This window comes from Sciurus carolinensis, chromosome 8 (assembly GCF_902686445.1).
Source record: "Sciurus carolinensis chromosome 8, mSciCar1.2, whole genome shotgun sequence".
Taxonomy (NCBI): Eukaryota; Metazoa; Chordata; class Mammalia; order Rodentia; family Sciuridae; genus Sciurus; species Sciurus carolinensis.
Genome location: NC_062220.1, coordinates 132,103,070 through 132,244,019, shown reverse-complemented (window position 1 = coordinate 132,244,019; position 140,950 = coordinate 132,103,070). Strand labels below are relative to the sequence as shown.

Here is a 140,950-nt window from a genome sequence, read left to right as displayed (position 1 = left end):
TGGAAGAAGGGACGAAGAAGTTATAGAAGAAAAGAAGGGGAAACATTTTCTTCTCTGTGTCTAAACCAGAGACTTCCCATGTGTGTCTTGGGAAAACAGAGGCTCCAGGGCCTGGTGAAGATCTATCTCTACAGGTTTGCAGTTCCCCTAGAAAGCCGGGCTAGATCAGAGCTGTCCAACAGTGTGCTGGTTGGCTGGAGACTGTTCGGCTGGTGGCACTGATGGAGAAACTCACAGTCCCTCTGCTAGCAGCACTCAGCTCCAAGCTGGAGCTGACACCTCTGGGCCTCAGCGAGGCAGCCAGGCATGCCCAGCAGGCATTGGCCTCCCCCAAGAGGGGTAACCTGGTCTCTTCCTCCCCCACTCCCCAGGTGAGAGGGCTGCAGCTTGCGCAATGTTTGTTCAAAGAGGCCATGGAAGCGGCTCTAATTATCACCATGATAATTATAGGATAGGTTCTTCTACCCAGTGTGTTCAAAAGAGACTTGGGGAGTCTCCCCAGGACACGTCATCTGCCTTAGGCACAGACTCCCAGGAGGAGATGTTGCCAGTTCTGGTTGGGCTGCTTAGGTACTGATTCTGAGAAGTCAAAGGCTGTACATGTGGAGAAGAGATGAATAGAGGGGAGAAGTGGGCTGGGGTTTTTCTGCTTCCAGATCTCTGACCACTTTCAGGAGGTTTTCCTATCCTGCCCCCTCTGTTCTTTTTAGGTATACGTGACAGCAGAGTGCAGTTTGACATATCATGCCTGCATGGAGGAGAACTTTATTCCAATTAGGATTCCATTCTTGTGGTTGTACATGATGTGGAGTTTCACTAGTCACATATTCATATATGAACATAGGAAAGTTATACTGATTCATTCTACTGTCTTTCCTATTCCCATCCTCGCCCTTCCCTTCATTCTCCTTTGTCTAATCCAATGAACTTCTATTCTCCCCGACTCCACTTATTGTGAGTCAGCATCTGCATATCAGAGGGAACCCTAGCCCTTTGTTTTTTGGGGGGGAATTGGCCTATTTCACTTAGCATGATAGTCTCCAGTTCCATCCATTTAACCTGCAAATGCCATAATTTCATTTTTCTTTATGGCTGAGTAATATTCCATTGTGAATATGCAACACATTTTCTTTATGCATTCATCTGTTGAAGGGCCCATAGGTTGGTTCCATAGTTTAGCTATTGTGAATTGAGCTGCTATGAACACTGATGGGGTTGCGTCACTGGAGTATGCTGATTTTAGTCCTCTGGATATAGACCCAGGAGTGGGATAACCAGGTCAAATGGGGGTTCCATTCCAAGTTTTCTGAGGAACCTCCACACTGCTTTTCCATAATGGTTGCACCAATTTACAGTCCCACCAGCATCCGATTGCCTCTTAATTGGGACTTGACTTCGGTGTCACCTCCTCCAAGAAGTCTGACTCAACTCAACCCAGGTTGGGTTAAATACTCCTCCCCTTTGCTCCTGCAGCCCCTAAATTCACCCACCTTGGAACTCTTAGCACAATGAACTATTGTTGTCTGCTTTATCTGCTATCGTTTTCTCCCTTAGATTGTGAATGGTTTGTGGGATGGTGGCTTAAGGCCAGTTACAACCCTGGTGTCCGGCACAGGACTTAGCTCAGAATAGAAACTCACAATCTGTGGAATAAATGCTCGAGTGAGGGAGAAAGCCAACCAGAATGCAGAACAGCCAGATTCGCCTCATACTGTATTCAGTATCCCCTCCTGTCCCCAGCTCCCTCCCTAAGAAAGAAAATCCTTAAAGACAGAGAAATCACCACATTAATTACATTATGGGAAGACTGAAGATCAGAAGTAAAGTATGTGGTGAGCTTATTAGACATCAAGTCACTTAAATTCTTTGAACATGGCTTTTTTTTTTTTAAGTGTTTTTCAAAAGCAGTTTTAGGCTTACAGAAAAACTGATGGAAGTGTACAAAGAGTTCCTATATAGACCCTCTCTTCCAACACACAATGTCCCTGTTATTTGCATCTAATATTAGCATGGTACATTTGTTACAATTGATGATCCAATAATAATAGTTCACTCTTTGTGTTTGTATAGTCTATGGTTTGGACAAATGTGTAATGGTGTGCATGCTCCATTACAGTGGCATACAGACTAGTTTCATTGTCCTAAAGATCCTCTATGTAACGGGGCACTGTGGCACATGCCTGTAATCCCAGCAACTCGTACACCTGTAATTCCAGCAGTTTGGGAGGCTGAAGCAGGAGGATCACAGTTTGGAGGCCAGCCTCAGCAATTTAGCAAGGCCCTCTGCAACTTGGTGAAACACTGTGTCAAAATGAAAGAATTAAAAGGACTGAGGCTGTGCTCAGTGGTAGAGGGTTCCTGGGTTCAATCCCAGTACCCGCCCCCCAATCCTCTATGTTCTCCCTATTCAACCCTTCCTCAACCCCTGGCAACCTCTGATCTTTTTACAGTCCATGCTTCCTTTTCCAGAATGTCATATAGTTGGCATCATGAAGTATGTAGCCTTCTCAGATTGGCTTTTTCTCTTAGCAATATACTTTAAAGTTTTCTCCAAGTCTTTTTGTAGCCTAATCTTTTTTTTTTTTTTTTGATAGCAGGAATTGAACCCAGGAGTGCTTAACCACTGAGCCACATCCCCAGCTTTATTTATTTTTTTTTTTCAAGATAGGGTCTCACTAAGTTGCTGAGGCTGGCTTTGAACTTGGACTCTTCCTGCTTCAGTCTCTCAAACTGCTGGAATTACAGGTGTAATCAGTCATTCTTATCACCAAATATATTCCATTAAATGAATGTCCCAGAATCTGTTTAGCCACTCGCTTATTGAAGGATGCATTAGTTTATTCCAATTTTTGGCACGTATGAATAAAGTGACTTTCATGTGCAGAGTTTTGTTTGAACCTGTCTTCATTTTATTTGAGAGTCCATGGGTTTTTGGAAACGCGTTACTTAATTTCCAATTATTTGGGGCTTTCCCAGATATTTTATTGTTACATCTTTCTAATTTAATATATTCTATAAGATTTCAATCTTCTATAGTTTATTGAAATTTGGTTTTGGCCAGCATATGGTTTATTTTGGAGAATATTCCTTATGCATTTAAAAAAATCCTCCAGGGTGTAGTGTTCTATCATAATTGGTTAATTCAAGGTGGTCGATGATGTCTAGATATGCTACAACCTTACTGAATTTTTTTGTCTAGTAGCTGAATCAGTTATTAAGAGGTAGCGAAATCTCCAGTTATGATTGTGAGTTTGTCTACTTCTTCCTTTAATCCCAACCATTTTTGCTTCACGTACTTGAAACTGTACGATTAGGTCAATACCCGTGAAATTGTTAATCTCTTCGTAACAAAGTGCCTCTTCTAACATTATGAAATATCTCTGTTTTAAAGTCTACTTTACCTGATATTAATATGGCTGTCTTATGATTTGTATTTTTACTTTAACTCTTTTCCTTTTCCTTTCTACCTTTGTGTGACTTTGTATTTAAAGTATGTGTCCTGCCAGAAACTTTGCAACTGTCCAGAACACCTAGGGTCTCAATGGGACACCTATGGCTCAGGAAATAGTGTCAAGAATCAATAAATGGGATGGCACCAAATTTAAAAACTTCTATACACACATACACACAATGGCGTAAAGAGAGAGCCTGCAGAATGGGAGAAAATCTTTACCAGTTACTCTTTCCATGATATCCAGAATATTAAAAAAATCTCAAAAAGCTCAACACCAAAAAGCAAAACTAATAACCCATTCAATAAATGGTAAATGAACTAAACAGATACGTACTTCTCAAAGATGCATAAATGAAAGACCAACCTGAGTCTTGGGTTAGGGTCTTCCGGGGTTCTTTGGGGACAGAGGAATCCTGAAACCATGGATCACCCACATTAGCTTTGAGACATTCTTTAGATTTCTTCCTGGAAGCCCTGCAACTACCCTAAAATTGAATGTATTGTAGAACAGACATATGTGTTCTGGACCATCAATGGAACCAACAATTCAAAATTCAGATATTGTCTTTGCAGAAAATCTTAGCCAACATTTTTATGGTATCTAAAGAGGTGACATTGAGATTGCAAAAAGCCCGAGTGATCCAAAATCAAATATTTGTAAAAGAGTAATTGGTTTGGAAGGAGACAAAATCCTCACCACTAATCCATCAGATTTCTTTAAAAGCCATATTTATGTACCAACAGGTCATGATTGGTTAGAAGGTGATAATTTACAGAATTCTACAGATTCCAGGTATTATGGACCTATTCCATATGGACTTATAAGAGGTCCAATCGTTTTTAAGATCTGGCCTCTGAGTGATTTTGGATTTCTACATGACAGCCCAAATGGCCACAGATTCTCTGATGGTTAGCAAGCCTGATTATTGTTTCCTGTTCAAGTGAATTTATTACTGCAGTTGAAACCATGTACTTACAAGTAAACTATCTGCTGTTCAAAAAAAAAAAAAAAAAAGAAGCATAAAAGGACAACAATTATATGGAAAAAAAATGTTCAAACATCTTTAGCCATCAGAAAAACTCAAACCAAAACTGCACTTGGATTCTGTCTCATTTCAGTCAGACTGGCAATTAAGAAAACAAATAACAATAAATGCTGGTGAGGATGCAGGGGAGAAAGGAACTTTACATACCCTTGGTGGGAATATAAATTACTAAAACCACCATGAAAATCAGCGTGGAGGGAACTCAAAAAACTAAAAATGGAACTACCATATGATTCGCTACACCACTCCTCCATATTTATCCAAAAAAGAATTTAAATAGAAATACATCTATTTCCAGGTTTATAGCAGCACCGTTCACAATAGCCAAGTTATGGAACCAACCTAGGTGCCTGTCAACAGGTGAACTAAGTGTAGTATATGTCTACAAGGGAGTTTTATTCAACCATAAAGAAGAGCAAAAGTATAGCATTTGCAGAAAAATGGCCACAACTAGAGAGCATTGTGTTAAGTGGAATAAGCCTGTCACAGAAAGACAAGTGTCAAATGTTTTCTCTCGTATGTAGGACTTATAGAGAAAAAAAGGGGAGAAAGAGATTACAGGAAAATAGAAAAGATCATTGAGGTAGGGGAAGAGCATTAGGGAGAGGGAGAAGGGAAGGGAAAGATGGGGGATGGGGAGAATGACGTTGATTAAATTATCTTACCTGCATTATGCATATGCCACAGTGAAACCCCATATTCTTTTATCTGTTTATTTTTAATTTTTTCATACATGTATATAGGGTAATAATGTCTGTCTTGTTCTACAGTCCTTCCCATCCCCACTGCCCCACCCCTCCCTCATTCTGGTCTGCATAATCCAAAGTTCCTTCATTCTTCCCTACCCACCCCCCACTATGGGTCTGCATCCACTTATCAGAGAAAACATTTGGCCTTTAGTTTTTTCGATTTGGCTTATTTCACTTAGCATGATATTCTCTAGTTCCATCCATTTACCTGCAAATGCCATAATTTCATTCTTCTTTAAGGCTGAATAATATTCCATTGTGTATATATACTGCATGTGCTTCATCCATTCATCCGTTGAAGGGCATCTAGGTTGGTTCCATAGTTCAGCTATTGTAAATTGAGCTGCTATAAATGATGTGGCTGTGTCACTGTAGTATGCTGATTTTAAGTCCTTTGGGTATAGACCATGGAGTGGAATGACTGAGTTAAATGGTGGTTCCATTCCCAGTTTTCTGAGGAATCTCCATACCGCTTTCCATAATGGTTGCACGAATCTGCAGTCCCACCAGCAATGTATGAGCGTACCTTTCTCCCCACATCCTCGCCAACACTTATTGTTGCTGTATTCTTGATAATTGCCATTCTGACTGGAGTGAGATGAAATCTTAGAGTAGTTTTGATTTACATTTCTCTAATTGCAAGAGGTGATCAACATTTTTTCATATGTTTTTTGATCGATCGTATTTCTTCTGTTAAGTGTCTGCTCTGTTCCTTAGCCCATTTATTGATTGGGAAACCCACTATTCTATATGCTTAATATGCACCAATAAAAGTGTTTTAGAATATGCGTGCTGTAGACAGCGTATGCTTGGATCTCTACTCTGTCTGACAATTTCTGTGTTTTAATTAGGATGTTTAGTCTGTTTACATTTGGTGCGATTATTGGTTCTCTAGGTTTGCTTCTACTATTTTGTTGTTTGTTTTCTACATGTTCTGTTTTTTTTATTGTTGTTGTTCTTCCATTTCTCTTTTCCTAACCTTAGTTTTGGCAATTTATATTTAGTATTACATTCTAATTCTTTTTTCAGTCTTCTTTCTTTCTCTTTCTTTTTTTTTAAAGTTATATCCTCTTTAAACTCTTTTGTAGTGACTGCTGTAGTAAGAATAAATCTCATGAATTATCATAATTGACCCCAAATTAATATCATGTCATTTCATATGAAATAGAGAAACTTTGAAATGATATAGTTCTATTTCTCTCCGCTGCCACCCTTTTGCCATTCTTATTATATAAATTACATTGATCTTGTTATAAACCCCACCATACATCATGATTTTAGCCTTTGAATAGTCACATCTCTCTTCATGAAATCAAGAGAACAAAAAAAAAGTGAAGTTTTTAAAATGTTCATTTGCATATTTACCATTTCAAGTGTTTTTCATGCCATTTCATCAACCTGAATTTTATCTGGTGTCGTTTTCCTTCAGACAGATGAACTTCCTTGGTGATTGTTCTAATACAGACCTGCTGGTGACAAACCCAGTTTTTGTTTATCTGATAAGGTCTCTATGTTTGCTTCATTCTTTTAAATGTATTTTTTGTTGTTGTTGATGGACGTTTATTTTCTTTTATTTATTTATGTGGTGTTGTGAATCGAATCCAGTGTCTCATGCATGCTAGGCAAGTGCTCTACCACTGAGCCACACCCCCAGACTGTATTTTTACTTCATTTTTGAAGCATAGTTTTGCTGGATGTAGAAATCTCTCTTGAGAGTTGGCCTTCCTTCCCCTCACCTCTTGGTGTTAATTCATTAGGTTCCAACCTTCAGTGTTGGCAATGAGAAGCTAGCTGTCATAATTCTGTTTATAATGTGTCTTTTTTTTTCCCTAGATGTTTTCAAGATTTTATTTCAGACAGTAGACTGAGACAGACAGTATTACTCTAGGTATATGTATGATTACATGAATGGTGTGAATCTACATTGTGTACAACTATAGAAATGAAAAGTTGTACCCCATTTGTGTACAATGAATCAAAGTGCAGTCTGTAAAAATTTTAAAAATAATTAAAATTTTAAAAAAAGAGATTTTATTTCAGGGATCAAACCTAGGACCTCATGCGTGCTAGACAAACACTACCACAGAACTACCAGTCCGGTTCATTTTCAAGATTTTTCTATCTTGGGATTTCAGCAGCTTGCCTATAGTGTGCCTAGGCAAGGTTTGCTTTGTGCTTTTTCTGCTTGGGCTTCACTGAATTGTGTGGTGTGTGTGTGTGTGTGTGTGTGTGGTGCTGGGGATTGAACCCAGGGCTTCACCCATGCTAGGCAAGTGCTCTACCACTGAGCAACACCCCCAGCTCTTTTTACCTTTTATTCTGAGGCAGGATCTCACATTAAGTGCTTAGGCTAGCCTTGAACTTGTGATCCTCCTGCCTCAGCCTCCTGAGTGGATGGAATTACAGGTGTGTGCCCCTGCATCCAGCAATTGCCAAGATCTATGAACTTATAAATTTGTCTGAATAAATGGGAGAAATTAGTAAATACTTCTTCAAATATTTTTGTGCTCCATTCTCTCTCTTCTTTTTTTCTAAAATTCAAGTGCCTGTGGCATGAAGGTCTTTTAATGTTTCCTCACAGGCCCATAAGCTCTGTTTAACTTCCTATTTTTTCTCCCTCTGATCTTTAAAATGAATAATTTCCACTGATCTGTCTTCAAATTCACTAACTCTTTGTAATCTTCAGTCTGTTATTAAATGTATCAAGTTCACTTTTCATTTCAGGTTGTTATACTTTCCAGTTCTAGAATTTCCATCTTGTTCTTTGTAGTGTTTATTCAGAATTTCCACATCTGTTCCTTCATTATGACTAATTTTCCATTAGGGTCTTGAAAACATAAGACTTGCTTGAAAATCCTTGTTATTGATTCTGACATCTAGATCTTCACTTTTTCTCTTTGTGGGTTTTGAGTACGATTCACAGTTTTCTGTTTCTTCCTGTGTCGGGTCTTGATTATTCTGTGCTGGACATTGTCAAGGATACATTGTAGAGACCCTGGATTCCATTATGTTCCTCTCAAGAGTGCTTATTTTGTTCTAGCAGTCAATTTACTTGGCTAAACTCAAACTCCTAATTATTTCCACTGTAGAAGGCAGTGGCTGAAATTTCCACTAGTTCTTTCAGTTTCCAGCTGCTGATCTTACCGGAATTTCTGGAGCCCTGCTGCCATGTGTGTGTAACAGCCAAGAGTTTGGACAGAGATTACATACAGATTCTTGTTTCTTTCTGGAATTTCTCCCTTAATTTTCTAGCCATTCTTCTTGCCTAGAACTCTACTCATGACGCCTGAAATTATTGTAACTGCAACTACCAGCGAGGCACAGTGGCACACGCCTATATTCCCAGTGACTCAGGAGGCTGAAGCAGGAGGATCACAATTTGGGGGCCAGCCTCAGCGACACTGTAGCAAGATCCTTTCTCAAAATAAAAAAAATAAAAAGGGCTGGGGCCAGGCATGGTGGCACATACCTGTAATGCCAGCAAATTGGGAGGCTGAGGCAGGAGGATGGAAGAGTGCAAAGCCATCCCCAAAGCTCCAAGGTGGTTCCGACTCCAGACTAGAGTCTTCTGGAGAACACTTGGAGATGGGAGGAGGTGAGAGCCTTCAAAACCCCTGCTAGGCTGGGGCAGAAGTTTTCAATCCATGACACCAGAATCATTTGAGAAACTCTGAAAAATAAGGACAGCATGCCCCATCTGCTGGATCAATAGCTTTAATAGTAGGGACAGGAATCTACATTTTACACTGATTCCCTGAAGATTCTAATTCCAGTCAGGATTGAAACCTCCTTGGGTCAGAGTACCTCCCACTGGAATCTCTCTGTCTATTGTAACTCAGGACTCACTTGTCCCTCATGCTTCATCTGGTTGGTGACATCAGTGCTAAGGCAAATTCAAGTCACTCTACTTGAATTCAAATACTGCTTCTGTCACTTGCTAGCTGTGTGGTCTTGGGCAGGTGGCTCTACTTTGATGAGCCTCCCGTTTTCTCCTCTCTTAAACAGAGGTAACGATGTCGCCCACCTCACAGGCTCTCGTGGGTGAAGCATTTAGCACGGTGCCCGCTACCTGGTCAGCAGGTAATAGGTTGTAGTTATTAACACAGCGTCCTTCGCCTTTCCTGTTATGAACACTGGTACATCCCCTCACTAAATCAGCCTCCGAGAGGCAGCCTCTACCTGTGACTCTCAAATTATTTCAGAATCCCACCCCCCAAAGTTAACCCAACCTCTGTCTGTGCAAGGAAGCTATCCCCTTGCTGAATTCCTCTCCCCGAGAGCAGGAAACATTATAAACTTATACCAGAGCCTGAAAGAACATCTTGGAAATAGTTCAGATGTGTGGAGCCTGAGGTTGTAACCCTTCTTGCCTATCAGAGGGCACATGGTCCAGGAAGCCCTTGAAGGGCAACTCTGGACACCAGAATGCTAGTATTCTAGAACAGGGCATGGACATATCACCAGTCAGCATGCCACTCAGGATCCACGGGAGGCAAGCTCTTAATGCCCTGGTTTTAGATGCCAGCTGAGCAGTTTGGTGGAAGGGAGGAGCTGCCCTTCTGTTACACTTCCTCTTTGGGACCCGTCGCCTCAACGTGCCAGGTTCTGAACATCCTTTATCTTAGCTTATCTGCTCATACAGGGGTGTCAGTTTTCTTCCTTCCTTCCTTCCTCCTTCCTTCCTTCCTTCCTTCCCTCTTTTTTCCTGTGCTGGGGATGGAACCCAGGACCTTTGGCAGGCTAGGCAAGCGCTCTACCACTGAGCTACACCCTCAGCCCTGTTTTCTTCATTTAAGGAACTGAATCCCCACCACCTAACAGAACAGATGCTCGATATTTAATCGTGGAGTTAGTCAAACAGCTTCCATTGACCGAGTACTGCTTAGGTACCAGGCACGCTTCAAAGGGCTTCATATCTCTTAATAATATTTTCTGGATAAAAATTTTGATAACGACCCTGTGAGGTTAGCTTCTTTCTTCCCCTTTTCCATAAGAGGGAAGTGAAACCCAGAGGAGGTAAGGAGGTGAGCTAAGGACAGACGGGTAATAGACAGTGGGTCCAGGCCTGGAACCCAAGGAAATGGGGCATCCCTGGAACAGAGGGTCTGGGTTGGAGTGAGTGGGGGGGAGGGGAGACGGGCAAAGGCCGGGGTGTGTGCTGGGGCCCCGCCAGGTAGCTGCCTCCTGAGCAAGTGTCTCTCAAACTGCCACACGGCCACTCCCCTAAGAAATGCTGACTTTTCGAGGACCACACCCTTTCCCACAGGAAGAGGCAGAAAGAAACCGCAAAGCTCGCCCTGGCTACTGGGTGGAAAGGGGGGAAGGGGACTAGAGGCTGCCCCTGCGATCCCAAGCCCCTACTTCTGTGGGTGTCTCTGGTCAGATCCTGTCCCAGGGGCCTTGGACTCGGGCACGGACGGTGTGGCAGGAGGCTCCCCACAGTACCTGTGATGAGTCACAGGTGACACCCCTGCCTGGGGCCTGGGCCTCCCTGGGCAGGTAGGAGCGTATCCAAACACCGTTGGCCTCCACCCGGTTCAGAGGCCACCCACGCGCCCTGCCTCCTTGCTGAGGGGAGACCCCGGGGGCTTTCTCCCTGAGGGAGCCACAGGTTGCCCTGCCCACCATTCAGTGGACCTGACGTCCCGGGTGACAGAAGGGCCCCAACAAGGCAGATCCTGGGAGTGGGACCCAAGACGCCACCCCTCTGCCGCAGCGCCTCTCAGGGGGACAGGAACGGCCGAGGCTGCCCTGCCACTCGGTCCCACCAGGCCAGCCACCCAGCTGTGAAGTGGATCTCACCGCTACCTTCCTGCTGGCCCAGAAGCTCTGGCTGACAGACCTGCACTGTCCCCCTGGGTCGGAGCTTGGCACAGAGGAGGTGCTCAATCGGGAGGGAGGCGCAGAGTATGAAGTGCTGTGTGGACGGTCACGGTGCCCTGCCCGCAGGGGGCCGGCCGAAGTCCCCTCTCCCGAGTACCCCAGGGAGCCTCTGCCATCTGACTGGGGCTGAGGATCCCAAGCAGCGTGCTGCAGTCTGGGTCGCAGGCATGGGACCACCTCCTTCCCGGGAGGCTTTCTGCTGCCCTGGCCTCTCCCTGGCCAGAGCTGTGCAGTGGGGAGCGTCTCTGCGGCGCTGTCTGGGCCCGGCGAGCCCCTTCCTGCCTTCACACCACGGCGCTGCGCACCCCAGAGCAAGAGGACCCTGTGCGGACCGCGGCACGGGGTTCAAGCACAGCTCGGGTTGTGGCACCGGATCCCTGTTTTCCCCAGTCTCCGTCCTCAGCCGGGCCACCCCTGCCAGAGGTCCTCCTCCGAGCTCCTCCCTGACACCCCTTTCCTCCCTCCATCACCCCCTGTCTGCTCCTTCCAGGCCTGCTGGGCCTGTCTGAATCCCGGGTTCAGATGCAGAGGGGCGTCTTTCCTCTCCCAAGGGTCCCGTGCAAATCAGGGGGTGTGGCTGGCCACCTTCCACCAGGGACCCCCTTCCTAGCCCTGTGGGGACCTGCCTGTTCCCAGCCCATGGGTGCAGATGCGGAACCTCAGATTTGCATCAGAATCTGGTCCCGAAGCAAAACCTGCCTGTTAGCGAGACCCCCAGGTGAGTCAAGAGCACGTTCCAGGGTCGAGTTTGAGGAGCCAGGTCTCATCAGCAGGGGGAGAAGCCCCGGAAAAAACCAAGAACCTGCACAACCTCAGGAGCGATCCTGCTTCAGCTCGTAAATCGGGAGGGAGGTTCACCAATATTTATTTTGTAATTAAGCCGTACATATCAGGGCTTTACTCAAATGTCACCGTCAATGAAACTTTTTATGGTCATTTTTATGGTCACACTGTTTAAAAGGGTACCCTCTGCCACCCATTCTGCATTCCTTTATCACTTTCCTGTATGAGTTTTTGCTAGAATGTTTGCAATCATCTAACAGATGAAAAATGCCGTTTTTTATTTGTCCATTGCTCCTCTCTCCCCTTCTTAGGTGAGCTCTGTGAAAGCGGAGACTAGATCTGTCTTAGACACTGCTGTATCCCCAGGATCTGTAACCTGGGACCCTGTAAGTCCTCAAAAAACTGTTTTTGGAATTATTATGTTATATGGTATATATGACTAATTTACATGACAAAAGACTGATTTCCAAAATACATAAGAAACTCAAACAAACTGGGCAAGGCGGCACACTCCTGTAACTCCAGCAACTTGGGAGGCTGAGGCAGGAGGATCACAAGTTAGAGGCCAGCCTCCGCAACGTAGCGAGACCCCTGTCTCAGAAAAAAAAGGTGGGGGGTGCGAGGCTGAGGTAGTAGCTTAGTGGTAAAATACCCTTGGGTTCAAGCCCTAATACCAAAAACCAAAACCAAAACAAGACCCCTCAAATAATTCAACAAAAACCATAATCCAATTAAAAATAGGTGAAAAATCCTGAACAGAACTTTCTCAAATAAAGATACACAAACGATCAAGGGACATATGAAAAAATGTCACTAATTGTTACGGTTTGGATATGAAGTATTTCCCCAAAAACTCAGGTGTGAAGCAGTGTAAGACTGTTCGGAGGTGGAATAATTGGATTGTGAGAGCTGTAACCCCACCAAAGGTTGGGTCCTCTACGTGTGATAACTGTCAGGCAGGGTGTGGCTGGAGGAAGTAGCTCCTGGTGGTGTGCCCCTGGGGACTAGATCTTATTCCTGGCTCCTTGCTGTCTGTCTCTGTTCCCTGGCCTTCCCCGCCACACTCTTCCACCATGATGTTCTGCCCCTCCAGGTCTCCAGAGCAATGTAGTCAGTGGACCTTGACCTCAACCTCTGAAACCATGAGCCCCAAATCAACTTTTCCTCCCGCAAGTCATTCTTGTCAAGTATTTTGGTCACAGCAACAGAAAACTAACACACTAATCATCCAGAGAAATATCAAGCACAACCTCAACGAGATATCACTTCACCCCAGTTAGAGTGGCTATTATCAAAAAGACCAAAAAAAAAAAAAAATCACAAATGTCAACAAGAATGCGGAGAAAGAGGAACTTTCATATACTGTTGGGGGAAATGTAAATTAGTACCGTCTTTATGGAAAAACAGTATGGAGGTTCCTCAAAAAACTAGAAATAGAACTATCACATGACCCAGCAATCCTTTTCCTGAGGATATATACAAAAGGATTAAAATTGATAATCAAAGGGACATCTGACCTCATGTGTTTATCGCAGTCCTGTTCATACTACACAAGATACGGAGTCAACCATTGTTGGATGAACAGATGAAGAAAATAGGTTATATATTCAAAATGGAATATTATTCAGCCATGAAAAAGAGTGGATATTTTTGTCCTTTACCGCAACATGATGGAACTGGAGGACGTTAAGTAAAATAATTCAGGCACAGAAAGACAAATTCCACATGTTTTCACTTATATGTGGGAGCTAAAGAATGGATCCTCAAAGCAGAGGGTAGGGCAGTGATTATCAGCACCTGGGAAGTAGGGCGGGGGCAGGAAGATGGAGAGAGAATGATTATTGGGTACCAGGGTACAGATGGATAGGAGGAATAACTTCTAAATGTTCTATAGCACAGCAGCATAACTACAGTTGACAACAATTAATGGAATATTTCAAAATTGCTAATAGAGAAGATTTGAATGTTCCCAACACAAAGAAATAATAAACATCTAGAGCCCAGAGAGCTGGCAGGCATCTGAGACCATGGTTATGCCCAGGACGCGGAGACCCTGATCTGATCCTTACGGTGTATTGAAACGTCGCACCGCCCTTCACAAATACACACAATTACTATGGATCAATTTAAAATTACCTAACCCCTATTGGGGGTTGCTAAGCCCTCAGCTGAATACTGCTGTGGTAACTCACTGCAGCCTCACCAAACCTCACCAGCACAAACTGGGAAACTGAGGCTCCGAGAGCATGTCATCTTTAGGACCAGGTAAAAACCAGACCAGCTGGAGCCATCCGGAGGTGAACCAGGGACAAGACCAGGCGCCAGAGCAGAGGGACCGAGACGGGGTCACAGAGGAGGAAACGCCTCTCCTAATGCAGGACTGTGCTCTTTTAAGAGCTGGGGTTGGCTGGGCGAGGTGTTTTATATGGGGACTCTGGAGCCGCAGGGAGAAGGAGGCGTGTGGGCGCCAGCAGTTGACAGCACAGGGGACCGTCACTCAGGTTACAACATGTGCTGAGAAATGCCCGGAGGCCAGCTCAGGGCCTTACAGACTGGCTCCCCCAGACCATCCAGAGGCACAGAGAGGACAAGCTACCACCCAAGGACACACAGCCAAAACGCTGGGGAGCGGAAGTCATGAAAATCGGAGCCTTTATGAGTCCCAGTCTGCATGGCTCAGAATGTGGAGCTAGTGACTCCCTGGTTGCAGGTGCTTCTGATTTTTCTGCCCATGACACTTTTGGAAGGAGTGAGGACTCATACAGGACCATTCCCTGCTCCCTCTGTCCCCCTAAATACACCCTGCCTCCAAAATACACCCTGAATTCAGCCATTCTCTTTCTCGGTTTCAAATCACTCTGCTCTTCCTCTGCCTCCTTTCCTCCTTTTTGACGGTGATATCATTCACATTCTATAAAATTCACCCTCATAAAGGGTCTGATTCACACAGGGCGCCTTGGCGCAGGCCTGTAATCCCCATGACTCAGGAGGCTGAGGCAGGAGGATTGCAAGTTGGAGGCCAGCCTCAGCAACTTAGGGAGACCCTGTCCCAAAATAAAAAAAAAATTAAATGGGCTGAGGATGTAGCTCAACAGTCGAGTGCCCCTGGGTTCAATTCCCAGTACCGGAATAAATAACTACATAAAGCGGTTTTCAGTATTGTCACCAAGTTGGGCAACTATCACCATAATCTCATTCCAAATCATTTTTATTACCCCCAAAGAAACCCCATCCTCATGAGCCGCCAGCCCTCCTCAAAGTCTCTACTGTCTGTCTTTAGGAGAGGCCTGTTCTGGACATTTTCTATAGATGGAATCACATGCTGTGTGGTCTTCTTGTGGCTGGTTGCTTTCACTTTGCATAGTTTTCAAGGTTCGTCCATGTTGTAGTGTGTGTTGTGTGTGCGTGTGTGTATGTGTATGTGTGTGCCACAGCTCGGCACATGCTAGGGAAGGGCTTACCACTGGGCCACATCCCCAGCCCTGTATATATTTCACTTACAGACAGGATCTTGCTAAATTGATCAGGGCCTCGCTAAGTTACAGAGGCTGGCCTTGAACCTGCGATCCTCCTTTCTCAGCCTCCAGAGTAGCTGGGATGACAGACGAGCGCCGCCGCGCCCAGCACTGCATCGCTTTCTGTGCCGGATGTTCCCAGGTGTTCTCGGGTGTGGATGCCGCACGTGACGCTCATGAAGTCATCGAAGGACGGACACATGGGTCATTTCCGCTTTGGGCCTACTGCAAATAATGCGTGAGCAGATTTTTGCGCAGTCTTTCCTGTGAGCACCGGGGCTGCTTGCTGAGCGCCGCCGCCACCCGCTCGCGGCTCCTGGCCTCAGTCCTTGCCGCAGCCGGAGGACTCCTTTACAGAGGGAAGCGGGCTGGGTCATCCCTCTGTCTTGGACCTCCGGTGGCTCCCCATTGGCCTGATGACCCAGCCCGGTGTCCCCTTCAGTGCCAGCCCCCCAGCCCCGCTCTGCCCCTCACCTGAGCTGTGCTTACCTTCCTGCCTCTCCGCCAGTGCTGGCCTCAGTACAGGCCCGTCCTCTCTGATCTTTCTGCCAGAAGGTACCGGGTTGAAGGCAGAGCTGAGTGTCTCTGGGGCCTCAGAGCCTGGGCCCAGCCGACCTCCGCCTGGGGGGGTCTGGATGCTGCATTTTGGTGGCCTGCCCTGTCCCCTTCCATCCGCAAATGCTGTGAGAGGGGACCCCCCCCTTCTGCAGACTCTGGCCCTCACCCAAGGGGTCCGCCTCACCTGCAGGTGGTGACCTACCATCCACTCCCCACACAGCACTCCCTCCGCAGCCAATGGCTGACTGATGGGGGACACTTTCTTGGCCTCCTTTCCTGGGACAATTCTGGGGTGCAATTTGAGACTCTGGGGCAAGCCCCCTCCGTCCCCTCTACAGATGCTGGTTAGGCCAAGGGGGAGGCTTTGCCTGAAGCAAATCCCTCTTGCCCCGCCTTTTGTCGTCCCACCCCCCTGCCCTGCCTTGCGGCCCCTCTCTCAGCCCTCAGAGAATCATGAGTTCCTGTCTCAGACTCTGCTCCCAAGGGACTCAGCCTAAGATAGTGACATTTTACATGAAATTGGAAAATTATCCATACAAAGATCTAGCACTTCTGCTTCCTACTCCTGATGGAAGTGACCGGGAGGATTGACCCTCCATCAGTGCACCTTTGGCACTGTCCCTGTGGTGGGGAGTGCTTTCCAGGGCTGACGCACTTCCTTTTGTGCCCCTACATGTTTCACTTACCTGCTAGTTCATTTTCAGTTGCTATAGTAAAATGCCCGAGGCTGGATACTTTATAAAGCAAAGAGGGATGTTGCACTCACAGCTCTGAAGGTCCAAGTGCATGGTGCCTGTTTCACTTGGGTCTGGTGAGGCCCCCTTGGCTGTGTCACAGCACGGTGCAGAAGTCGTCATGGTGGGAGTGTGTCCAGAGGGAAACAGCAGTCCCATGGCAAGACAAGAAGCTGGAGTCGGGGAGGGGCTGATCTGCTCTTTTTATAGCAACTCGCTCTGGAGGGAGCTAACTGGGTTCCTGGGAGAACTACATTAATCCCATCCAAGGACAGCGTCCCCAGTGACCCAATTACCTTTCAATAGGCCCCACCTCTTAAAAGTTCCACCACCTCTTGACACTGCTCTGTTGGGGACCAAGACTCCAGCGTGTGAGCCCTTGGGTACAAACCACGTCCAAACCATGGCAACTTGTTCATGTGACTTCCGTTGACTTGATCGAAGTCCTCCAAGAGCAGGAACCACACCTGTCTCATTTTCTACCGCATCCTCATTACCTGGCACCTTGAGGGAGCCCAATATGTGTTTAGTAAAAAATGTTCCTTGGGGCTGGGTTTGTGGCTCAGTGGTGGAGCACTTGCCTAGCATGTGTGAGGCACTGGGTTCGATCCTCAGTACCACATATAAATGAATAAAATAAAGGTCCATTGACAACTAAAAAAATTTTTTTTAAATGTTCCTTACTGAACTATTTATAACACCAAGAGATTGCCAACAATCTAAATGCCCTTCAAAAGGAAACAAAGGAATAAACCAGGTCTTTCCTCTGCCACAGAATATTATACACCCATTAAAAATGAATGGAGTAGGGGCTGGGGTTGTGGCTCAGTGGTGGAGCGCTTGCCTAGCATGTGGGAGGCACTGGGTTCAATTCTCATCACCACGTATAAAAAATAAATAAAGGCAACTAAAATTATGTGTAAAAAAAATTTTTTTTTAAATGAATGGAGTAGGGGCTGGGGCTGTAGCTCAGTGACAGAGTGCCTGCCTAGCATGTGTGAGACACTGGGTTTGATCCTTAGCACCACATAAAAATAAACATATAAAATAAAGGCAAGTTGTCCATCTACAACTACAAAATTTTTTTTAAAATGAATGGAATAGATTTTTATGTATTGATGTAGAGCAAACTCAAATATGTATGGTTAAGTGAGAAAAAGCTGCATGCTCAATCGTATACCACATATACTATATTTTCTGTTAAAATATGCATTTTTAAGGAACAACCTTCAGAATATTTGTAGGAATACAAAAGTATCAGCCCCCAACAAAGTGAAACTCACAATTCCAACATCCAATCCAAAAAAAAAAAAGATGCGTGCGTCCATTGGGACTTGCTTAACCATAGAAGAGTAAGTATCTTCACAGTAGGGATCGGAGGCCTGCAGCTGGGAAGGAAGAGAAACATTGTACTCTACACTCCTGTCTTTGGAGTTTTGTACTCTGTTCATACTTCATCTTGTCAAAGATACATAATCGTTTGCAGAATTGTCATGGTGCTGGTGGAATGAATGTTTGAATGAATGAAAAAAAAAAACTGTCAGAAGGAAAATTTCTTAGACCAATTAAATTTAGTAGAGTTTAGGCAAAGCAGGACGAAGCAGAAATGATTCGAGACTCGGCAGCTCTCAAAACCAGAATATGTTCTGAGAACTCCAGCCCACAACGTGATCTGTCGACATTTACAGAAAAACAGAAGTGAGCCGGATGCCAGCCTGTAATTCCTGGTGACTCGAGAGGCCGAGTAAGGAGGCTCAAAAGTTCGAGGCCAGCCTTGTTAATGTAGTGAGGCCGAAAGCCACTTAGTGAGACCCTGTCTCAAAATAAAAATAAGAAGGATAGGGATGTGGTTCAGTGGTAAGGCACCCCTGGTTCAATCCCCAGTACCAATAAACAAACAAACAACAACCAAAACCCAGAAGGAAGGTGTAGAAAATGATTTGATTGGCTGCACCCCACCCCCGTCCATGTCAATCAGTCAATTGGTTGCAGCTGAATTAATTGGTCACCGTGCCTCCTGCAATGAAGCGGAGCTCAGTTATTATAACCGGACTGTATTCAGGTTTTGTCTGGTGGGCCCTGTGCAGGTGCCCAGTCCAAATCTGTGACCTTCCACAAACTTTATTTGACAGAATGAATAAACTTGAATAAGAAGCCCTATTCCTGTGCACGGTCAAAAACCACTTGACAAAAAGTCACCTAGTGGCTTTTTTTTTTTTTTTTTTTTTTGCTTGGTTTCATCGACTCGCACACGGCCAGCAGCTCTGGGTCCTGCTTTCCTGATGTCCTGCACTTAGGACAGAGAAATCAGAGCATCAGAGAAGCCCCAAGGCACCTCCCGGTCATCAGCCAACCACTTGGGAACCAGAACAGGGCTGTAGAGAGAGCGTGGGACTTATTTGTATTCCCAGAGCCTTAAAAAAGGGAAAAAAAAAAAAAAAAATGCAAACGCTTTGACCCAGAAATTCCAGTGGTTGGAATTTATCCTGAAGGAACCCCACAGACTGACGTTCACTGGATGGTCGGTCACCCCAGGGGGCGAGAACACAGGGCTGGCCTCAGTAACGGGGACTGACTACGTGAAGTGGGCGGGGTTCCCCAGAACCTCTGTGTGCATCCCTCCTGCACTTTTAAAACGTTGTTTGAAGCCACACACAGCGACGCAGGACTGTACTCCCGGCTAGTCGTGAGGCCGAGGCAGGAGGATCAAGTTCAAGGCCAACCTGGGCAACTTAGCAAGACCCTGTCTCAAAATAAAAGAAATAGAAAGGGCTGGGCTCAGTGTGGCTCAGTGGTAAAGTGCCCCTGGGTTCAATCCCCAGTACCCACCCCCCAAAAAAGACGTCGTTTAAAGAAAGAAAGAGAAGCTCAAAGGAGACGGCTGACTAGCGCCACAGCAGAGCTTGGTTCACACCCCGCCATGCGACAGGAGTGCCCCTTATCCACGGTTTCAAGGAGTCCCCCCTCATCCCCAAGTCGAGCCAGGTCTGAAAATGTGAAGTGGAAAATTCCAGAAATAAACAATTCATACGTTTTAAAGGACTTTTATTGAAGTATCTAGTTTTAATTGTTCTATTTTTAAAAAATTATTGTTCATGTCTTACTCTGCCTAATTTATAAATGAAACATTATCATAGGTATGTACAGGAAAAGCATAGTATATATGAGGTTTGGTTCCGTGTTTCAGGCAGCCACTAGTCTTGAAATGTATCCCCTGCAGATAAGGAGTGAGTACTGTACCGATGATGAGCTGTGTGACCTCCATCCACTTAATTAACCTCTCTGAGCCTCTGATTCATCATTCTGGAAAATGGGTTTGCTATTAAAACTTGGATTTAATAGGGATGGCTCAGCACTATAACAACAAAATCTCACTGGGTTAACACACCGAGAGTTTATTTCTCACTCACACGGAGTCTGAAGCAGATGTTCCTGGTCAGATAGATTTCTTAGGCAGCCTCCCGCACACTGATGGATTCGGGAATCGGATTACTTTTCATCATAAGGCGGCATTATCTTAAGTTCCTCCGCCCCTTTCCACGCGGACGGAGGGAGCATGAAAGATCAGACAGGGCAGGCGTGGCGGCGCACACCTGTAGCCTCCCCTGCGTGGGAGGCTGAGTCAGGAGGCTCAGAAGTTCTAGGTCAACCGACAGCTTAGTGAGGCCTCATATCAAAACAAAAAATAAAAAGGACTCAGGTGTCGTTGGGTGGTAGAGCACCCCCGATTCAGTCCCTAGTGCTAGACACAGACACAGACGCACGCGCGAGCGCGCACACGCACACACACACACACACACACACACACACACGCACAGATCAGACCGTGTGTTTTGTGGCCAGGGCCGGTGGCGGGTCCGTGGAGGGCTAAGTCACTTCTGTCCACGGGCAGCAGGAGACACGGGGTTCCCTCAGACACAGCGGGTGCTCAGGAAAAGGAAACGGATTCGGCCAGCCCTGGGCTGTGTCTGGGGCGCACACCTCCTGGGGCTCCTCAGAATGAGTTTCTGAAATGACTTTGATGAAATGGTATACAGTAGGTGCCCAAATGCGTCCATAGCTTTTTCCTCTCTCCCTTCCTCTGTTGCAGGAGGAACTACTCTAATTCTTCAAAAACCTATGGCCTCCTGACGAATTTTACCCACATTGAGCCAAGATGTTTATGCTTGGTGGGGAAGACCGTGGTGCCACTGGCCAGCAGGGTGTCCTGGAGAAGAGCTCTTTCATTCCGCCATTATACTTTCCTTCCACCCAAGCAACCTGCCAAAGGGATCTGGCTGGGCTGCTCTCCTGCCTAGAACCTTCCATGGCTCCCCATTGCTTTAAGGGCCAAGTCGAAATGTCTCACCCCTGCAGGATCTGGCCCCAGCCTCCCTCCCCAGCTTCATGTCCCACCCCTCCTATGTGGCTCTCTACACGACATCCACCCCTCAGTGTCTAGAACGTCCCTTGCTCCCATCTGCCTCTGGCTTTGAGGACCTGATTTCTGCTCCACCCTCCCTTTTGATGACCCAGCCTGTCCTCAGCTATTCTGGCGCATAATTCAGCGTCTGTCTCTTCCACCAGACTCTAACTCTGGCAGGCGGAGGGTGGCCTCTCTTCTGTTGACCATTCTATGTGTCTGGTGCTTTACTTTCCTCTCCCGTAAAAGGGGTCAGTAAGGGTGGTAGTTGGGAAGGTCACGCGTCGAAGCCCCCAGCCTCCAGGGTTGGTCTTTGGAGACCGGGCCTTTAAGGAAATGGTTGAGGTTAAGTGAGGTCTTACTGGAGGGGCTCTGAGTTCAGAGGGCCAGTGCCTTATGAGAAGAGACCCAAGAGTTCCCGAGAGCAGAGCACGCCAGAGAGGGCGGCTGCACCCAAGTCAGAGGAGGTTTTGGCCTGGAACCGCCTTGTAGGCACCCTGACCTTGGACTTGGCCTTGAACATGGCTCCGTCTGTGGCGTTGAGTGACAGCAGCCGGAGCCAACAGGCATCATGGACCCAACCTTCAATGCTGGCTTTTTGGAGATTGTGGATACCTTTAAAATGTGGCTGGTTTGCACCTGGGGAGCCTTATCACTCTGAAGGTTGTCCCACACCTGCGTATTTATGGAACGAGGAAACAGATCTGTTGGCAAGTTCAAGTTCTTCTATCCCGGCTCTGTCGAAGAGAAGGGACCCGCGTTCTAATCCCAGGATCCCTGGACCCAGATGAACTCCCTTGTCAACTGGAAAAGGGGGCAGGTGGGTGGGAGAGGTGTGTCCCCAGCTTTTGTCCCTAGACTGCAGCTTCTCCTGTGATCCCAAATATCGCCAGCTCCTGGGGTGAAGGAAGAGTGGTCAGTTTCCTCACCGATTCGCTCCAGGGGAGAAACAAAAGTCGATACAATCTGGAAGTGACTGGATGTAGGAAAAACAAGCACACACACACTCAGGCCAGATGAGAGGTAAGCTGGGGTCCTGGATCCCCTGGCTTGGGGTTGGAGTCGGGATGATATCTCAGAGTCTCAGCGTTCTCCTCGGGGAAATGGAAGCATCCTCTTTGGAACGCAGGGTGGTTGGGAGCATCAAAGAAAAGCATTTTGGGTTTTTGTTTGTTTGCTTTGTGGTACAGGAGACTGAACCTGCTGAGCCACACCGCCACCCCTTTTATTTTTATTTATTTATTTTTAAATTTTTCATTATAGATGGACACAATACCTTTGATTTTTATTTATTTATTTTGATATGGTGCTGAGAATCGAACCCAGCACTTCACACCTGCCAGGCAAGCGCTCTACCACTGAGCCACGACCCCAGCCACCCAGCCCTTTTTAAAAAAAAAAAAAAAAATATTTTTTAAAGTGTTGATGGACCTTTATTTTATTCATTTATTTATATGCGGTGCTGAGAATCAAACCCAGTGCTTCACACGTGCTAGGCAAGTGCTCTACCACTGAGCCACAACCCCAGCCAACCCCCAGTCCTTTTTATTTATTTATTTTTATTTGGAGACAGTCTTGCTAAGTTGCCGAGTCTGGCCTCAAACTTGCGATCCTCCTGCCTCAGCCTCCGATTGGCTGGGATTACAGTCGAGCACCACTGCGCCTGTCTGAGAAAAACCTTCTGTGAAAAGGCCAGCCGTTGCTAGCCTATCACTAAGTTGCACAAACCAACTTAACATGCAGTGTCTGCTTATGGGGCTAATGAAGTGGGCCCGGGAGATTCGCTCGATTTAGTCCACTGATGTCTGTCCTTTAGCACTGAGAATGTGTGCATGCATTTTGACTGCCCCTAAGTTCTTTGGCCACAGTCTCTGCTGTTACGTATTGTCATGGCCTGTCTTGCTTCACCTTCCTGCCCCGCTCTTAAAAGCCTTCTGAGTTGGCAACTTCTGATCTAAACAGAGTTCTCCTCTGTGCCAGTCAGATGGTTATTTGTAATGCTGCATTAATCATCTCATCACGATTATTTATTGAGTCAGGCATCAGGCTGTATGCGGGAGATATGTAAGCCAAAGATAACCAAGAGTTCTTGTTGCCTAGCTGCCGCCTGGTGACTTATTTGGCAGAAAAATGTAATTGGAAGTAATTAAAATCTTTTCTCGGTCTCTCAAAAAAACGCCAGAATGAGTATATTTATTTTTTGTGTGTGTGTGCGCGCGTGTGTGTGCATGTGTGTGTGTGTGTGTGTGTGTGTGTGTGTGTGTGTTGCTGGCGATGGAACCCAGGGCCGCAGATGTTCTAAGCAAGGACTCTACCGCAGAGCTGCGTCTCCAGCCCCGACAGTGAGCACGCTTTTAAAAAGAGCTTTGTTGAGGTGTGATTGATATACCATAAACTGTACATATCCGAAGGGTACAATTTGATAAGTTTTGACATAAGTATACAACTGTGAAAATATCAGCATCATCAAACATGAGCCCCAGAACAATGTCTCAGTCAATAATGGACCACAGGCCGGCCCCAGTGGCACATGCCTGTCATCCCAGCGGCTGGGGAGGCTGAGACAGGAGGATCGGGAGTTCAAAGCCAGCCTCAGCAACAGTGAGGCGCTAAGCAACTCAGTGGGATCCGTCTTTAGATAAAATACAAAATAGGGCTGAGGATGTGGCTCAGTGGTTGGGTGTCCCTGGATTCAATCCCCAGTACCCCCCCCCAGAAAATAAAAAAATAAAAAATAATGGACCACAGATAGGATGGGGGTTCCTGTGGAATATCACCCAGTGACCCTGTAGCCACCTCAGCTTGTATAAGTATGCTCTATGACATCTGCATTTTTTTGAAATTGCCTAATGTATTTCTCAGACTGTATCCGATTGTTAAGTGATGCGGACCGTCTACCTATGATCGCTAATATTTTCTCATGGTCCTGCGTAAACCCTTCTTTCTGTTATTTTACCATATACCCCCATTCCCAAGTAACTACTACTTGGCTTTTTATCAATACAGTTTGCAATTTCTAGAATTTTCTATAAAGAAGGTCATTAAAACTCAATAACAACTACCCCAAAGGTTTAGACCCCATACCAATTTCAGGAAGAGAACTTTCTCACCCACACAGCTTAGAACCATGATTGCACGGTGATAAGAAAAAAATAAACTCCCCAGCAGCTCGGGAGGCTGAGGCAGGAGGATCGTGAGTTCAAAGCCAGCCTCAGCAACTTAGCCAGGCTCTGAGCAACTTAGTGAGATCCAGTTTCTAAATAAAATACAAAAAAATGGACTGGGGATGTGGCTCAGAGGTGAAGTGCCCCTGAGTTCAACCCCTGGTGTGGATAGATAGATAGATAGATAGATAGACAGACAGACTAGCATTTAGTTGCTTTTATGATTTTTTTTTTGGATTGTTTTTAAAATTCTCTACACAAAATGCTCTTCTCTGCTGCCAGTTGCCTCCACTGCCCCACCATGGTCGGCAACTGGAGGAGGGATTCGGTCTTGCAGCCGAGAAGGGAGGACAGACTGCTGACCATCGAGAGCCACCAGCCGCGACGTCTCTGAGTCCTGGATCTCACTGCTCGAGAAGGAATTCGAGGGCGCCTCTTTTACAGACGTGAGATCCAGACACACAGGATGTCTGACGTGATGCTTTCTTGTCTGGCCATTGCGTTGATCCCTTTCCTCTGGAGGTGCTAGGGGAGGAGATGTCCCTGACTGTCCCCAGCCATTTTGGGGACGGCATGGGGACCTTTGTGTCCCTGTGACCTTATCATCCACAGAGGGAGCTGAGGGACCTTCTTCCCGCCTCCATCCTCACACCAAGTCACCTTCCTGCTTGGGCCAAAGAAGGCCTTAGTCTACATGTGGCTGTTCAGTTGGAGGGTGTATCAGGATCGGCTGGAGGTGCGCCTAGAGTTTCTGATGGGGACGCTTCGAGGTGAGGCTGGAGGATGTGCATTGCCAACAAGTTCCCAGGTGGGGCTGAGGCTGTGATCGGCCTACGTCAACCAGGGTAATTCCATTCCCTTTGCTGGTGACTGATTCAGAGTTGGGCCTGAGCTGGTGGACCCAGGAGATGCCAGGAGAGGCTTGCTCTGGACTGTTGGAGCGGTGTAGTTCCTCCTGCCCCCAGGAGGCCTCTGTGAGTGGTGGCAGCCACTTTGTGACCATGAGGGGGAAAGGACTCAGTGAAGCCGATTCTATGGATCCGTGAGAGAGAAGAGGAGAAAATGTGGCTGGTAAGGATTTATATCATTAAGCCCACACAGCCTTGGGATTTTTTTCTGTATTTGATTCTAGGGAAACTTTTATATTGGCTGTGTGATATGAGGTAAATGAGGAGTCAAGAATAGAGCCAAGGAGTTTTGTCCCAGAAACTCAGAGGACACTTGTCCTCAGCTCACCTGGGGAAGGCTGTGGGAGAAGGTTTACGGAGAGAAGATTGAGAACTCTGATTGCTGCTAGACCGCCCATTCTTTGCCAATTTAACTTTGTTTTAGTCGTTTCAAGAAGTTTTTGTTTTCATTCCCAGTACTGGGGATTGAACCCAGGAACACTTCACCACGGAGCTACACCCCCCAACCCTTTTTATTTTATTTTGAGATGGGGTCTCACTAAGTTGCTGAGGCTGGCCTCAACCTAGTGATCCTCCTGCTTCAGCCTCCCGAGCCGCTGAGAATCCAGGTGTGCGCCAGTGCGTCCGGCTTGGGGAATCTCTTAATAAGCTTTCCAGCCACCAGGGAGGGGGACTGGAGGCAGCCAAGTCCTCTCAGAGTGGAATTAGTGACGTGATAGGACAGATCATCCCAGGGCTCGCTCAGTCACTGCGGCTAACTTTCTACCAACCAGAGTTGGTCACCAGAGCCAAGCTGACCATTAGGAGATGCTTCTTTGCCTGCTCCTCCTGCACTCTGCAGTAGAGAAGCTACCAAGGACAAGGGAGGGGACACTGAGCATTGATGACCCGCATTTCCCCTGGTACTGGGATGGACTCCAGGGTGCTGTCCCACAGAGCAACATCCCAAGGCCTTTTCATTTAGCTTTTATTTAGAGGTAGGGAGTGACCTGTGTATTTCCATCATCAGCTGCAGGACCTCATGTGTGGACACCCCGAGGTGTCCTTGCTCTGTGGTATCTTCTCTCATTACAGCAGCTGAGCAGCTGGGGACATGCCTCGCCCCGCTCCTCTCCTTCGACTCCCAGTGAACCCGGGCATGAGCAGGAGAGGGTTGTGCTCTCCACTGCGTTTGGTGGAGAACCAGCTGTCACTCTGCAAGGACTTACTATAAGGTCAACCCCCTCCTTAGGTGCCAACATGGCGCTGGCGGAGCTTCTCTTCCTGATTTTACTCCTCATAACTTCTTCCCTCTAGTGCTCGCATCCAATTGGTGCTTGACACCCCGCCCAGACCCCTAGCAATAAGGCTCACCCAATCAACCATCGCCCCGCCCCCCAGCAACAAGGCTCTCCCAATCAGCTATCGCCCCGCCCCCCAGCAACAAGGCTCTCCCAATCAACTCTCACTGGATTTCATGCCCCAACCAATCAGCCTCTTCCTGGCCCTATATAAGTGTGTGCATTTTAAATATAAAACAGGACTTCTCCGATAATTTGCTTTGGACTCTTGCTCCCTGTGCTTCTTTCACTTACAAATGTGGTATGAAGAAACTTCATGAACTTCAAAGAAGATTGTGTCCGCTGGTTACAGCTGACCTCCCCGCACCTGAACAGACTAAGGGGAAGGTCCCAGAGGCAGAGATCTCCACACATGCAGAAGTATCTCACTGCCTCTGGAAGCGGAGGTGCAAGCCTTTAATCCCAGAGACTCGGGAGGCGGGAGGATCGGGTTCGGGGCCAACCTCAGTCACTTAGCGAGGCCCTAAGCCACTTAGTGAGACCCAGTCTCAAAATTTAAAAAAATAAAATCAAAAGGGCTGGGGATGTGTATCAGTGGTTAAGCAACCGTGAGTTCAATTTCTGGCAAACACACACAAAAAAATGTCTCACGATCAGTTTGGGGACTGCCAGTGAGGGACAATCAGGGCTGGGGTACCCATCCATTGCCATGTCCCCAAGCTGACTAATTTGGCTGCAGCACATACATCATTGTTTTGGAGGCTAGGTGCCTGGGATCAGCAGGGTGTTGCTTCCTTTGAAAGCCCCTTCCTAGACTTGCCTCTACGTGTCCCTTCTTTGGACTGGCATGACAGTCTGTAGGAGACTGCGCCCTTAACTTTGAGTTTGGCAAATTTTTTACAGAAGGCTCTAGTTATTTGCCTCTAATAGAATACCCTCCTCTTTTTTTCTTTCCTTTTCTTTTTTTGGGGAGTGGGGTAGGGTGTCCTGGGAGTGAACCCAGAGGCATTCCACCACTGAACTACATTCTCAGCCCTTTTTATTTTGAGACAGGGTCTTGATAAGTTGCTGAGGCTGGCCTCCAACTCCCAATCCTCCTGACTCAGCCTCCCAAGTCACTGGGATTATAGGTACATGCTGCCGTGCCCAGTCACCCTCATTTTCTTGTAATTTGGGACAGGTCTGAATTTCTCCCTCGAGTGCTAGGAATAAGATTTTGTTCAGAAATTAAATTCTTTCTTTCTTTTTTTTTTTTTGGGGGGGGGTGCTGAGGATTGAACCCAGGGCCTTGTGCTTACAAAGCAAGCATTCTACCAACTGAGCTATCTCCCCAGCCCCTAAATTATTTCTGACCCAAGACCTTGATGTGTTCAGGTGGGGTGGCATTTAAGCTTGGGGCTTACTATATCTAACCTTGTACAAAGGCTGTGAGATCCCCAAACAGGCAAAAACATTGGAGGGGTGCTCTCTGGCCTTTGGTCTATGCAGATCACTCTGTCATACCTTTTGTTCGAGCCTGTGGGGCCCCTGAAGTCCAGCAAGACCAGTATTTCTGTGACACACTTTGGCACACAGGTCTCTGCCTAGACTGGTCATTCTGCATTCAGGAGCCGGCCTCCCAGGGTAGTTGGCAATCCTCAGAACCCCAAAGCTTGGGGCATTGCCTGCTTTCCATGAAACACCAGCCATCTCTCCAAAAATGATGAAATCCCAGAACTCTTTTATGTAAATAACAAAGTATATGGTTCCTGGAGTCTGTTCTCAAATGCCTTTCTTCTCTGAATTTCTGCTGACCCACAGAGAGGGACAGGGGACTTTGGCCTCAGGGCTTGTTCATTCCTCTGGGCACAGCGTGGGGGAGTTGTCTCGGGCTCTCAGGTTGGCTGGAGGCAGAAGGGGGCTGCATGCCAGACCGTGGCTGGTTTTCTCTCAGTAGATCTAAAATCAAACATATCTCAAGCCACAAAGATCCATTTCCTTCTGAAAACATCCCCCTCTATCTTCTGCATGGGGAATTCATATTTCTCCCAGTTACAGGGCTGTGATTTCATTTCACGAATCCTGACCTTATCATGCTAAGACAACATCCCGCACTCCCCACCCCGGGGGTCACATTACAAAGACTCCTCACATCAGTGGGCATGCCTGTGTGCGTGTGTGTGTGTGTGTGTGTGTGTGTGTGTCCCTGGCCAGAGGGCACTCTTGTTGAGGCAGGCTCCATTTTAAAACTGTTTGGCATAGTAAGTGCTCGATAAACAGAGATGCTAGTATCATTTGTAACCAGTTACGTATTTAGTATACATTTCCATTTTTTTTCCCTTAGTGACACAATCCCAATCTTGTTGCATGGAATAAAGACATTTCCCAGTCTCTCTTGCACCTAGGTGAGGTCATGTGATTACATTTTATTCCATGTTGAATGAAACTCCTACGAATCTCAGCTTTGATCACTGTTTTTGACTTTCTACCTCTTCCTACTGCTTAGAATTTGGGTATAATGGCTGGAGCTTCAGCAGCCATAATGGACCATGAGGTAAACTTGAGTACAGATGCTTCCTATAAAAGATGGTACAGCAGAAAGGCAAAAACATTGGTGACATCATGGAGCCCTCACATTAGTGTTAGACGACCTAGTTCTGGAAGGAACAAACCCTTATATGTTTATGCCCCTGTCACTTTGAGTTTTTTGTTATATATAGCTCAACTTAATATGTAATTGATACATTATCATTTTTAGAAATGAGCTTAATGACAACCTTGAAGGCAGGAGTTTCCTGCTCCTCTAAGTGATCAGAGGTTCTTCAGAGATGATGGAGAGAGAAGCCATTCACGGATTCATTCTTTCCATGTTTAATGAGTACCCACTGTGTGCAAGCCCTTAATTGGGTCATGAACCAAACAGAGACTTCATAGAGTTCTAGTTGACAAAGGAGAAACATGTGGAATTACAAATGCTAAAAAGCACCACAAAGGAGCAACACAGTGCAGAGCCAGGGAAGAACAGGGGGGTCCTGCTCAGATGTGTCAGACAGGGCATTGTGTGAAGGTGACATTTAAGCTGAGAAGTAGGATGTGCGTCAGTCAGCTTTCTGTCACTATGACAAATACCTGGGACAATCAACTTGTCAAGAGAAAAGGTTGACTTGGCTCCAGTTTTGGAGGTCTCAGTCCACTGTTGGCTGGCCCCATTGCCTTGGACCAGAGGCAGTCTATCTTGGTGGCAGCCATGGTGGAGCAAACCACACACCTCCTGGCAGGAAACTGAAGGGAGGAAGAGGAAAGGGCTGGATATCACCCCCCCCCCCCCAGTCAAAGGCACTTCCTCAGCGATCTGAAGACCTCCCGCTAAGCGCCGCCTCTTAAAGGTCCCACCACCTTCCAACAGCACCGCGCTGGGGGCTGAGCCTTCCGCTCATGGAGTTTTGGGGGTCACTTAAGACCCAAACCGTAGCAGCTATCTTAGTCTCTTCTGGCTGTTATAACAAAATGCCACAAGCCGGTTGGTTTTGCACACCAAACATGGCTTTCTCATGGTTCTGGAGCTCAGGGGAGCGTCTCCTGGAGACACCCTCCCAGGCAGAAGGATGGAACAAGCTCCTGTGAGCCTCCCAAAGACCCCCGCCCACCTCACATCATCAGGGTGTGACTCTCTGGGGGGACACAGACCTCCTGACCACAGCGTGGGGAAAAATGCGAAGGAGGAGCTGCAGGAAGAGCCAAGGGTGGTTCAGCCACAGCGCTCTGCATGCCAAAGGCCCGTCTGAGGAGCAGCCGGGTCCTCTCTCCCAGTCCCTGCGGCCAAGGGAGAGAGGGCTTTCCCTGCGGTGGCGGTCCTCTTGCCAGGTTTCTACTTCATCCTGGTCCTGGCCATGTCCATCCACAGCCGGGCAAGACGCTTGGGGCTGCAATTGATAGAAACGCAACAACCGCCTGGTTAATTAGGGCCACACTATCCCCACTTCTCGATGAGGAAACTGAGGCTCAGAGTGGCTATGGGACTGGCTCAAGGTCACACAACTAAGGTCGCACTGGCCATATTCTGGGGACAGTGCCCTCAACTAGCCCTGGGAGTCCCAGCTAATCTATTTTCTCACTGTGATTTGCATTTCTCTCTCAGAGCTACTGGGCTTGTCTTGTTGGAACCAGATTGTCCTCTTCACTTGCAAGCGCCCCTGGGGGCAAGAGCGAATCTGAGACGCCCAGGGGGCTCTCAGCTGGAGTTCCATAACTTGTTTGATCCTGAGGAAGGTGCCTGTGTTGTTTATGCAAACAAGAGACCCTCTGGCATTTTGACTGGGGAGTCTGATTGAGGAATAAGGAGACCTGACCGTGGAATGTGAATTTTGAAACCCCACCGCCACTGGGAATTCCTAGGCTAAGGCAGTTTTCGCAGCGTAGGAGCAGAGCGCCCTCTGCTGCCCAAGAGGAGAATGGCAACGACCCCTGGACGTTCCCAGGCCGGGTCCTTCTCTTCCTTCTGCAGGTGTTTGTCCTGCCTGGTCTTTGTTTTCCCCTGGAGGGTGATTATGTATCCAGCTCAGAGCTGGGCAGAGACCAGAAGAGGAAAAGGAAGGTCAAGGTCGTCCCCACCTTCCCGGAGCTAACACTCTAATTGAATTGGCAATTATGAGAAAGGCATTCAGAAACTGTCAAATGTACACTCGGCAAATATTTCTGGGGCACATGCAGTGTTTGGAGGTCTAGGTGTGTAGGAATCGGTATCTGTGAAGCCCTGCACATCCAGAGAGAGCTGGACGTTTGTTCTTGTCATCCGTGGCAGGTGACCTGAAAATCCAGAGCCAAACACTCTCACAGGGAACAGAACCGTGGGCTCTCTGTTGAGGGGAAGGGAAGTGGAGGTAACACCCAAATAAAAATAATATTACTTTTTTCTGACATAAATAATAAATGTTCATATCAAGTGATTAAAATACTACCACAAAGAATAAGCAGGAGGGTAAAAATGACCTGAAATCTCGCCACCTAGAGAGAACAACTTCTGGAGACCATCCGTATGGCTTGCTCTAGTTCATGCTGAGACATGAGCCAAATCACTTCACTATGCATGAAGTGTTTTATTGAGGCCTATTTTCTTTAATTATTTTCTTCTACCCTGCTATTGTTTTTTTGTTTTGTTTTTGGTTTTGTTTGTGCAGACCTACACGCCAAAGGTAACTGATGTTGACGGTTTGGAGTATGTCCTTTCACATCTTTCTCAAACATTGAACTACAAACATATCTTCAGAACAATATTCCGTTCTCTGCTCTTTGATGCAAGGAGTTGGCATAAGAGATTCATCCCAGACCTACTAAATTAAAACCTTTTAATGTGGGCCCGTGAATCTGTATTTCTAAGATTCAGGACTTTGAATTCAGGATATTCTGATGCGACCAGCTATATTCTAGTGAGGAGGGAAGACCCGTTAGTGTTGCTTTAAGTGGAAGGTATCAGTTGGAGATTCTGACCAGGAGGATCTCGAATGTGGTAACAGGTCAACAGAGGGAGGTTTCAGGTAAACACAGTTTGTACAAAGGCACAGATGTAATAAAGTTCAGGGTGTGTTCTGGAGATGGCAAATAGTGTGGGTGTCCAGGACACACAGGGGCTGTGAAAGATGAGACTGGAAAGATTCAAATTGTAGAGGACTTTGCTGGGTGCAGCAGTTGTACCTGTCTGTCATCCCAGCTGCTCGGAAGGCTGAGGCAGGAGGATCATGAGTTCCAAGTCAGCCTCTACAACAGCGAGGCAGTAAGCAATTCAGTGAGACCCTGTCTCTAAATAAAATACAAAATAGGGGTGGGGATGTGGCTCAGTGGTCAAGTGCCCCCTAGTTCAATTCCTGGTACCCACCTCCAAAGTTGAGAAGGGCTGTTAAGCAGGCTAAGGAATTTAAAAATTATTATTTTGGGAGATAAAGGTTTGCTGTTGCCAGTGTGTTAGTCAGTTTTCTGTTGCTGTGACAAAATACCTGAGAAAAGCAACTTCAAGGAGGAAAGGTTTATTTTGGATCATGGTTTCAGTTCATTGGTCACTTGGCTCCATTGATTCTGGGCTTGAGGTGAGGCAGAACATCATGGCAACAGGTGTGTGGAGAAAGAGTTGCTCCCCTGTTGGCAGCCAGAAATGAGAGAGAGAGGAGAGGCGAGGAGAGAGGAGGGAGAAAGAGAGGGCTCCAGAGGTTGGGACAAGATACACTCTCGCAGGGCATGTCCTCAGTGACCTACTTCCTGCCAGTAGGCTCCACCTCCTAGAGGTTCCTCCGCCTCCAATAATGCCTTCCAATCATGAACCCATCAATGGATTAATTCACTGATGAGCTTAGAGCCCTCAAGATTCAATCACTCCCCACAATCCCTGCCTCTGAGCGTGGCTGCACTGGAGATCAAGTTCTCAAAACATGAACCTTTGGGAGTGTTCCATATCCAAGCCATAACACCCAAGTTGGCCTCCAACTCCTGGGCTCAAGCCAACCTCCTTCCTCAGCCTCCCAAGGAGCAGACACTATAGGCATGTACCACCACACCTGGCAAATAAAATCTTTTACATGTCTTTTTTTTTTTTTTCTTTTTTCTTTTTTCTTTTTTCCCAGGGCTAGGATGGAATCCAGGGTGTTGCACATGATCGGCAAGCACTCTACCACTGAGCTACACCCCCAGCAGGGGAATCAAAATTTACTTTGTCCTGCTGCATTCCCCAAATGACTGTACTCAGGATGATTTTGGGTGATATATACCCGTTTGGTCACATACTGAGAACATTCTCTTTATAGTTCCTTTTAAAGTGATCACATTAAGAAGAAAGTCTCAGTTAGATCCTAGACTATCTTTAACACTCCTCTGACAGTGGCTAATTTCCTTTTAACAAAAAGAGGACAGGCTTAGAGTCTTGGCATGAAACCAGACCAAGGGAGAAGCTTCATTCAGTGGCGGCTCTCTCTTTATGGCAAGGAATATTTTTTCTTTCTGGTAACTTTTTTTCTTTTAAAACACATTTGTTTAATTTGAAAAAAGCGAGTTGAGAGGAGAAGAACGTCTACGTAGATGGCGGTATTTATTGAACTAACAGCTGCTGCTTGCCAGGCAATGGATGGGTGTTTGGACATGGAGTATAATTCCAGTGTGGTCTCTGTCCCCACGAGCTCCAGTCTAATGGGACAGACTGGTGTTTAAATAGGAGAGGAGGTGGACTGCAGGTCAGGGGAGCCCTAGGGTGCCTTTGCAAAGGGCTGGGGGGTGAGGAGCTGGGACAACGGCCAGAGGAAATGGGGTGGGGGTGGGGCATGCTTGAAAGACAGCAGCCATGGACTTTCTAGAATTCTACTACCATAAGATGGGGTGGGTGAAGAGTAGAAGAAATGGAAGGGAACTCTGGAGCTCGCGGTTTGATGGTCCCAGGATGGGAAACGTGAGTATCTAACGTGAGGAAGAGATGGATTGGGTTTGGGGATGGTATAATTCAAGGCCAAAGTATTTGGGACCCAGAAAGTGAGAACTCAGGAATTCTGAGATTGGCTAGAGTGGTCCCCATGAGTGGGGTAGTCAGGGCAGGCTTCCTGGAGGAAGGGCCTGAGCAAAGACCTTGGCCATCATCATCGTCATGGTCTACGACGCCGGGGAGGCTGAGACTTCCGGAGCAGAAAGGCCAGTGCCAAGTGTTTACACCATGTTTAACCCTCATAAAACCCTATAAGGAGGCATCGTTACCACGCCTTCATTACAATAAAAAGCAGGCGTGGAGCCGGGTGCGGTGGTGCACACCTGTAACCCCAACGGCTGGGGAGGCTGAGGCAGGAGGATGGAAAGTTCAAGGCCAGGGCTGGGGTTGTGGCTCAGTGGTAGAGCACTTGCTTTGCCTGTGTGATGAACTGGGTTTGATTCTCAGCACTGCATATAAATAAATAAATAAAATAAAGATCCATTGACAACTAAAAAAATAACAAACAAACAAACAAAAAAAAAAATAGAAGAAGAAAAAAGAAAGAAAGTTGAAAGTCAGCCTTAGCAACTTAACCAGGCCCTCAGAAACTTAGCCGGACTCTGTCTCTAAATAAAATATAAAAGGGGCTGGGGATGTCACTCAGTGGTTAAGCACCTCTGGGTTCGATTCCTGGCAAAAACAAACAAAAAGAGGTACAGGGAGTTCAGGCCCCTGTCAATAGTCACAGAGCTTGTAAGTGGTGGAGCTGAGTTTGAAACCCAGGTCTTTTGTCTCCAGAGCTCATCAGGAATGGGAGGAGTTTCATGCTGACTTTCTGAACATCAAAGAAGCAAATAAAGAAACAAACCAAAAGCTCCCACCCAGGGGTTGGGGCTGGGGCTGGGGCTGGGGCTCGGGCTATAGCTCAGTGGTAGAGTGCTTGCCTAGCATGTGTGAGGCAGTGGGTTCTATCCTCAGCACCAGGTATAAATAAAGTAAAGGCATCCGGTTCATCTACATCTGCTTTAAAAAATAAAATAAAAACTCCCACCCAACCTGAAAAGCTTTCAATGGCCAGTCTGGCTCCCTGAATTTGGGGTGAGAACCAGGAGAGAAGTTTTTGAAGGAAACACAGCGACATCTGTTGGCTACTTGGTGAACTACCAGCTGGAGGTGTGAATGTTAAAAGAGGCAAAATTCCAGGATGTCAGGATTTCCTGAGGCTGATTTATGGCCCTTCTTGTGATTAAGAGCAAATGTCTTGAAAAAATTGCTGTGGAGAAGAAAATGAAGGTGGTAGAGTCCAATAGAATTCCAAAGTTAGAGCAGTTGTGCAGAGCCCGACTCCTGCATTCCATTAATCCATATTACAGGTGTATGGCAGGAAGCTAATGTTATTTTTCACGTTATATGTGTTATTTTTTCAAGCAGATGCTATGTTGTTAGGTCATAAACAGAAGCTGTTTGATCTGACTACTTACTACGGGGAGAGACGGTTAGGAATGCCTCGAAAAAAATCCTGAGACACTGAGTGGAACCAAGGGAGATGGGCATCATGTTTATGGAAAGTGTCTCCAAAACCTTATGAGATCCATACTTCTGTTTTATAGATGGGTCAAGAAAGACTAACTCAGCTGGGCGTGGTGGTGCATGCCTGTAATCCCTGGCACTTAGGAGGCTGAGGCAGGAGGATTGCAAGTTTGAGGCCAGCCTCCTCAATTTAGCAAGGCCCTAAGCAACTCAGCAAGACCCTGTCTCTATATCAAATATAAAAAGACCTGGAGATGTGACTTAGTAGTTAAGTGCCCTGGGTTCAGTCCTCAGTACAAAAAAAAAAAAAAAAGAAAGAAAGAAAGAAAGAAAAGAAAAAGACTCTCATTTGCCTGAGGAGGCCACCCAGTTGGGGGTGGATACAGTGAAATTCAAAGCCAATCCTGGGTGCTTCTCAAGAATGCCCCGCTGGAGGATGTTGAATGAAATAAGCCAGGCACAGAAAGACAAATACCACGTGCCCTCATGTGTATGCGGAAGCTCAAAAAGTTGATATCACTGGTTGATATTACATACTTGTAATCCAGTGGCTCAGGAGGCTGAGGCAGGAGGATTGAGGCACTAAGCAAAGTGAGACCCTGTCTCTAAATAAAATACAAAATAAGGCTGGGGATGTGGCTCAGTGGTTAAGTGCCCCTGAGTTCAATTCCTGGCACCCGCCTCCCTCAGAAAAAAAAGTTGATATCATGGAATCAGAGAGTAGAAGAGTGGTCAGCAGAGACTGGAGGAGAGGGTGGAAAGGATGATTGGTCGGTGCCAGGGTGCCCCTGGACAGGAAGAATAACTTCTAGTTCTGGAGCATAGTAGGCTATGGTTGACGACAACTAAATACATATGTTAGAATAACCAGTAATGAGTTTTTTTTTTTTCTTTCTTCCTTTGCTGGGATTGAATGGCCTCAGGCCTGCTAGGCAAGTGCTCTACCACTGAGCCACACCCCCAACCCCAAGAGAGGATTTTGAGTGCTGGGGCTGACACCAGACCTTTCTGTTTGACAGGCATCTATATCCACCAAAAAGTAGGCTGACCTTCCCGACATCCCTCCTGGTTCAACTGAGGGAACCCCCTCTGCGTGTAGGGGGGCTAGAGGAGAGTCCTGGGCCTCGACCTTTGGCCTCCATGGAGGCTTTCCCACCCTCTGCCAGTCTCTCCCCAACCAAATCCACCTTCCCTCCCAGTCCTGGCTCAGCTACCTGGCTGCAGAGAACCCAGCAGTTAGAGTTCAAACTTCCAGGAAGGATCCAGGCCCTCCCCTTCTTGCCTCCTCTGGCTTCCCGTTGTAGGTGACAAGTCCCCAAGGGCACAGTGGCAGGCAGCAAGCAGCCTCTAGGCATGAGGCCATGCAGGGACAGGACACAGCGTCTTCCTTGTCCATCAGCCTGGACTTGGCAGTTCTGCCTCAGCAGCAAGCTGCCTGATTCCAAAGCAGCTTGCTCTGGGTGGAGAAGAACTGGAGGAAAGGGGGTCCCACGCCACCAAGGGCTGATGCCAGCTTGTCCTGGGGAGCTGGACCACCTGGCTCAGGGGAACTGAGACCTCAGCTCGGAAGGACTGAGTTAACTGCTGTTTAACCCCCTGAGCTTCCCTTTCCGCCCCAGCAGGATGGGAATAATAACGGGTTCCAATTCGTAGTTGTTCTGAGAATTCGCTAGAGGACTAGAGCCCAGAGTGCAGCATCTGAGGGAGAGGGCCTCCCGCTGTGTAATCCCATGGCGGAAGGCGGAAGGGCAAGTGGCTGCGGCAAGAGAAGGCAACTTAGCTTTTGTGACAGACCCACTCTCTCCACAGTTAACTCGCTCAGGATCTACTTGCTGCTTTTTAAAAAAAAATTACATATATATTAGTTGTTGATGGACCTTTATTTTATTCATTTATTTATATATGGTGCTGAGAATTGAACTCAGGGTCTCACACATGCTAGGCAAGCACTCTACCACTGAGCCACAACAACAGCCCCTATTGGCTTTTTATTAGGCCTCACCACCCAACACTGTCACACTGGGGATTAAATTTTCAGCATGTGAATTTTGAGGGAAATAATCAAACCATAGCACATCGGATTCGAGCCCCCCACACACATACACACACAGATACACAAACAAAAAACTACAGGACACAGTTGCACTGAAATTTAGCTATTCATTCATTTAACGGGTATTTGTTGGACAGCTACTGTGTGTGTACAAGGTAATATACTAGGCCTCGGGAATACAGAAGTGAACAAGAGAGAACAGAAAGCCCTGCCCTCATGGGGCTTACATTCTAGGAAATATGTATCACACAAAATCAACATGATACATAGGTAAACTGTAGGGCAGCACTACCCAGTGGAAATATAATGTGAGCCACACATGTAATTTTATTTATTGCTTACTTATTTATTTTTGGCAGAGCTGGGGTTTGAACACAGGGCTTTGTACATAATAGGCAAGTGCTCTCCCATTGAGCTTTACCCCCAGAATATATATTCAATTTAAAAGTTTCCAGTAGCACAATTAAAAAAGTAAAAGAAACAGGTGAAGTAACTTTTCTTTTTGGGGGGTGCAGGAGGCACTTGGCCACAGAGCCACATCCCCAGCCCTATTTTGTATTTTATTTAGAGACAGGGTCTCACTGAGTTGCTTAGTGCCTTGTTTCTGCTGAGGCTGGATCGGAGCTCATGATCCTCCTGCCTCAGCCTCCTGAGTAGCTGGGATTATGGGCTTGTGCTACTGCACTTGGCAATTTTTTTAATTAAAAAGTTCAGCCTGGTATGTCCAAAGTATGAGCATTTCAAAAAGAGGCGTTAGCCATGTTTGGAGATCGTAGTAAAGGCATGTCGCTGGGGCCGCTTGCTGTATTGGATGGCAGTTGTTGAGGATGTTGGAAGGTAATAAATCCTGGGTAAAAGGAAGTGATTCAGGGGGAGGGACAAGGAGCACCAGGGGTGGGGAGGGGATCCAGCTGACGCAGGGCCGGAGACATGGGGACGTAGAGACATGGGGACATGGAGACGTGGGGACATGGAGACGTGGGGACATGGAGACGTGGGGACATGGAGACGTGGGGACATGGGGACGTGGAGGCGTGGAGACATGGAGACGTGGAGACATGGGGACGTGGACACATGGGGACATGGAGACGTGGAGACGTGGGGACATGGAGATGCGTCCCTTGCTAACCAGCCCCTTCTCTTCTCGCTGTCCTGTCCCACAGGGAGGGCTTTCTGGCCATGATTCCCTTTCCCTCCTTCCATTGCCAAGCTTCATCCTGGCTCCCCAGAACCCTGAAAGATACCTCTGGAAACGACCCAGCTTAGCAGGGAGCCCCTCAGCACCCCTGCCTACTCTAGAGTTTCCAGGGGCTCGGGTGTCTCCTGCAGACAAAACAGCTACTCCCTCTTCTAGTGAACCCAGCCCCAGACCCTGGAACCACAGATCCACGTTCTCTCTCCATGGATTTGCCCATTCTGGACGTTTCATGTAAATGAACGTGGCCTGATGTGGCCAGCTTCTTCACTTAGCATGTTTGTAAGGTCCCTACCTGCAGTAGCATGTATCAGAACGTCATTCCTTACCACGACAGAATAATGTACTATTGCATCTGCTGCACTTTAATTCATATGTTGATGGATAGTTATACTTCCTCCCACTTTTTGGCTACTATGAATAATGCCAGTGGGAGTCTCGGGTATGGTGGCGCATGCCTGTAATTCCAGCTGCTTGGGAGCCTGAGGCAGGAGGAGCATGAGTTCAAGGCCAGCCTCAGCAACAGGAAGGCGCTAAGCAACTCAGTGAGACCCTGTCTCTAAATAAAATATGAAATAGGGCTGGGGCTGGGGTTCAGTGTCCCAGAGTTCAATCCCCGGTACCAAAAAAAAAATAAATAAATAAACCCCACTGGGAACATCTATAAACTTTATTTTGGGGGGTGCGGGGGGGCTGGGAATCTGATCCAGGCCTCATGCATGCCAGATAAATGCTCTACCACTGAGCTCCTGCCCCAGCCCCCCAGAGTGAGAATTTTTGTATGGATATGTGCTTCTCATTCTTTAGAGGTTTTGCCTTGATTTTAATTTTTTTACATATATTGCACAAAACTTTTTTATTTATCTCAATTACTAAGGTTTTTGGGGCCCCCTGAAAATTTGTGCCTGAGGCAACTGCCTTGATCTTCTCAACCTAGTCCCATCCCACAAGTCGGGTTCCTTGCTGGCTGTGTGACTTTGGCCAAGTTGCTTAACCTCTCAGAGCCTAGATTTCCTCCTCTATTAAATGGAGACAATCCCTGTACCTACTCACAGTGAAGTAAAGGTACGGGTTACAGATCCAGCATCATTCCGGGGCGCACAGGCCTGGCATAGTGTGAGAGGGTCTCCAAATGAATAGGACCTAGCTCTGCCCTTGACAGCCGGCCCAGTGGCCTAGAACTTCCTGTTGCTTCTATTTCCCGAAGCAACGGCTTTTTATGTTCCTCTGCCTTAGTTTGACTTCCTGCAAGCCCTGGCGGGTGGGACCCAATGCGGCTCACGGATGGCCTCCCTGGCTCCCGGCGCCCTCCATACCAGCTGCCCGGGGTCCCCACCTCGGCGCCCCCACCCTCCCCTCCGCCCACTGCCACTGGAGGCCACGCTCCCGGGCCTCTGCGCTGCCGTGAGGCCTGCACTTTGCAGGGCTGAAGTCCAAAGTTCAGCCCCTGCGCTAAGCACACGGATAAATATGAACCTTGGAGAATTTCCCCAGCTCCAATGTAAACAGCAGGCAGGGGCCCTGATTCACTGGCCGCTGGGGCCAGGGTTGGGGGTTGGGGGTGCCCCAGGGCTTGGCTAGTGGGTTTGGGGGGGGCGGTGGTGCAAGGAACCTGGCGTGTGCCTGCCAGCCGGCCGGCAAGTGGACGGCCCGCGGCGCGGTGGGGGCGGTGGCGGCGCGGTGGCCCCGGGCCGCGTGGCCCCTGGCAGCGCAGCCATGGTTTCTAAACTGAGCCAGCTGCAGACGGAGCTCCTGGCGGCGCTGCTCGAGTCGGGCCTGAGCAAAGAGGCGCTGATCCAGGCCCTGGGCGAGCCGGGGCCCTACCTGCTGGCTGGAGATGGGCCCCTGGACAAGGGGGAGTCCTGCGGCGCTGGCCGAGGGGAGCTGGCCGAGCTGCCCAATGGGCTGGGGGAGACGCGGGGCTCCGAGGACGACACGGACGACGATGGGGAAGACTTCACGCCACCCATCCTCAAAGAGCTGGAGAACCTCAGCCCCGAGGAGGCGGCCCACCAGAAGGCCGTGGTGGAGACCCTTCTGCAGTAAGGAACCCTCCCTGTCCCCAGCGCCCAGGAAGGAACCCACGGGGCCACCCTCAGCTCTGACCAGCCCCTCGGCCAAGTCCAAGAGTCCTCCCGAGCTGCGGCCTTCGGCCTAGTTGTTGGGAAGGGGGACGGGGCCCAGGAGAGCTCGAGGGGGCCTTGCTAGGAGGCCGGAGCCTCGAGCCCCTAACCTGCCCCTCAGGAGAATCAGCCATGTCCCCAGGAAGCGGGGGACATGCCCTGGGATGGGGGAAACCAGGAGCCCACCACCCCAGGTGCCTGGAGAGCCAGAGGGTGGTGGCAGTCCTTGGCCACACGGCCGTTTGTACCCAGACCCTGACTTCCCCACCAAGTGCTCAGATGGTAGGCCTGGGGGGCCGGAAGCTCGCGGGCAGGCGGGACTGAGACCCTGGCTTGCGGGGCTTCCCCGGCCCCAGGGATTCAAGCTTTGGGCGGGAAGGCCCAGGTCCTTCTTACCTGAGGCAGGTGGGACCTCAGGGTGGGAGCGCTTACCTTTCCTGCCCCGCCACAGATCCCCAGGGACGGCAGGTGGAGGCCCCCAGTACTGTAGGGTACCCCACCGCCGGCCTCCTCCCCACTCCCGGAGCGGGGTGGGTCCTGCCTGCTGCCTCCCCTCTCCTCAGCAGAGCTGACCTGGTTACTAATTACCCACGCGCTTTATTATTTCTCTTTTGTTTTATAAATTTATAAACGGCAAAAGGCTTTGATAAGGCCTGTGATCATTAACTTGTAGGGAATCGCAGCCTGGGGAGGCCGGAGTCAACCGACCTCCCACCCGGGGCGGGGGTGGCCAAGGGGAGAATGGCGGCACCGGGTGGGGAAGAGGGACCCGGGGGCTGCAGGGACCACCTCCCCCAGAGCTCCACAGGCTCCATCCTGGAGGTTTCATGTGTGTGGTTTCCTCTGATGCGGGGCAGAGCCCTGGGAGGAAGCTGTGGCTCATGCTGCTCGTCGCAGAGGGGAGACTGAGGCATGGGGCGGGTGGGAGCTCTGGCCAGGAGCCGCCCAGCTGGGGCGGCCGGGGGTTTTGAAGGAGAGCTCCCCAGCGCCCGCGGGGGACCATCTTTTCTGTCCAAGGTGCTGATCCCTGCTTGGGGTGGGGGAAGGCTGGTGGCTGGACCTTCCCAGAGGCTCAGGGAGCCTCCCCGGGCCCCAGGCAGGGGGCAGGGGAGCAGTTAGGCCCCCTGACTTGGCAGGAAGAGGAGGGCAAAGGGCTGCCGCTCTGCAGGGGAGGGGCAAAGAGCCAGGCACGGCCAGACCCAGGGCGAGGGCACCCTGGACAGGGTGGGGCTGGGCCCCATCTGCTCAGGGTCCCAGGTGGGACTGGAGGCTTTGGGGGGATGGGGGCCAGGGGCACCAAGGGTCTTTCTTACCTGGCCGCGTGGGGCCTCTGGATCAGCAGCCCCCGTGGTGGGATGGTGGGGTGGGGGAGGCTTGTTCCTCAGCACTCGAGGGGGGAGCAGAGGTCAAAGTGCTCCTTGGGGACCAGCAGAGACCTGGAAGCTGAGGGAAGGAGGGGAAGCAGGCAGGCAAAGAGAGGATGTCGGCGGGAGATGGAGAGCGAGGCCGGAGAGGCTGGGAGAGCAGCGGAGCCAGGAGGGGAGAGGGGCTGGGGCCAGTAGGGCGAAGGGGCAGGGGAGAGCCAGGCACCCCAAGCTGGGAGGAGGCTGGAGTGTCTCCCTCCTGCCCCGATTGGGTTTTCTTTAATGCTAACAGCATGCTATTTACTTTCCATTTAAATTTGAGATGTTGCTATAAATTATCAACCAGCTCCTCGTTCCTGCAGAGTTTATAACTAACTACCTGGGTTACTTATTGTTCAGGTAACAAAAGGGATCTGAAAACGCCCCAGGGATAAAAGGGGGGCCTTCAGCCTCAGGGCAGGGGAGAGGGCCCTTTGGAGAGGGGTGCCCCCCCCCACCCATGAAGGCCTGGGCAGTGAGGAGGCTGAGGCTGGGGAGACAGTGCGGAGGCAGGACTTGCAGCTGGGACTATTTTTCTGGGTATCTCTGGGTAGAAGAGGGTATCTGGGAAGAGGCAGGGTGGGTCCTGGACCCCAGGCTTCCTGGGGGGTGCCCCATGTTTGAGGTAGGAAGCTGAGTTCTTCCCTTAGATCTCCACTCTTAATCCACTGTGTGATCTTGGGCAAGTCTCTTCCCTTCTACTTCAGTTTCCTTGTGTAGAAAATGAAAAAAATCTGAATTCCTGGGTTGCACCCTGCTGCCAGCTGATCAATTTCCCTGACCTCTTCCCTGACCTCTCCCTCTCTCCTCTTGCTCTCCTTATGCTGTGGTGCACCTCAATGCACAAGATGATTCCAACCTCAGGGCCTTTGCACATGCTGTCCCTACTGCTCAGACCCCTTTTCCTGATCTTCTCTGCTTTCAGCTCCCTGGTTGTCCCATTCATAGGTGGGCCCCACCCCCATCACTCTCTTTCATCACTGTCACTTACTTTCTCCTGTCCTTTTTCACTTAGTTATTGTTATCATATTTGTTTTCTATCACCTGCCATGAAAACAGGGGATTCTTTAACTGCAAAGCATGTGAGGTTGTATTCACCACTCACTCCTCCCGGTGGGCAGCCCTGTAGCTGACCTGAGACTTGCATGAACAAGTGACCAGGAGTCCCTGAGGCCCTAAGAGCACCTAGCTAAGGGAAGTCCCAGGTTCCTTCCTGCGCATCCTTGCAGGGCCTCCCTGTCCCTGAACAGCTCAAACCCCAAAGCCGAAGTTCTGTGTTCCTCCCAGTGCCAGGGCATCGAGAGCTAGGAAGACAGAGGCTCAGGGAGGACATGGTATACTCCACTGAGGCCAGCCTCCCTGGGCTCTTATCCTGGTTCTCTCCCTTTCCAGCTCAGGAGGCTGGTTTCAATTTCTGAGTCTGTTTTCTCTGCAAAGTGGAGATGAAAATAACATTTACACCCGGGAGCGAATGGCCTGATGCCTGTAGAACCGCAATCTGTCACACGCAGTGACTGGTAGCTGGCCCTACCATTTCAGGTGGTCCCATTTTACAGATGAGCCAGTTAAGGCTCAGAGAGGCAGAGGACTCATCCACGGTAACAGTTCCAAGTGCCAAGGCCGGGATTGGGCCTGCGTCCTCCTGTCCACTCATGCGGAGCCCTTGCGGCTGCGTGCCTGTCTATGTACATTGAGCCCCCTCCCCTCTCCCCTAATCCTCGCTGTTCAACTTGGCCATCGGCCCACTTCCTGGCCGGCAGTGCTTCGGAGCCCACCAGGCTTACGAGCGTTCAGAACTCACTTCTCCCTCTGAAAGATGAGACATCTCTAGCCCCAGTTCACAGAGGGGAAAACTGAGGCCTAGTTCCCTCCCACGCAATTCAGATTGTGGGCAGCAGAGCTGGGATTCGGACTTAGATCCAGGGCCTCAAAGCAGGATGTGCCTGGGACCTTGGTCTCTTAGTTCTGAGGTGGAGAAGCTGTCCTGAGAAGGGTCGGGTCCTTGGAGACAAAGGGGGTGTGTGAGTGTAAGAGAGGGATTCAGTAGGTTCTAGAAAAAAGTAGTACAGCTGACTTCTCCCAGAAAAGGGAAAGGGAGGCCCTCTTAGCTCTTGTCTGCAGACTGACTATTTTATTTTGTATTTTATTTTTATTTTTTGGTGCAGAGGTTTGAACCCAGGGACGCTTTACCTGTGAGCTACATTCACATCCTCTTAACATTTTTTTCTTTTAGTTTTTTTGTGGGTACTGGAGATTGAACTCAGCGGCACTCAACCACGGACCTACATCCCAAACGCTTTTTTTTTTGTTTGTTTTTGCATTTTATTTAGAGACAGGGTCTCACTGAATTGCTTAGTGCCTCGCCATTGCTGAGGCTGACTTTGAACTCACAATCCTCCTGCCTCAGCCTCCCGAGTCACTGGGATTATAGGCGTGTGCCACCGTGCCCAGCTTCTTTTAATTTTGAGACACGCTTTTGTTAAATCGTGAGGCTGGCCTCAAACTTACAAATCCTCTTACCTCAGCCTCTCAAGTTGCTGGGCATGATGCCTAGCCGGACTGGCATTTTAAATTCAATTTTTTTTTTTTAATGTGTGTTTGTTGTCTAACTCTACTAGGATTTTTCCCCCCTTATACCTCTGTTTTATTTATTTATTTTTTTATGTGGTGCTGAGAATCGAACACAGTGCCTCACACGTGCTAGGTGTGTGCTCTACCGCTGAGCCACAACCCCAGTTCCAGGAATTGTTTAAAAATGGAAAGTTCTGCCGGCACACACCTGTAATCCCGGTGGCTCTGAGCCTGAGGCAGGAGGATCAAGAGTTCAAAGCCAGCCTCAGCAATTTACCGAAGCCCTAAGCAACTCAGTGGGACCCTGTGTCAAAAAAGGGCTAAGGATGTGGCTCAGTGGTAAAGCACCCCTGAGTTCAATCCCTGGTACCAAAAAAAAAAAGTTCCTATTAACTCAATTTAATGCTTTTGCTTCTTATTTTTCCCATCCAAGTACCTGTCCTCTGTGCATAAGCGTCGGGTCTGTTTGTGGAAAGTGGCTGACTTTATTTTATTTGACCTGGTGTACCGGCGAGGGGTGGCGGGAGGCAGAGAGAGACACGTGGAATCAGAGGGACAGCTACAGAGAGCTCCAATCTGAGAGAGGCTCTGAGAGGAAGACTGACCCCATTCTCTCTGGAGGAGAGGGACGGGAGGGAGGCCGGGAGGGGGAGGGAGAGGCCATCAGATAAACATGTTTGCCACGAAGCACAAGGCTGGACTTTGTACCGCCCTTCTCTCCTAGCTCTGACTGGCACACAGGGAAGGGGGAGCGGGGAGGAGCCCCTGATTGCAGCAGACAGAGGAGCCAGGACGAGGTGGGCCGGTCCCCTTAGGCCACCTTAGACAAGCAGCTTCACCTGTCTGAGCCTCGGTTTTCTCACCTGTGAAGTGGGCATCCCAGTCACTCCTGCTTCTTGGTTATGGTGAGGGTTAGATGACCAGCCGGCAGCAGTGCCACCGGGCTCATGGCAAACACTCAAGGAACATTAATTCTCATCACTATCATTTTTGCACACGTGGGACTTTGCTGTACCAACTGAGACTCCTCTGTCCCACCTTCGTTTCCTCCCTGCCTGTCAGAGAACTGCTGATAAGAAGGAGGAAGTCAGAGGGTCCAGGCTGACAAAGGTCCTTCCAGAGGACAGGGCTTGCCTCCTGGGGACCAGGCCATGGAGGCTTCTGGGAGGGAGAGAAGACAGTGGAGGTGGGTTCAGAACCTGGGAGGTTGATTTCCGTTTGCAGTTCCATTTATATAGTATATACACAGTGGTGCCCAGAATCTGCAGGTTCCGAATCTGTGGGCGCCCAGGCTGCAGATTCAACCAACTGTGGATTGAAAATACTCAAAAAATAAATAGTGTCTGTACAGAACACCAAGGATTTTCTTGATTCCCTAAATAATACAGTGAAATAATTAGTTACACAGCACTTACCTTGTATGAGGAATCGTAAGGAATCTGGAGATGATTCAGAAGGTACAGGGGAATGTGTGCAGGTTTTATGCAAATACCATGGCACTTTATATAAGAGACTAGAGCATCCGGGAATTTCGGTGTCCAAGGGGGTCCTGGCAGTGACCCCCCAAGGATACTGAGGGACTGTATGTATAGTATGGGATGCAAAATTGGAATTTCTTAAATGCTTTAAAAAGTACCAAAGAGCTGCAGAGACAACCCCTCCTCTCATTCTGTCCCCTGTGAGGGCCACCTGCATCTCCAATGCCTGGCTTGTCTTTCTGGTATTTCACAAGTGCACAAACAAACAAGTAGAAAGCCCCTTTCACCTCTCTTTAAATTTTGCACAAGTGGAAAATAATTAATTTTACACAAATAAAGCACAGAGAACCTGCTCTGGGCAGCTGCTCTCGGGGATTCTGCAGGGGGTTTCCGCGGGGGCGGTAAGGACGCAGTGGCTTCTTGCTGGATTTTTTGGGTACTTCTGCTCTTTTGCTGTGGTGAGCAATGCAGCCAAAGTTGCCCTCTACAAGTTCCATTGGTCACATGCCATTTGTCCACTAGTGGAAGCCTCAAATTCTAGAAGCAGATCGCTGAGTCAAGCGGGGAGGGGAGAACAGAAGCTTTGGAATCACGCAGACCTGGGTTCAAATCTCGGTTTTGCCTATTTCAGCATTGATGTACCGAGCTGCTTTTACATGTTTGTGAGGGGTCAGGGCTTGAGGGAGAGCAGGAGACGAGAATTTATACGGTGTGGGCATCTGATCCCTTCCTTTCCTCACAGGGAGGCTCAGTGAGCAGAGAATAGGGACGGGGATCACAGGTGACCTCAGCCCCTTGAGTCACTCTCCTGAAGCACTTCTGTCCAGAGAGAGGATTCCAGAGCTCATAGTTTTATTTTGGTTTTGGTGCTGGGGATCCAACCCTGTGTCTCGCACATGCTAGGCAAACATGTGGTAGCACTGAGCTACATCCCCAGCCCTTTTTATTTTTTTTGTTTTGAGACAGGGTCTTGTGAAGTGCCCCAGGCTGGACTCAAACTTGTGATCCTCCTGCTGGATCTGTACCCAGCCACACAGTTGTTGTCATTGGTGGTACTGGGTATTGAGTGCAGCAGTGCGCTATCAGTGAGCTGCACCCCAAGACCCTCCCCTCCTTTGTGAGACAGGGTCTTGTTAAGTTTTGGAGGCTGGTTTCAAACTTGTGATCCTCCTGCCTTAGCCTCCTGAGTCACTGGGATTCAGGTGTGTGCTACTGAGTCTGGCTGAAAAACAGTTTTGCGATGAGGATTCTGAACGCCAGCCTGCAAACCCTTCACCTGGGACTCTTGCGGGTGCCGTGGAGAGATGGTGGAGATGCTGCCAAACGCTTAGCGCAGGTTGCAGGCATTTTGACCCTGTGGGTTTTGCCTGATGGGCTGACTTAAAACTAAATCCCTTTAGTTAGGATAGGACCCTCCAGGCCAGCCTTGTGACCTTGGACAAGAGATAAAAGTAAAGTGAGCTCTCTGAACCTCAGTGGCTGTAATCTGGAAGGATCCACATTTCTGCTTTGTGTCCCCCATAGGTATCCTCCGTCTACTCATCCTTCTGTCCTTCTGCCCAGGCATCCATCCTTCCCTTCATCATCTCATCAGCCCTTTCACCTGCCCTTCCTTCCCACCTTCCACCTGTTTGTCCGACCATCCACCCATTCATCCAGCCCTCATTCCCACGTTCCCATCTGAATGGTATACTTTAAGTCAGGTCCATGTGGGGTGCTGAGAGGACAGTTCCTGCCCTGCAGGTGTTTCCAGTTTGGATCAGACACATTTAACATTCCAGGGCGGGCCAGGTCCACGCCTGTCATCCCAGCGGCTCAGGAGGCTGAGGCAGGAGGATCACAAGTTCAAAGCCAGCCTCCGCAACTTAGCAAGGCCCTAAGCAACTCAGAGAAACCCTCTCTCTAAACAAAATATAAAAAAAGGGCTGGGGATGTGGCTCAGTGGTTAAATGCCCCTGGGTTCAATTCCTAGTGCTCTCCCATCCCCCCAACCCCCCCCCAAAAAAATTCCCGGAGAGAATGAGGACGAGGGACGAATCCGGCGGGAGTCTGATCATGCCTACATCCGTGTCCCTAGGCACCTCCCTGTCCTGCCTGGGTGCAGCCCCTGGTCTCCACCTTCCTCCACAACCCCGATTCCCGGGCTGACGAGGGCGCTGTCCCCAGGATCCCAGCCTCTCCCGCAGGTTGGCGGGGCCCGCAGAGCAGACCCCGTCTTGCTCTCTCCCAGGGAGGACCCGTGGCGCGTGGCGAAGATGGTCAAGTCCTACCTGCAGCAGCACAACATCCCGCAGCGGGAGGTGGTGGACACCACCGGCCTCAACCAGTCCCACCTGTCCCAGCACCTCAACAAGGGCACCCCGATGAAGACGCAAAAGCGCGCGGCCCTGTACACCTGGTACGTCCGCAAGCAGCGAGAGGTGGCGCAGCGTAAGTAACGACCCGGCTCGGTCGGGGCCTCGACCCCACTTAGGGCAGGGATGGCAGCTTCACCGCCCCATGACGCAGACAGGTAGACAGAGGAAGCCCGCCGGGTGAACCAACATTTATCACCCATTTTGCCCAAGGCACTCTGGGGGAGGCGCACAGGGCTGGTCCCGGGTGACCAAAGGGGAAGGGACTGGACCCCTGCCTTCCATGAACTCCCTGCTCACTGGGGAAAGATCGTTATGAGACAGTGAGGTACGTATCATAACGAAGTGGCCACAAAACAACTATGAGACCTAGTATTTATTGAGCACTTACATTGTGCCAGGCCCAGCTAGAGTAGTAAAGTATTTCAGAGTAGTGAGTTGACTGTGGAGCGGGGAGTAATCTATTCTACCTCATAGTGGCCCAGGGATCAGGAAGGTTCACTCTGAAAGTATGACCTTTAGATGAGGTCTTAAGTGTGAGTCAGATTTTAACCTACAGAGATGCAGGGAAGGGTGTTTCAAGTAGAGGAACGGCACAAGCAAAGGCTCAGAGGCAAGGTGTACACTTCACTGTGAACCTGGGAAGACCTGGGTGCACAGTTACTCTGGGAATGGTGAGTCTCCCTATCCCAGCTTCCTACCCACCAAATCCTGAGTGCATTAGCAGACTTTTGAGCTTCCATTTATATGTAAGTTTTTTTTAAACCTTTTCTTTTATTAATTTTCCAGGTCTTAAAAAAGGCAATATATATTTGGCTAAAAAAATGATAGCAAGTAGTGTCCTTCCCCTAAAGCAGCCACTGGCTGCTTCAGCCTTTATTCTTCTAAAGCCCAGGCTCTTGTGTATCCTTTCAGAGATATTTTATGCATACACTAACTTTAGATTTTTTTCCAGTTAATGGGAACATATTACACACAGTTTGGGCACCTTGCTTTTTTTTCTCTCAGCAGTAAGTTAATCCTGTTTATCTTTTCATATCAGCATTGAAGAGATTGATCTCATTTTTTTGAGTGTGTGGGTACCAGGGATTGGACCCAGGGGTGCTTAACCACTGAACCACATCCCTAGTCCTTTCTATATTTTTTATCTAGAGGTAGGATCTTGCTAAGTTGCTGAGACCGGCTTTGAACTCTTGATCCTCCTGCCTCCACCTCCTAAGCTGCTGGGATTACAGGCATGCGCCACCACACCTGGCCTCATCCCCTTCTTTTGGCTACTGGCTGTTAATTATTTGGCCACCTACTGAGGGACTTTCCAATCTGCTATTGCAACCACCGGCTGCAAAGGATATTCTTATTTATATAAATTCAGGCTCACTTGTGAGTCTGTGGTAAAAATTCCTAGAAGTGGAATACTGAGTCACAGAGTAGGTACTTTAAAATCTTTGATAGTCACAGAGTAGGTACTTTAAAATCTTTGATAGTCACAGAGTAGGTACTTTAAAATCTTTGATAGTCACAGAGTAGGTACTTTAAAATCTTTGATAGATACCAACATAGCTGGCAGCATCCCTGCAATCCCGGCAGCTCAGGAGGCTGAGGCAGGAGGATCACAAGTTCAAGATCAGTCTCAGCAACTTAGTGAGGCCCTAAGCAACTTAGTGAGACTGTCTCAAAATAAAAGCTAAAAAGGGCTGGGGATGTGGCTCAGTGGTTAAGCACCCTGGGTTTAATCTCTGGTACAAAAACAAAAAACAAAACCACCTGCTCAGAGAGAGAGGTTACTCTTTTTTTTTCTCTTGGATTGTCTGCTTTTTTTTTTTCTCATGCCTTTAAAAAATGAGTACTGTAGGGCTGGGGTGGTGACTCAGTGGTAGGGCGCTTGCTTATCATGTGTGAGGCCCTGGGTTCCATCCTCAGCACACATATAAATAAATGAATAAAATAAAGGTCTATCAACATCTAAAAAAAAAGTGCTATAAGTATAATCTCCTGCCCTGTGGTTTGCCTTACACTCTAAATTGGATGTCATTTGATGAGTAAAAGTTCCTAATTTTGACATTTATAGTTAGCGCTTTTTGGGTCCTGTTTATGAAGTCTTTGTCTAACTCAAGGTCATGAAGAGATTCTCCTGTATTTTATCGTGATAATTTACTTTTACTTTTTACATTTGGAATCACAATCTAGATGGGGTTGATTTTTACATATAGTGTGAGATAGAAAGTCAGGATTCTAATTTTTTTTTGTGGTCCTGGGGATCAAACCCAGGGCCCATGCATGACGGGCAAGCACTTTACCAGTGAATTTCGTCCCCAGTCAGGATTCATTTTGTCTTTACGAGTTGCTTCAGCCTTTATTCTTCTAGTGCCCAGGATGCATTTTCTCCCCCATGTAATTGACCACCCAGCACTATTTATTGAAGGAACGTCTGTGGACCAATCACAGCGGGCAGGGGCATGTGGCATGCTTGTTGGCTGAAGCGAGGTCACCTACCTCCCTCTAGGTGGACTGAGAAGGAGAAGGTGAGGCTTGCGAGGCCTTCCAAGTAGCTGGGATTCCAGGTGCCCTGCTTCAGAAATAATCTGACCCATCACCTTCCTGTAAAGTGGGACCAGGCGATGAGGACTGACTGGGTCTCTTTATTCCTGGCCAACACTTGCATTGTAAGCTTAATTTCCAGGTCTGGAGAGTTGACAGTAGGTCTGAAGCTATTCAGGAGACTGGGTGCAAGTTTCTGCTCTCTTGTGTGACCTAGGAAAAATAGATAACCTCCCTAAACCTCACCTTTTCACCTGTAAAATGGGGCTAGTAAAATGTGCCAAATCTGAACAAATACTCAGGCTTACCCAGAGCCTTGTCCCGAGAAGGACTGGGAGATGATATCTTGGCTCAGACAAAAAGTGTGCAGGGGTTGATTAGTGATGTCTGCCTTGGTCGCAGATTAAGAAAGTGGAGAGTGCTATGTTTGTCATTATTAGATTAGATGATTAGATGGGATGAGCTGAGCGCTAGCTGTAACCCTCCCCCCCCCCCCCCCCGGGGAATGAGAAAATTGGGTGAGGTGAGCTGAAGTGGGTAGGCAGGAGTGGCAGTGCCCTGCTCATGTGTCTTTGTGCCTCCAGAGTTCACCCATGCAGGGCAGGGTGGGCTGATTGAGGAGCCCACAGGTGATGAGCTGCCAACCAAGAAGGGGCGGAGGAACCGTTTCAAGTGGGGCCCAGCGTCCCAGCAGATCCTGTTCCAGGCCTATGAGAGGCAGAAGAACCCCAGCAAGGAGGAGCGAGAGACCCTGGTGGAGGAATGCAATAGGTGGAATGGCTGGGGGGGGGGGGGGCGCTGGGGCAAGGCTGGGGAAGGGCAAGGTGACTGGGTCCTGAGGAAGGCTCCCCAGTCCTTGAGAGCTCCTGCTGTCCATGAGTGTGGCTTAGCCCAAGGAGTTGAGAGGTCTCAACAGCTGCTCAGTGTCTTGAACCTTGTTCTATTCCTACAAGCAACACTTTGGGTGGTTATTCACCTCATTCCGTCCTCTGCACAACCCTATGGCTGTTCTGCTTCTATGATGACTGAGGTCAGAGAGGCTAAGCCACTTGCCTAAGGTCACACAGCAGAACTGGTATTAGAATACAGATCTGCCAACCCCCAACTCTCAGGAAGAGCTCAACCGGAGGTCTCAGGACCTTCCCCAGGAGAGGGCTCCTCTGAGCCTGGCCTGGAGGCTCATGGGTGGCCATTTCTGCAGGGCGGAGTGCATCCAGAGGGGAGTGTCACCATCGCAGGCACAGGGGCTGGGCTCCAACCTCGTCACCGAGGTGCGTGTCTACAACTGGTTCGCCAACCGGCGCAAAGAAGAAGCCTTTCGGCACAAGCTGGCCATGGACACGTACAGCGGGCCCCCACCGGGGCCAGGCCCAGGACCTGCGCTGCCTGCCCACAGCTCCCCTGGCCTGCCCCCACCTGCCCTCTCCCCCAGTAAAGTCCACGGTGAGTGCTGTGTGGGTGGATCGGGACGGCAGGTAGAGGGGCCAAGAGGCCAGGCGGGAGAGTTGGGGAGGACTGCCCTGGCGACAGGAGCCGCCCAAACCTCTGAGCATCTCTTGGTTCCACTTACAAGCCCACTCTCCTCCCCACACGTGCTCCGTGGACTCTGCTATTCCCTTCCATCCACCCGCGTCCACTCACTGCCCAGGCTCGGTCTTCTGCACTCAGCTCTGCCCTTTCGATTGGTCCAGCCTGACTGGCGTTGCTCAGTGTACCGCCTGCACTTCCGATCTGTCAGTCGACTCGGTTCACTTCAACTCACTTGGATTGTGTTCATTCATTATACCACAATGTAGCTCATTTAGGGCCGATTCCCGCTCAGTCCATTCAGTTCAACTGAATGAAATTCAAGGCCGTTCACTTAATTTTATCGTCATCCCTTGGTATCTGGAAGAGGTGGGTCCCAGGACCCCCTGGAGATACCAAAATCCAAAGATGTTCAGATTCCTTATATAAATTGGGTAGTAGTTGCGTTTGACCAGTTCAATCCTCTGTATTCTTAAAATCATCTCTAGATTATTTATTTTAAAAAATATTTTTTTATTTGTCAGTGGACCTTTATTTTACTTATTTACACGTGGTGCTGAGGATCGAACCCAGTGCCTCACATGTGCTAGGCAAGCGCTCTGCCACTGAGCTACAGCCCCAGCCCTAGATTATTTGTCATATCTCAGACAATGTAAATGCTCTGTCAATAGCTGTTGTACTGTGAAAAAAGTCCATAAGTGTCCACTATACAGACAATTTTTTTCCCAAATATTTTCGATCAGCAGTTGGTTGAATTCCAGAATACCGAACCCGCAGACATGCAGTCCTGACTGTAAAGCTCCAGTCAATGTAATCCAATTCAGTTTGGCTTCATTCAGCTCAACTTAATCAAGCTCAGCCCATTTTGGTTCAGTTTATCTAGATACAGTTTAATTCAATCAATTCCAGTTCATTCCATTCAATTCAGTTCCCTTCAGTTTAAGTCCTGTAGCTCCAATTCAGCTCAGTTCCATTGTCTTTTATTGAGCACCTACTGTGTGTCACGGATAGCACTGGGCAGCAGGGGACATGAGGTTGGAAGCAGGCAGTCCAGGGCCTGGCCCAAGGTGGGTGCTCAGCAGTTTGCTGCTGAGGCTGGAAAGTGGCCGACTGACCTGAGCCAACCAACGGAGTGATGAGGTCTGTGAGGCGGGAGGGGACCGCTCGGGGGGTGCTGAGCCTGCGCGCGGGGTGCTGAGCCTGCGCACCGTCCCCCATTCCAGGCGTGCGCTACGGACAGCCTGCAACCAGCGAGGCAGCAGAGGCGCCCTCGAGCAGCGGCGGTCCTTTAGTGACAGTGTCCACGCCTTTGCACCAAGTGTCCCCCACAGGCCTGGAGCCCAGCCACAGCCTGCTGAGCACCGAAGCCAAGCTGGTGAGAGTCCCCGACCTGAGGGGGAAACCTTGCGACCCTACTTTCCTCTGACTGGGAGACCCTGGGGTGGTCCTCTGGGAGGCTCTCTGGGGCCCCACCCTGACTCAGCTTGACGCCCCTTGGCAGGTCTCAGCGACTGGGGGCCCCTTGCCGCCTGTCAGCACGCTGACCGCGCTGCACAGCTTGGAGCAGACGTCTCCAGGCCTCAACCAGCAGCCCCAGAACCTCATCATGGCCTCGCTGCCCGGGGTCATGACCATCGGGCCTGGTGAGCCTGCCTCCCTGGGCTCCACCTTCACCAACACGGGAGCCTCCACCCTGGTCATTGGTAAGCTGGCAGGGAGGGTGAGGCACCTGGGCGGGGTGTCTGTAAGGCTCCCACAGAGTCTAAGGACTCATTGATTTGTTTGTACATACAACGTGCATTTTCTTTTCTTTTTCTTTTTGGTACCAGGGATTGAACCCAGGGGCGCTTAACCACTGAGCTGCATCCCCAGCCCTTTTTATATTTTATTTAGAGACAGGGTCTCACTGAGTTGCTAAGTGCTTTGCTAAGTTTCTGAGGCTGGCTTTGTACTCGCGATCCTCCTGCCTCAGCCTCCTGAGCCGCTGGGATGACAGGCGTGCCCCGCTGCACCTGGCAGAACATGCATTTTCTGAGTGCACAAATGAACCAATCGACCCGAATCTCAGAGAGCCCAGTGTGGGAGGCAATAAGCATAATACTAGATGACATAGTGCCTCAGACGGGAAGAGGGGAAGCAGAGCCCGGTAAGGGGGTGGATGGGCCTACTTTTTAAAAAAGCCCAGAAAGCCTTTATTTGCTGAAATTATTATGTAAATCCACATAAAAGACAGAGAGGGAGCTGCTGCCAGGGGCGGCAGGGAGCTGAGCCAGGGCACTGCTCTGCTGTGGAACACCAGGGTTCCGGGGCACCCAGTCTGACAGCCTGTGGAGGGGTCATCGCCCTCCCCCCCACCAGCTGAAGGCAGCTAGAGGCTCAGAGAAGGGGGGGCTCGCCAGGGTCGTGAGTTCGCGGTGGTCCCAGTGCGGGCTGTCTGCTGACGGCCCCGCCCTCTGCTGATGGGGGCTCTGGGAAGGGGGATGGTGCCTCCAGGGGGGCCGGCTGAGTCTAGGGGGCCTGGGCGTGGCCCAGCTGACCCCGCCCTCCCGCCCCAGGCCTGGCCTCCACCCAGGCGCAGAGTGTGCCGGTCATCAACAGCATGGGCAGCAGCCTGACCACCCTGCAGCCGGTCCAGTTCTCGCAGCCACTGCATCCTTCCTACCAGCAGCCTCTCATGTCGCCTGTGCAGAGCCACGTGGCCCAGAGTCCCTTCATGGCCACCATGGCCCAGCTGCAGGGTCCTCACGGTGAGAGCTCTTGCCCTGGGCTGGGAGCAGGGGACATGGGCGACTTGGCAGGTGCTGTGACGGTGTCTGCGGGTCACAGTGCGTCTCCGTGTGTGAACGCGCACAGCTGTGTGTGGCGGGCGCGGGGACGCTGTGCTGCAGTGTGCTTCTGAGTGTTCCTAGTGTCCCCGCGTGGGGGCCCAGGCCGCAGCCCTGCTCTGAGGGGTCCTTCAGAGTTCACTGTTTCCTATTTCAGAAGGGTAGCTGGGTGGAAATGCCACGTGTCACACACTGTGCCCACGGGGTTGGGGCTGCTCTGCCACCCAAGGGGTTTGTTTCTGCAGCAGTTTCATGAAGCAGGTTAGAGATTCACGTGGCTCGTGGCTGGGTTTTGTGTCGGGGGGTCGGGGTTTACCACCAATTGGGCCCTGGGGCCAACTATGGAAACCTCTGGAACTTGTGGTTGGAATAAGTGTCGTAGACCTGAGCATGTCTGTGTCCAAAGTGTGCCTGTGTGTGTGACGCTGGGCTTCATCCAGGCACTGAGTGTCTGTGCCTCCTGGAGGTGCTGACGGGAAACACTGGCTTACGCGTTGGAGAGGTGCATGACTGTCCTCTGCCCTGCTCACCTGGACGGGGGCCACCTGCCTTCTCTTCTGAGGCCTGTGCTCGTGCAACAGCACCTGCGCTTAGTACTGTGGTGCTTGTGCCGAGTCCAACTGCACCTGCACTGTCCATTCCTTTTCGAGCCCGTGGTCTCCAGGAATTGGCCCCTGGCCTTCCCAGGTTCCGCTCCATCAATTCCAGCTGAGCAGGTCCCTGAGGGAGGGCCAACCCTCTATCTGGAGCCAGGCCATTCAGCAGCCTTGTGACCCCCCAGAGCACTGTTGAGGCCTCCAGGGGAGCTCCAGGGAGCCGTGTCCATCCTCTCGCCCCCTGTGTCCCCGCCAGCTCTCTACAGCCACAAGCCCGAGGTGGCCCAGTACACCCACACAGGCCTGCTCCCGCAGACCATGCTCATCACCGACACCACCAACCTGAGCGCCCTTGCCAGCCTCACGCCCACCAAGCAGGTAAGGCGCTGGCCTGTCCGGCCCCCTCCTGGCCCCGTCCCCGAGCCTCTTGCTCCATGCACCAGGGCTCAGGGGGCTGTTCTGGTCCCCCAGGTCTTCGCCTCGGACACCGACGCCTCCAGTGAGTCTGGGCTTCACGCACCGGCCTCTCCGGCCACCACCATCCACATCCCCAGCCAGGACCCTGCCAGCATCCAGCACCTGCAGCCTGCCCACAGGCTCAGCGCCAGTCCCACAGGTGAGTGGCGCTTGTCATGCCCCCTGCTCGCTGTCCCCGAGTCGGGCGGGATGGGGCGGTGTGTGCTGGGCAGAGGCAGGTGGGGCGGGCCCCAAACCTGGCCTCTGTAGTGAGGGCACCAAGTGTGGGCACAGCCACAGGGAGGCGTCCCCACACCCTGGCTAGGATGGACTCAGTTAAGGCCGAGATGGCTCCGAATGGCAGCAGAGGGTGTGAGCCTGAGCTGGGCTTGCTGTGGAGCAGAAGCCACTCAGACGGGAGGAGTTGGGCTCAGCGTTTAATGTTCTTCGAATCAATGGGCAACATTTAAAAATCTAGAGCTTTCACAGAGGAATCTGGCTTTCTGGCTTCTTTTGAGGGATTGGAAAGACTCACGTTCCTACACCCCAGTGGTGTGTCTGGCCACTCACTCCACCCTCTCCTGGTCATGCCCTGGCGACCCTAGAGGTCCCCAGTGTGCAACCGGGGCTAAGAGCAGGCCTAGGAGTTGGGCTGCTGGGTGCTGAGGCCTGGGGTGGCCACCAGGACCTCTGAGTTCAGGCAACTGCCGTCCCTCGGGAGGCCCCAGGTCCCCCAGCCCCGAGGGCTGCAGCATGACCACGGGCCCTCTGCGTTCCAGCTCTGGCTCTACCCCATGAGGCATGTGCCTTATCCTCATTTTACAGATGAGGAAGTGGACACTCGAGGTGACGGACCTGTCTCATCTACTGGGTGGCAGAGCCAGGACATGAACCCAGGTCCAACCCCAAAGCCCATTCTCTTACCCCCATCCATTCGTCAGGGTTCTCCAGAGACACAGGCCCAGTTGGAAGTGCACTCCACGCAGGGAGGTTTACTGTAAGGAACTGGCTCATGTAACTGGGGGGCTGGCAAGCCTGTCATCTGCGGGCTGGCCACCTGGACAGGAGCCAATTCTGCAGTCTTGAGGCACAGCAATTCCTTCTCTGGGAAACTTTGGCTTTGCTCTTCAGGTTTCGACTGATTAGCTGAGGCCCACCCACACTATCAAGGGGAACCTCCTTTACTTACAGCCAAGTGACTGTAGATGTTAACCACATCCACAAAATACCTTCCCAGAAACAAAATTAGTATTTGATTCAGCTTAGCTGAGCTGACATACAACTACCATGTCACCTTGCCTGGACTTCTGTAGTGTTCCCACTAGTGTGGGAACCACGTTTTGGGTGGCCTCAGGTAGAGGCCTGCCTTTGGGGTTCCTGGAACCTGCTGATTCAGGTGAGGCCCTGCCTCTCCTGCCCTTAGGGAGGGGCAGGTAGTGGGCCCGAGGGGGTGTGGCCGGCAGCCAGCAGCCTCCTTTGCCCCTGCAGTGTCCTCCAGCAGCCTGGTGCTGTACCAGAGCTCCGACTCCGCCAGCGGCCACAGCCACCTGCTGCCATCCAACCACGGCGTCATTGAGACCTTCATCTCCACGCAGATGGCCTCCTCCTCCCAGTAACCTCGGCAACCTACCAGGGGCTGGGCCCTGGAGCCTGCACTGCCTGCCTGGGGGTGACAAGGCAGCAGTCGCCACCACCTGGAGGGCTTCTGAGCCTGCCCAGCTGGCGCCCCACAGGACAGCTGCCTTTCCTGGAAAACCCGACTCGTTCCCACCTCCCACTCTGCAGCCTCCGAAAGCTGCCTCAACTGAGGAGGGTGTCACTTGCCCAAGAGGGGACTGTGGAGCGCTGGGAAGCAGAGTTGTTCCTGGAGGATCCTGGAGGGACTACCTGAGCTGCTGGACGACCTGCTGTTATTTGGAAGAGAAAGGGGCAGCCTTTGACCCTGGTGCCCCAGCTCGGGCCTGAGGATAGCCCTGGAGGCACGCTTCTCTCGGCACAAGCCCAGCGGCTGTGACTCGCTGAGCCCTGTGAGGCCCTAGATCAGCATGGCCGCATGGTCACCTCTGCATCCACGGGCTGCTTGGCCCTGCGCAGCTCCTTCCAGTGAGTGAGCCACAAGTCCACCCATACGCACCCGTCCCCACGCACCAGGCACGTCCCAGTGGCTGCTTTCTCCCAGGCCTGGGGCTCCGTGCCCAAGCCCTGGGCAGCTCAAGCAATGGGGAAGGCACGCAGGGCTCTCCTGCCTCCCTTGTCCAGAGCCACCCCCTCTCCACGGCCTCCAGGACCCCTCATTTTCCTGGACATGTGTTCCTGACCTCAGGCCTTCTGAAGCCAGCTAGCATCCTGCCACTACCAGACAGACCACTTCGGGACGAAGAGGTCGTCCTTGCTCCTGTGACCAGCTGTGTCAAGTCCAGGTCCCAGGGCAGCAGCTCCTCTGGCCCTGGGGCCCTGCAGACCCTTCTTTTTTTGGAGGTGGGTGGTTACCAACCTCAGAAGGCAGCAAGGCCTGAGCAGCGGGCAGAGCGGAGGTCCAGAGGGAGAAGCGTGGCAAGATGAGGGGCCACCTGCATGGATGGACTGATGCTTGGGAGCCCAGCTGGCTGCGAACTGGGGTCTAGGCAGCTGGCAGCCACCCTGAGGAGTCTGAGGTCCTGAGCACCCCTGGGAAGGGCAGAGCAGCTGCCAACCCAGGGCGCACGTGACCTTACCTCCTGGGCCTGCGGTGGAGAACCTGGGCCTTGGGAGAACCAGCACCTCTGCGGCTTGTAGCCAGCTGTGGGGGAGCCTGTACGTTTATTTAACTTTTAGTAAAGTCACTAAGAAACATGTGGAAACCTCTTGCTTGTCAATGAGTCACCCAAGGCCGAGGCAGGCTGGGGGCCTGGGCGTGGAGACAGGCTGCAGTGCGCATGCTCACAAGAGGACGAAGCCAGAATCGCACCTTCATCTTGAGCGTCTACTCCTCGCAGAACCCCTGCTGCATGAAACTAGGCTCATGGGTGCTGGGATGCACATCCCCAGCCCACTGACAATTTGTTTTTTTGTAAGTTAGTTGGCTCAGAGACATCATTGTGTTTGATAAATTCACAAATGTGGAGAAAGAAAGTTCTGGAGAACTGGGCAGCGGGGTGGAATCTTCCTCTTTTCCCAATGTTCTGGAAAACTGATGTGGGGTAGAGGGAGGGCAAAAGGTTCCCTGGGACTTGGCATCTTGGGGGCCTCGTCCCTCATTTTCTAAAGACTTTTCCACACCAAGCTGAAGAAGTGGGGGAGGGAGAAAGATCTTGCCCACCTCAGAGAGTAATGGGAGATGGAAACTTACCACTGGACCACTAGTCTTGAAGAGGTGGACAATTCCCTGAGGCCATAGAATACTCTAGAAGCACAGGGCCACCCCCACCCTCAGTGGAAACAGAGGGGCAGGCCTTGCTGAGGCTTCTCACCCTACAGCCACGTCTCTGCCCAGACTCTTGGGCAAGCCCAGGCATTGTCAGGTCTTGTGGGCGGAGTCTGGCTTTGCCAAATGCTTCAACTTGGCGTGGTGCCGCCCGTGGGTGACTCGTCCTTGGAGCGTGGGCGTGCGGTGCCCACAGACTGGGTCAGTTTGCAGGCATGGGGGCCTCACTCTCTGCTGCTGGAAATGGCGACACCTTGCTGGGTTTCTTTGCCTTTTTCTTCCTTTTCTTCTTTTTGGTCCCCGGTGATACTTGGTCCCCGCTGGCCTGTGTCTTTTCCTGGGTCTGGACTGTGGTCCCGCGGGCGGGGCTGGCGGCTGTGGCTGAACCAGTGCCTGCCCCCTGGTCGGCTTTCTTTCTCAGCTTCCTTTTCCTCTTCTTGGCCTCCTTCTCCAGCTTGACGGGAACGTGGATGGCTGACTCTTGGAGAACGTCAGAGGCTGACACGGCTGCCTCCTGGCACCGCTGCCACTCCTCGTCACTGTCCTCACTGCTGCAAGGGGAGGGCAGTGCGGGTCAGCTGGGGTCAGGGCAGGTCCCAAAGTCGCCTTTCGCCACCCTCCCTTGGTCAGAGTCTCAGATGGTCAGTCTCGGTTTGAAAGCTCAGGCCTGGGAGTGGGCAGACCTGGGTTCTAATACTAGCTTCTCTGCTTACCAGCCCTGTGGCCTCATTAAGTGACTTAACCTCTCTGATCCTTAGTATCTTCATCTACAAAATGGGGTCTTAGAATCCAGACCTCACAGGGATCTCAGGAGGCAACTAAAAGAAAATCAGGAATCTGGCCCAAATCGAGTGCTTATAAAACAGTAAAGATCCAGAGCCACCCCCAAAGAACCCCAAAGCAAGCCCCCTCCTGGGTGTGATTCTCCAGTTACTTGACAGGCCCCTTCCTTTGGTCTGGAGTCTGCTTCATTGTTCCAGGGGCATGGCCAAGACAGGAGGCAGAACAAGGAGGCGCTGTGAGGAGGACACGGGCTCTCACCTGGAGCTGGAGGGCTGGCGCTTTCGGTGGGGTCGGGGAGAAGCTTCCTCCTCAGGGCCTCCGGGGATGGATGTGAAGAAAAGGCGGAAGCCTAAGATTCACAGGGGCAAAGTCAGCACTGCTGGGTGCCAACCTCCCCTCTCCCGGTGCCTCTGCCCTCAAGGAGCTCCTGGTCCAGAGATGAACACCTGGGAGTCACTGTCATGCGACTGCAAGCCGAGGCCTCATCTGAGAGAGGCCTGGTCCATGCCTGATGGAGCCAGGGTGCCGGTGCCTGCAGGGGCAGCAGCTGCCAGGTTGGGGCCATGAGCCCCGCAGAGCTTCTGGAAGTCAGTGGTCGAGCCTCCTAGGTACCTAGGCGGCCTCCCACGAGCTCACAGAGCTGGGCAGGGGCCAGAGAGGCTCGGGGGGAAAGTGCTCCTGCCCAGGGTCAGGCAGACGAGGTTAGTGCAGACAAGCCATCTGTGTCTCAGAGCCTCGGTTCCCTGGTCTGTGCACGGGGTACCATGATGGTTCCCGCCTCAGGCCAGAGCATGAGTGGGTGAAAGGAGATGATAAACCCACACTGTCCCGCCCAGCTCCAGGTCACAAGCAGGTGTTCAATAAACAACAGCTGCCACTGGCAGGGACCACTCACCGTCATCCTCCGAGGCCACCTTGTGCTCCTTGGCTGTCCTTGGCTCCTTCACTACTTCTGAGATGGTGATGGAGCTAAGGGGAGAGGAGGTGGCTGATTTAGGATGTGATTTTGGGTAACGATAAAAGTAATTTTGGTTTTTAAATTAAAAAAAGATTATTTTTAAGTGGAGGTGACAAGGCACATGATCTTGATTGAGTGCAAGAGTGGAGATCACACGGCCCCACGAGAAGGCTGATGATGCCCACAGCCATGCCCCGCTGAACAGCCCCTTCTGACTCAAACTGCAAGGTTTCTTTTGTTTAAAGAAACTGTATTCCAGAAAGTGAAGAACTTTTAAAGATACAGTTCAAAGAAATAAAGAATGCATTTTCAAGAAGGGCAGGAAAAAAAAATGCCAGAAGGAACAGAAAGAGCTGAGAGTGTGAGGAGGAAGTCCTCCTTAGACACTTGTTGGAGAAAGGCCGAACACTTTGCTTTGAGCTTCCCAGCAGGTAGCACAAAAAGGGAAATACGACCAGTCTAGAGGAGTGGTTCAGAGGTCAGCTTCTAGAACAGGGCAGCCCTGCTCATTTCCCACCCCTTTTTTTTGGTACCAGAGATTGAACTCAGGGGCACTCAATCACTGAGCCACAACCCCAGCCTTCTTCCCAATCTTTTTAAAAAAAATTTATTTAGCAACAGGGTCTCAGTAGGTTGCTTAGGGCCTTGCTAAATTTCTGATGCTGGCTTTGAACTTGTGATCCTCTTCCCAAGCCTCTGGGATTACAGGCGTGTGCCACTATACCTGGCTTTTTCCTTCATTTTTAAAGAGTTTGAGGTAATTAATTATAGATTGACCTGAAATAATATGGAGTTGCAAGAAATAATACAGAGATTCCAAATACCACGCATAACTATAGAGTACAGCATTATAGCCAGGAAACCGAAATTGATACGACCCACTGACGGACGTGATTCAGACCTCAGAGCCCCCTGTGCTTTTTCGTTTTTGTGATGCTGAGAACTGAACCCAGGGGTGCTCTACACCAGCTCCTCTTCTCTCGAGACAGTGCCCTGCTAAACTGCAGAGGCTGGCCTTGAACTTGTCATGCTGCCTCAGCCTTCCCAGTGGGATCACAGCCACACCCACTGCACCCAGCGAGCCCTGGGTTTTGAGCGCTGGCTTTGTTACTCACTGGCTGTGACCCCGCCTGTCACATGACTGCACTCCTCTCAGTCTGTCCGCATCTGTGAACTGGGATGACAACAGTCCCTGCCTGTTAGGAAAAGGACTGGATGAGAAAATGGACGTCGAGCCCTTGGCGCAGTCTGGCGACTACAGGTGCTCAGGACAGGGTAGCGGTGGTGGTGAAGTGTCATGAGGATAAGCAACGGCTTCCTAGGACCTCTTGGAAATCATCTACTGCTCTCTAGAGGCAGGAGGCGGGTCCCTGCTGACGTGGGAGAATCACTGCCCTGCAGGAGCCACGCTCTCACCCCGCGGCAGGCCCGCAGCGCTCAGCGTTGCCGACTCCCCTCTGCATGTCACAGGCCCCCCAGAGCCCTGCCAGGAAGAGTTCTGGGAGAGGGAGTGAGATGAGGCCGACCAGGCCCTGGTCCCTGGCCTGAGAGTGGCTCAGCCAGGTCGCCGGGTGCACTGGGCAACGCCTGGAAACACGGCTGGTTGTCGTGACTGGTGGGGCAGGTGTCATCAGCACCTCCTCGGCCAGGGGTGCCGTTAGACATCCTGTGACACGAAGAGCAGCCCCTACAACAAAGAGCGATCCTGTCGAAAACGTCAAGTGGCCTACCCGGTTAGCATTTAAGTGTCTCTGGAGAGAACCAGGAAGCAGCACAGGGAGTACCTGGCTATGGTGACCAGCATTCTGCTGATTTCCACGTGGGGAAGCATCTGTGTGGGCTCAACGCAAAGTCAAGCAGGCCCTGGTCACCCAGGAGCCAACCGCTCATGAAGAAAAACTGCCCTCAGGGTGAGATGTACCCGGCCTTCCTAAAGCCCCTCACCACACCCTGGAGGGGGGCCTGGCACTAACGTCGTGGGGGCTTGGGCTGCGGGCTCTGGCCAGATGTCCAGCCTCACAGGAATAGTTGTTCGACACTCTGGGAAGGCCCATCTGTCGCTTTTCACATTTACTTCAAATTGAAGGACAATGGCCCCAAACACTCCTCTCCCTTTCAAAACCCGCCAGGGCTGTCAATCAGGACAGAGAGAGCAGCCTGTCCGGCCATGCGTTCCGCTGCGTATGCATGGATCTGCCACGAAGCCAAGGCACTGTGGCCAATGAGCCTGGAAACGCTGGGCTAAGCAGCTGGCACAGGCCTGGCCGCCACAGGAGCTCCCAGCGCCTTGAACACACTAGCGCACCTGTTCTCCAAGGGCACGTGGACGCGTACAGACGGCAGCGCTCCTCAAGTTTCCCTGCGGCTGGATCCCTGTCTCTAGAGCTGCACTGTGGGCCAGGCCCAATGTCTGAATGTTTGTGTGCCCCTAAAATCAATTCCTATGTCGAAATCCTGATCTCCAAGGTGATGCATTAGGAGGTGGGGTCTCCGGAGGTGCTTCGGCCATGGGGCCGGGGCACTCACGAATGGGATTCATGCCTTTGTAAAAGAGGTTCGAGAGGGAGAACACTTGTCCCTTCCACCTCGAGAGGGAGAACACTTGTCCCTTCCACCATGTGAGAGGGTGAGAAGGGGCCATCTGTGAACTAAGAAGAGGGCCTCGCTGGACACTGAGTCTGCCAGTACCTGGATCTTGGACTTCCCAAACGTATCCAAAACGCGAGGAAGACATTTCTGTGTCTATAAGCCACCCTGTTTGTGGTATTTTGTTATAGTAGCCGGGGAGGCCTAAAACGGCAGCACTCGTGGCACTCGCTTTGAGAATGCCAACCTGATTCTTTAAAGACTATCTTTTCTTTTCCTTTTTTTCCCCTTTCTAAACAAGTATGTTTATTTGAATAAAATGAAGTTGAATGGTTGGTTTTTCCATACTAAAATATATCTGGCAGAATAATATTTTGAGATATTGAGGTTCTCTATACCTTCCAATGTACCCTTTGACCTTTTCCAAAGTACTCCATTTTAAAAGCTCAGGCTAAAATGTTGGATGTAAGGAATATCGCTCATTTAATAAACAATAGATTTAGGGAGAATATTAAGAGTCTAAACTGCAGTAGATAATGGTGTTCTGAATTGAGGAAAATGCTTGAGGCAGATGTTAAGAATCTTGTTCCTGGTGCACGCGTTTAACCCAGCAGGGTAGGATGCTGAGGCAGGAGGATTGCAAGTTCAAAGCCAGCCTTAGCAACTTAGCAAGACCTAAGCAACTCAGCAAGGTCCTGTCTCTAAATAAAACATGAAAAAAGGACAGAAGGGCTGGGAGTGGCTCAATGCTTAAGGGGCCCTGGGTGCAATTCCTGATAGGAAAAAAAAAAATCTTGCTCCTGCTTTACTACCATAAACAAAGAGTGGTGTTAGGATACACAAGAGACAGTATGGGAAATGGAACGCAGGATTCTCTGCTTGAATCCTTCAGGCCCAATTGTCCAAGTGTCCTTGCACCAGTGTAGCAGGAAGCGTATTAGGAATGGGAATGTAGGACAGAGAACTGGCTCAGTGCCTGGCACACAGAGAACACCCAAGAAATATGATTGTGTCCTTCCTTGTCCTCTTGTGGTAGGAATGAGCTCTGCTTCTCAGGGTTCCTCTCTTATTCTCACGAGGGCAGGATAAGGCAGGGTAAAGAACACCTTAACCTTGGAGTCGGACACAGATGGTCTGAGGCCCGTCTCTGTCCTTTACTCCCTGTTACTTCCAGCAAACACATGTCCTTGCTGAAAGCTGTTTCCTCGCCTGGGAATAAGAACCTCCGCCCCACCTACGTGACGTGCTGCTGATGAATGCACGGGGGGCAATGCCGTGTGCCTGCTCAGACACCACGAGCTTCCAGCCAGCCAGTGTCACAGCAGCTGGTGTCAGCATGCACGGTGGCTCACCTGTCCAGCAGGGCTCCCAGCTTCTTGGCTATGTGGGCTCGGAACTCGGGGGTGGTCTGAAGCTCGTTGCCATCTTGTTCATGCTCATCCACTTTATGCCTGCAACACACACAAAAGAACTTCGCCTCCGGCTAGCCCCAAAGACCCCCGACAAAGGCAGACACGTGTCTATTTCACTCCGACAGCTGGACTGGCATCTAACCTAGCAGCTGGCGCACACATACAGTATCTGTTGATGAGTAAAGGAAACTTCTCTTCTCAATGCACAGTACCTGAGGCTCAGCTGGGAGGCTGGCAACTTGTTATTGGCAGCATCTGTGGAAAAATGAAGATTGAGGAATTAGAGGCAACATAAAAACATCTGCATGTGCCAGGCACTTTTTAAAGTGATTTACAAGTCCCATTAGATAGATTACTATTATCCCCACCTGCAGAAGGGGGAGCTGCAAGCAAATGCAAAGTTAACCTGGGCAGCGCCTAATAGCCAATTCAACAGAGCTGGGAGGAGGACCGGGGCCACCTGGCTCCAGAGAGCCTATCGACCGCCATGCTGATCTGTACTATTTGTTGAGTGCCTACTATGTGCCTGGCTCTGTGCCAAGTGCTGTGGAAGAAGACAGAAGAAGGTGGCTCTTTGTACTGATCACATTTTTGAAGCCAAAAGACTGGGAATGTCTGACCTGGTGGTCATCCACTCAACCAAATACTTACTGCCTATTAATAACTAGGCATTTTTAGTTGTAGAACAACTTAGAGGTTAATTCTATCCTCGTGCGGCTTATATTCTAGACAGATGTCTGTTATTAGTCTTTACATGTAAAGACTAATTATAAAATTGGATAATGGTCGGTAAATTAAAAAACAAAACAATGCAGAGGAGAGAGAAGGGCTGTGCTGGGGGGTCACTGTATAAAGGTGGGCGGGGAGACTTCACTGCTAAGATAACAGTGGAACATATATCAGAGAGGTGAGGGAGTGAACTAAGTGGATATCTGGGAGAGAGCCTTCCGGGCAGAGGGAAGAGCATCTGCAAAGGCCCTGAGGCAAAAACCTGTCTGGCATACAAGAACCAGCAAGGAGGCCAGTAGGCAAGGGCCCATCCAACCAGCGCGGGGCACAGTAGAGATGAAGAACTCCTGGGGGCCGCATCACAGAGGACCCCATGTGGGCAAACGTGAGGACCTGGGCTTTGAAGAAGAGCCACTAGAGGATTCTGGCAAGAAGAGGGGCATAAATTGACTTATATTTTTATAATTATACAGAAATTCTATTCTATGGCCTCTATGTGGAATGAGATCAGAGTGGGACAAGGTAGATGCAGGGAGTCCCCTGCAATGACTGAGGATTCCTGATACATGCAGTTTGAAGATGGAGTCCATGGACTGGATGCAGGTGTCAGGGATGAGTGGAAGACAGCTTTGAGGTTTCTGGCTTGAATAACGGGACAAAATGGGCTTGTGTCTTTGAGGAGCCAACTGAACAGACTGGATCTGTGGTACTCCAGGCCCAGTGTAGGGGCGCAGTGCACTGAACAACTCCAGGGGCCCTGCTATGCCCATGCCAGGGTAGAGTCACATGTCCTGAGTCCTGGCACACTGTGATCTATGTGGATGTGCCCTGGAGCACAGTGAAGTTGCAAGAAGGGCCTGATGCTCCTAGAGGTGGGTATGCGGATGCCCAGCTGGACGTCTTCACAGTCATGAGGAAGACTGTCTCCTGCCATGGACTGTAGAGGAACATCAGGTCCTGCCACAGACACGGCAGGTATCCACCTCCAGGGGGAGACAGCTCGGCGGGGTCCTGGCTCTGCCACCAACAAGTTGTGTGACTCTGGGCAAGACACTTTACATCCCTGAGCCTGTGTTCTCCTCATTACTGTGGGGATAAGATTACCCATCTTCTAGAGTTAGTGTTATGGGCACTTTACGTGCTCATCTTCTTGCATCTGAAAGCCACAGCATTTGTTATTTTTTTTATTTCTAATCTTATCTCTTAGGACTGTGCCTTGGTTTGAAATAAATGTCATACAAATTAATCAAAGTATATGTTACCCCCAAATTTAAGTGGTTTGGAGGTCTGGTGACCAGTGCCTCATCACTGCACTTAAAAGCTGTAGAAGACTGCATTCATAAAACAGTGACTTACGTTTCCACATGGTCACAGACCAAAGGGTGAGAACAAAAAACACTTGTCAGGTGGGGTGACATAAAAGCAATTCAGAACATGGACTTAGAGTCTGATAGGTCTAGATTCACACCTGGTTCTGCGCTTTTACAAGGTGAATGACCTTGGCCAAATAAAATGGAGCTAATAATACCCTGTTTGTGGAACTGCTGGAAAGATTAAACCAGATAACACAAGGTGTGTAGGATAAGAGCACACATCATGGTGGCATTATTATGCCACCCATGACTGTCTAAATGTCCAGTATCTTGCCAGGCACACAGTAGGTGCTCAATCAAGAAAAGTACTTATTATTAGCAGCTACATTTACTCTCATAGCAGAGAATTTTCCCCCTCCTTGTATTGTGAATTAGAACCAGGGCCTTGCTAGTCAGGTGCTGTACTCCAGAGCCAGCCCCAACCCTGCTTTCTTTTTCCCCCTGAGCCAGACTATCTTCAAACTTGTGATCCTCCTGACTTAGCCTCTAACGTAGCTGGGAACAGGTGTGAACCACAACACCCAGGCTAGCAGGGGATTTATAATGTCACAAAAGCAATGAATTGTAAAGCTGATACCTTGGATACCACTTCTCAGGTATTTATCTCTCTCTTTTAATAATATTTTTAGTTGTAGATGGACACACTATCTTTATTTTATTTATTTAGTTTTTTTTATGTGGTGCTGGGGATCAAACCCAGTGCCTCACACATGCTAGGCAAGTGCTCTACCACTGAGCCCCAGCCCTAGCCCCTCAGGTGTTTCTCTCTTAACACCACCGACAGGAACCCATTGTTCACAACAGAAGAAACCAGACTGGGAGTCTGCTGTAATCCTGGCCCCCTCACTCATCAGTGAGGTGCCCTTTGTGCAAGTTCATTCATTCAAGCACTGTGCTAAGGTCCTGGGAGTACCGTGGTGAGAGAACGGGCCAGGTTCCAGCCTTCATGAAGTTCATATCACATAACCTCTCAATAAGCATTCGTGCAGCACGTATTGGCTAGAGATACAGAATTAAAGGCAAAAAAGACAAAGAGGTAAATTGCAAGAAGAAAGGAAAGCGCTATTTACAAAGGGAATCACACAAAGAATGAAGGGGGCACACACAAGGCAGGTAAGAGACTTGAAAGACTGAGAAAGCTTCCCCCAAGTGGTTTTGTCTCAGTATCTTAATGGATGAGCAAGAGTTAGGCCTAGAAGAAGGGCAAGCAGTTCATGAACATAAATCAACCACACATTGCTGCCTTTTATTGGGCCTCTGATATGTGCCAAACACTACAGATGCATCATCTCAGTAACTTCCTGACCTTATGAGGTAGGTGCTACAATGTACAGAAGAGGAAATTCAGGTACAGCAGGATGTAAATACCGTGCCCAAGTTCTTACTGCTGGCAAGTGATGGAGACAGAGAAGCAGATTTGAAAATGGAACCTGCAGAGAAAATTACAGTCCTCTATGTTCAGAGATGAGGGTAGAGTGTGGTCTGGTGTGTACTTGTGGGAAGTGGACTGTAGCTGGAACACCAGGGAGAAGCAGGCAGGGAATGAGTCACCAAAAGGCTTATAAAAAGTCCTTAAACAAATGTATGGATCTTATCCTTCTTGTACCTCGGCCTTCTTTAGCAGAACAGTGAAGCCTGGATCCCTTTTCAGAATGTATCAGATGCATAAAATGCAACATGCAGAATTATGAAAAACCCCAACAATGCTGAAATTTAGCTATCATAATAATAAACAACCAAACACATTAGTGTATGTCCTTCTTTATTAATACAGATCTTCTTTATTAAATAAGATCTAGTAATGGGTCTAAAATTCACTGTAATTTTAAGCAAAGTGAGTCTAAATGATTTCCTCCCAATGTAAGAAAAATATTTTGACATAGTGACAAAGACTGTAATGCAATACGAAAATCTGGTGATTTATGTTGTAACAAAACAACAGGTATTATCAAAACAACTGTGACTTGTTGCTTTATATGCATGATGGAGAGACTTGCTAAATTTCAGGTTACGGTAAATGAAAACTAAGATGCAGTATTTTTTCCACTCCAAATACAAGGACCCGCTGGATTCTAATCATGATTATGCTGAGGGATTTTAGATTTATCCCCAGGGCCCTAGAGAGCCCGTCAAAGTCTGAGAGACGTGTTGGACAGAGCTCGTGGGCAACCAGGGGTGGGAGAATGTACTGGAGGTGAGGAAAGGTTGGACTGGACGCGAAAATATAGGCAGAGGGGCTGCCAGTCATCTGAGAGAGGAGGCTGTGCAGCAGTAAGGATGGACCGCAGAAAGTGCAGTCAGGAGACATTTAGGTGTCTCAGTTTCTTCCTCTGGGACAATGGAACCACCCTCCCTACTGCACCCTGAATCTCCACGCTCTCCGGGAAGAAGTCAAGTCCCGGGGACTCCCTCCTCACCATCCATGCTCTCTAGCCCCAAGGGAATAACTCACGCTCCATGGACAGCCTCCCGGAACACAGCCCCCTACCGCCTCGTGGTTTCTCTGCTCCCCGCGGACGCTGCTCCAAGCCCCAGGCCGGCATTGCCGCCTCACGACACCGCGCCAGCTCCTCCGCATCGCTGCTGCTACTACTCTCTGAGTCGCTCACGGCGCCACCGGGCGCGGCCATCTTGGGCCACCGCAAAGGATTGCGGGAACGCCTCTCTTGCGGATCCTCCCACATGGTCCCACGTGAGGGCGGAGAAGCGCAGGGCATTATGGGGATTGTAGTTCTCAGGCACGCTAAGGGCCATGAACTACGCTAGAAGGTGGAGGCCGTCCTCCAAAAAGAGCGCGGAAGAATCCAAGGGATGAACTTCGCCGTTTTTTTCTTGTCGAGAAAAATGAGACCTAGGAGGAGGAAGGGAATTGCCTGGGGTCACACCATGTTCCAACCATGTTCAGGTTTTGATCCTGTGTAATTGAGACATTATTCATTTATTCCAGTAATTTCTAAGGTCACGTGGGGATCAGAAACGCCTTAGGGAACTTGTTAAACTGTGGAGTTTTGGGGGAATCTCACAAAAAACTAACTGATCAGAATCTCTTATAAGATTTGGGACCCGAGTCTGGTGTTTCTTTTAACACCCTGGGGCCTTACTGGTGAGAGTAGTTCCTGACCCAGCAGCACCCTAACACCTGGCAGCTTGTTAGAAATGCAGAAAAGTTGGGCTCCTCCACAAACCTACGGATCAGAGTCTGCATTCTGAGCAGCTCTTCCCGGGGTTTGTATGCAAAATGTGAGATGTATTGTCCTAGCTGATTCAGATGGGAATCTCTAGTTTTCTAGCACAGGAATTCTTAAATCAGTATTTTAAAAAAATGCTCATTCCCAGGACTGACCTAAGACTAAGATACTCGAGGGCAAAAGATAAAACAACTTTTGTCTTTTTGGAATGCTTTGTTGATCTTTGAAGATGAGTGTGTCAAAACATCATTCAAATAAATTCCAGGGCCTTGGCTTTTCTATTAAGAAAGAAAAAAAATGACTGCTAGAATTGGAATATTTGTTTCTTCCCCAAATTCCTGTATTAAAATTCTGATCCCCAAGGGAATGGTATTAGGAGGTGGGGCCTGTGGAAGGTGAGTAGGTCATGGGGGGGGGGGGCAGAACCCTCATGAGTGGAATTAGTGGCCTTCGTGAGAGAGACCTCCTGGTCACCTCTTCCACCACGTATTTAAAATTAATTAAATAATTGTTTTTCTAATTTATTTTTACACCTCTTCCACCATGTGAAGATACAGTGAGAAGCTGCCATTTAAGAACTAGGAAGAGGTCTTTACCAGATAGCAAATCTCTCAGCACCTTGATGTTGGACTTCCTAGCCTTCAGGACTATGAAAAATAAGTGTTTGTTATTTATAAACCATTGAGTTTATTGTATTTTCTTACAGTGGCCTGAATGGACTAAGACTGACTTATTCGATTATTTATTTATTTATTTTTGGTACTGAGGATTGAACCCCAGGGTACTCAAACACTGAGCCATATCCCCAGTCCTTTTTAAAATATTTTATTTAGAGACAGGGTCTCACTGAGTTACTTAGGGTTTTGCTAAATGCTGAGGCTGGCTTTGAACTCTTGATCCTCCTGCCTCAGCCTCCCAAGCGGCTGGGACTACAGGCATGCGCTAGTCATTTATTTTTTTAGGCAAGAATTTTCCCACCACGTACAATGGGAGCTGTAACAGTGCTTTAAAAAAGATACAAAGATGTAGGCTGGACTTCTTTGAAAAAAGACACTCTTCTGTCCCTGAAGGCAAAACGGGCTGGGAAAATACACAGATTACTATTGCTAAATTGCCCAGAGTGGGTTGGGAACCAGTGGTGAAGTGATTTAATATGCTGTGGTAATTGAAGAGTCCTCTAGAAAGCAGGCACCATTGGAGGCCACAAGGAAGCTTTTTAGGGCTTGACTAGCATAAACTTGATCTTAATAAAGATGCTGATTTTTAAAAAAAGTCTCTGGATTATTGTGGACTGTTTATATGTGGGTTTCAGGAGTTGAGGGGATTTTAAAAAATACTTTTAGTTGTAGATGACACAATATATTTTATTTATTTTTATGTGGTGCTGAGGATTGAACCCAGCACCTCACATGTGCTAGGCAAGCACTGTGCCACTGAACTACAGCCTCAGCCCAAGGGGATTTTTTTTTTTTTTTTTTTTTTGGACTGCTTTATCTCCAATCTCCCAGATTTGGCCTCTTTTTTGCCTCAATTTCCCTACAGTCTACAATCCTGAGGACTCAAATTTGAGAGATTTGAATGATTAAACACTACCCATTAGGACAGCATCAGCACCTGTGGAAATGAACGACCACCCAAATGAGAACCATGGATGTTTATTCCCAAATTGCAGGCATTCCACAGAGACCCAGGCCAGGCAGAATGGGAAAGGTTTGCAGCGAACCCGACAACTGGGGAAGGCTTCAGGCACGGCATGATCAAGCTTGACGGTGTGGATAAGCTGTAGGTGCCAACTAAAAGCAGGGTTACCTCTGTGATGGGTTCGGGGAGCTCATTTGGTTTTCTCTGGTTGGTCCTAAATTGGAAGTGGGTTCTGGGTGGGGTGGGAAATTAGAGAAACTGGTAGTGATTGACTTACATCTTGACTTGGGTTCTGGGTTGGTTGCTGTGGAGGCTGTGGGTCAGAATTCTATTGTCACATGGGATCTGGTCATTGTCCACGTGTATATTTAGTCTCTCGCCCCCCTCCCTTCCCCTAGTGTGCGGTTCACAGAGTTGGTGAAGATGTGGGACCTCCCCAGAAGGAATGGTGGGTAGACCGACATCAGGAGTCGATGACAGAAATGCAGAAAAGCTTCCCAGAGGCAAACTAGCAGTGCGGAAACTGGGCCTCCCCTGCCCTCTTCTCGGACAGAACGAGGGTGTCGCTGTCCTGGATGCCGTAGTACCCCAGATCAAACCAGTCCTGCAGGACGTGGCCCCGGAACTCTAGCCGCTGCTGCTCTCGGTGCAGCCCCTGCCGGTCCTCGATCTGCTCCTTCAGGCTGCGGACGAAGTGGGAGGGGTGGGCGGCGTAGGCGTGGCTCTCGCCATCCGGGTTCTTCACGAAGACCTGGATCTCGGGGGAGACGGTGTCCAGCAGGCAGACGCGGGTGTCGGAGAAGATGCCGTAAGACGCCCAGGAGCAGTGACTGCGCAGGAGCTGCCGCTCGCCGCCGGGCTCCTGGAAGGACAGGCGCTGGAGGCCCGAGGAGCCCCGGCTCTGCCGGATCTTCTCTTTGACCTTCTTTATGGGCTCATATGGGTTCACCCAGAGCATCAGGTCCGAGCGACCCCACTGCTCCACCGTCAGCTGGATATCCCTTGCGCTCTGCAAGGAGAGGGAGAGGAAGAGGGATTACATTCACACTTCCCCACATGCAAACAAAACAAAACAACAAAAACCTTCACTTTCTCTTTGCAAAAGCAACAAAACCAGCAGTAGCAGTCGTCAGCGTCTAGGGAGTTCGGGCCACTTCCCAGGATCGGTGCGGGTCGCCTCCCCTAGTCAGAATGCGTTTTTTTCTGACAGCAGCCCTATGAGGTCGGTTCTCCCCATTTCACAGATGAAACAACTGTGGCTGAGCAGGGCTAAGGATTCACTGGATATCAGTCCCAGAGGGCGTAAGGAGCCCGGCAGTTGTGTGAAGGAATCTTGGTCTAGCACTGCAAAGTCTTCTCATTTTTCCGGATAAAAATCTGTGCACCATGTCTTTTGTATTCAGGCATATGATTTTCAGCCTGTCTGTACGGCTTGTGTGGTTGGTGAACCCCTGGTTTATTCTCTGTACCTTAATACACAGCCTCTGATTCTGATTCTGCCTTCTGCTCTCCCGAGTCAATCTCTTGTTCCTGCACATAACCTTGCTCATTCCCATATCCCATCTTTTGTCCTTCATTCCCACCTCAGCCCTCAACCTGCAGTGTCCTCTGTTGTGAGCATCTAAAGACACAAGGTGAGGTCTTTTGGGTTCAAGCCCTAGCTCCTTCAAGGAATCTTTTCTGGTGACCTTAAATAATTTATTTTCTGTTTCCAGAGCGCCACAAAGTCCTGGCTGTGAATCCTGACTTGGCTACCTCTTAGTAGTGTGGCCTTGATTAATTGACTTAACCTCTCTCAGCCTCGGTTTCCTTATCTGTTAAGTGGCAATAATAGTAATACTAATAACGACGATAATGATAACATTTGACCTTCCTATTTTTTAAAATTGCCCACGAGGATCATCTGAGACAATCCCTGAATAAGCACTTTGCAAATTATAAAATATAATGTGTGAATTAAATAGATTATGATGATCTCTGCCTGCACCGCAGGTTCGATATTGCAGTATTACTTAGTATTTTCTTTTTTCTGAGTATCTGGTTTCCTGTGATAAATGTTCTAGGAGTTTTGTGCAATTTGTTAAATGGACTTGCTTCCTAATAGCATAGGGTGAGTTGTTTGAGGGTAGGGACCATGTCTTAATCTGTCTCCCTCCCATGCTGCTCCTCCCCCACATTCCCAGCTCCAGTGCTGGAACTTAATAGCTGATTGAGTTGACTTGGCAAGCTCAACTCATGTAAAGAATGATCAGGAACATGGAACTGATTATTTCGGTAGGTTGTGGGGGAAAGAAAGAAAAGGAGGAGAATTTAAAGACAGGAAATCCAACATTCAAAGAATTTTCCTAGGTTTACAGAATCGGTGGGAGTGCATTGGGCTTCACACCCTCTTCCTCTAAAGTGCTGTTTTTCATTTGCACAAAAACGGATGGATCAACATCCCCTTCTGGGCTTCAGGCCTGTGGTGGTCTCAAGGGGAACCATTACCTTCACGGTCCAGCTGGAGACTGGGGTCTCCCTGTAGCAACAGTCCTGTTTCAGGCACTGACTGGCCTTCTGAGCGACTATGTCCCATCTGTACCCTTCTGCCACGTTGTGGGTGGGGTCCGCCGGATCCAGGATGATAGGCCTGCAACACAGGGACAGGGTGCCCAGGCTCCTTCTGGCCTGGAGACTGCAAGTCAGAAAGTAGCCTCCTAGCTACCGTCTATTCAAAGCACCCAGCTTCTGTAGGCCCAGAACCCAGGGCTGCCAGTACAGGAGGGCCCAGAAAAATCACTGCAGAGCAAAAGAATAGAGACCATCAGATTTCCCAAAATTCATCTCAGGATAGTTCTCTGGGTAATTGCAAGAAATTTTGGGGATGGAGAGGGTGAGGCCTTAGAAGTCATACTGGAGCAATGACAGATGCCCACTCGGGCAGGTGGGCCTTTCAAGGGCAGAGCAGGCTGCAGCAGTTTGAGGCTAGCACCTGCCACTGAATAACTTTGGGTAATAGTAACAGCGCCACCTCCCACAATTAACTTTTACTGAAGCACAGGGCCAAACCCTCTGTATTTGAACCTATTTCAATCTGTACAACAATTCTACAAGTAGGGACTATTATTACTCTTGTCGTTATGCCCATTTTACAGGCGAGAAAACTGAGGCACCCACCTCCCTGTTCTCACGATTAGTAGTTAGGGTTCTTCCTCATTCTAATTCTACTGCCTTGACAGAAGAGGCTGAGCTGCTGCCAGGCTTCTCCTTTATATAAACGTTGAATGAATATTTCAACTACCGTCGGCTCGGATGGAGTCTGACGACTTGAGTGGGCTGTTTGGGGTGATGGCGGGTGCTGGATGCCAAGCCCACGAGTCAGACCCAGCCTCCCTCCAGCTTTTGTCCTGGAAGTCCTGACTTTGTGTGAGAGAAGGTGAGAGCAGGCCACTGGGTGAACGGGACACTCTGGGCTCCCTGCTTGCTGTGCCCAACACCCACCTCTGCCGCCCTGCTCCCTGGAGTGGTCCTGTCTGAACGCCCAGGGGAGCAGCGCAGGCCGTCCCATGGGGTTGGGACACCCAGTGTAGGGTGGCTCATCCTGTGGTCTGGCAGGTGATCACAGGGCTTGCATCCAGGGATTGGACTGGTTTCCTCTTGGGTTTTCTTTTCCTCAGGGATGATAAAGTCCCCCCATGAACTGGGAGGAAGAGCGGAGCAGGAGAGGGAAGAGGAACAGAGGGGTGACTCAGTGGTAGAGAGCTTGCCTAGCATGCAGGAAGCCCTGGGGTGGATCCCCAGCACCGCCAAAAAGAGCAGTGGCCAGCAGGGGAGAAGGGAAGCTAGACAGGGAGGGAGAGAGAGAGAGAGAGAGAGAGAGAGGGGTGGTGGGGAGAAGGAGGAAAGAAAGAGAGATAGTCTCTAGTCTCCCTAAGGTCCTGCAGTTACAATGGCAATTTTCTAGATAATCCTCTCTCCATAAGGAGACCCCCTTTTTTATTCTTGCATAAACCCCCTGATCCCCTGATACCCCAGAAGCAGATCTCTGGATAAGGATTTGCTTTATTTGGAAGGAGATCTGGGGAAGCATTAACGAAGGAGACAAGAAAAGGAAGGAAGCCCAGGAGGGGGAGGGTGATATCAAGGTCATTATCACTGTAGCAGCTAGAGGCTTGTCCTGCGAGGGAACCCTGTGGAGGACGTGACCCAAGTTCCCAGCGACTCCCACCAGTCATTAATTGAGGGCTGCTTCCAGAGTGGGTTTGGGGGCAGGGACCCCCTCCCCCTCCCACTGCCCCTCCCCCCTCCCCCAGGCAGAGGGATGCAGGTGCTGGCAGTTGGAAGCTGAGCCAGCTTTCAGGGGAGCAGTCAAGGCTGCGAGTGTTTCTGCAGCATCTCCCATACCCTGTATGCCGTGGACCCTTTACACTGATCTTCTGTGGCCCCCGTGGGAGTCCTGCATGGGAACTTAAGATGCGTAGCAATGAGAAAAGGATACAGCTGAGATTTAAACACGAGGCGCCAAGAGTCTTCTGGTTTTCTAATGCATCTCTAAAAAGCACTGAAATGGTCTTCTGAGGACCAGAGGACGAAGGGAGGGAGGAGGGGTGGTTTGGGGAACAAGGAAAAAGTTCATAATCCCTAACGGTGATCCCGATTGTCTGCAGACGTGAGACACTCACTGTACCCATTTAGAATCTCAATTTCTGTGGCAGTTTTGCTACGTATGTAATCAAGTCAGTGCCTATACTTCTATACCATGTTTCCCTCAATTCTCTCTCTTTCTCTCTTTCTTTCTTCCTCCCTCCCTTCCTTCCCCCCCAACACCCCCCCCCACCCCGCCCATGAGACTCAGTGGGCAAGCAGGGCCCCTACCTCTCTTTTTTGAACTGTTTTCTGACAAAGTCCTGTATGGTTGGGTTCTGGAGTGTGTAGTACTTGGTCCAGTAGATACAGAGGAACTCATATCCCCGGAGCAGCTCCATCACAGTGGTGAGGCCCTCATCTAGTCGGAAATTCTCATTCTCCTGAGTACCCATTTCCCAGGCGTAGATGACCAGTAGTTCAAGGGCATAGAGAGGGGGCAGATTGGCTCTGGGGCTCTTGGCTTTCACGTACTGTTTAAAGAGATGGGAGGAGAGAGAGAGGAGAGAGAGAGAGAGAGAAAGAGAGAGAGAGAGACACACACACACATACCCCAGGATTATGTGTGACCATGGCATTGGACCGGAAGCTGGAAAATCCCAAAATCTAGGTCTTGTTCTTCTGCTTATTGGCTGTGTGACTGTGGCCAAGTCACTTTCTCTCCCTGGGCCTTGGTTTTCTCATTTTAGAATTAGGGGACTGGGTTAGTCCAGTGGGCTTCAGTTGTTCTTAACAAACGTCAACTCCTGGCATGGAGTCGTGAAGGGGTGGCCTAAGGAGTGAGCTGGCTGGGACCTGATATCAGCATCCCAGTCTCAGGAGCGACATTTGAATCCATTTCAAGATGCTAAGCTTTTGGGAAGAGTTCCTTTAAAGAAAGGGTTTCTTAGCTAACTGCAGGCATTGGGAGATGTAATGTCCTGTAGTGAACCTTGGGATAGACTCTTTAGGAGACGCTATTTCCTATACCATTGGATAGTAGCCATACTGTTTGGATGGGGTCGATGCCATTCTTAACTCCCAAGTTGGCACAAACCCATCAACATAAACTTTTCCTTCTTGCCAAGTGATTGGTTCAAGAGAAAGATATGTAATCTAGGATGATACAATTAGAGCATTGTTCTTTTATTAAGTAATTGAAAGAAAAGAAGTTCTTTCTTGAGTGTGGATATGAAGGCAGGAGCAATGGTGGCCATTTTGCCACCACAAGGAAGACCAAGGCCCAGGGAGGGAAGGTGACTTGGTCACAGTCATACAACCAGTAGGTGGCAGAAATTAGAATTTTGGTTTTGTATTTTTCTGTAACTCGACAAAAACAAAAACAAAAACCTGCAAAACATTTTAACTGACCACTTCTGAAAAACCTCTCTAATATTCAGTTGTGCTAATCTCAGTTCCTCGGGAGGCTGAAGTGGGAGAAGCATGGGTTTGAGTCAACCTGGGTAACATAGTGAGATCCCATCTTAAAAAAAAGGCTTTCAAACTCTCATCTAGAAAGTGAAAACTTTTGTCAACTATTCAGCTGTTGATTTGTGGAAACAAAATCGACATCTTTCTTGTGACCATTATAAATGAATAGCATATCCTGTTCCACAAACAGCTGTGGCAGCAACAACAACAACGAAAACAAACACAAGACTTTGACTTCAAAACAAACAAACAAACATACAAAAGCCACAGGGTCATTTTGTCTCATTCTGGTTTCCTAAATAAGTGGAACCTTGAACCTTCCTATAAGTCATTGACTCCTTAACAAAAAACAACTTTATCCCTGACCTAAAATTGTTTTTAATAAAATTCAAATTTATTTGTAAGTTAGTGAACTTGTTATAACTTTTCATGAATTCACACTTAATGCTCAATGTTGTAAATCCTAATCAATCAATTATAATTTTTTTTGGAATTTAAACTCATGGCAATACAATTAATTTTCTTCTAAAAGATTTGTTTTCTCCAATAGCAGTGAAATTTTATGTTCTTAAAACCTAGATGATTCACGAAATACAGAAAGCGTGTAATCACTCAGATGTAAGTTTTAGGAAAAATGAACCTCATTCATCAGGTATGATAGTGCAAACCTTATAATTTACGCTACTGAGGAGGTTGAGGCAGGAGCATCAGTTGAATGCATAGTTCAAGACCAGTCTGGGCAACATGGAACATCCTGTCTCAAAAAACAAAGCAAACAAAACAACAACAACAACAACAACAACAACAAAACTCCTTCATGTCTTTTAGAGTTTTTGGAAGACTATCAAAGGGGGAAAATTACCCAAAAGAAAAGACCCATGTTCTCCTCTAGGGCTGATGTTCAGTCTGTCTTCTGTCTCGTAACTACGTCCTAATCAATTTGTAAAAAAGAAAGTTGAGATAGCTAACTTATTAAGAGGAAAGTTCACTTTGGTTCACTGTCTTGGAGGTTCCAGTCCATGGTTGATGGGCCCCATTGACTTGGAGCCTGTTGTAAGGTGGCACATTTTGGTGGAAGCAAATCTACTCACCTCATGAGAGGAAGAGGAAGGGGATGGGGTCCTTCCTGCCTTCAAGGCCACACCCCCAATGACCTGAGGACCTCCCACCAGGCCCCACCTCTTAAAGGTTCCTCCTCCTATTAGCACTAAACTGGGGACCAAGCCTGTAATGCACCCGGGGACACTTAAGGTCCAACTGTAGCAGATGCACTGACTTCTTCATGTTTTGGGTATCTCTAACTTTTACAGCCTTTCTAGACAATGACAAGCATGTGAGAAAATGATTTTTCCATTGCGAACAGTGACTGACTAGAGACCTAGTAAGCTTGGTAATCTCTCTCATATATTTCATTGGGTTAAGCCTTTCTTTCTGCAATCTGATTCCCTTATAAATTCGCTGCAAGCTTTTACTTAATAAATGATTTTTGTCTGAGTTTTTTTTCTTTTCTTTTGAAAATTTCTTTGGATCTTGCTATATTGCCCAGGCTGGTCTCAGGTTAATGGGCTCGAGCAATCCTCCTGCCTCAGTCTCCCCAGTAGCTGGAACTGCAGGTGTATGCCGCCACTCTGGCCATGTTGTTATTTCTGATTCTTGTTTCTGTTTGGTTGGGGCCACTCTACCCCTGATGGTGACAATAATCTGTGAATCTGATATTAGTTTTTGACCACTTGGTGGTCTCTATTTGGAGGTAAATGAAAGGAATTTATTCCCTAGGGTATAGTAGTCAATGGGAATTTGATTGTATTTTATGCTTTTCTTTCTTTCTCTTTCTTTTGTTTGTCTTGAGAATTCGGATATCTCCTTGGAACCTCACACCTATTGTCTTGCATACTATTATGAATTTGAACCATTCAGAAAGTGTGTGTGTGTGTGTGTGTGTGTGTGTGTGTGTGTGTGCGTGCTATAAGATTAGGAGCTGGCCAATGGGTGTATTCTCTGCTGTTTTTACTTTTGACTCATAATTAAAGTTGTAAAACCAAAGCTGCTGGTTCATTTGGTCTTTATAAGTGAAAAAAGCATTTACACCACTTTTCAATTAGAGTGGACTCATTTACAGTATAATGTATCTTTGGGCACTGTCTTTCTCCCTACTCCACTCTGGGAAACTTATGGGGTATAATTGGAAATAAATTCATGGGTAAAGATGGATATTGACACCCAAAGGGACTGAGTCAGAATTTTACCAGACTTATTCCAAAAGCAGATGACTTCCTAAAAACAGACTGCTTCGTGAAAGATAAATAAAGCAAGAACTAATAATGACAAGGCTAATGTTCTCTTTTCAAGAATATAATGCACGGCTGTACTTGTGCACAGTGAGATTCAACTCAGTAATGACCATGACACTCAGGAACTGGATAGTTGGAGGGGGATGGATCTGAGTGGAATTAAAGGAGTATTTCCTCTTGTTAGTCCTTAGCTTGCTGTGATTAATGTCCAAAGGACACAATGAAGTTGACATTAGCCAATACCAGGCAGTAAGTGGAGCATGACCAGCACTTCATTACTGAAATACTACATGCTACCTATTTTTCTCTTTCCTTCTCTTCCTCCTCCTGGCCTCCTTTTCCACCTTCTTCAAGGCATGCTCCACTTTACAGTTCAAAAGACCAGCATTTGCTCCCCTTTCCCCCTGGATGCATTTTCGGGGTGGTATCTAGCCCGGACCTTCCCTTCCCTCCCTCCTCTGTCTTTCCCTCCTGACCCCATCCCGGCAGCCCCCTTACCTGCTGGTACCAGTGTTTGATTAGCCGCAGGAAACACTTCACTTTAGTTGGTCGATGTTTCACGAAGCATCTCTGCAGCTCACTGAAGGATGGGGAGAAACTTCCAGGGTACCCACAGGCCTTGATCAGACTCATGTAGACCTCAGGGGGCGGCTGAGAGTTGAGAACAGAAGGCCCTGAGTGGAGAGAAAGCTAGGTTCACTTAAGAAGCCCCTGAGGGATAAATAGTCGCTGGAGGAGAGCCTGCTCATTCATTTGGGTCACCTCTCCAGGGAGACTTGAGACCTCATGTCCTTAGACACCAGCGGTTTAGGGTTTGATTATCCTTCTTGTGAGATTCCTACTCTGGAGAGCCAAAGTCAGGCTATCTGTGCCTCAACCCACTCCAGGACTGTTGTCCTCCTTGGAAGTCCCCAACGCTCCCAGTTTTCCTGAACGCCTGTTTTAGATCTCTTTCTGGTGCTTCACTGGAATCTCTCAATAGTCAAAGAGGAGAACCAGAGCCCTGGCACCATCTTTCTTGATAAGGTCAGATCTGTGTCTCTGACATCTTCAAAGAACATCTCCAGGCAACAAATGTCCTAACAAATGACAATTCATAGGAGCCAGCACATGATATGAAACCTGCTATGGTTTGGATCTTGAATGTCTCTCAGAGGCCCATGGGCTCAAAGGTTTGGGTGCCAGCCTGAGGTGCTACTGGGAGGTGTGAGCCCTTTAAGAGGTGGAGCCTCATGGGAGGGAGTTAGGTCATTGGGGGCGTGCCCTTGGAGGGCTATAGAGATGCTGGCTGTGTCTCCTTGCCACCACCCGTGGAAAGGCCTCCCTCACCTCATGCTGCCACCACGCTTTACTGTGCCTCCCAGGTCCAAAGCAACAGGGCCAAGTGACCACAAACTGGAACCTCTGAAACCATGAGCCAAAATAAACCTTTTCTTCTTTTGGGTTGCTTATCTCAGGTATTTTGTCACTGAGTGACACAGAACTTGCATCAGCTGGGCTCATAGCTGGCATATTTAACTCCAAGCACCTAGGACTCTCTCTGCCTGAGGACGGACAGCAAATGACATCAACCTAATGCTCCAGGAAGCAACCCTCAGCTAATGCCTTCTAAGAAGTTTGCAGATCAACACTCTGGCAGCCCAGTTGGGATAATGTCGAGATGTGCTTTATATTATTAATTGGAGTCCTGCAGAGGCACAAAACCCAATAGCTCAGAGTGATGACTTACTCAGTAACGTACCTCAGGTTGATTTCTCCCCTTCTCTGTCTTTTTTGTTTTGTTTTGTTTTGTACTGGGCTTGAACTCAAGGGTGCTTAACCACTGAGCCACATCCCCAGCCTTTTTAAAATTTTTTATTTTGAGATAGGGTCTTGATAAGTTGCTTAGAACCTTGTTAAATGACTGAGGCTGGCCTCCGACCTGCGATCCTCCTGCCTCAGCTTCCAGAGCCACTGGAATTACAGGCATGTACTACTGTGCCGGGTTCCCTTCTCTGACGCAATCCCCTGCTTCCCTCCCTGTGTTGGATCATCTTCCTTGGGCCCTTGCTGCTGGATCTGCTGCTGGGACAATCCTAACAAATGACACACCTCTGTACCCATAGTAAGTGCTACTTACTAAGTTATTATTTTAGACCCTTTATCTAATTGGATCTCTGATCTTCCAGAATATCCTTTCTACAGAAAGACTCTTGCTGGGCATCCTTTCTCTGGTTACCCAGGGCACCCCATTCTTCTCCTCTGGGCACTGACCACCATTTATCATCTGTTTATCTGTGTGATTCTTTGTTAAGCTTCTGTTTCCCAAGTTGAGCATCTTGACAGCCAGAGTGTTAATGCAGGACTCAGGGCAGCAGCTCAGTGCCCAGCACAGGGCTGGGCTAATGAATGAAGGACCACAGGGGTCTTCACGGGATCAGGAGTGACAGGTGAGGAAGTTGCGAGGCCCCCGGAGAGGACCAGTGTGGGAGACGCAGGCTTCTGCTCCCCTTACCCAGGGCTCTGTAGGCGGGCACGATGGTGACATTGATGGGTACCGCGGTCCCCCTGGTCTGGATGGTGAAGGCGAGAGCGTTGGGGGATCCTTGGGTCATACTCAGGTCACTGAGCCCCAGGTCCAGCAGGTCCTGGCATTGCCACATTTTTTCCCAGATCAGTCTCAGGACAGCCTGGTGGTACTTGGCCTCTTCCCGGAAGCTGCGGAAACAGCTCAGGAACACCACCAGCTCCACGTCTGCCTCGCTCCTGAGCACTGTGCCGTTCCCAAAGGAGCCCACCTGCAGAAGACAGAGCCCTGTCACCCAGAGGTCCTCTGCCTCCTGCCGCGTGCCAGGCGGTGCATTATCCCAGTTAGTGCATGACCACCCTGAGGGACGACTTCACAGGCGGGAAAGCTGAGATGTCCAGAGGAGGGGTCACTCACCCGGGGTCACTCAGTTTGCAGCCTGACCTCAGAGCCGAGGCTGTTTATCTACTCTGCACCGCACGACTTGAGACCCAGTCTTGTCCCCTGCAAAGGAATGCCTCCTCTAAAGGAATACAGGGTGAACACGGCAAGTCCCCAAGTCAGAAATCCACAATGCTCCAAAACCCGAGACGTTCTGAGAGCTGACATAACATCACAAGCGGACATTCCACACCTGGCCTCATGTGACAGGTCACAATCAAAACATTTGTGCACTAAAAATATGGTATAAAATTATGCTGGGCACAGTGGTGCATGCCTGTAATCCCAGTAGCTTGGGAGGCTGAGACAGGAGGATCATTAGTTCCAAGCCAGCCTCAGCAAAGGTGAGGCGCTAAGCAACTCAGTGAGACCCTGTCTTTACATAAAAACACAAAACAGGGCTGGGGATGTGACTCAGTGGTTGAGTGTCCCCGAGTCAATCCACGGTACCCCCCCTCAAATGCTACAGAATAGACATAGGTCAGGTTGAGAATCCCTTACTAAAAATACTTGGGACCAGAAGTGTTCCAGAGCCCTGAGTATTCTGATTCTGGAATATTTATATGTATATTTTAAGTAAGGTATTTATGAAACAGAAGTGAATTTCATGTGTAGACGTGGTCCCACTTGCAAGATATCTCATGTTGTACAAATAAATATTCCAGAATCAGAATACTCAGGACTCTGGAACACTTCTGGTCCCAAGTATTTTTAGTAAGGGATTCTCAACCTGACCTATGTCTATTCTGTAGCATTTGAGGACTGAGAATGTGTATCTGAATAGACTCATGGCATTTAAAAGCAGGGAGCAGGTTTGACTATTGAATTAGAGCCATTGGCTGTGGAATGGAATAATTTTGACCTTGACTCTTGCCCCTGCCTCAGCTGTGGGATCATTCAGGACTCGCAGCAATGATGGATTGTGAGTCAGTGGATAACTGGGGGTTTTAGATAAAATACTGTGTGTGCCAAGGGCTTGGTGCGCTGCAGGAAGTCAGCAATGTATCTCTCTTCCTGTTTGTGTAGTTGAGTTAGCTAATTCCTTCTGTTCTCTGGGCATTGGTTTCCTGTCTGTAATGGAAGGAGACTGGATGATTTAAAAAAATCTATTTTTTGGTACAGGGGATTGAACCAGGGGCACTTAAATCACTGAGCCACATCCCCTATTCCCCCTCCCTTTTTTTTTTTTTTTTTACATTTTGTTTGGAGACAGGGTCTTGCTGAGTTATTTAGGCCCCGCTAAGTTGCCAAGGCTGGCTTCGAACACACAATCCTCCTGCCTCAGCCTCCCGGGATTACAGGCATGTGTCACTGCACCCAGTCTCTGACAGGATGATTTCGAAGGGGTCTTTTGGATGTTCTGAGTTTCTAGACTTGCTCTCCAGGCCCTGCTGGATGATAGACTAAGCCCCATTCCCCTCTGGCTCCTCTCTTTCTCACCTCATGTCGGGAGGAAGAATGGGTGGTGAAGGCCCAGACTCCAGGGGGGCTACCTTTCCTGTTGGATGGAGTCACTGCACGTGGATTATAATCCAGCAGTTACGAGTTGAGCAGGCCTTGTGTCTGCAAGCAATTTATGTATATTATTCTTTTTAATTCTCATACTCACAAATGAAGCTGGGTACTCAGATAATTCCCCAATGTACAGATGAGAATACTGAGGTAGTGGGGGGTGTTATTCAACTTGCTATGTCTCTCCCAGTCAGCCAGGAAATCTGATGAGTCAGAACACAAGTAGCCAGTGGCTCTTCCTCCTCGCTCTTCCCTGTGACCCAAGTCTGTGAGCCACACCCTCCTCCTGTGAGGGGGAGAAACCTGCCATCTTTCCCCCATTTTATTGGATTTCAGACTCAGCATTTCTACTCCGCGTGAGAGGGATGGAGTGGATCCTGTGTGTGGTGAAGGGCAGTGCCCCTGAAGATCATGGCTAGGTGCCCTTTCTGTCTGTCCCAGTGGTAAGATCCAGGCAGAGAAGGAAGAACATTCCAGAACAGGCTTCATGACCTGCTTCCATTGGAGTCATTTAAGCCCAGTTCATTCAAAGACAAACACTGACTCATGCCGAAGGCTCAGATCACGAGATTTTCCAAAAGTGAGAGGGACGAAGGGAACGTTTAGAGTCTAAATAAATTCTATTCTTTCTCATTAGTCATTACTCTTTGCGAATCTCTACCTTCTAGTGGTTTCAAGGGGAGGAGTGTGGTCTATAAGAAAAATCTGATGGTCTGTGAGAAAAAAATCAAACCTTATGTAAGTACCATTTCCTGCCATCAAAACTCATTCTGCGGGCTGGGGTTGTGGCTCAGTGGTAGAGCGCTTGCCTGGCATGGGTGAGGCACTGGGTTCGATTCTAAGTACCACGTGTAAATAAAGGTCCATTGACAACTAAAAAACAATATTAAAAAAAAAAACCTCATTCGGCTTGTAGTAACCTCCTTACCCCAGACCTCCCCCAACCCGTCCCTTCTTTCTCAGGGTTGTCAGGGACGGAGCATCTGGAGCGGGTGGGGTCTGCGTGAGCTTCCCGGGCCGGCGGGCCGGAAGGCCTGGACCAGAGTTAAAGACGCTTCTGAATTTCAGCAGCCTGCCTGCTCTGATCATCTAGTCTGGTTTGTCCCGTGAGTTTGGTGAAGGAGAGGCGATGATAATAATGTGCTCCAAACATACATGAGAAAGATGAGGGTCTGAGAGCAGAAGGGAGAGTCAAGTTCATGCAGCTGGCAGGAGAGAGAGCCAAAGGTCAAACCCAAGACGGTTCTGTGGTTTTGCACTTCTAAATCCCTGAGGCTGGGCTGCCTCCAGAGGGAGAACCGCAGTCCTGGACTAGGAGTCAGTGGGCCTAATTCTAGTCTTGCTTTTGCCACCGACTTGCTGTGTGACCTCGGGACATCTTTTACCCTCTCTGTGTGTCAGTTTTCTTAGTGTTTTAAGGAAAGCTTGGCTGGGACTGATTCAGAGCATTTACAGCTCTGGCCCTTTTAGGTTTTGATTCCAGCTGGTACCAGAGGTGGCATGAGTGAGCTGGAAGATGGACTTGGAGACCGGATCCCTGGCTGGGGAGTCAAAATTCACATCCCAGCTCCAACACTAGCTGTGTGACTTTGGGCAAGTCATCTCACGTCTCTGAATCTCCATTGTAAAATCTTTTTATTATCAAAAATTAAAACTTGGACTGGGGTTGTGGCTCAGTGGCAGAGGGCTTGTCTGGCATGTGAGGGGCACTGGGTTCGATTCTCAGCACCACATATAAATAATTAAATTAAAGGTCCATTGACAACTAAAAAAATTTTTTTTTAAAAATTAAAACTTGTAGGAAAATAGAAAGAAAACAAAAAGATCTATCCAGCCAGAGGCTGGGGTTGTGGCTCAGTGGTAGAGTGCTTGCCTAGCATGTGTGAGGCTCTGGGTTCATTCCTCACACCACACAAAAATAAATAAAGGTATTGTGTCCAAATACAACTAAAAAAAATAAATAAATAAACAAGATCTATCCAACCAGGTCAATTCCACACACCCAAACTCCTTGCCACATCTGCTTCACCTAAACCATCTTAAAGTAAATCACAGACAGCAAGAAACTTGGTCCCTAAATACTTTAGCATTGTGTCTGAAAAAAAAAAAAAAAGAACATTCTCTCCCATAACCCAAAACTACTATTACACCTAACAAGATCAACACGGATTCCTCATGTTATCTAAAATCCAGGCCATGTTAAAATTTTCCCTATGCTCCCCAAACTGTATTTTACAGATTGTTCACACCAGGATCCAAAGACCTTGCATCTGGTTGTTAAGACTCTGAGGCTTCATTGTGCTCATCTGTAAAATGGGAAAAGAATCATCTCTACTTCACAGGATGTAAGAATTAGAGATGACACAATATTAAGGGATTAGGCCATCGTAACCCCAAATATATATATATATATATTTTTTTTTTGGTACTAGGGATTGAACCCGGGGGCTCTTAACCACCGAGACACAGCCCCAGTCCTTTTAAAAATATTTTTTAAATTTAGAGACAGGGTCTCGATAAGTTGCTGAGCCTGGCTTTGAACTTGTGATCCTCCTGCGTTGGCTCATTCTTTGTTTTGTTCTCTCAGTACCTTTATTTAGTTTATTTATTTCCATGCGGTGCTGAGGATGGAACCCAGGGCCTCACCTGTGCTGGCCAAGCGCTCCTCCCCTGAGCCACAACCCCAGCGCCGTGCTCTGGCTCATTCCTCAGGCAGCGGTGCAGGGGGGGTACAGGCAGCTAGCTGGGGTGTCCTGCCATGTCAGCAGTATGGGCCAGGAATAAGGAGGCCGGGGGTTCCCGGTATCCTCAGGGATGTGGGCTCTCGTGCTGGGCTTTCCTGGCCCCGGCCAGAGGACGGAGGGGCCCAGCTCACCTTGACCACCTTCAGCACCCGCACCTCCTGGTCCAGGCCTCGCTGCCCCTGCAGGTGCTCCCGCCTCAGGAACTGCTCCACAGTGCGCACGGCCTCCAGCACCTCTTCCTTCCATCCCCGGTTGGGCTGCAGCCACTGTGCCACGAAGGAGTCCAGCCTGGAGGCTGGGACACCGTACAGCTCCTGGGACAGAGCCATCTCTGCCCAGAGTACCACTGCTGGACAGATATATAGCCACGAGTCCCCCCAGCTCCTGAACACACACCCCTTTTTTAAGGGGGTTCCTTCTCAGCTGACTCTGACACCTGAAGGATAAAGGACCAGAGCAGAGAGGAATCCAGGGGCGAATGGGCTGACGGGGGGTCCTCTTCTTGGAAGACCCCTTGCCGCAGAAGGTGCAGTGTGCTGAGGGACACCGGACTGGGGCCAGCAGGTCTGGGGCCACCTTAACGGGGCTGGCACCCTGCCAACTTTCCTGCTGTTGGTTTCGATTCTCAGTTTCTAGAGTTTCCCTTTTATGACGTTGAGAAACTGAAATTGGCTTGAGTTTGACCTTCCTGGTAGGTTAGGGTTGGATGGGATCATCAGTCCAACTGCCCCAACTTGTTAAAAGGAAACTGAAGGAGAAGGGTCTTGCTCGTGGTTGCCCGAGACCTCAGGAATCAGCGGTGAAGACTTTGAATTCCAGTGTGCCCTTTACCAGACTCTTAACCTCTCTGATCCTCACTTAAGGTAGGTTTAATAATAATACCTACCTTGCTGGTTGTAGTGGGGCATGCCTATAATCCCAGCGACTCGGGAGGCTGAGACAGGAGGATCACAAGTTGGAAGCCAGCCTCAACAACTTAGTGAGGCCCTAAACAACTCAGTGAGATGCTGTCTCAAAATAAAAAATAAAAAGTTTTGGGGATGTGGCTCAGTGGGTTGAGGACCCCTGGGTTCAATCCCCAGTACCAAAACCAAACCAAACCAAACCAAAACAACAATAATAATACCTACTTCATAAGGTTGTGCTAATGAAGCATGAGAACACTGAGCAAGGAAGCACTTGATTCTCAACTGACGCAACAATTTTAATTAATTCACCAAACATTTATGGAGTGACTGTTGGATACCAGACGTTATGCTAAGAAGACTCTGAAGTTCCTGCCCCAAAGGGCTCCCAGAGCAGTTGCGGGGGGGACTTCCAGAGTCCAGTGGGATGTATGCTCAGTCACAAAAGGGGCATGAAAACCTGGCAGGGACCCAGGCAGGCAGAATTTCTTTTTGGGTCACAGGTGGTATTGGCGGACACCTGTTTGACTTGATTCCTGGAGACTAAGAATCTGGTCCAGAGACCATGGTGTGGGGAAAGGTTGAGCAGCGTGAAGAAGCTGGATGTGTCGGGGACTTAGATACTAAATGTGCCTTGACGTGGGGTTGAGGCCAGGAGAGAGGCCTCCGCGTGGAGGCCAGAAACTGTCCTGCAGTGCTGCCTGCTCGGTTGCTCATTCAACAGGTAATTTTCCAACACCTGCTATGTGCCAGGCAGGTGCTGGGGATGCAGCAGTAAAGGGACAGAAGTCCCTGCCCGCAGGGGGCTTGTGCTCTGGTGGTGGAGACAGAGGATGAGTGGGTAGAATGATAGTAACTAAAAAGGGACGGATGGGGAGCAGGAAAAGAAAGCAGAGAAAGGGGTCCACGGGCCCTCCACCTCTTTCTGTGTCTCTGTCTCTCTGTCAGCTTTTTCACTGCTGTGACTAAAAGGCTCCACAAGAACAATTTTAAGGCAAGTTTTATTTGGGGGCTGATGGTTTCAGAGGTCTCGGTCCATAGACAGCCGGCTCCGTTCCTCAGGGCTCAGGTGAGGCAGGACATCATGGTGGAAGAGTGTGGTGGAGGGAAGCAGCTCACATGGTGATCAGGAAGCAGAGAGAGGCTCCACTCGCCAGATACAAATATACACCCTCAAACGAACGTCCCCAGTGACCCCCGCTCCTCCAGCCACGCCCACCCGCCTCCAGTTACCACTCAGTTCTTTCCAGCAGGGATTGATTCACTGATTGGGTGAAGGCTCTCAAAACCCAGTCATTTCTCCTCCGAACCTTTGTGCATTGTCTCACTTGAGCTTTTGGGGGACCCCTCATATCTGAACCATAACAGGTGTTCCATCCTACATAAAGTGGTCAGGGAAGGCTTATTGGAAAGGAGACATTGAACAAAGACACGGAGAAGGTGAAGAGTGAATCGTGTACATAAAGGAGGGAAGAGGATCCTCCATGGCAGAATGAACAGCAAGTGCAAAGATCCTGTGGTGGTAATGTGCTTGGTGGGTTTGAAGAACATCATCGTGTGTGAAATGGAACGGCCAAGGCAGGAGATGAAAGAGGATAGGGTTAAGTAGTAAAGGGCAGGGAGGCAAATGGTTTTGGATTTTTTTTTTTTTTTTTTGGTACCGGGATTGAAACCAGGTGTGCTTAACCACTGAGCCACATCCCTGGCCCTTTTAATTTTTAATTTTGAGGCAGGGTCTTGCTAAGTTACTGAGGACCTTGCTCAGTTGCTGAGACTGGCCTCAAACTTGTGATTCTCCTGCCTCAGCCTCCAGAGTCACTGAGATTACAGGTAGGTGGTATTGGTATGGTATTGGATGGTATTGGTATGGTATTGGTATGGTATTGGCATGTAATCTCAGAGTCATTGAGATTACAGGTAGGTGGTATTGGTATGGTATTGGATGGTATTGGATCTTGAAGCTACTGTCAAGACTTCTATTTTCTTCTGAATGAAATGGGGAGCCATTGGAGAGTTTTAAACAGAGGGAAGACATGGTCTGATTTTCATTTCAACAGGAGCCATCACACTGGCTGAGAAGGGAAAATTTTAGATTAAAAGCAGGGGTGAGAGAGGAATCAGGGGTTTAGTCAAAAAGCTACTGTGCCAGTCCAGGCAGGACATATGGTGGCTTGGATCAGAGTGGTAGCAGTGAAGGTAGGCAGAGTAGGGTGATTTAAACAGAGAAAAAACTGGAATAATATAATGAACCTCCATATACCATTGATTAACTTTAACAATTATCAACCTATGGATAATCTTCTTTTGATGATACTACCATCTATATCTTTCCTTCTGCATTGTTGGGAAGGGAATCCCAGACATATCATTTTGATGGGTATTTTGACTATAAGTTTAGGTCTTGTGAATGGATAGAGAGTAATAGAGAAAGATCAGAATCAAGATATGTTCCAAGCTAGGTGCTGTGTCACATGCCCGTAATCCCAGCGACTTGGGAGGCTGAGGCAGGAGGATCTCGAGTCCAAAACCAGACTCAAGAACTCAGCAAGGCCCTTAGCAACTCATTCTATTTTAAATAAAATGCAAAAAAGGGCCATAAGGATGGAATTGCTCTTAACTTAGGGGAAAACGTTGGGGCAATGGTGGTGTGTGGACGTGAAGATCAAGAGCTGATTTGGAACTGGTTTGAGATGTTCATTAGAGATCCAGGTAGACATGTGGAGAAAAGAGTTGCATGAATGAGTCTGGATTTCAGAGAAGGAGTCTGGACTTAAGATACAAATTTGAGAGTCACCAGCATAGAGAGATTTAAAGCCATGAGACTAGAGGAGGGATTGAGAGCAGAGCAAGGAGGGAAAAGAACCAAGGACTGAGCCGCAAAGCACTCACTAGTATCCAAAGGTAGAGAGTTGCCAGAGCCAGCCAAGAAGAATGAGAAGAGTAGCTAAAGAGAAAGAAGGAAAACCCTGAGTGATGCTTTGAAAGCTAAGTGATGACATTGTTTTCAGAAAGAGGAAGTGAACCATTGGGTCGGCCCAGGTGAATGGGCTCGGATTTTGTCCTGGGGGCAATAGTAAATCAGAAGAGTGAAGTGTGGCAAAGATAGAATCAGGAAAAATTGCAGGGGGCAAGTGTAGATGCAGGAAGATGGGTCCAGACCCTGTACTATGATCCAGGTGCCAGGCACTGGTGGCCCGGATTAGGCTGGAAGCAACGGAACTGAAGAGAAAGGGTTGGATTCTAGCTCTCTTTTGGAGGGATGGTGGACAGGAAGGGTGGGTGCAGTTTTTTTTTTTTTTTTTTTTTTTTTTTTTTTTTTTTTTTTTTGGTAATGGAGATTGAACCCAGGGGTGCTTAACCACTGAACCACATCCCCAGTCCTTTTTTATATTTTATTTAGAGACCTCGTCTCACTAAGTTGCTTAGGGTCTCGCTAAGTTGCTGAGGCTGGCTTTGAACTCTCGATCCTCCTGCCTCAGCCTCCCCGAGTTCCTGGGAGTACAGGCGTGCACCACTGTGCCCGGCTAGGTGGGTGCAGTTTTATGGGACGTAGAGGTCAGGCTAGAATGGGTTCAGGAGGAAGTGGGTGAGGGGATGGAACCCAGGAGGGCAGATGATCCTTTCAAGAAGTTTGTCAAGGGCTGTGGCTGTGGCTCAGTGGTGGAGCGCTTGCCTAGCACGTGTGAGGCACCGGGTTCGATCCTCAGCACCACATAAAAATAAATAAATAAAATAAGGGTATCGTGTCCATCTACAACTAAAGAAAAATATGAAAAAAGAAGTAGTATGACATATTTCAATTTAAGTTTTCAAACTTGCTAATCCCAAATGGAAAGCATCATGTTTTTTAAAATACATAAATTCCCAAAGTTCTCATGCTTCTAGAGTTTGATTGTGCCATATTAAAATAATATTTAAATATTATAATATGAAGTAATACTATAAACATTTTAATTTAAATTATTTTAAATAATAAAGTTATTTAAATTACATTTAAATTTCATTTGAATTACTTTAACATCGTAAAATAACTTGAAGCGTCGTAGCAATTTCACAAGCTTAAGTCAACCATGTTTGTGGTGACAGAAGATGAACCTGGAGGCAATATAAAAGTTATTCAGCCAAGAACCATTCAGACCTTATATATTCATTTTTTGTTCACCGCCCTCAAATCTCTGAGGGTTGAACAGCTTTCAATCATTTGATCACTAATACATGGGATGCCATTTGAAGATTTAAAATGGGAACATGGAGTGCATCATGTCTTGGCTTTATGGTTTGTTAAAATGCCGTCCGGTTGAGCTAGTTTTTACGGGAGAGGGAAAAAAGCCTTAGAGGAAAGGGGCGGGCTAGGTGTGGGGCAGAGGAGGCAGCGGACAGACGGGGTTGCCTGACTTTGGATTCTCTGCAATGCCGAGCGGGAAATAAGGGTTTGCAGGAGAGTGGTCTGTTCTGGAAGTGACCTCCAGGGGCTGGGAAGGAGAGAAAGTGACCCCAAGGAACATGTTAAGTTGATAACTACTCTAGGCAGCTGGGACTCAGTCCCACTGAGGATGCTCTGAGGAGCCGTGCAGAATGTGCCTTACAACTGACCACCCAAGGGGTGGCGGAGGGGACGCTTCCTGTCTTCCTCTTGCCTAAGGGTTGCCTCCTTGAACTTTCGGGTTTGCTCAAGCATCCTAATGGCTAAGTAGGTGGCCACAGATGTTCCTTACAAGGAACAGGAGAACGCTGTGGTAGAAAGCAGGCCCACTTTCCCGTCCTGTGGAGGAAACAGATGTCAACAATAGAGAGAAGGAGGCTGCCGTGGTTAGAATATGGCTTTGGAGCTGAATCCCATGGTGAGGTGTTAAGAGGGTAGAAAGCTAATCCCATGATGCTTGGGGTGGGGCTTTTGGGAAGGGGTTAGGATTAGATGAAGGCGGCAGGGTAGAGCCCTCATGATGGAATACGGGAGAGCGGCCAGAAGGGACACACAGACAGGCACACTCTGGCTCTTGCCACGGGATGCTCTGCACCACCATGGGGCTCTGCCAGCATGCAGCTCCTTGACCTTAGACCTCCAGTATCGTGAGCTCAGCCAAGCCCCTGTTCTTTGAAACTTGTCCAATCTGTGGAACTGTGTTATTTGCGACAGAAACTGGATTCCGTCCCTTCCATCTTTGTTCCCCACCCCCTCCTGTCTCCTTGCACACTCTTCTGCAAGGTTCACTTTGAGGTCCCTTCCACCCAGAGGTGGAGTCCATCTCTCCACCCCTTAGTCGGGGCTTGACCCTGCCACTTGCTTTGATCAGTGGGTCGTTAACAAATGTGATGCAAGAAGAGGCTTAAAAAGTGCCCGCATGTTGGACCTTTCCCTGCCTTTTGCTACTTTCCTCACAGTGACCATGTGAATAAACTCAGGTCATCACGATTATTATTTTTTTCTGGGTTATTCTGTTGAGACATAACGTACCGACAATAAAGTGCAAAGACCAATAAAGTGTGTAGAGGCTGAGATGGTGTGCTGGCCCTCATGTCCCCAGCTGCCAGGAGTGTTGCTGCCGCCAGTCCCACTTGAGTCCCTGCCTGAATGTTGCCCTCAGACGAAAAAAGGTTGATTCACTCAAGACTGCACGCTCTTCTGTGGGGTTGTGTGCATTCAGTGACGGATTGATGCAGAGGGCGTAGAGACTGGTCCCCTTACCTCCACCGGGGACAGCTCTCAGGGGCCATCTCAGCACCAGAGTTCCCCGTGGGGGCTGCTGAAGTCCACATGGTGACTGCTTCACGGGCCAGCTTCCCTCCACTGTGTCCTCGTGCCTCCATGTGTTTTCAGGGGTTACTCCTGGGGACACTCTAGTAAACTGGTTCCACGTGCATCTGCATCTCAGGATTTGCTTCCTTAGCAACCTCCCCTGAGGTGCCTAAATATAAACTCTTTGCATTTGCAGGTGGTCCTGGAACCGCCATCCAGGTCAAGATAACAGATCATTTCTAGTCTCCTAGAGCCCTTTCCAGATCAGTCCCACCCTATAAGCACTTCAAAGGTAGTTTTGAGCTACTTCTTTTCCTCACATCCACAAGCAAGCCTTTGGGACCTTGAACCTGTTCACTCTTTCTGCCTTTACTCTGGGTCCCAGCCCAAACCACCATCATCTCTCCCCAATGACAACAGCCTTCTGAGGTGCGTCTCCACTCTTGTCTATCTGCTCTGAAACCCGTTCTCTCAGTTCTTGGTCATGTCAAGCTCTTTCCTCTTTCCTGGGCTCTGAGGATCCAACCCTCTGCAATCTACCTTCCTCTGTTTGCTTCTCTTATGTCCTTATCACAATTTTGCTCTCTTCATTTCATTTATCTTTTCTTTCTTTCTTTCTTTTTTTTTCTAATGCCGATTTCTCATGCTAGAAGGTAGAATGAAATCCCGGCTACAGATTCAACATGGCAGCTCAGCGTTCCCTTCTCCTCTTAGCCCCTGGGCATCCATTGTCTTTGTACCACCTTAGCTCATGTGCTTTACGGCTTAGAAAGTATTCTAACACTCATCACAACGACCTCGTGAGATAAGTGGTACAAACGGTGCGCTTCTATGCAGGAGGAAATTATGGTCGGTGAGAATAACTTGCCCAAGGATTTATCTTAGGAAGGGCAGATCCAGAGCAGAAGAAGAGCATGAACAAGGACCGAGAGGAGAGACTGGTACATTTGGGGCACAGCAGGTTGTTTGTACAGGGGTTGCGAAGGGAGACCTGGGGTTCACCAAGAGAGGGAGCATCATATGGTAGTGGACACACAGTGTCCAGTTGGACATATTACAGCTTGAACCTCAGCTCTGGTACTTATTGGTTATGTGACCTCAATCAATACCCTTAAGATGCATGAGCTTCTGTTTCCTATCAAATGGGGTCAGTGGTTAATAATCTAAGCTTGTTGTGATAATTAAAATAAATGCCAAGTGCTCTGTGCTAATCCCAGTAGTCTCCAGAACTCATCTGATTGGCTTAGCCCAATCAATCGGCTGATTCTCTCCTGGTCCAGGTGATCATCCCTGGTCCAATCAGCTGTGACCAGAAGGGGAAGAGGTTGGTGGGAAAAGATTACCAAGGGAATTGGAGAAGAATAGCAGGATGAGAAGGCTAGATTCAGGGCATGTGTCCACTGGCAGAAATCCAAAGAAGGTGGGAGAGAAAGCTCTTCTGCAGATGGTGCATGAGAGCTCAAAAGTTCCACTGAGGTTGTCATGGCACCTCTTGCCTGGAAGTTCCCCCTGGACATCATTTCCTATCCTCTAGGCCTTGATAGTCTCATGTATAAAATGAGGAAGGTTGTTATTTATACTTGTCCCTCCACTTCCAGGACAGCTGTGAGGATAAGAATCAAATGACGTTGTGCCTATGGGAAACTCTTGGTATTAATTTTACAGACCTGCTGAAACAGATCTTAGTCAAAGTTCTTTTTTCTCCTCCGTTGGTACCGAGGATTGAACCCAGGGGTGCTTTGCAATTGAGCTACATCCTCAACCCTTTTTATTTTTTATTTTGAGACAGTGTCTCACTAAGTTGCTGAGACTGGCCTCAAACTTGTGGTCCTCCCGCCTCAGCCTCCCAACTCACAGGGAATATAGGCCTGTGCCCCCATGCCTGGCTTCAGTTAATGGTCTTGTTAAGGAATCCCACGGAAACCACGCCGGACACGGGAAATCACATAAGGGAGTTTATTATGCAAACAGAGTGTCTCCCTGCAGGGTAAGAGAGAAAATGAGAGGAAAAGAAAGAGAATGAGAAAGGGCGCACGCTAGAGAGAGTGTGAAAGCCAGGAAGATAGAGAAAGTGAGGAGGAGAGACAGAAGGATGAGAAAAGATTTGGGGGTAGCTACAGTAAAGCAATTGAATTCCGCCGGGCTAACAGGGGACCAATATCGGAGAAGGATACTTGCAAGCTGACTGATGAACCAACAGCTAGCCAGCATGTTCACAGATTGACAAGTGGTTGGGAGGCGGGCAAAATGGCTGCACCGGAAAGGTCAGGGGAGCAGCTTTGTACATTACAGGTCTTGGGGCAGAAAAGTTACCCACTCTGATTTATTCAATGGTGGCTGCTCACCCCATTGAGATGATAAAGAAATACAGGGGGAATTTGATGGGGGGGAAGGCAGGACTGACAACATTCCCCAGCTTCTCTTCCTAGGGGTGGGTGAGGGCCTTTGGTCCTGTCTCTGGCTGTGTGTGGCTCCATTCTCTAGGCTGTTGGCTCTTTACTAAAGCATGGGCTTGGACGGGGCTCTGGTTTCTGCTCCAGTCCTGAGTGCACTCCTGTTTAACCATAGCAGGAGCTCACTGTCCCTGGTTCCACTCTCCAGGACTCGAAATCTGATTGGTGAAGGACAGCAATGGGTGGATTCTATCCTGATCAGCTTTGGCCTAGTTAGGTTTAGACAGAGAGGAAAGCATTATTGGCTATGAGCATGGAGACCAGGTCTGCCATTCCGGCATGGGACTTTTTTTTTTTTCCTTCCCCCCACCCCTCCCACCCCTCTTTTCCCTCTATACAGTCCTTTCTTCCTCCATTCTTGCCCCCCTCCTTAGCCTTAACCCTGAACCTAACCCTAACCCTAACGTTAACCCCTCCCACCCCCCATTATATGTCATCATCCGCTTATCAGTGAGATCATTCGTCCTTTGGTTTTTTGAGATTGGCTTATCTCACTTAGCATGATATTCTCCAATTTCATCCATTTGCCTGCAAATGCCATAATTTTATCATTCTTTATGGCTGAGTAATATTCCATTGTATATATATGCCACAGTGTCTTTATCCATTCATCAATTGAAGGACATCTAGGTTGGTTCCACAATCTGGCTATGGTGAATTAAGCAGCAATGAACATTGATGTGTCTGTCTCTCTGTAGTATGCTGATTTTAAGTCCTTTGGGTATAGGCCAAGGAGTGGGATAGCTGGGTCAAATGGTGGGACCCAGCATGGGACTTTTTCAAAGAATAAGACATGGGCTACGGGGTACCCCATACAATGTAGGCTCCAAGATGGCATTGTACTGAGACCCTCATAAAGACAGTAGTGAAGGATTCAAACCCATTCATTGACTTGTTCCTTTATTCAGCAAGCATGTGCCAAATGTTTGCACTGGGGAGGTGGCATTGCACACTACAGGGCACAAGGAATAAAGCACAGTTTTTCAGGTTTCACGAGTTCAGGGTGCTAGGTGAAGGAACACAAAGAGGGGCCCAGGTACTTTCACAGAAGTCTGATCTGGGTGAAGGGAGGAGGTGAGGGCAGGAGATGCCACGGCCAGCTGTATGGGACAGGTATCAGTGGTTCCCAAACTGCAGCGTGCCTCTTGGAAGGCTTGTAAGATGCTGACTGAGGAGCTTCACCGCCTGAGAATCTGACTCAGGTCAAATGCAGAGAGTTGCCGTGAGCTTTCCTGTCTAATCAAGTTCCCGAGGGATGCTGGTCCTGGTCCTCAGACCACTGAGATCCACAGGCTGAGATTCCTTCAGTAACCTAGAAGCGTGAGCACTGACGATGAGGACAGGGGAGTGGGAGAGCTGCCTCCACGTGATGGAGTTACGAGGTGGCAGGTAGTGTTCTGGAATGGCAAGTGTTTGGGAACATCTGGTGTGTTTTGAGCAGTGAAGGGAAATAGAGGGGTAAAGCAAGGGGTAAGGTCAAGGACCCTGCATGCCAGGCAAAGGAACTTGAACTCCACTCTGTAGGCAATGGGGAGACACTGGAGGAAGTTAAGCAGGAGAGGTCTATGCCCGTATTCATATTTAGGCTTCAGAAAGAGCAGAGTGTCTGGGTAAAAAGGGATGGGATGAGGGAAAAGGACCATAGGAGTCTACATAATGAGTAGCCTGACCACGCGCCGTCCTAGGGCCTTTCAGATTCTCTTAATGAGCTTGATGGTGTCACAATCTTCTATATCCAAGTCTGCGAGGCTGCGGCGGTTCCCCAGTGTCCGACCCTGGAACTTCAGGATTTGATCCTCCACATAAGGTCCTCCAGCATCCTCAATTTTCTCTTTCAAATCACGGATGGAGTCATCAGGGTGGATGGCGTAGGGTCTGCTCTGGCCACTAGTATCCTTCACAAAGACCTGGATCTCGGGAGGGACGGTCTCCAGCACACGAATGTTCACCTTAGAGAAGATCCCATAATCCGCCAGGGTCTGCTGGCTGCTGAGCAGTAGCCTCTCCCCCCCTGGCTCTTGGAAGGAGAGACGATACTGACTATTGGGGCGATTTGTCTTATTTGTCCTCTTGATCTCTGCTTTCATCTTCCAGATGGGGCTGTACGGGTTCACTGAGAGTGTCCAGGACTCCTTGCCTGTCTGTTTCACCGTCACCTGGACATCTCTTGCTCTCTGAAAGAGAGGGAGGAACATATAAAGGTTCTTGGGTGGACAGGGCCATCTTTTGCCTCCCAAGCTTCTCCCTTCTGGCTACTAATGTGATTTACCAAGACACTTTCAGAAGTCAAAGGAGGCGCTATTAATAACTATGGGGGATAATAGGCAGAAGGCTGTTCCAAGTAAAGGAAACTACTATTTGGTCATCCTAGGCTAACAGAACCATTGGGTCAAACTGTCCTTTAACTCACCCAACCCAGAGTAACAACTGGTCTCAAAATCACACTCCTCCTATGTGGAAATATTTGGAATCCTCACCTGTCGCATGGTGATATTATTAGTATTTCCACGGGCACATCATAGTGCTAATGTGAGGCTAAGTGATTTAATGTTAGACTCTGGGATATAATCAAGGACATTAATTGTCCTGGCAAAAGTCTGAAAGCATCCTCAAAATCTGCCGCAGGGTATTGGTTCTACAAATTAAGACTTTCATTCACTAAACTATGATATAGCTGCTGAAACAAATTCATTGGATCTGGGGTGTTTTTTATGTTCCTGCTTGTTTAATGCAGTCCTGGTATAGGTCACTTGACTTGGCACAATTCATATTACCGAGTTCATGCTCAGAAGTGTCCTGATTTGGGTTTTATATGGTATGGTCATGCCTGCTGGTATATATAGGTGGATAGGAATAGTCTGTAAGATAATTTAATTTAGTAATGGAATAACCCATTGAATAACAATTCAAGTAAAGTCAAAATATATGAAGACACAGGCATGTCCATGGAAGCGGATGTAAGTGATGGACAAGTGAACATATGGGAGGTGGTATTTTATGAGGCAGGGTATTGAGCCGGGTGGGAGACCTACTTTAATTCTATCTCCTTTCCAACCTTTTGCTTTGCTTTTTGCCTCTCAGAAGCCCCGTGGTCCACTGGACATTCTCAGTCGATGGTGTATGGCTAGGTGGCCGGTCCCTGTGGTGGCTTAGTTATCTGCCTTGCTTCTGGTGCTGTGGACTGCATTTGAGGTCGGACTCAGAATTTCTGTGCAAGATATGAAAAGTGGAACTAGTGGAAAAATTTCTCTGGGAATAGTAGGTAGGGAAACTTGATTTTTCTCAGGGCGTTTGTAAGCAGAGTCCTGGTCTCTGAACACTGTGATCTGAACACAGAGAGGCTGTGACACCAGGGTTGTTGTCCTCGGTGGGGCCCTGTGATCCTCACTTAACTTTTTGGGAAATATTATTAAGTCTCTTGTATTAATAGCAAGAATCCAGAGCAGGGCAGATATTGCCCGCTATTTTACAGGTGAAAGAAACGAAGCCCAGACATTCACAAGAGAAGAGAAGAATGATACAGCTGGTTGGTTGGGATGTTTACCTGGGAGATGTCACCTGTCCCAAGAACCAGTGGGTACCGTGGCAAGAGCTGGGGAATCTGTGTGGAGTTAAACACGAGGTTGGAACTGAGCCCTGACTATGCAATGGAGACTCATACCTGGACGTGCCAGTCCCGGCTGGGGTCGTCAGTCCTGCAGCAGGCCTGCCGCAGACAGTGAACAGCCTCTTTGGCCACCACGTCCCATCCTTTTCCCCTTCCCAGGTTGTTGGTGGGGTCAGCTGGGTCTAGGATAATGGGCCTGGGAGACAAAAAGAAAACAGAGCTCTGTCACTTAGGACTCTGGCCTGTGACACTCATGTTTATGGGGCTTGCATGCTTTTGTGTAGGAAGGACTACCTGCAAACTGAAACTCTTGGTTTAGGATTACAGTTGTCACCTAAGCTGGCCCAATCAGAGTGAATCTCTGAGATTTGGCTTGGAATGTTTTTTCTTGTACCAGAAGGTATATGTCTAAATGAGACGCCTAGAACTGATGCAACCATGAAGGAATTAACCTGAATTTAATGGTAAAGCCCTGGGAGGGACAGAGCTGAGCAGCAGTTCATAGAAAGGGACTTGGATGACATAGTGAGCATCTAGATCATGCAATACCTGAAGCTTCTTTTACCTTTGAGCTTTTCAGTTGCAAAAGTCAATAAATTCCTTTTATTTTAAAAACTGTTCCAGTTGATTTTTCTATTCCTTGAAGTGGAAAGTAATACCATCAACATACTCACCTGCTCTTCTTCAACTGTTGTTTGATAAAGTTTCTGACCGCCACATTTTGGAAATCGTAGTACTTGGTCCAGTAAATGCAGATATCTTTGTAATCTCTGAGGAGTTTCATTACAGCCACAAGTCCTTCATCCATGTTGAAGTCCTCATTTTCATCTGTACCCACTTCCCAGGCATAAATAGTCAGTAGCTCCAGTGCATATTTTGAAGGCAATGCTACTCCTCGGTATTTACCTTTCACGTGCTGGAGAAGGTATGTGTGTATGTGGGAGGGGATGGGGGAGAGAGAGAAAGAGAGAGGGATTGATTCATTATTTAAGAAGCGTGATTATGGAGCACAAACCATGCATTATGTAGCACAAACCATGACATGGTGAGACCTAAATGGGCGATGTCCTGGGGCCATCAAGATTTCAATAAAGGAGGAAGCTGGGGTCTCTTATGGACCTTCAGGGCCTCTGCAGTCCATATTCAGTTGGAATGGACAGGTCAATACAATTCAGTGAATATAGAAATAATTGGAGAAAACTAAATCATACAGACAATGGAAAACAAAATCAGAACAAACTGAAAGACGAAGGGGAAAGGATACTGTGAAATGCTCAAGTACTCCAAAATTTAGTTAGAAGTTTATTGAAAATTTCAATTAGAATCTCCATGGTACCTTAAAATTCATATTGAAGCGTAAATGCCTAGGAAAAGCCAGTTAATTATGAAAAAAAAACCTTGGTTATTTGTCTTCTTGGTTATGTCACTTCAAGCAGTTATAACAAAAGCAGTATGCTTTGGACATGGGAATGAACAAGGGTCAAGTGCAACAGAACAGAGAGCCTACAATGTAAAAAGAGGTTGATAAGGAAACAAATACCTCAATGGAAAAAAATACTAATTATATTAATAGATAACTCCCCCAATTTCGAGTCCAAAGATCAATAGCAAATGCATTTGTTTAAGGATGAACTGAAAAGACAGAATGATGATATAATTCTACTCATGGGATTGTTTGTACAAGTCGTAGAGTCAGACACTCCTATGTCCAACTCTCAGCTCCATGTTGGCTTTCGAGTCTTTTTCCTTATCTCCAAAATGAGGATGATGAATAATACATAGTTTACAGAGTTGCTAGAAAGACCAAATGAGAAAAATGTGCAGCATTTGTAGCATAGATCACGAAGCATTCCTAACAACTAATGGCATTATTATTATTGTAGCCGTTTGTATCATTATCTCAAGTAGCTGAGGTCTGAAGTTGGCTGAGAATGGAGTTTGTACTTAATCAGGAACCATATGATAGGTGTCATTCAAATCAGGAGGCTGTAGACTGGACACATGATTCAGAAGATGAGAACCTAGTAACTACAGAGACCATCACCAACAATATGTGACCCCTAATATCCTCCAGTGGTCTAAAGGTTACCTATTTCCAGTTATCCTATTTCACTTACATTGTTTAACCTGACTCTTATCCTTAGATAGGTTGTTTCTATTTTTTTCCTTTAAAAAATTCTGGTAGGTGTCAACCTTCCTCTCCCCTTGTCCTGCCCCTCCCAGCCCAGGGCCCAGATCTTCTCACCTTCAGGTACCAGAACTTCACCAGCCTTAGGAGATTCTTCAGTTTAAAAGGGCGACTTTTCACAAAGTGTCTCTGCAACTGAGTGAAGCTTGGTGAGAACTCCCCAGGGGAGCTAAAGGTACTTAATAAATATTCATAGATTTCTGGCTTTGGTTTAGTGTCCGGGCAAAAGGATCCTGAGGAGAAAAATACCAAGTCAGGAAAATCTACCTTTGAGTTAAGGAAGATGGGGAGAGAACTAGTGAGCACAGCAAAGACATAAATTATGTCACGCAATGCTCAACTATGGTGTTAACTGTTCCCCTTTTATGACTAAGTAAGTGGAGGCTTCGATGGTGTGGGAGCTCACCCCCAAGTGACATAGATTTTAAATGATTCATATTAGCCAAAGGCTGACCATGTCTCAGGCACTGGGTCAAGCTCATAGAATCCTCAGAACAGCTCAATGACATAGATCAATTTAAGTGGAATCATAGGAAATGACCATTTTTTATGGGTCAAACATGGTCAAATATTGTCAGTTTCCTATGGTTCTACTTAAGTTTGATATTATCTCATTTAATAGGTTGCTGTGTTCAGTCCTGGAGCTGTTAAATGATTTGCCCAAGGTCACACAATTAATAAGTTTTGGAGTCAAACTTTGAATGTATCAAGTGCATTGATTTAAAGATGATTCCAATTTAGTTCTGTCCAACTCTAAATGTCTTGAGTTACTTGCTTGACCTGGTGCTTCCCAGAGAGTTGGAGAGGAATCTTCTTCTCAGGTTGGGTAGGAATTTATTATTTAGGAGAAATTCTCTTGCCCCAGGCAGTGTTGGGACATGACAATACATGCATTTATAGAAGGACTGAAATCTTCAATATATATATATATAGCTCTAGTCTCTGAGAAAGAACAATTCCATTGGTTTCCACTTTCCCAAACCTCTCCCAAGACCAGGGGAAGGGGCCCTGACCAGTTTCTCGGAACCTGACCCATTGCTGTCCTTACCCAGAGCATCAAAAGCTGGAAGCACATCCATCCGAATGACTTCACTGCTCTTCCTGGGCTGGATCTGTAATGTCAGGGAGCGAGGGTTTCTGTTTCCCTCTCTGCGTTGGATCACTGTGACATTGTAGGCCAGGCTTCTGCTACAGCGATCCAATTTCTCCTCAATGAAGTCAATAACGTATTTTCGGAACAGTGACTGGGTCAGGAAGTCATAGAAGCAGTTTAGGAACAGAATCATGTCCAGGTCAGAGCTGTGGTTCAGAGTTGTCCCTTTTCCAGAGGAGCCACCCTGTGGAGGATGACAAATGCTGAGCTTTACTTCTGCTGAGACTTGACACTTAGGCTGAGGGTGAAGTCAGAGATACTCATGGTAGGATGTCTACACAGACCTCCAGAGGGAGTCCTTGGCCTCCTTCCTGTACCAGGTCTCTGCTACAGGTGTTGCAGTTTGAGCATCTCAGTCCAAAACTCAGAAATCTGAAATGCTCTGAAATCCAAAAGTTTTAGAGTATTGACTTGGCACCAAAAAAATGTGTAAAATTACCTTTAGGCAGCACATACACTGAAATTAGCTAGGTACGGTGGCATAAGCCTGTAATCCCAGCTTCTCAGGAGGCTGAGGTGGGAAGATCTGAAATTTGAGGTTCAGCCTCATGGCAACTTAGTGAGCCCTTGTCTCAAAATAAAATTTAAAAAAGGGATGGGGTATAGCTCAGTGATAGAGTGCTTGCCTAGCATGTGCCAGCCTCCAGGTTCAATCCCCAGTTTAAAAAAAAAAAATTACTTTCAGACTATGTGTGTAAAATATACATGAAACATAAATGAATTTCCTATTTATACTTAGGTCCCATTCCCAAGATATCTCCTTATGTATCTGCAAATATTCTAAATTATGGAAAAAAAATTAAAAACCCAAAATACTTCTGTTCCCAAGAATTTTCAGTAATTAGAGAATATTCAACCTATACTACATCTTTTCACCAATTTAGAAAAATTAAATACCTCAGAACAATTTAAAGATATAAATGAAATGTAAAACTCCAGTTCACAAATGACCTTTAACCCCTTCTCCAGAGGTAATCACAGTTACCAAAATTTTTTATGATGTTCCATAAATGTTCTACTTCAAGACCTGCACTGTCCAAGGGCTGGGGATGTAGCTCAGTGGTAGAGCACTTGTCTGGTGTTCATGAGGCATGAGGCATTGGGCTCCATCCCCAGCATCAGGGGGGAAAAAAAAAAAAAAGACCCGCACTGTCCAACATGGTAGCCAAAGCCATATGTGTGTCCGTTTACATTCAAATTAATTAAAATGAAATTAAAATTCACTTCTTTAGTTACATTAGCCTTATTTCAAGCACTCAATAGCTGCCCAAGAATAGTGGCTATTAGATTTGATAACACATATAAACTGCATTCTCATTATAGAGAGTTCTATTGGCCAGCTTTGGCCTGATAAACATATATATATATATATTTTAAAATATTTTTTTTAAGTTGTAGATGAACACAATACCTTTATTTTATTTTATTTTATTTTTACGTGGTGCTGAGGATCAAACCCTGCACCTCACTCGTGCAAGGTGAGTGTTCTACCACTGAGCTACAACCCCAACTCCATATATATCTTTAATATATATTTTTTTAGTTGGCAATGGACCTTTACTTTATTTATTTATATGTGGTGCTGAGAATCAAACCTAGTGCCTCATACATGCTAGGCAAGCACTCTGCCACCAAGCCACAACCCCAGCCCCTAAACATATTTTTGTGTATATAATTTGTATATATGTATATTTTGTATTATAGAGGCCTGAGTATATCTACAATACTTGGAAGACTTTCATTTTGAAATTACAGATTTATAGGAAATCATAAAGACAGGAGAGAGGGATTGGAAGTCTTCCCAATGGTTGTATCTTATCTAAATAGAATAGAACAGCAAAACCAGGAAATTGACATTAATATGATGTGCATTTAGTCTGTGACATTTTATTGTGTGTGTAGATTCCTGTGACTACTGCTGGAAGAAGATACAGAATTATTCCTTTAAAATAAAGATCTTCCTCTGGCAACTCCTTTATAATTAAATATGCTTCCCTTCCCTCCATCATCCCTCAACCCTGGAAAACACTAATATGTTTTCCATTTACAAAATCTTATTATTTCAAGAATGTTTTATACAGTTGTGCTGGCACAGTGGTCCACATCTGCAATCTCAGTGACTCTGGAGGCTGAGGCAGAGGATGGGAAGTTCCAGGCCAGCCTCAGCGACTTAGTGAGCCCCTGTCTCAAAAACAACAACAACAACAACAACAACAAAAAAAAAAACCAAAAAAACAAAAATGGGCTGGGGATGTAGCTCAGTAGTAGAGTACCCCTGGGTTCAATCCAAGTATTGAGAAAAAAAAAAAAAAGAAGAATGTTATATACAGTTGTCCCTTGGGGATTGGTTTCAGTACCCCCTCAGATACCCAAATCCAAGGATGTTCAAGTCTCTTAATAAAATGGTATAGTATTTGCATATAACCTATGAGATTCTCCTGTATACTTGAAATCAGCTCTAGTTTACTTATAATCCATAATATAATGTTTAAGTGCTAAGTAAATAGTTATTATACTATATCTTTTATTATTTTGTTGTTGTATTGTTTTATTGAATTGTATTTATTATTATATTGTTATTCCTTAATTTTTTTCCCCAATACATTTAGCCCTTTGCATCCGGAAGTTCCACATATGCAAATTCAACCAACCTCAAGTCAAAAACATTGGAAAAAAATTGTGTCTGTACTGAACATGTACAGACTTTTCCTTGTCATTATTCCCTAAACAATACCATCGAACAACTATTTACATAGCATTTACTGTGTTTCAGGTACCACCGTGTAAAAGGACATGCCTAAGTTATATGCAAATCCTACATCATTTCATATAAGGAACTTGAACATCTGCAGATTCTGGTATCCATGGGGGTCACTGCTGTCCAATCCCTTCCATTACAGAGGGCCAACTATAAATGGAATCATGCCAAAAGGCATTTGACCTTTTGAAATTAGGTTTTATCCCCATTTAGCACAATGCCTTTGGTATCCACCATGTTGCTGAGGGCCTTAACTCTTGGTTTCACCATAACCACCCTTGTTTCAGCTTATTCAAATTTTGACCTAGGTCCCCAATCTTCCTGCTGTTGATTACTTTTCAGAGCCTCAAGTACTGGCTTTTTGATGTCTATCTGGGGTTTTAGTTATTTGCAAGAGAGATAGTTTGAAGGTGTTTACTCCATCTTGGCTGTACCAGAAGTTTATAATCTCTTAGGAAATAAATATATTCATGAGTATTGTTAAATAAACAGGAAGCCATTAGTCTGAGGCTGTCTCTATTCTTTGAGCTCCACATAACAAACTGCAACTGAACTTAGTGTGTAAACAAACCAGAGCCTTTTTTTTTTTTTGTACATATAACCAGGTTTCATCCAATCAGAAATAACCAAGCTGCATCCAATCACTGTCAACCATCTGATCAGATCATGGCCATATAAGGCAAACATCTCGTCATACTATGTCCATATAAGGGAGATGCCTATCTGTGGCCAATTAGATAATTTCACTACTTCGCTTCTGTGTTTGGCCTACATGTGTCAGGCAAGCACCCTACCACTGAGCCACAATCACACCCCTTTGACCTTCTTTTATAAGCTATTAGTTCATTCTATGATGCAGGGCAAATTCTCTGAACATTTTCTGGTTCTGAATGTTGCCTGACTTATGACTCCTTTGCACAAGTGAATTCTGTTGAATTTAACTTGTCTAATGTTTTTCTTTCAACAATACATATGAAACATTTCTAGTTATTTATAAACATTTGAAATGTGCTTGTAGTATACTAAGATGAGAATAGTCCTTGTATATGACTTTTAAAGTTATTCTGTAAGATTTTGTATTTTCCTATTTTTTTGTTACTGTTTTACTTACGTAATTAACAAATCATGGAGCGGGCTGGGGTTGGAGCTCAGTGGTAGAGTGCTTGCCTAGCATGTGTGAGGCACTGGGTTTGATCCTCAGCATCACATGTAAATAAATGAACAAAATAAAGGTACTGTGTCCATCTACAACTAAAAAAAATAAATAAAAATCATGGAGCAATTTTGACTTCAGATGCCTATTGTCCTTAATTTATATATTTCTTTTCTTTTTTTGGTATTGGGGATTGAACCCAGAGGCGCTTAACCACTGAGCAACACTCCCAGCCCTTTTTAATATTTCATTTAGAGACAGGGTCTCTCTGAGTTGCTCAGGACCTCACTAAGTTGCTGAAGCTGGTTGAGGCTGGCAATCCTCCTGCCTCAGCCTCCAGAGCTGCTGGGATTATAGGTGTGTGCCACTGTGTCTGGCAATTTAGATATTTCTTGATCTGAGGATGTGTAATAGTAAAAAAAGAAGAATATGGGGATCAGACAGAGGTGGTGATTAAATACGCAAGATGTCCTTTCAAGACTTACTCATGGTCTCAGAAGGCTCTCCAGACCACTAATGGTAGGGAATCAAATGGAATCAGCACATTTGTCTCTAGAAATATACCACTCTCACTCCAACATGAATGGATGTAACCAACAAAAACAGATGCGACTAAGAAAATTTACTGCTTACAAAGGTCAACAAAGGCAGAGAGAAAACAAATGTTGAATTATGTGCAAATGCTCCATTCCTCTTCACATAGAATAGAAATGTGGAAAAATGTTCTTATTGCCATTGCTTATCAATGTTTATTCAAATAAGGGCTACAGTTTCAGTCATATGGCATCTTCTATGCTGCTCAAAATAGGTGATGCTAATTATTTTATGAGTGTTTCAATGTTTGGAAAGAGATTATTGAGAAAGAAAGAGGAAAGATTTTTTTTATTATACAGGTGAATAATCTTCACTTGATGCATATACCTGTAGAAGTGGGAACAGTAACTTCAAGCTATGGGTATTTGGAATAACATAAATGTATATTTCCCATTGAAACAGCATATTTGAACTTGTAGAAGAGTTTTATTTAGAACATATGTTAAAATGCTTGAACACCTTAAGACCCATCCTTAAGAGACTGAGCATCTTATTTCTGTTTCTGGTTGGGATTTCCTCCTTTCGTTTTTGTTTTGTTTTGTTTTGCGGATCCTGGAAGCAAAGATATGGATTCAGCTCTGGGGCTGAGGACCCTTACAGCAAGTTCAGAGTATAGAGGAGTCAGAGTCCAGAAATCCAAAATTGTAGCTTTTTAAGCAACCATAGGATCTTGAAGTTCTGTTTTGAAGTGCATGGTTGCTGATAACTCTCCTGAATCTTGGGTTTCAGCTCTTTCTTTAAAGATTCTTGAAAGCTGCATATCCTTTCTCTCCAGTGTTATCCTTTCCCAGGTGAAACTGATTTACTTCAATTAATGTGAGATGTCTTTCATTTTAGCAAAATGAATAAAATCTAGACTATGGTCCAAACACTTGCAATTTTAAAAGTTGAATTATAATTTAGTACTTTTTTAGGATAAACTACCCTTATAAATAGACACTGGATTGAAGATTCAGTCCTTGAAAACCCACTGAATTTATTAAGTACCTCTGATATTACATGATTGCGAGGGAGTTTCTCACATGACCAATCAGTACCATTTAGAAGAAAAACACAGATTTTCTTTGTGATTTTGGAAGTAAAGTGGGGTTTCTTAAGCAAGAAGCAAAATGCATAAATTTTATAGAGACTTGGTATCTATGTTCCCTCTGACTCCTTGGCATTCAGTGAACTGAAAACCAAATAATCATCATCATCACCTTTCAGCTTTATAGAGTAATTTACTGTGTAAGAGCATCTTTCCACGCTCTGTCCCATTTATTGCTCATAAGAAACCTAGGTTAGAGAGCAGAGTCTCAGAGAGATGACGGGGCACCATTGCCAAAAGTTCAGTCCTTGTCCCTGATGCCAATCCAATAACGAGGCCACGTTTTTGAGAAAAAGGAAAAAGTTTTATTGCTTTGCTAGCAAAGAAGAAACACGGGGGACTCCTTTCCCAAAGGCTATGATTCTACCCATTGGAAGGAACAGGGAGCTGTTAAAGAGCTACATTCCACGTGTTCTCTGTTGGGAGTTTTAATTCACTTGTTTATGTGGGAGTCATTTCTGAGATCTTCTGGTACCATCCCCAAAGTCTGGACCACTTCCTTCCTGTGGTGGGTGTGTGTGCAAGGACAGATAAATCTGCCTAGGATGTTTCCCCTGAGATTAGGGAGGCGGGGCGAGAGGAGGAGTGAGAAACATGTCCATTTAAAAAATAAGTTGTGGGCTGGGGCTGTAGCTCAGTGGCAGAGTGGCATGTGTGAGGCACAATGCCACATAAAAAGAAATAAATTAAAGGCATTGTGTCCATCTACAATTAAAAAAAAGTCATAAAAAATAAGTTGCGAGCTGGGGATATAGCTCAGTTGGTAGAGGGCTTGCCTTGCATGCACAAGGCTCTGGGTTCAATCTCCAGCACCAAAAAAAAAAAAAAAGCAACAACAACAACAACAAAACGTGTATATATATATCCGTAGCAGAGCAGCTATATTCAGAGCATAAAGAGGACCACTGTTACAGCACATCCCCCAAAGATCCCGGAGTCCCCCAGGGCAGAGCTGGGATTTGAACCCCAAGACCCCAGAGCTCACCTTCACCACCTTCAGCACCGTGACTTCCTGGCCCAGAACCAACTCATCCTGGAAGCACTGATCCCGAAAGAACCGCTCCATTCTCTTCCAGGCATCCTGCACTTCTTCCTTCCAGTCCTCCTGGGGCTGAAGGTTTTGCTTTAGGAAGGCGTCCAGCTGGTCCCCCGGGGTTTCATACAGGTCCAGGGAGGGATCCATCTCTGCAGGACAAAGGTGTCGGAATAAATTCTGTGTGCTTCTGGCAGCCCTGGAAGGTCTGAAGAGCTGCACAGCAAGCTTGAGGGCAGGGATTTACCCTCGGTTTGCAGTGAGAGCTGCAAGATTTCTCCTGGCAGCCCATAGCTCCTCCCCGAAGCTCCACAGCCGGCCAGCCTGCCAGACTGGAAACCGAAACTTAGCTTTCTAAGGAATTGAAACTGAAAGTGTGAGAAGGAAATTTCTCCAAGGCTGGGGTAAATGGGCCAAGTGCGCCACCAGCCTCCCTGCAGGCTCAGCCTGGGAACTACCCCTGAGGGTGCTGCAGCTGGTCTTCTCAGAAATCCATTTCCTGCTGTGTGGGAGGAGACCCCCCCCCCCCCCATGCCCTATAGGAACTGCATCCTGTCTGCCTCTGGGGTCAGGGGTGCTGACTGCCTGGGCCGAGGATGGGGCTTGCCTGAGCCTGAGGGGTATTGGGGTCTAGGGCTGACTGAGCTTTTTATTTTCTTAGGGCAAAAACATACACACCCTTCCTTGCTTTTTTTTTTTTTTTTTTTCTTTTTATCTAGTGAACCCTCCTGCATAACCTATGGGAAGCAAGAGACTTTAAGAAACCATCACCAGAGGAGTGTTAAATGCCTGAGACAGGAGATCTGTGAAATAAAGGGTTCCATGGAGCTTGTTAAAAATACTAGCCCAAAGTAAAAGGAGAGGTCCTGGGGTAACTTCCCCAAGCTACCAGCAACATCCACCAGGTCTTAGGAGTCACGGGATTTCTATAAGATTTTTGAGAGAGAAAACATAAATGATTTACACTGAACCTACCTTGGTTATAGATTAGAGAGGCAGGTAAAGTAGTCAAACTCTAGGATAGGAGGTTAGTCCAGAAAGTTTTCACACTTCTTGGTTGATTGGTTCTAAAAGCAGAATGTGACGTGATGGCTCGCTCATCTTCAACACAGTGGGGCAGCTCCCCTCCCCATTTTATATTTCCTGTGGTGTATTTGTTTTTGTTATACTTGTGACTTTGGTTTTGTCACGAGCGGCAAGGAGGAGTCAATGAGAATAAATTTGGTCCAAATCAATTGACTTTTATTTGATGCTAATCACACAAGTCTTATAATTATCTTAGCTCTAATCACACCAATATCACACATCACTTAATTACTAAATTAGAATACTATAAGCCCCAAATAAGCAAGACTCACTCCTTACTAAGACCCATTCCTAAGGTCCACTCCTATGCCACGTGTCTTAAGTCGAAGGGCAGCGACTCCCGGAGACAGCTCAGGAGATCTCGCTGGGAAACTCCCCTTGGCGGGAGTCCTGATCGGCGAGGACAGTTGGAAGGCGAAGGAGGACAGTGAGGTCACAGTCGGAACGAAGGATGTTCCAGCAGGTCAAGTCAGTGAGTCTCCTCCAGGCTTGGTGCAGAATTGGCATTATCGATGTCAGTTGCAGACTGAGCAAGGCTCAGTTGTCAGTCCTTATAAATCCTTTCTTATTGAACTCTGCCAGTCAGTCTTGGCAGGGCGTGAGCCAGCGAGAGTTGCATATCACACAGGAGCAAGTCACAGTTATCTTACTTGGGGTAAATTCAGTTACATATGGTTATCTTACTTGGGGCACATTACATCATTACATCACCACAGCACACAGCACTCAAGTTCTTTTTTCACAAGTTATGTTTTACAGAATACACATCACACAGAATGTCACACATTTAATTTGCTCCTTACAGGTTTTCATAGGGATTCCTTCTTCATAAGTCTGAGACTTGCAGTTCCTACTGCTGAAACCTGCAGTTAGTATATGGAGGTCCTAGAGATGCAGGGTGAGGTGTGGAGGGAGGGAAACCTTCTGTCATCCTGAGACCAGTCAGTGAGTGAGCCTGAGACCCTGGGCTGTGACTTCCTCAAATCCTTCTCATTCCTCCTCCTCAGGTGTGACTGGAAGTGCAGAGGAACTGGAGGTAGATAAGCCCCTTCTCCCTGGTGAAAGGCTGGTGGGGGCGAGATTTGGGTCTTTCTCTTTGTAAGATTAATGGTCTCCTTTCTGTCAAAGTTAAATTCATAGTCTGAGTTTCCTACTATGTAACAAAAATGTACTTGCTGTAATGTAAAACCTAAATTTTATAGGGTGTAGTTAAGTGGAGCTATTTTTAAGTTACAAAAACATGTGGTTGAATGTAGCCATTTTGAGGCCACAATCCTAAGGCCTGTAGTGCTGGTGATCCAGTCAGAACCATAGCCCTTGCCCTTGCCCTCCTCAATTTTAAATGAGTCAGTTGCTTAGGTTATAACCCTGAACTCCTCCTATCCAAGCAAGGGGCAGTGCTGCAGTAGGCATAGAAACCTGGGCAGACCTCCTGCCCAGTGTGCAAAGCTTGCTTGCTGGACTGTTTAGTACCACATCCTTCTGGAGAGGTCATGCTTGACTTGGCGAACTACTTCCAAGCATGTGTTTGATTCTTTTCAACACCTGGGTATTTCTAACACCCAGGTCAGATAGACTCTGTTGGAATCTGAGTTGATTAGACTCTGCCCAGATGGTTTCTCCTGAGGGCTGAAGTTCTTTTCATGAAAAGGACAATGGCACCAGGTAGACATAAATCCTAATGCTTTGGATTCTTCTCTCCCGTCTAGAAGCATGAGGGAAGCTTTCTCTGATTTTAGTTCTGAAAAGCTGGTGTGGTAACTGGAGGCAAATTCATGAATGTGTGAGGAGCTCCAGGAGATGGATTCTTCCCCTGGGGCCTTTGAGTTGTCCGGCTTGACCACACGGCACCTCCGGCCATTTGCCGACAGGGTCGGCCTTCCTACCTGGATACAGTCTCCAGCAGAGCTCCCTGCTCAGTGAAGCTGATGGTGTGAATTTCTAGCCACTCCAATTTTGGGAGCAGCCCAACCTTCTGATTGGGCTGGGAGCTGTCGGGCTGTGACAGTGAGCATACTGATTGCAAAGTTTCACATATATTGGTCTACAGATTGGAAGCATTTGAGTAAAACTTTAGCACTAAAATCTGACAATCTTTGCTTGTTTCCCCAGAAAGTAGTCTCCTACCCTCCGTATTCCTGAAGGATGAGAGAGGGATGTACTCAGGGGCACTCCTCCTTTGTCAAAGCAGGATGCTGCCCACCCTGCAAGAATATGTTACATCCTTGAATGAATGTTTTCCTAGGTTCAAAAAGCAAAGGTGAATTTTCTATCCTTGTTCTTCTTGTTCTAGGTGTTTTGATGAGATGTTCATGTGGGTGATTGGCCTAAGACTCACTAACAAATAGGATAAAAAAAGAAGTGGCCACCTTTGAAAAGGTTAGACGTGTGCAGTGGGGCCCCCGGTGGATGTGACAGATGATGCAGTGCCTTCCTGGTCAGGGAAGTGGGTGACAAGTGGCAGCAATGACAGCAAGCATGAGTCTTCCCTTTACTCTTCTAAAGTGTAAACTGGAACCTGGGCCACCATCCCTTCAGTTCAAGAAACATTTTGAATAGGTCAGCACAGAGGATGCTTCATTTTTCAAGAATGGATCTATAGGCCAAGTCGCATGGTCTCCTTTGGAGTGACGGTCGCATTCCACATCTGTTGGAGAGCCCAATTACTCCCTGGGGGGGGCGTCCCACAGAAGTAACATAGTTACTAATGCATCAGTGCATTAGGCGACTCTCATCCCTTCAGCTTCTCCTGCAGATAACCACCTGGCTCCATCACCTATTCTACTGCCTTTTCCCAGAGTGACGTGAACCTCTTCTGGTCCTGTAACAGACATGTTTTCTCTTCTTAGCCTTGATTTTGAACATCTCAGGACTCTCCCGGTTAGAAAGGGGAAGGAGGCATTTTGCGTTGGGCATGGCAGAATGCATTCCCTGTGAGTTTAAACCAATTAGAAAACTGCTGCCGTGCACTTAGATTGGCTGCATGAATTTTCCAAGTTACTTGGTTCCAGTCATCAACTTGATGCTGGAGCTCAGAAACTGAGAGCCCACTCTGAAACCAGGTTGAAGTGAACCTGATGTGGGTTTAGGAAGGCATAGGGAAGGCCAAGAGGAACAATGATTGAACACCTGACTGGTTCATCTGGGGCTTGTCCCTGAAGCGATATGTGAGGTTCTCTTGAGGGATTGCCAGCCAGCCAGTCAGATGACACTGGGTCCCCAGGACGAGCAGGGGAGTCTTCTCCTGGTGGTGCCTTTCCTCCTCAGACGTTGTGAACTGTGGCTTATCACCTGTGAGATTTAGAGATGTCTGAACAGTTAGGAGTACATCACGAGGGCATGTACACTTTTCCATGAGTTCCATGAGTTCCTCTGATCTCTGGTTTTTCCATGTCTTTAGCAGGACTCAGTCTCCTGCTACAAAGGATGCGGGGGGGGGGGGTCCTGAGGGGAGGGTAATGTGCTAGAGGAAGCAAACTCCTGTACCGAGGTTAGAATTTGTCTCAGATGTTGTACACAACGTTTGATCCTCTCTTTATATTCTAAATGTAGAGAAAATCTTCTCCTTAGTGAGGTCCAAAAGGGTCTCCCGTAAGACCCTCATAAGAGCTCAATCTCATAAAGCTCAATTGCAGCCCACCTCTGGGGTCCACCCTATGAGAAAGACAGTGGGCAACACCTTTGCCCATGTTAGACTAGTTTCCTGACATATTTGAGCTAGAGTTATTTTAATGCGCGGCTCATTTTTTCTGTCCTCCCTGGTGATTGAGATCTCCAGGCAGCACGCAGTCTCCAAAGAACTCCTCACGATTTACTCAGCTGCTGAATTACTTTGCAGACAAAGGCAGGAACATAATCACTTCCTGTGAAGTCAGGTATACTCTGCCTGGGGACACTGTCTACAGTCAGTTAGCCTCAAGGTACTTCTGAGGCCTCTTCTGTTCTCGTGGGAGATGCCTGGATCTAATCATACAAAGTGTCCACTGAAGGCTCCTAATATTTAAAGTTCCCACCAGTCTTGGGCATTTAGGTGAAGTTCATTGCCAATCTTCAAAAGGATATGGCCTGCAAATTGGTCCCCACCACTTTTTGGCAGCTATTTCATTTTCAGCACAGAGTTGACATCTTTGGGTCACTTCTTTTATTGTCAGGGACAATCCTAGTCCTCTGAGGAGTGGTCTGCTAAATTCTGTAAACATATCTGGCTCCTAATGAGAACTCTAGTGAAGAGAATCAACTGTGACAAACCCAAGGTTCCCAGTAATAAAACCACTGTGAGGATTCACCTTCCAGTGGCAGGAAGTTCTCAATTCCTGGTCTTGAGCTCTCTTAGCATCTGCTCCCAAATATGCAGGGGGAAATGTATTTCCATGAATTCAGAAGAGGGGGCAAGATGGTGGATTAGAGGCACCCAGCACTTGTCTGTTTGTCCAGAGATGGGATCCAAACAGGTTTGTGACCATGGGAGAATGCTGGAGTTCAAAAAGGACAGGCACAGACCTGAGGGACCCTGAGTAGTGTGCCGGATTGTGAAAGAGAGCATATAGCACCAATCGCAGGGAGCAGAGCGGGGCTGGAGCTGTGCTGTCTCCTCAAGGGTGGAGGTAAAAGAGGGAGGGTCCCCGGAGCGCCCCCGGCACAGGACTCAGTGCTATGTAGCAGCATAGTCTAAACAGATGGTAGGGCTGGATGTGCATGGCCCACTGGCTCTGGAGGACTCCTCTGCCCTTCCCTGCATATTTTCTTAGTGCCATTACTGGGAGCTATCTTAAGAGGGGCCCTGTTACCTTTCTGGACATACCAGGACCAGTCAGTCCAGGGGCTGCATTTAGTGATGGCCTTGCTGATAAGAGTGTCACATGACAAGAGAAGAAGTACATAAGGCGACCTAACCGAACTGGTTTTTGTAGCCTACTCACCTTGAGATAAACCACTAATTTGGTAAACACATGAGTGGAATAATCCATTTCTCAGGTTTTGTGCAGTGCAATCCTGTTTATGAAATGCAGTTAACACATCAGCTGGACCTATTTCCTGAATGCAGGGCAACCCTTCTATTATTTAAAGATGTAAAAATGCTGGAGATTTGAGAAAAAGGGCCATGGAAGGCACCATTGATGGTGTACCGAAAAATCCCACAGTGATTGTTTATCCTGTTTAGATACTTGTGGCAGCAAGCAAAGCAGTTCATCCACAAACTGGGAAAAATGAAGACAAGAACTCTATCTACTGAAATTATCTCCAACCTTTCCCCAAAAACAATATTTCAGAGGCTTTGGAAAAATTTGGTATCTCAGTAAAACTTTAATTGTTTATATTGAAGAGAGAGAAAAAAAAGAAGTAAATAAAAAATGCCTAATATCTCAAGTAGAAGGTCTCCAGATTTCTCTGAAAAAATCTTCCTGGAATAAATATTTCTGAAGTCAAAAAGATATATAAAATATCTTCACAAGAAGAAAAGACTAGGACATTATTGGATGGCATCATTAGTAGAAAGTCAACAGAAGATGTTTTATAAAATGTTAGAAATATTAACAGAAATTTTCAACTTTAAAGAAACATTGATTTTTTCTTTCCTGATTATAAAATGAGTATATGTTTATTATAGAAAAAAAATTTTTTTTCATGAGACTAGGGATTGAACCCAGGGCCTTGTACATACTGGGCAAGTGCTCCACCACTGAGCTATGCTTCCAGCCCTACCAAAAAAGTAAATTGAATCACAGAATGAGATTTATATAAATTCCTTAAAAAATGGGGGGGGGGGGCCCTGTTTTCTGAACTTACTTCTCTGGAAGTCAGAAAGCCCCTGCATTTTTCTGTCTGTGAGACCCCAAGGAAATATTGCTGCAGTGCTCAGTGGATGGCATGCTGAGACTGTTCATCCCTGCAGAGTTATGCAGTTGTATGCGATGGCAGTTGGAGGGTGGCCCAGGGTGTGGAATCTGCTGCCCCCCGCAGTCCTCAAGCACAGATCTTTGAGACTCCCTGGCCTTCTCCATCAACCCAGGCATCTGGGGTGATGCCACACAGCTGGCCACCCTCTGAGTGCACAGCAGAAAAGGCAGCAGAGAGACTCTGTGGAGATGTGCCTTCTGTCCTAGCTCAATGACACACTCCAGCAACGGTGTGTTCCCTGCTCCTGGAGAGCCTGGCCCAGATAACTCCAGAGAGCATCTTTATCTGGTCACTTCTGCACCCTGCCCGAGCTCCTGCTGGCATGCAAAGCAGCTGACAGGTATCCTTGACTCCAGTTACCATTCACTCCCTTTAGGCACCTGATGAGCACCCTCCAGGAAAGAAAACGGGGTAATGATCCCCCAGACATTATTCTGTCTGAGGAATGTGCACCCTAAAAAGACATGGAGAGAAGCTTTGACTGGCCCAGGTTGTAAATACAATTTTGCCCACTCATCGAGGGTCAAAGAGGGATTTGTTACTTATTTCTTATTGTTTTATGCTGATTTGCTCCTCTCCCTTGTCCTCTTCTTTATATTTTATTATTATTTTAGTTTTTTTGGTACTGGAAATTGAACCCAGAGGTGCTTCAACATTAAGCTGCATCCCCAGCCCTTTTTAATTTTGAGACAAGGTCTCACTAGGTTGTTCAGGGCTTTGTTAAATTGCCGAGGCTGGCCTTGAACTCCTGCCTTCAGCCTCCCTAGCTGCTTGGATTACAGGAGTGTGCCACCATTCCAGGCTATTATTATTTTTTAACTTTGATTTTACTCCATCTTATTTCCCCATCTTTTTCTGTTACTATTGGTGTTGTTAGTGATCCTTTTTGTTGTTGTTTGGCTGTTGGTTTTTATCTGATTTTGCAAATTACTTTCTCTTCTTCCTGTAGTGCTGGGGATCAAGTACAGCACTTTGCTCCTCTTGGGGGTGTACTCTGACACTGGGCTCTACTCTTGGCTCAGCAGAGAGGAATTACACATGGGTGCAGCCATGACACAGTCCTACTCGATCCCTGGTGTAACTTTCACTTAAAGAATGGGGGTGGGGTGCAGGTAAAAGAGGGAGAGTCTCTGTGAGCACTGCAGGCACGGGATTCAGCACTCTACTGCACTGTAGTCTGAACACGTGGCAGACCAGGGATGGCCCCCATTTGACAGCCCACCTCCAAGTGCACACAGCTAGACGGGGTCTGAAGTCTCACTGCAAAACACTCGCCACACAGCAACAGTGGTAAGAAATAACACAACTGCTGTGGGTACTCCACCGACAGGGGGCTTCAGCTTCAGTTGCACCCACACCTTGGTGGTGGTGGTGGGGGGTGGTCACATATGGTCCATGGGACAGGAGGCAAGTGCCACCAAGGGGCAATGGTGATTATGCCTCTTCTTTTGTCATGATAGGAAATGCGCCAGAGTCTAAATGAGGATTAAAGCCCCAGGTCATCACCAAAACTAGGAGAGCCAGTAGCGGAAGTGAGTTCAAGGAACACAGCCAATAGCATTGGAGCTGGGGGAAACTCCTAACACCTGATGGGCGCTTCCCTTCCATCATAGGAGTAAGCACAGAAGGCACGTGGCAAATACTCTGCAGTCTACCTGGCACCACCTCAACTAGCAGAGGGTTGCCACTCTCCTGAAACATGGAGAGAAACTGGGTTTGCGGACAATGAAACTAGGGCCGAATCTCACTAAGAACAGCCAGAGACAGAGAAGTGCATTTGAATAAAACTCAACACTGCACAACAACCCATTCCCCAGCCTTTAGCCTCAAGAGAAGCCTGCTTATTAAAAGGGCCTTAAGTCAAAGGGCAAGAGACATCCATCCCAACAGTCGTGCAAATTTCAATGTAAACACAAGAATTGTCAGAAACCAAGGCAGCATGACACCTCCTGAAGTTCATAACTCTCTTGGCCCTGATACCAGAGTTTTCAAAGTGGATGAAACCCAAAGAATTCAAAAGAATGCTTTTTTTGTGAAAGTTCAGTGAAATACAAGCGATTTCAAATAACAGCTGAATAAATTAAGGAAGTCTATGCGGGGTGTGAATGAGCACTTGAATCTGGAGATAGATATTTTGAGAAAGAACTAAGTAAAAATCTTGGTGGGGAACAGCTCAATATGTTGCATAAAACCTCAGTTGACTCAAAGACAGTCTGGGTCAGGGAGAAGATAGAACATCACTGCTTGAGGACACCATGGCTGCTCCAGGGGGCGTTGGTTGGGGTCTGACCTGGGTGCCACCCAAGGATGCGGGGGCGGGGGGGGGGTGCTGGCGGTGCCCAAGGTGCTGAGTGCAGAGACTTGTGGGCGGGGCCTAAGCACCTCGCGTCTTTATGAATAACTAGCCCGGCCTTCCTGGGCGGGACGACGCGGCCTCATGAATAACCATCCGGCTCTTCCTGGGCGGGGCGACGCATGCCACGTGCCACGTGGGGAATCACCGATAGGCTGTGCAGATACCGATTGGTCCTCCGGGTGTCTGGCCAGTGAGGAAGTGGGGAACCCTCGCCCAGATCGCTTCAGCCAGGCCTCAAACACTGGGTCCTTTTCTGTGTCAGCGCAGGTGAGCTGGCGTTTGTCTCTGGCGTCGCTCTGGGATGGCAGGAGGCAAGAGGGAGGCTTGGACGCTTCTGTAGTGCAGACCTCCTGCCAGGGTGGGAGGTGTTAGGTGGTGTGTTTGAGAGGGAGCAGCTATTCCAAATGCAAGGATCCCTCAGCTCATTAGCTGGTAAGAATTGACCAGCACCCTGTCCGAGTTTATGTATTTTTTTTACCCTAATGCCTTTTATACTTGGTTGCACAGCCCAGAGTGCTGAGGGCTGGGTTCCCATCAGCTGTCAATCACCGACTCTCCATGTGATTGGTGGAGTCCTAGACTGGTTCTGGAACGTGGAAAAAGACGCAGGTGAGTTGGGGCCTGATGGAGCAAGGCGCCAACACACTGTGGCACGGAGTACTGACACACTTTGGTGATTGGCCATCTTGAGTTGCAGGACACCGCTGTCCCTCCTGAGTGGAGGACTGAGGTCCACGGAGATTAAAGGGCACGTGCTTCATAAGGTGAGAGGATCGAAGGCCACCCCAGGGGACTGGCGTCCACCTGGCCCATCCCTTGGTCTGCACCAGGCATTGGTTATGGGGGACACACCAATGGCGAGGGAGCCTGACCAGGTCAAGGACACCCCAAAGCTCCGCAGGCGCCTCCTCCCAGTGCACAGCCCAGTTGCCTGGCGGCTAATGACAGCCGCCTGTCCCCACCCAGGCCCACCCTGTAGCTCCTGGAAAATGAGTCTTAAAACTGCTGGAGGGTGGGATGCGGGGGTCCCACCGCAAGTCTATTTCCTGCTCCTTGTCGGAATGTGAGGAATTTTTGCTCTGGAAAGTCGGGGGTCACCTACAGCCTCCCCTCTGCCGCCTCCTCAGCCCGGGGTTTCTGCTTCTCCTCGGAAAATGTTGGACACCCGCGAAAAACTTTAAAGTCTCAAGTAACAGGAAAAAAATTCAACATGAAGAGCTCGGGACCAACAAGGTCCAGGCGCCCTTTCTCTGGAGACCTGGATTCCGCACAGGGCTCACCTCAGAGGTCAAGCCTTGCTCTCACCAGGACTCGGTTGCCTTTGCAGCCCAAAGCACCGCCCTTAGGGTCGTGAATAACCAGCCCGACCTTCCTGGGCGGGGCGACGTGTCCTCATGAATAACCAGCCCGGCCTTCCTGGGCGGGGCGACGCGTCCTCTTTAATAACCAGCCTGGCCTTCCTGGGCGGGGCGACGCGTCTCATGAATAACCAGCCCGGCCTTCCTGGGCGGGGCGACGTGTCCTCATGAATAACCAGCCCGGCCTTCCTGGGCGGGGTGGACGCTTCGTCATGAATAATGTATTTGCTCACCGCAGCTTTCGGGGAGGGGGCGGAGCTCACTGTCATGAATATGCAAAGCAGAGGCTAGTGGCAGATAACGTTCCCCTGCAAGTCTGGGCCCTCGCAGCAGTTCTGGCACTGACTCTGGCTCCCAGTTCGCATCCTTCCCGCAGACTGCGCCGCGTCTCTTCCACCATTCCGAGCGCTGCGCCCTGCTCCCGGTTTTGAGGGACCTGCACCGAACTGGTGCTGCTTGTGGAGCCGGGGCGAGACTAGGGACCTGCACCAACGCCCCCGCCGCCCCGCCTGGGCAACCTGTAGGACGGCGACAGGCTCCTAGGGCTTCCTGAGGCCGCGCCCACCCTTCAGGTGGGGACCCGGGCTGGGCGGGAGAGGTGCCCGGGGAGCTTGGGGATCACAGGATGGGGCGCTGCCCTGGGGTTCCAGAGACACACAGGCCAGTGCAGGGCGGCGGGCCCTGGAGGGACCTGGGATGGGACAGAAGGACGGGTCAGGGAACCAAAGGGTAGAGCTCTCATTCTTCCAGGGCGTTCTCTACCTCTTCCCTGAGTGACCCTCTACTTGTTCCTGGCTACATTACCGTTAATTATGAAAATAAAATCTCTGAGGAATCCCCTTGCCCTGTCCCTGAGCTCAGCCCCTTCCGCAGAGGTCCCCCCCTCGCCCCCCGGGCGCCGCAGGGTCAGGGTCTCCTGGCAGCATTTCCTGTGCGCCCAGGTACATATTTTGCACCTGGTGGCGATTCCGTCCCTCAACTTTCTGGAACCTCTGCCATGGGGTTTCCTGAGACAGCGGAGGAAAGAGTGGGTTGCTTCTCACCTGTTCTTATTGTGTTCATGAGGGAAAGAAAAACAAGATCCCAGCAGCTGAGAGCAGGGGTTAGCACAGTGAAAAAAACTGCTATTTGCAATGAAATGCTCCTTTCCTGCAGGTTTTCACAGCCTCAGCAAGAGCACCTTCCTCCTCCCAGTCCTGCCAATCAAAACTGTCCCCAGACTTGGCCAAATCCCTTTCAGCTTAGTCCTGCTTTGGCCCTGTGCTTTGCAGAAAGGTAACTGCTTTTGAGGCTCCCAGGACACACTACCCACCATGATGTTCTGCCTTGCCACAGGCACCAAAGCAGTGGATACATCGACCATGAGCCCCTCTGAAATCATGAGCTAAAGCAGATCTTCCCTCTTCATAAGTTGTTTCTCAGGTATATGAGTCACAGCATTGGAAAACTGACTAACAGAAGTAGCGTGTGGTTTGTAGTGGGAAGGGCAGGCTGGGGTGTTTACAAGTGTTTGTATGAATGTGATTCTGGAGTCCTCAAAACTTAACCATCACTGAAAAGAAAATAGAAGCAAAGCTATGCAGAGAATGGAAGTTTGAATGAAGCCTGTGTGTATAAACTGATTTATTTGGGATTGCTAAAAGATAAAGGGTTGTCAACTTGCTGAGTTTCTGAACTTTGTTCATCCTTTGGCAACCAAAGAGAAGCCGGTCAGTATAGTACAGTTCTCAAATAAAAGATTGAAACATAAGGCTCCTGCTGCTTCTGCCACACGGTGTCAGTCTACAAAATATAATTCCATGTGTAGTGAGCAATTTATTGTGACCTTCCTGCAAGTCAGAGTTGCTGTCAATTTCTGCCTCCTTCAAATTGGTCTTTCTTGAGTGGCAGAAGGATATCCATGTGGGTTGTGTGCTTATGGGAAAGACTAAGGTTTAATAAACAGAAATAGGAAATGACAGGGGCTGTAAGTGATTGGCTGCTGCTGCCTGCTTTGAATGCCCAGACTGAAAAATGATGTCAAGCATTTTAGAAATGTTCTGTTTGGCTCTAATTGGTAATGTTATCTGCTAAAAATGAAGTTTTAGTGACATGTAAAATGAGTAGCTCTGCATCCAGTCTTCCCCACTAAGACCATCTGGGCAAGACATGAGTGGGCTAGTGCCCTGAGAAGACCAAGGCAGGCATGAGGGTGGGTGGTGGATTTCTCTTTTTGTGAACTCTCTGAAATAAAATACATATGGAAAGTACATGAAGTATATCTATGGAGGTTGATGAATTGTACCATGAGTGTGGCTGACACCCACCTCCCCAATCAGGACCTGCAGCATCCTGAGCACCATGGAATCACAGATATTCTCCCTGACCCGCTTCCTCCACCCCTAAGTTGACTTTGGCCCTGGCTTTTGTCATTGCCATGTCCTCACTCCCCAAAGAGCAGTTTTTGTCTCTCTTGGTTTTGAAGGACTTAAGGATGGGAACATACAGCACATTTTATTCTTTCCACTAAATATTGTGTGAATCATCATCTGGTTGTACGTAGCCTGTTTATTCACTGTTACTGCATTAAATCATGTGTCTGAGTGTCTCATGAGCTATGCACCCTGGCTCTGTTGATGAACAGTTGTGCTGTTTCTGGTTTATGTACTCCCCATGTCTTGGTGTGAAGCTAATCTGGATGGTGTGCAGAGTCAGGGAGTTTGGAGGGAAGGGAAGGGAAGAGAGGTGGAAGCAGCTCTGGGAATGGGGGACAGGGCAGGGTGAGGGGCCTGGCCACAGAAGTGAGAGCGAGCCTACCGGCACCATGAGGAAAGGGCACTGGAGAACTCCTTTGATGTTTGATCCTATCTGAGACTGGAGGGGTGCACTTCCCCCACAGGAATTTTGGCTGTTACAGGTACAACCTGGCCACCCTCTGGACTAGGCTGCCTGACCCCTGCATCCCTCTGGGTATAAACAAGTTCTGTGTGCATAGAGGAGCCAGGCAAGACAGTGTACTGCAAGACACTGCCCACGGGAGAGAGAGGGAACACCACCAACTGGCCAGCCACTGTGTCTCCTTTCCCAGGATGGGCATATCTCAAGAGGTCTCTGTCTGGGAAGTCCAGGGATTACCTGTCACCATCCAGATGCTGGCCTGCTTGGAGGTAAGGTAGCTGGGGCCCTGGAGGGCAGATGCTTACACAGCTGGCCACTCCCCACACCTGAGCTGTGCTGGGAGCCAGGCTGCTCTGTGGAGCTCAACTCTTGGAGACTTCTGATAGCTCAGGGTGGAGCTCCCCACCTTTTCCAGAAAACCTGTCTCTGGCAGTACCCCAAATCCCATATTTCATGCTGGGAACTGTCCTTGCTGAAGATGGCCAGGAGTCTCTCTTGTCACAGGAATGGGGAGCTAAAATTCCAAATCTTTGTTCTTTGTTCCAAAAGAAACACATAAACCAAAAAACCATGCAAGAGATTTTATTGGAAGTAAAAGTAAAGTAAGGCTCAAACAAAGAGTACCCTCATGAGAGTGGGTTGTCTCCCAGTAGAGAATGACAAAGGAAACAGTACTCTCTGCAAATTTATTGGTGTTTTATGGTTGCCTTGAGAACTGAGTCTACCTTTACCACCCTTTGCCAATCAGGTATTCACCTCCTCTGTTACATAAAGTGATGAAGTTTTTGACCCTCGTTGGTCCTCTCCAGAATTGTCATGGTGGCCATCCATTCAGGGGTCTTCAATTACAAGTCAATCCTATGTTAACATAGTATTGGGGTTACTGACCAGACAGAGTTTACCTTAGTGCACCTGCAGTACTAAGAAAATTTCTCTTCTGAAATATATTGAGCCACATAAGGCCATATATTCTAGCTTTACAGTGACCCCAGTTGACCCTGTCAAGGGTTAGTAATAGCCCCATTATTAATCTTTCTTTCTACATATGTTTCTTAATTGGCTCTCTTTGTTGCTATCTATTCACAAGGTTTGTACATGTGTTGTTTTTCTATGTTATTTGATTACCCACTTGCCTTAAAAGTAGCTTAAAACCCAGGACCCTGCCATATTTTTGGTTTGCATTTCAATGCTCATTACTAACACACACCTCCACCAAGGTTGGAAACCCTCAATCATATGGGGAACAAAGGCTGATGAAGTCAAATTATTACCTACTTCCTGCTGTTGAGGGTAGGTATCTCCAATACTTGCTGTCAGTGAAGTGCTCTTGATTATGAGTTAAGGCCTATCCAGGGGGTCATGATATCTGATATAAAGAAACAGATTGTAAACCCATCTTAGAGGCAAATGCTCTATAAAAAAATGAGAAGACATTAATATCAGAATAAGATTGATATGACAAAGGACACAGCAAAATTGGATACAATGAGTTGTATTTAGACACCAGCAATTTCCTCCACCAAGAAGTGCCAGAAAACCACCAGCTAAAAAGTTGTCCCCATGGCAAGGCTGGTAAGGACATAGCATTTAGTGGGGAATGCAATTTTTTTTTTTTTTTTTTGGTACTGGGGATTGAACCCAGGGGCACTTAACCACTGAGCAACAACCCCACCCATTTTTATATTTTATTTAGAGACAGGGTCTTGATGAGGTGCTTAGGGCCTCACTAAGATGCTGAGGCTGGCGTTGAACTTGCAGTCCTCCTGCCTCAGCTTCTCTGCTGCGATTAGAGACATGTGCCATTGAGGACTTGATTCCTGTTGTCAGAGTTGTCAAGAATGTAAACAGAGCACTCAGTCTGATTGATGGCGCTTATGTTACCCTGAGCGACTGTGAGAACATCCAAGGCCATTCAGTGTTGTAAAACAGCTTCTTTATGAGTGCCATCTCTGCGACAAGAAGAGAAAAACCTTTCTCAGTGTCATTGAGAGCTTTCTGAATGTAACTGACCAGGGTTTCCACATCCAAGATTGACATCCTCTAGGCCAGTTGTTGGGATAAACAGTGAAGCTAAATGATCCTACCAATGACCATCCCCATTGATACTTGAGATGGGAGAGGTGTGCAGGTTGACCTGCTTTTTTGTTCACTTCCCTTGCATCCTTGGGTACTCCACAGTACATCTTCTCTTGCAGCCTAGAGGAAGCCAGACCCATATGTTAGTCTGACATGTTCATTGGGTCCCATCAGGTGCTAGTCATTTAATTCCAGGTCTGAAGAACCAACTAGTCCAAATCAATCATCAGCATGTAAAAATCACAATATTTTGACATTGAGATTTTGGGGTCTATCCTGACTCCCAAATGGAGCCAGGTCACTTATCCTAAGTGTGGTTATGTTGCTTGCAACAGATTGGGGTCTTCTGACTTAGATGACCTGTGGTAGGTGTAAGCCATATGCATTCATCCCAAATTAGATAGTAACCATCCTTATATCTATGCTATTCTGGCATTAATAGTGGAAGATAAGGTAAAGATGGACTCAGATGTGGCTTAATGACTGAAAAAACTTGGAAATTGGATTACTCTAAAGTGAAGATTTTCCATGACCTGGGTGTGACAGTTTCATTTATAGGGCATGATTTAACATTGCAGAAGTGGTTCTTAGTGACTCCATGTGTCCCTCTTGTTCTAGCATTAGAGACCATAATTTTACCTAGTCATTCCCTTGCAGGGAGATGCCCAACAAGCTTGGGTCAACCAGTTGTTCTGATTGTTTGACTGCAGACATCAAAAGAAAAGAACTTGGTGCCTTGAGTGGAAAACTTAGAGAAACTCCTAATTTTGTTAAGATATGATGACCCACTAATGGAGGTGGATATTTAGCCATTAACAAAAAAGAATAAGCATATTCTCTCTTTCCAACTGCAACATGGAAAAGAACTAAAATGTCTTATGTTAGGTATTCCATCAACTCCCACTACCAAGCAGGAATCAGTGGTAAAGTATCCAGGGAACAGAGTTGAAACACTATAGGTGGTGCCAGTGTCCTAAAGGAATTGAATGACCCTATTTCCTACGTCCAGAGTTAGCCTCAGTTCAGCTCTGGTGATGCTGACTGTCTGGGTTGTTGGCTGATTCTGAAGGCTTTCTCACGCTTGGGTCATCATTTTGAGAGTGTCTGATCTGAAGCTGCTTCAACTCTCAGGGCCACAAATTTTCTGGTGGCCTCTCCTGCCACATATAGGGCAAGGAATCTTTGGAAGCCTGCCTTTAATTAGGTGATCTTTCTTCTAGTGTCCTTGCTTTCTGGAATGATGGCAAACATCTTCAGAGACTCAGGGTTCCTGTGGAGGAGGAATGGTGTGGCCATTAAGAGCTGCAGTCAGTAAGTGCACTGGTCTCTTGTCCCTCTTTTCTCCTTTTGTTGGTCCCTTAAAATTTCCTCCTAGTGTGATCATAAAAGACCTGGTTGGCTACTTTCAAGAGAAGTCCCAGGCCTGCTACTAACAAAATTACTGTTATGTCTCTCCAGATTACCTCAAAGCCTGGGTTAAATGTTGGAATCCCTCTGTATGTTTATTAGGGTCATCAGAAAATCTTCCCAAATCCTGCTGGATTTGTTTTAGATCTTACATAGAAAAAGGCACCTGCATTCTGATTCTCCATGTGGCTCTTGTAATGGGTGTGACCTAGCAATGGGCTCAGCTGGATAGGCTTATAATGAGGGAAACCAGGAAGTGGGGTGTGGGAGAAGTAGGTATGGTGTGTACAGAGGAAAGTGGGAGAATGAGGTATGGTGTGTACAGAGGAGAGTGGGAGAATGAGATCTGAATGTGAAGTACATTGTTGAGAGGAAGGAAGGTTTAGCTCTGAGGGATCCCCTAGGCCAGTAATGTTGTGACTCATCATTGCTAGAAGGACATCATCAATGCTACACTTAGCACTTAAATCTTTTTTTTTTTTTTTCAGGGCGGAGGACTGAACTCAGGGCCTTGTGTGTGCTAGGCAAGTGCTCTCCCACTGAGCTAAATCCCCAACCCCCATAAATCTTTTTGATCCCTTACTAAAAATAAAGCCTGTGTGTAGGGACCTTCTGGCCATTTTCCTTCCTTTCAGCAACATAATCTCATGGGGAAAGAATAATATAGTTTAGACTTCCTTAGTGGGTCATTTCTTTTTATCCCCTAATTTATATTGAGGCCAATCAATATTACAAAAGAAAATTAATCTCTTCTTTAAGGTCTCCAGGCAAAATTGGTCCCAGTTTTATAGGATGTACCCCAAGGAGGTGGTAGCTTATATCAATGGTTGATTTCCTGTGTGTAAAATAAAGTCAGCCAGGTGTGGTGGCACACTCCTGTAATCACAGGGTCAAGGGAGGGTGAGGCAGGAGAATTGTAAGTTCAAGGCCAGCTTCAGTAACATAGCAGGGCCTGAAAAAACTTAGCAAGACCTGCCTCAAAAAAAAAAAAAAAAAAACTTAAAAGGGCCAGGGATGTGGCCCAGTGGTTAAGCACCACTGGATTCAAACCCTGGTACAACACACACACACACACACACACACACACACACACACACACACAATGAATGGATGGATGGATGGATGGATGACAGAGCCTGTCAATACCCCTGGAATCCATTAGCAGTACTGACATGCAAGAGAGATGAATATAGGAAGGCATCCCTCCCATAAATTCCATTTCAAACCCAGAACCAGGAGTCATCCCTCTGTGATTCCCTAGAACTCAGTGTAGCTTGTCTGTCCAAATTTGCCAACTTTTGCCTTATTGGTGAACTCTGTCACTCAAGCCTGTAGTCTTATCGAAAACATGTGCCACCCAATTGACATCACTTGGGGAAGTGACCATTAATCCTTTTGCAGAGAATTTGAAGAGTAGGATGGGCCTGATGTTGAAAAGAGGCTTTTGTGCCACTCTGCTGGAAACATAGCAATTCCCAAAAATAACAACAGGACAAGTGACAAAAGAGCAAGGACCATTGTTTTTCTTGACTTTCCCTTGGAATAAGAATTGTGGGGGCAGAGTGTCCATGCAGAGTCGCTACACAGTAGGGATAAGAACTACCATTTTGGTGAAGAAAAGATACAAGTTATGAGAAATCTTAAACTAACAAGTGCCCAGTGAGGTGATTTGTAAGTAGGTGAGGATGGAGAACTCACCGCCCTCCAGATCTGGACACAGCCTCTAAAGAAGGTGGCATGATGCTCATTATTGAAGACAGTCAGGGGGACACAGTAAGGCAACAGCCAAAACAGTGGAGTCTCATTGCCTCTCTGGTGGCCTTGCTCAAAAAGATGCCACAAAAAGCAAGAGAGGGTATATGTCTGCATGTCAGTAGGGAAAAAAATAATAAAGGTGTCACTGCCTTTATTGACTGGAAGAAAAGATGAACAAAGACAACACAGATGACATCAGACAGCGCACAGCTGTGACATATAGAAGTCCTTTTGGCAGAGGAAAGAACACAGACGCCCAAAGCAAAAGGCAAGATATCAGAGGCTGAGATAGACATCATCTCAACCAAAGCTGGGAGAGGAAACAAGGTGAAGTTCAAATACCTGTCCTGCAGATGGCTGTCAATCTGAGCGGAAGCACTGGGTTAGATGTCACAGGACATTGGGGAGTTGGAGCTCCAAACCTCAGTTCTTGTGTTCCAAAGGGAGAAAATTTAAACGCAGACACTGCAAGCCATGCAGAACTTTATTATAAGTAAAAGTAAAGTGAGGCTCAAACAAGGAACACCCTTTGAGAGTGGGTCATCTCCTGGCAGAGAATGACAAATTTGCTGTCTCCCAATTTATGGTTTTGTGGTTGCCTTGAGAACGGGGGTCCACATTCTTTGCCAATCAGGTGTCAACTCCTTCAATCAGGTGGAAGATTTTTATCCCTAGTTGGTCCTCTCCAGAACTGTCATGGTGCCCATCCTATTTTGGGGGTGCTTCATTTACAAGTCACTCCTATGTTGATGTGGATATTGGGGTCACACCAGAGAGATTCGCCTTTATACTCCTGAATTAAGAAAATTTCTCTTCTGAAATATATTGAGACACTTATGGCGAGAAATTTTAGCTTCACAATGACCCCAACTGACCCTGTCAAGAGTTAGTAATAGCCCCATTAGTCTTTCTTGATATATCTCTTTGTTCTATTTGTATGCCTGTTGTTTTCTGCATTATCTGACTATCTACTTGCCTTAAAAGTAATTTAAAGAAAACCTTAAAAGTAACTTAAAGAAAACCTGTGACCTTGCCTGTTTTTTGGTTTGCATTTCATTGCTCACTCACTGCTACCTCTCATCTCCCACCTGCTGAGAGAACCCACAATGACTGTGTTTTGTTTGGGAGGCAAAGGTTAGAGGAGGGTCTCTTTGCCTTGGTGCCTACCCAGGCAAGTGCCCATGTGTGTCTGGCTCATTGCCACCCAGTAGATAGACACCCTCACCCAGGGTGGCGGGACCTGCATTCCAGCCCCCTTACCTGCTTCTTTGGGGCAAACTTGACTGCTGTGCTCTGCTTTCATTTCTCATCTGTGAGGATTTTTTCCAATATTCCCATGAGGCTGTTGAAGATCCACGAGGAACTTCATCAAGTTTAAGGAAGTCTGACTGGTCTACAGTGTGGGGAGGGGTTTAATCTCAGCATATTTCTGCATGGAAATAATGCTGAATGCCTACCTGGCATCCAAGTTCAGGTAGGGCATGGCAGCTTAATTTACCCCTGGCTTATCATCCTCACCATCTTTATTTGACAAGATGCAAAACCAAGGTTGTACCTAGTTCTGTACACTGGTCAAAGTCACCCAGTTAAGAGGGGTTTGAATCCAGCTCTATCAACCTTGAAGTCTTTGCTTGTTCTCATACTACCATTTAGCAAGTCAAAACTTGCTAACTTATTTTTTCTTTCTTGATAATCTCTTGGAAGAAGTCATCTCAGGCTAAATTTGGTAGATCTAGGAAGGTATTTTCCCAAGAGGCAGCTTTTCCTCAAGTCCAGGTATGTGGAGTGTGGCAAGTCTGGTGTCCCCAGTCTTATGCAATGTACTTGGGCCTCGCATTGCTGCCCAGATGCCCAGTGCCCAGATGGCCCTGTCTCCAGAACCGAGTCCAGCTTAGGGAAGAGTGGGGGTGGTGGAGGAAGGGGATGGGATGGAAGCTCAGGAGAAAAGACCAGAACCAGAAGGTGCTCCCAGGGCTGGGCTCCCAAAGCAGCCAGAGATCCCTCTCCAGCCTGCCCCATGGGTCAAGGCCCAGACCTGGCCAGCAGCCCCCAGGCCCCGTCCCTGCCCCTCACCACTGGGCTGGACCCACCTAGCCCCACCTACTGCCTGCTGTGAGGACTGCAGCCTCTTTTTAAAGTACTCACTTGTTTTTCTTGGGTGAGGTCCCTGAGTTAGTGTCCCAACTCCTCAAGGAGCCAGAAGGATGGGTGGCTGGTCCTGGGAGATGAAAGGCAGGTGACATGCAGTGGATGCTGCTGAGGCAACTGTGATGGAGAATGCCCAGCTTCCAGCTCCTGCTGGCTACAGCAACAGCATCCTGGAATGGAGGCCTAGTGGTAGTTGCAGCAACACCAACTGCTTCCAGCATTGGGTCAGGAGTTGAGTGTTGGCTCAGGGCGTCTGTGGAGGTGCATCCAGCTGCTGTATGGGAGTGTGGTGGCCGTGTGGTTACGTGGCAATGGCAGCAGAGGAGTATGGAAGTTATGGTGGGGGCAACAGAGGTGTCCAGACAGGAGTGTTTTTGTCCTGCAGTGCTGACAGGCATCTGGCTGCAGCTGTGATGACATCAGTATCCAGTGCTAAGTGCCGCTGTCTGGTGTCCCTGTTGGAGTCCGGTGGCAGCAGCCTGGAGCTCCAGAGTGGCATTCACACGCAGCTGCATCAGGGTCTGGTCAGTTGCAGGGTGCCAGGTGTGGGCGTGGGGTGACGTGCATTGACGTTGGGCTTTGGTGGGCAACATCGGCATCCAGCCGGGGTTTGGGAGTCTGGTGCTGGGCTGGGTGGGGGCCCCAGAAGAGTCTGGAAGCAGGGGCAGCGGCCACAGAGGCATCCAGCCCTAAGCATCTTCATCCTGCTGTGGCGACGGGAGTCCGGCTGCGTGGCGGTGAAGGCGGCATCCGGCGGCCTTGTGGGGAGTCAGGTGGCTGCGGCAAGGAGCTCCAGGCTGGCGGCGGCGGGGAGGGCGAGGGGCAGTGGGCGTCAGAGTCAGACGGCCACCAGTGACTGGGGCGGCCTTCAAGGTGGCTGCTCTAGGGCCTTGGCCTTGCTCCTGGCGGAGCCTGCCTGCTCAGGAAGCAGGACAGGAGGCGGAGGTACCCAGGCAGCTGCCCAGGACCTTGTGCTGCCCACAACTCTGCGCCTCGCACGGGCCTTGAGCCCACTGGGTGGCTACTCGCTGCACCCCCGCTACAGCCTCTGCAGGGGAGCTAGGCCATCTGCCAGGTGTGGCACCTTGGGAGAGGACCCCTCCCTCCCCAGCCACATCCCACGTGGGCTGTGGGGCAGAGCCTCGGGGACCTAGGGCATCTTCATCCTCAAAGTGCATTTCCGTGGCTGAGGGTGGCAGAAGACCAAGACCAAGGACTCCGAGCCTCAGTCTCCCTCTGCCACCTCTGCCCTCCTCCCTCCTCCCGCCACAGGGATGCGCTTTGAGGGTGAGGGTTTGCTAGGCACCTCCCCCCCCCACTACTGCTCTCCACCACATCCAAGGGGAAATGGGGTTGGGGAGGTGGGTGTCCCCCCAAAGGCTGCCCCAGTTCCTTAGCCCATGTATTGATTGGGTCCTTGTATTTTTGGTGTAAAGTTTTTTAAGTTCTTTATAATACAAAAATATAAATTCACAGGTAAATTTAACTTTTTATAATTAGTATGTAAATATCAATATTTTCTCTCTGTTTTATGAAAAAACTAAAAAATACAAAGAACCCAGTCAATAAATGGGTTAAAGAACTACATAGACGCTTCACAGAAGATACACAAGCAATCAACAAATATATGAAAAAAATGTTCAATATCTCTAGTAATTAGAGAAATGCAAATCAAAACTACCCTAAGATTTTGTCTCACTCCAGTCAGAATGGCTATTATCAAGAATACAAGCAAAAATAAGTGTTGGTGAGAATGTAGGGAGAAAGGTACACTCATACATTGCTGGTGGGACTGCACATTGGTGCAAGCACTCTGAAAAACTGTGTGGAGATTCCTCAGAAACTTGGAACGGACCCACCATGTGACCCAACTATACCACTCTTCAGTTTATACCCAAAGAACTTAAAATCAGCATATTACAGTGACATAGCCCCATCAATGTTTACAGTAGCTCAATTCACAATAGCTAGAGATTGTGGAACCAACCCAGATGCCCTTGAGTAGATGAATGGATAAAGAGACTGTGGTACATACACACAATAGAATATCACTCAGCCATAAAGAATAATAAAACAATGGCATTTGAAGGTAAATGAATGGAGTTGGAGAATATTATGCTAAGTGAAATAAGGCAATCCCAAAAAACCAAAGGCCAAATGTTTTCTCTGATAAATGGGTGCTGATACAAAAGGAGGTGCACAGAGGAGGTAAGGGAAGAAAGGAGGAACAATGGATTGCGTAGAGGGAAATGAGGGGAGGGGAGAGGTGGGGGTAAAAAGATGGTGGAATGAGACAAACATCATTGCCCTGTGTACATGTATGATTACATGAATGGTGTGTCTCCACATCGTGTACAACCAGAGAAATGAAAAGTTGTACCCCATTTGTGTACAGTGAATCAAAACACAATCTGTAAAAATTACAAAAATGAGATTGCTCAAACATTAAAAAAAAAAAAAAAGGCTGCCCCAGCTGGCAGCCGACCTACTCCCCCTGCAGAGGCCACAACCCAGGGAAGGGCAGGGTGAACCCGGGGGCGGGGTGAGCGGCTGCCCAGTGGGCTCAAGGTCAGTGCGAGGCACAACCAGCATGGGCAGTATAAGGTCCTCAGAGGCTGTCTGGGTACCACTGCCTCCCGCGTCCTGCCTTCTGAGCACATGGGCTCTTCCAGGGGCAAGACCAGTGGCCTGGAGCAGCAAAGCAGAGGCCACCCCAGCCTCCAGTCAACCTCTGACTCTGAGGCCCTCTGCCCCACACTGATGCTGCTGCCACCGCCAAAGGTCCAGGCTGCAGCCACTGGAGTCCTCACAGGCCACTGCTGCTGCACTGTAACCAGACTCCTGCCACCGCCAAAGGATGAGGACCCTTGCAGCTGGACACCTTGCCTGCCTCTGCAGCCTCCAGACTCCTCAGTTGCCTTGGCCACTGCTGCCATAACCGAACTCCAGACACTGATGCCTCCATGGATGCCCAGCGCCAAGGCTGCACTGCCCTTTGCAGCTTCCTGTGGCCATCCTCCCAGCCTGAGGCCAAGTCTCCTTGTCACCACAGATACAGCTGGACTCCCCAAACTGCCTTTGGACGTGGAGGCTCGCTGATCAATACCTGCTACCAGATCCTGACACTGCCCCTGGTTGCTGGGCACCTCCAATGTGGAACCACTGTGGAGCTGAGGATGGCCACTATGCACTTCTGCCCCTGCAACCGGACTTCTTTCACAGCCACTGGACGCCTCCACAGGTGCCGCCTACACCTCCAGGTTTGAAGAGGGTCGAGGGTGTCCCCTTCCATGTGTGCCGCCTGCTCATCCCTGCCAGGGGAGTAATGCACTGATTGGGTTCAGCCTCTCATAACCAAATCGTTTCACCTCTACCCCTTCTTGCACTGTCTCACCCATGAGCTTTTGGGGGACTCCTAGTACCTGAACCACAGCACGTCTTAATCAAACAGCTGAGCAAGAGCGTAGCTTCTCCTCAGCACCTGCTACTTCACCTTGCACTTTATTTTATGGAGATGGCCTCTTGCCTTAAACATCATGAACCAAACTCTGGCACCTTCAAATTCCTTCTGGAGCTTCCTCACTTCTCTAGGCATTAGAACAATCTGAGTTAGGGTCTCATCTGGATTTGGCCTTCGATTAAGGGAATGTGCCTTGTTTCATCTTTTCTCCAGACGATGAAAACTGTTTCCATATCAGCCATAAGGCTCTTTGGCTTTCTTATCACTCACATGCCCTGGAGCAGCACTTGAATTTCCTTCAGGAACATTCCCTTTGCATCCTCAGTGGATTAACTAGTGCAAGAGGCACAGCTTGTCATGTACCATGCAAAACATGAGACTCTTCCCTTGATTCAAACAGTACAGGCCATTACTGAGTTATCAACTGGTCCAACTTCAATGTCGTGTCTTAGGGAATAAGAGGATGGCAAGACATGGTCTGTGGAGCAATAAGAACACACATACTAAGTTTGCTGTCTGATGTGGACAGGGTGTGTAGTGGCACGTGACAGTTGACATAGTTAACATCACAGGTCTCAATAAGAGATATGAAGGCCTGAGATCCTCACCACCCCTTAGGCAGTCACCTGTGCCCATACCCAGGGGCCTCGAGCTCACCTCCTCCAGGAGGGCCTGTGTGCATCTTCCCCCACAGGAACCCTGTACTCTTCAGGGGTCCATTTTCCGCTACATGGTGCTGGTGGTGGCACAGCCTGGTGAATGGACTGAGCACTTTTATGTCAATAGAAAAGTTACTAAAATTCCACACTGTCATTCTGAACAAATAAAATAATTACCATCACAAAAATTAAAAAAGAATTTCAGAGGGGAGAGGAAGGATGGCTGTGGTGGGGGATCTGGCACTGGGCAGTGCTCAGGAGCTCACAAGTGGGAGGTGTCATAGGGGACTTTAGGACTAGGGCGGTGGGAATACCTTCCAGAAGTGGAGGGCTACTAACCTGATAGTTTCTTGACTTTCTGCCTCTGGTGTTTTGGTGTCTGAAATTTATGTTGCTGCTGGAAAGGTGGTTCTGTATGAAAGGGTGGGATGGTAGCTTGGAACACCATCTATACCAACTGGAAGACAATGTGCAGTGTCCTCTGGGTTGCTTAGTGGCAGCTGAGCTGCCTTCTCTTCCTGAAGGGTCACAGTGGCCACTGGTGGCTCAGTCTCTCCCTGTGTGGGTGGTACTGGAGTTGGGCCATCCTCCAGGTTTGAGGGCTGTCCTTCCTCCATCACAGGGACTTTGGTGATATGCTGTCTGAAGTGTAAGCAGGTGACCTGGGCCACTGCTGCTGGAGGCCGTTCTATCACTTGAGGTGGTGCTAGAGCTGCAGGAGAAGCATCCCAACAGGACTGCCTTTCCCTGGGCCTTTCCCAATTCACACTAGAACCCTGCTTCTGAGAACAGCCCGGCCCCTCTCCCCACAACAGGACAGCGTCCCAGACGAGGGTCCACCAGCTGTCTGGCTGGGGACCAAATGCCAGATCCCACTGGCACCAGGAGATTCCTCTGCACACACCTCAGTCACCACCCCAGGCCCCGTCATCAGAGGGCTCAGACTCACTGGGATCTCAGTTCTCCAGCTGTGTAAGGAGTCTCGACATGGAGGGTCACCTCTAATTCAGGCATGGTGAGCGACAGGAAGGTCCTGAGAAGCTTCAGGTTGTTTGGGTCCCAGGATCTCAAAAAATCTTCTGGATTGAGGTGTAGTCACATTTCAATGATGGAGCAGAGGGTGCTGTGGAGTCTGGAGTGAGACAGTGAACCAGGTGGCGCTGGGCTCCTTCTTTAACTGGAATCTCCCAAGGTCCCCTGAATGGTGGACTTTCCAATCAGTCACCAAGCAGGTCACATGTAGCAGAGCAAAAGGGGCAAAACTCTGAGGTACATTTGTGGTTAGAGGATTCTCCACACTTGCTGCTCAGTATCTATACAGAGAAGTGTGGACAATACTAGCTGGAATTTGCTGTGTTGGGGAGGGATCCTCATGGGGTCTGCCTGTGAGGTCCCCACTACTCCTCTGGTCCTTGAGTATCCAGAATCCCACCACTGTTGCTGTGTTACTTCTACAGGGTAAGCCGCAGACCTTGGTGCTTTACTGGGAATCACACAAGGGTGGAACCTGGGGTTCACCCAGCCTTCCTCTTCAGCAGCCCCCAAATGACCTCTCTTGAGACAGGGGCCCTCCCTCTTGGCCTAAAGATCACTCACTTCTTTCCTTGAAGGTATTCCTTCTCAACATCTGGCTAGAGATTTCCATATGTAGAGAAGGTCAGGAGGCTGTCACCTCTAACATCCTGTGACCCTCATCTGCTAGAGGCCTGGTGGACTTAATTAACTTCCTCAAGAGGGCTGGGAGGTTTACTGCCCTGCTTCCTAAATGATAGGCCAAGTACCTGCCGATGGTAGGTGCTTCACATACATTTGAGCCATGAATGAACTCAATTACCCACTGCCTAGCTACCTCAGGGCCAGAGTCCCCTCCATCCATACAGGGTTCTCCGTTCTGACTACATGCAGGTCAGGAACCCTCCCAGAAGCAATCCAGAGTCTCCTTCTCAAATGTGGCAACTGATTTTCCTGAGACATAAGATTAGTGAGACCTGAGGCAGAGAACTTCTTCACAGGGAGGGACAGGCCCACAGGGGAAGGCCAGAGCCCTTGGCAACCTGCTCCACAGGACCCAGCTGAGGCAAACAGACCTAGGGCTCATCCTACTTGGTTTTCTAAACACCCAGGAAGGGCTCTCCTCTGAAAACCCTACTTTCCACAGAACTGATGGAACTTCAGAGTGATGTCCAGCATTCCCAACAACAAGCAAGGAGATGACCATGTGCTGGGGATTAGAGGTGATGCACACCTTTTACACTGCAGCTCCAATACCTCTGGGTACTGGCCAAATTTTGGTAGGAATACAAAATTTCATGGACGTTCACCTTCTACAGGTCTCTGTAGAATGAGTGTTGGGAAGGTTTCCCCTAGTCAGGACACTAGACTGATGAAATTAGTCATCTTCTCCCTAGATTGGGGGATCAAAGAGGGACATTTCAACTTGAAAAAAGTAGTCATCTGGAAAATGACTCACTGCCATAGAGTCAAGTGAAAACAAAAGATTTTCAGGCCATATTCTCAGGGGATATCTCTCTCTCTCACACACACACACACACACACACACACACACAACCAAACCAAACCAAACCAAACCAAACCAAAACAAACCAAACCAAACCAAAAAAAACAAAACAAAACACTTGTTAAGGGTCTGGGCCTATCAAAAGGGGAATCTGAGTGGTGTGTTAAAGCTATCATCACCTGTAGTGGTATGTCCTGTATCACCTCTTGTGTCCTTGGAAACAGTTGCCAGATTTGTTGGAACCCAGCACTGAGTCAGAACCTCCACATTCCAGAAAGTCTCCTACTCATGTGTTTCCTGAGTCCTGAGTATCCACAGATTGGTAGACCACTAGAAGTCAGGGCTGTGGGCTTGCTGTCTCAACATCAGAGAGCAGGGCTGGGGAGATAGCTCAGCTGGTAGAGTGCTTGCCTCACAAGCACAAGGCCCTGAGTTCGATCCCCAGCACCGTGAAAAAAAAAAAAAAAAAAAAAAAAGAACCCAAATCAACATCAGAGAGCAGACTGAGACTTTATGTTGACTGGGGGTGCCTAGCTACTAGGGTTCCAAGTTCTGTGTGTTCCATTGCCAACGAAGTGAGGTCACTTCCTTGTGGACTCCTTATCTAATACAAGATGGTTCCAAAGGCCCACTGGGATGCAGGATGTTCCCTTCTTCTAATGACGTAGGCACAAATGAATGCAGTTATACCAACACACCCTGAATCAGGTACCCAGACAGGCCCTGGGATAGCCAGCACCCCTGGTTTGGGGAGACAAACCTAGTTTCAGACCCATCCCCTCCTGCTGGTTATGAGACCATGAAGACGTAATTGTGCCTTGCAGAGCCTCCATAGCTTCCCAACATGTTCCCTAGGAATCATTTTAGCATCTGCTTTTGAGGTTGTCATTAGGTGTATGTGTTCATACATACATGGACTCCCTGAGAAACCCTAATGCTAGAGTCATGTGTCTGTAATACACTAACGATGGAAGGTGATGGATAAAGGATGATATACAGCTCTACCATGACCTGAGTCGCCAAGTCAGAGAGAGAAAGTCAACTCCACTTCTGGCCGTGGTTCCTTCTCTGCAACACTGGAAGACTATATGACTGATTTTCAGGGAGAGAGAGAGCCTTCCCTTTGCCATAGACTGCCAATGGTTCTTGTGAGATTCTCTTCCCATTGTATAATATGGGTACACTACAAGCATTCCAACACCACAGCATCCTGGTGCTCAAGGCCTGTAGCTCCCTCCCCTCTATGTGGATCCATACCAGCATCTGGTTTCTATGAAACATATCAACAAGGGTCATGGGATATCACTTCCAAGTTTGAGGCCTGGGAAGTCTCATTTCTGTCTGACTTCATAGTCACACAGCAGAGGGCTACTGGGATTCCAGAGCTTTGTTGGAAAAGTTGGTGTGGCAGCAGGCAGAGACCCAGGGATCCCATGAAATGGCAAGCGACTGGCATTTTGGTGCTTTCATTTTTCATTGCCACACATCAAGAAAATATTTGGGTTATGAAATTCACCAATGAGCAAAATATATAATAAGCAATGATGGTGTCAAGTAGCCAGGAGTTGGTCCAAAAGCATGGTCATAACCATGTGAGTGGACTTCTTTTTCTCCATGTCTTTCAGGAAAGCCTACTTTGCTTCTTTCAGGGTGACAGCAAGACTCTTCCTTTGGCTTGCTGCACAGTTTAAGACAGTTTCCTCCTATTCTTCCAACTGAAATTTGGAATCAAGGCCCCAGTAGGATGAACAAAGAAGCATCTCAGGAGGCAATACTGATTCAATAGCTAAGGCTACTGCAGCAGAGAGAAGGACAGGTAATTCAGTTTTGAGGACTGTAAAGGGAGTAGGAGACCACTCCCTGCCAGGGATAGTCACTAACCTAAAGCATGTTCACTCGAAGCCCTATTCTCACTGCTGAATGGAACACAAGGAGCTGATGTCTTTCCCTTCTCCTAAGGAACTTCAAGAATTAGCTAACTATTTCAGGAGACTAAGAACCATCTTCTTTGTGTAGAGCCACAGGGCTTCGTGGCTTCACATTACCTTCCTACCAAAGGTGAGAGGCAGATGATGCAGTTCTTCTAACTAATAATGAGAAAAACCCCAAATTTTATTTGTTTATGATCTCTTGAAAGTACTAGTAGATTCATCAGCTTCATACCATAAGAAAGAACTAAAGGGTAGAAGATTAGTTAAGCAAAGTTAAGAAATGACAAGAATTCAACTTCCAAATGACCTAAGTGCAGTTGCAGCTTCTGGGCTCTTTCCTGTTGCTTCCAATGTACAGTAGATTTCATATGTGCTGATTTTGCCTTCCTGGCACAGGACCTAACAGGAAAGGTTTTTCTTATACCACAGCAGCTTCACCCAAGCATCTGGATTTACATAGGTGCAAGTTTTGAAATGTAGGACTAAATGATGTCTCAAGATAAATAACTCATCTCATGAACAAATACTAAAATGAGAAAAAATTCTACTAGAATACAAAAATGTAGAAACTAACCTGAACTAACAAAATATTTCTTAAACTCTAAGCATAT

The 140,950-nt window shown here is 48.0% G+C and overlaps 4 protein-coding genes, 1 long non-coding RNA gene and 1 pseudogene across 13 annotated transcripts; 2 read left to right on the top strand and 4 right to left on the bottom strand.

Moving 5' to 3' along the window:
- Positions 1–27,828: 27,828 nt before the first annotated feature.
- LOC124990548 (uncharacterized) lies at positions 27,829–42,431 on the bottom strand. 2 transcript variants are annotated; one of them, XR_007109773.1, is made up of 4 exons: positions 42,108–42,431; positions 30,143–30,378; positions 29,233–29,737; positions 27,829–28,414 (listed from the first exon to the last, which is right to left on the bottom strand). It is a non-coding gene; the product is annotated as an uncharacterized LOC124990548 (long non-coding RNA). The 2 variants fall into 2 exon arrangements; XR_007109772.1 differs by having other exon boundaries at positions 29,233–30,378.
- On the top strand, positions 40,238–59,374 carry Hnf1a (HNF1 homeobox A). 5 transcript variants are annotated; one of them, XM_047560638.1, is made up of 11 exons: positions 40,238–40,713; positions 48,477–48,676; positions 51,723–51,909; positions 52,340–52,581; positions 53,889–54,040; positions 54,167–54,368; positions 55,221–55,412; positions 56,343–56,464; positions 56,537–56,702; positions 57,368–57,439; positions 58,031–59,374. In XM_047560638.1, exons 1-11 carry the CDS (start codon positions 40,388–40,390, stop codon positions 58,156–58,158), a joined length of 1,989 nt encoding a protein of 662 aa, XP_047416594.1. In that variant the 5' UTR covers positions 40,238–40,387; the 3' UTR covers positions 58,159–59,374. The 5 variants fall into 5 exon arrangements, with proteins under 5 accessions (XP_047416594.1, XP_047416593.1, XP_047416596.1 ...); XM_047560639.1 differs by having other exon boundaries at positions 40,243–40,713; positions 56,558–56,702; XM_047560640.1 differs by lacking the exon at positions 57,368–57,439 and having other exon boundaries at positions 40,241–40,713.
- On the bottom strand, positions 55,227–70,417 carry C8H12orf43 (chromosome 8 C12orf43 homolog). 4 transcript variants are annotated; one of them, XM_047560642.1, is made up of 6 exons: positions 70,239–70,417; positions 65,897–65,939; positions 65,625–65,723; positions 61,624–61,697; positions 60,987–61,077; positions 55,227–60,496 (listed from the first exon to the last, which is right to left on the bottom strand). In XM_047560642.1, exons 1-6 carry the CDS (start codon positions 70,414–70,416, stop codon positions 60,148–60,150), a joined length of 834 nt encoding a protein of 277 aa, XP_047416598.1. In that variant the 5' UTR covers position 70,417; the 3' UTR covers positions 55,227–60,147. The 4 variants fall into 4 exon arrangements, with proteins under 4 accessions (XP_047416598.1, XP_047416599.1, XP_047416600.1 ...); XM_047560643.1 differs by having other exon boundaries at positions 55,227–60,493; XM_047560644.1 differs by having other exon boundaries at positions 70,275–70,416.
- A 2,195-nt stretch (positions 70,418–72,612) lies between these two features.
- On the bottom strand, positions 72,613–88,551 carry Oasl (2'-5'-oligoadenylate synthetase like). The gene is made up of 6 exons (XM_047562936.1): positions 88,274–88,551; positions 83,434–83,716; positions 81,438–81,613; positions 77,470–77,711; positions 75,103–75,244; positions 72,613–73,624 (listed from the first exon to the last, which is right to left on the bottom strand). Exons 1-6 carry the CDS (start codon positions 88,469–88,471, stop codon positions 73,124–73,126), a joined length of 1,542 nt encoding a protein of 513 aa, XP_047418892.1. The 5' UTR covers positions 88,472–88,551; the 3' UTR covers positions 72,613–73,123.
- Positions 88,552–98,034: 9,483 nt separating this feature from the next.
- On the bottom strand, positions 98,035–111,135 carry LOC124991047 (2'-5'-oligoadenylate synthase-like protein 2). The gene is made up of 7 exons (XM_047561725.1): positions 111,058–111,135; positions 110,763–110,962; positions 104,081–104,369; positions 103,090–103,265; positions 101,519–101,760; positions 100,899–101,040; positions 98,035–99,411 (listed from the first exon to the last, which is right to left on the bottom strand). The coding sequence occupies exons 2-7, from the start codon at positions 110,958–110,960 to the stop codon at positions 98,929–98,931; spliced, it is 1,530 nt and encodes a 509-aa protein (XP_047417681.1). The 5' UTR covers positions 110,961–110,962; positions 111,058–111,135; the 3' UTR covers positions 98,035–98,928.
- Positions 111,136–116,778: 5,643 nt separating this feature from the next.
- Positions 116,779–117,414, top strand: LOC124991048 (EKC/KEOPS complex subunit TPRKB-like; annotated as a pseudogene).
- The last annotated feature ends 23,536 nt before the right edge of the window (positions 117,415–140,950 follow it).

What these genes read in the sequence shown, in the direction of transcription:
- Hnf1a (XM_047560638.1), top strand. Translation starts at nt 40,388, where the DNA reads ATGGTTTCTAAACTGAGCCAGCTGCAGACGGAGCTCCTGGCGGCGCTG. An exon ending in CTGGTGGAGGAATGCAATAG is followed by an intron (nt 51,910 to 52,339) that starts GTGGAATGGCTG and finishes CCATTTCTGCAG; the next exon opens with GGCGGAGTGCATCCAGAGGG. An exon ending in CCAGCTGCAGGGTCCTCACG is followed by an intron (nt 55,413 to 56,342) that starts GTGAGAGCTCTT and finishes TGTCCCCGCCAG; the next exon opens with CTCTCTACAGCCACAAGCCC.
- C8H12orf43 (XM_047560642.1), bottom strand. Translation starts at nt 70,416, where the DNA reads ATGGCCGCGCCCGGTGGCGCCGTGAGCGACTCAGAGAGTAGTAGCAGC. An exon ending in GCCTCCCAGCTGAGCCTCAG is followed by an intron (nt 65,724 to 65,896) that starts GTACTGTGCATT and finishes TGTGTGTTGCAG; the next exon opens with GCATAAAGTGGATGAGCATG. An exon ending in CGCCAGCCCTCCAGCTCCAG is followed by an intron (nt 60,497 to 60,986) that starts GTGAGAGCCCGT and finishes CTCCCCTTGCAG; the next exon opens with CAGTGAGGACAGTGACGAGG.
- Oasl (XM_047562936.1), bottom strand. Translation starts at nt 88,471, where the DNA reads ATGGCTCTGTCCCAGGAGCTGTACGGTGTCCCAGCCTCCAGGCTGGAC. An exon ending in TCAAACACTGGTACCAGCAG is followed by an intron (nt 77,712 to 81,437) that starts GTAAGGGGGCTG and finishes CTCTTTAAACAG; the next exon opens with TACGTGAAAGCCAAGAGCCC. An exon ending in TCTCCAGCTGGACCGTGAAG is followed by an intron (nt 73,625 to 75,102) that starts GTAATGGTTCCC and finishes CTCTCCTTGCAG; the next exon opens with AGCGCAAGGGATATCCAGCT.
- LOC124991047 (XM_047561725.1), bottom strand. Translation starts at nt 110,960, where the DNA reads ATGGATCCCTCCCTGGACCTGTATGAAACCCCGGGGGACCAGCTGGAC. An exon ending in CGGTGCTGAAGGTGGTGAAG is followed by an intron (nt 104,370 to 110,762) that starts GTGAGCTCTGGG and finishes CATCCTCCACAG; the next exon opens with GGTGGCTCCTCTGGAAAAGG. An exon ending in TCCAGCTTTTGATGCTCTGG is followed by an intron (nt 103,266 to 104,080) that starts GTAAGGACAGCA and finishes TTTTCTCCTCAG; the next exon opens with GATCCTTTTGCCCGGACACT.